Source organism: Anastrepha obliqua, chromosome 4 (assembly GCF_027943255.1).
Source record: "Anastrepha obliqua isolate idAnaObli1 chromosome 4, idAnaObli1_1.0, whole genome shotgun sequence".
In the NCBI taxonomy this organism is placed as follows: Eukaryota; Metazoa; Arthropoda; class Insecta; order Diptera; family Tephritidae; genus Anastrepha; species Anastrepha obliqua.
Genome location: NC_072895.1, coordinates 90,127,167 through 90,271,345, shown reverse-complemented (window position 1 = coordinate 90,271,345; position 144,179 = coordinate 90,127,167). Strand labels below are relative to the sequence as shown.

The following is a 144,179-nucleotide window of genomic DNA, read 5'->3' as shown; positions in this document are numbered from 1 at the left end:
GTGTATATTTTTTCATATTGGCTTCATTGCAATAAAGCATTGTTGCTCATACTGTCGTAATTTGTCATCATTGTCGTCATCAGCCAGGATCAGCCATATTATTGTTATTGTTGTTCCTTAATTGAATGCCAAAGGCTATCAAAGTTTTCTCAGTTTGTTTATTTAGCCCTTTTCACATTTTCAAAATGTAGTTTTATAAACTTTGCTGTAAGCCACCCTTGTTCGATCTCATGCCACATTTCTGGGCTCGCAGTTTGACACAATTAACTTTCTAAAGCGCGACTCCCTTCATTTTATGCGTCCTTTCTTTCCCGTATACACTTATAAGTTTTTGTATGCCTGGCTGCCTGCGGCAAGCAATGTTTTGTGGGCAGCTTTCTCATTTCCTCTGTTCAAAGATTTCATTTCATTTCTTACCGCACTTCTGCACATGAAAATATTTTCTTCTTTTCTTAGTTCCAAAACTTCCGTCTCCTTTTCTCTCTTTTTGTGTGTGAGTTGGTGTATTGGAGGCTTTTTATGGAGTTGCGGTTGTCATTTATTGATTTAAATTTAAGCGTTGCTATTGGGTGAGTTAACTGCTAGTTAGGAGCCTCGATTATTGGTGAGAAGACGTAAGCTACATCTTCATATCAAGTGTTCCAGCGCTTTCTTCAGCTTTAAGACTTGTCAGCTTATTTAGCTTCGTATGCAGTTCTAGCTTTACCGTTTGTGTATGTTTGTGATTGAGTCTATCTCATTTATTATAAATTATGAATTACATTCTTTTCTGAGAATCTTTCAGTTGTCATTTACTGACAATATTTGAAATTAGATGTTGTTATGAGCCATGAGTTAACCGCTGGTTAAGTTTAAGTTAAGATCTCTTTTTACAGTTTTCAGCATCGGTTAGCGCACGCAGGTATGTGAGGCTGACTGCTGGGGGCTTATGACGAAAAACTTCTATTTTTTTTAATCCTTCAGCTGCCCTTTACTGATTTAAATAAAAGTTAACTGCTGGTTACCATCTATATTTCTACTTTACCGCAGCAGTTACCGTGTTTAGCTCAGTAAGTATCTCTGTTGGGATCTTATAATGAAGTACCTCCTGTTTGGAAAATCTTCCAGTTGTCTATATTGATTTAAATTCATGTCAGCTGCCGAGCTAACTGCGGGTTAGGATCTATTTTTCTACTTTATAGCGCAATATAGCGTTTTTAGTTAAGTGAATGTGCCGGTTGGGGGCTTTCAAAATGAAATACCTTTGAAAATCTTCGAGTTGTCTTTGCTGATTTAAATTTATGTCAGATGTCGAGTTAACTGCTGGTTAAAATAAATGTTTCTACTTTACAGTAGCACTTAGCGTTGTTAGTTAAATGAACCTATCTGTTGAGGACTTGTAATGGATAATTTTCTATTACCAAAATTTTTCAGTTATGCTTTACTGATTTTAATTTAAGTTAACTGCTGGTTAAAATAGGCTTTTTCGGTTTTCAGGTGCACTTAGCGAGTGTATGTCTGTTTATTTATTATGAAACACCTCCTTTTCTGACCATTTTCCAGTTACATTTCAAAAGGAAATGTGCCTAAATTTTGAATAGGTGACAACACCTTTATTAACTATTTTTCAAATAATTTTTAGTAAATACGTAAGATCCTGCGATTTCACTTAATTTGATAATTAATTTGTATTTCATCTTTCAAACAGGTGGCAACTTCCTCCTATATATTTTGGGAAATAATTTTTCCTAATTTTTCCTAATTTTTCTTTTCTATTTTGTTTGATACCTTTACTGTAATTCATTTGCTTTAACTTATTAGTTTACGCGAATTTAACTTTTTAAGTAGGTGGCAACTCCTTTATTAACTATTCTCAAAACAATTTTAGTAAACACGTAAGGTACTCCGGTTTCACTTAATTTGATAATTAATTTGTATTTCACTTTCCAAACAGGTGGCAACTGCCCCCAAAATATTTTTGGAAATAATTTTTCCTAATTTTGCTTTTCTTTCCTATTTTATTTGATACCTTTACTTTAATTTATTTGATTTAACTTATAAATTTACGTGAACTTAACTTTTTAAGTAGGTGGCAACTCCTTTATTAACTATTTTCAAATGTGTATTTTCTTTTGTTTTAGTATTTTTCTATTTTTTTAATTTGCATTTTCTTTATTTTTCAAACAGGTGGCAACTCCCTCCAAATATTTTTGGAAATAATTTTTCCCAATTTTGCTTTTCTTTCCTATTTTATATAATACCTTTACTGTAATTTATTAGTCTTAACTTATTAATTTACGTGAATTTAACTTTTCAAATAGATGGCATCTCGCAGTTATTTTGTAAATTTTTTCCGGCGAGTCGTAGCGACTCACTCACAACTTGGCTCCTCCTGTAGATCGCACATATACCAGAAAGAATCTTATCATTATTGATGCCAAGTGTTTGTATGGAGAGTTTAAAAAATTTATATTTTCTTATTAGATAATTTAAGTAAGCTACTAATTAACTGTAACAGGATTAAGTAAAAAAAAATACACTGGAGGTAGGAATTCCACATAAATACAGAGTATAAAAACTTTAAAATTCAAATCTCTTTAGACCGTCAATATCCACAGGGTGACACTGGTCTTTTATTACTTTCTCTTCCATAACAATTCCTCATCCATCCGCTTAATTCGATTTATTATTCACGCTCGAATTATTCCTTACTAACTATTTCCCCCTTAAGGGGTGCCACAAAAGAGATGCAGGAAAAGTAAGTAAGACTTTAGTTACTGCAGTGCAAAATTTATTGGGCCACAAGGCAAAAGAAACTGCTGTAGTTGTTACAATAAATCTATTCTCGACTGAAATTAAATGTCAGCTAAGTAACAGACTGAATAATGCGCTGAGAAGGCACTGATTATGTTAATTAAGCAGTTATAGGGGAGTATCGCTGGGCAGCATATCGTCAAATATTTTTTCGATTCTCTAGGGAGGTACTTTACTACTTCCCAAGCGTAAAGGAAGGGAGAATAGATGACTAGGTAGAATTGTTCACTGTCTAGTGATAGTTAAACTACTCTGATGATGTTACAAATCATATTTTATAATTTGGCATTGCCATTGTCTTCATAACTTGTCAACAAAAAAGTTATCTTTACTTAGGTACCTGGACGCAAGGGCGTGTCAGGGAATGAGTTACCTGAAATTTTTTTCAGGCAAAGTTCTGGATAGCGGTTTATATAAGTAGAGTCCGAATAGTCTCTTAGCTTGTTGTTGTTCTAGAAACATAAACATTCCTCATATGTGTACGGGGAATGCTGCTGGAGTGACAGTGCTTGGCCGGATATAAATGCGGGTCGTTCCGGTAACGTAGAACCGACTGTCGTACGAGTACGATCTCTTGGCTTGTCTAAAAAATCAGTAGTTGAGATCGAGCAAATCCTTTTCAAAGGCATCCTGACAAATGCGATTACCGACACAGGTAGCAATTTTGGGAATTCGTAGTGATGCTTTCCATTTCAATTCAACCGGGCTATTCGGGTCATGTTCTTCGATTTCGACGTAACTTAAATATGTTGCTCTCTGGTCAAAATAATGAGACACGTATTTTTTTGTTCGCCCGAAAAAATTTTTTTCAAGAGTTATCGGCAATTTTGTTTTTCGGCTCAAACTCGATTTTTTTTTAATTATATAAGAAATTTTTTTTTTAAATGTCCATAACTTAGTCAAAAATGAACCGATTTTAATAATTTTGGGTTCAGAATGATCGCCATTACTTACAGGAGCGATTTCATGTAGAAACAGTTACACAAATATTGCTCTTGAAATTCTACAACATTGGTTCAAACCAGGTATTTCACGCAGATGAGAAATTTAATATTTTTTTCACTTTCTCCGAATGCGCATAATTTAAAAGTAGACAAGCTTTAGACAAGCTGGGTCTAAATGTCGGAGTGTTTGTTTCTACAAACCCAAAAAATAATTTACAAAAATGCGATATGAATTATTCAAGCGCATAACATTGCAATTTGTGGATTGTTCCAGTATTTCATTACTCCATCGCTTTGCATACTGCAACTTCATTTACAAAATTTCAATCAGAGTAATATTCATTACGCAGCAGTTTTTATGCCCGTAGTGGTTATTTCAAATTTTATAACTATGAAAAGTTTCTTGAATTGCATTTGCACAGTTGCATCTGTGCGGACTTGTGGCAATCGCAGGTCTGAATGCAGAGGTGCGACTGGGTGATGGCGCAAAGTGATGCATTGTAAAATATTTCAGACTTTGCATTTGTAAATGGAATAAATAATTTACTGTCTGAGTGGTAATAAGTTGTATGCATAGAGCAGTTTGTTCAAAAGCACTTGCTTTCGAACACAAGTGCCATTACTACAGAGACAAAACAATTCTACCACTACTACTACTAACCACGACCACTACTACTACTCCAATCAGAGGAAGAAGTTTCACAAGCAATGGCAAAAAATATTTACAGCTTATTTGCAAAAAGTTTTGGAGTAGATTTGCAAATTGTTTTTAGTTCATATATGGAAAACTGTACTCAAATATTTATGAATATTTATGCCATTCGAATATGCAATACAACACATTTTCTCAGTTTATTGTTAAGAACTTTGCAGAGCCACGTGACAGCCGCTGGCAAAAGTTGTATAGAAAATCTGTGCGATAATATCGAAAATCTATATGAAGGATGTTCTAGTTTGTAGTGAAGAAGATCTTCATTAATTAGCTTTCATAATATAGGGTATCTCATTAAAATTCCCAATCTTGGGATTTAAAAACAGTCGCGGTGTTTATTTGTTCAGTGTTGAAGGTCATATCACATATAATAGTCTATTTCTACGGAACGCTCAACTTTAGTTTAAACTCTTTTAAGTTTGAGAAAGTTGAGTTAACTCAAAGAGGGTTTGTTTACATTCGAGGTCGATTGACTATGACTATCAAGTCAGGGGAATATTTCACGAAACTATATGACTGATTAGCTGGCTGATAAACTGGCTATATATGAGGTGATTTGCCCATGCAAAGAAATGATTGGTGTCCCTTGACTACCTGTTGCTCCTACTTCTGCAAGGCAGGCTTCGCTATTTGTATTGCTACAACATCAACCGAAGCATAGTAAAGTTGCGGGCTTCGATTATTGTTTTGTATTTAAGTATGCGCTGCCCATTAGACATTCATGCGGCGAGAAATGACCTTACTACGACTTTCGTTTGTGGCAGCTGCTTGGAGGATGAAATGGAATCTTCTGAATACCTTCTTTTCAGTTTATCTAATTTCGCGAGATTAAAGTTTAGGCTTTGTGGCTCTCACTGATTCGCTGCATCTGCTGAAATGGCATCCAAACCTGCTATTCATCTAACGAGAGGTTCCACGTAAGTGTAGATTTTTCTGCTTTGCTGTACGTATTTGAATATAACTGGAAAAGTTATGGGAAACATACTATGATATTTAGCATAGCCACAGCTATTAACAAAAAAAAAATAAGGAAAAGGTCTGATGGATTGGTGGGGGTTTTTCAAGCAATACAAAAAATTTGTTCCCAAAAATTTTCAATAAAAAATATACTTTTTTTAAATATTTTTTAAGTATACTTTATCAAAACAAAAAACAAAAACTAGGGAAAAAAATTTAACTTAAAAAAACGCATAAGTACACATAAAAATGTTCAGCATTGAATATATATATCTTATAACTTTGACCAAAAATAACAAAAAAAAAAAATTATTCTAAAAATTTTTAACAAAAAAAAATTTTTAACAAAAAAATAAAAAAAAAGATTCTAATGTTTATTTAAAACATATATAAAAAATTTTAGAAAGAAAAGCAATGGTTCCTTAAAATTTTTAACAAACTAAATTAAAAAAAAAATCTTTCAAAGTACGTTTATAAAAATTAAAAAAAAATAAATTTCAAAATGATTACCACTTTTTATTTATTTTTTTCAATTCACTGCTTATACTCATACCTCATGCTTTGAAAATATCTCATAAATGAATATATTTCAAAAATTACAAAAAAAGTATTTTTAATAAACAAAACTAAAAAAAAGTTTTACAACGTATATTTATAAAAATTAAAAAAAAAAATACAAATTTTAAGAAGAAAATCAATTGTTTCTAAAAATTTTTAACATACAAAATAAGTATATTTATAAAAATTAAAGAAAAATAAGTCTCGAAATAACTGAATTGTTTTCTACTTTTTTTTCTTTCAATTTATACACATATATTTATTTATTATTATATATTTATAAAAATAAAAAATATATATTAACTTTTTTCCTGAAAATTTTTAACAAACAAACTTTGGAAAAAATTTTCCAAGGTATATTAATAAAAATTAAAAAAAAAATCTCAAAAGAATTACATTTTTTTGCAATTTACTTCTTATACTCACAGTGCCGGCCAGTATAATAGCACCAGCTCTAATATTCTGATTCGAAAGATGTAAAAATTTCAGCTATTTACTATATTATTTTTTGGAGTGTAAAAACCAGTTACATTTTTGTACTCTCTCGGAGTGTGTGCATTTGTTGTCAAATTTCGTAACTGTTAATCAGTTATAAAAGATCTTTTGTCAACACTTATCATTTTGTGCATTTAATAAAATAGCAAAATTTTATTTTAATATACTTTCATTATGAGAGCTTTCGACTGGAATCTTTGAGTAAAGTGAGAGCTTACTTTCGAGGGAAACGTGAGAATTTCGATGTAGTAACCAACATAGACTTCTGAGCTTTATTTCTATAGTCTTCCGTTTGGCGGAAATATGGGGTTTCCATGTAACTTTGCTATCAACATGCATACCGAGATATTTTGTGACGTTGGTTTGGGGCATTATTATATTATTGAGCTTAACTGGTGAGCAAATTTATCGAATTAGTGTGAAAGTGACTTGGGAAGATTTTGTCTCGTTTGGCCAATCTTTCAACCAATGAGCTATTTTATCAAGTCTTTGCTGTAGTTTTTAGGAGGCCTCAGGGGGATGGGAGTCAATTGTGAGTACGGCAGTGCCATCCGCGAACGTTCCGATTATTGCTTCTTCAGAAGCTGGTTGATCTTATGCGTATAGCAAGTATAGGACGTTCACGTAGATCAGCCTGTTCGTCGCCTTGTTTGACAAAGAAATATCGATTTTCCAGGTAGGACTTAATAAATATGTAATAATTTATAAGAAGAGTGCCTTTTATTTTATAGAGTAAGCCATCATGCCAAACGCGGTCAAACGCTTGAGATATATTAAGAAAAGCCGCTATGCAATATTATTTTCTTTAAATGCTTCGTGAATGCTGTTTATGAGTCTATAGACTTGTGCGATGGTACTATGCTTTTTCCTGAAACTGAATTGGAGATTTCGGATTATATATCGGCCTTCAATTACAGGCATCATTCTTTTGAGGAAAAGGGATTCCATTACTTTACAGGGAAAAGGCAATAGGTGGATGGGCCGATGGGATTCGACTTGTTCAGCCCTTTTTCCTGATTTGAGGATCAGTTTTACTTGAGCTGCTTTCCATTGAGGTGGAACAAAACCAGATAATATAATAGAATTTTATATGCACGTAAGGAAAGTGAAACGTTCTTCTGGAGAGTTGTTTCAGTACTTCTCCTGTTATGAGGTAATATCCAGGGGGCTTCTTTTTTTAATTTTTTTTATCACTTCTTTAACTTAATTTTTCGAGAATTTTTTTATGGGTGGGTCCATCTGATGTGTGTGTTTTAGGGTATCTTTTACAAAAATAAAAATGACTTAGTTGTTTGGGGTAAACCTTTTTTATTTTTCAACACAGTCAATACGTCATCTCCCTGTATATTTACTTAGTTACTTTATATTTACCCATATACGCGTATAGTATTTGCATAATAACACAGAAATGAGGTTTTACTGTACTAATTTACCATTCATGAGATATCCTTCTACTGGTAAATGCAATTAATTAAATGTATGTATGTGTGTGTATACGCTGTATCAATACCCAAATTTGTAGTCAGTGAAATGCTGGCAGGCAAGCGTGAAATTCGTGCTTAGTTAATATTTACCCATACATATACATTACATATACATATATTATAAATTTGTGTATGATATTCACATATGAAATACATTCAATTTGCCCTGAGAAAAAAAAAAACAATCGAAATTACCATAAAATTTACGCAATGCTTATTCCTTGGTACAATGGATTCTATTAGGGTCTCTACTCTATGAGGGAGAGAGCATTCATTTGTTTAATTAGCAGTAGGGCGTAATTTATTTTCTTTTGTCCTTGCCATTTGAGTACATCAATTCAGCTTAAATAATGATTTCATTTCCATTTGAAGTATGCACATTTGAATGCTGTGAGTAAATGTGTGAGTGCAATTATGGAATCGTGAATTTACACTGAGCTCTGTACCAAATACTTGTTTTAGTAAATCGTATATCATGTCCAAAAATCGATATTTTATTCGATTATAGAATTTAATTTTTTTAACACTTTTATTATCGATTAATTATGCTCTCGATTATTTTTATTATCGATATATGTTGTTTTTATCGAAATATTATTTACTTTTGAATTTTTGATAACACTTTTATTACCGATTACTTGTGCTATCGCTTATGTTTATTATCGATACCTAATGTTTTTATAGAAATACTATTTACTATCGATTTTTTGTAATACTTTTATTATCGATTTCTTTTGCTATCGATTACTTTTTTTTATCGACATGTAATATTTTTATCAAAATATTATTTACTGTCGATTTTTTTGATAATACTTTTATTATCGATTACTTTTGCTATCGACTATTTGTATTATCGATACGTAATGTTTTTATCGAAATATTATTTACTGTCGACTTTTCTGATTATGCTTTTATTATCGATTAATTTTACTATCGATTATTTTTTTATCGATATGTAATATTTTTATCAAAATAATAACATTTTTTACTGCCGATTTTTTTGATAGATCATTTAAATTCTTATTGTTTTGAAGGCCATTTATATACAATTCCATGGGAAACAGTAAAATAAATGCACACAACTCATGGATTTTACTGGAAAGTTTTTTTATTTTGTTTTTGTACTAATTGAGTCTGGGCTGGGTCACTCAGGCGACACTTTAACATATTACCTATTAAATATTCTATACAAATCTAAGATCATAAAACCTATTTCAAATAATCGACAAAAAATCTATAAAAGATGATAAATCGACAAAAAAAGTCGATCATAAAAAATAAATCGATAACAATAAAAAATAATAATTTCATAATAAATAAAATTTAAAATTAATCGATAACAAAAATTTGTACAAATTTATAATCGACAAAAATATTGTTTCGACGGCCTAGTTTAATACATTTAGCATAAGTTTATTTATTGTATATATTTATAATTGGTATATTTTCCCCCAGCGGGTAAGGAAAAAAGAATATACCCGCGGTAAGGCATGCCTGTCGTAAGAGGCGACTAAAATCCGACAGAAGAGGAAGGGCCTTTGCTGAAAAGGCATCTTATATGCTTGGTACCTTCAGCGGTAGGGATGTAAAGCTCATCAGGTTCGAGACCAGTAAGATCAGCGAAGTCCCTTCCTCTCCTGCCGGATTTTCTGGTCTCGATCCTGATTATGGTATACAATAGGTTCTGTTTTTATGCGGTAGATACGTTCTACAAGAAACAGCATAAAAAAACAGCATAAAAAAGCTACTAGTTCTATAGTAAAACTATAGATACGTTTCAAATGCTAAAACCGCATAAATCTGAAATAATGTAAAAAACGCATAAAAAAGGGCACTAGTCCCATATTATAACTATAGATACGTTCCATAGATCGCATGAATCTGTGATGAGTTTTTGCTTAGCTGGTTTAGAATCTTGTTTATATGTACAATTCCCGATAGGTCGACATGCATTTTGTAATTTAAAAAAAAAACCGCACTATTTCAAAACCGCATAAAAAAAGCCGCATAAAAACAGAACCTACTGTACTGGAAAAATTATTCGGATTAAATAGTCTCTGGGCTAGTGAATGTAGTATTCTATCACCCCAGTACAGGAGTGGAACACCTCACCGAAATGGCTGATAGGTTAATGCTACAATCGCCTCCGTCTCGTTAAAATCCTGGAAGGCTTTCAAGTACGTTCGATGCTTCGTCACCATTAAGTTGGAGGTACATGTTCAGTTGAGACAACTCTTGACTATTGCCTGATTCTATCTCTGAACACAAGTTCCCATAAGGAATCGTGTCAACTCCCGCGTGGCCTCCTTGCACTTGCATAGATAACCATGGGAATTACTTTTAAGATAACTGTGCAATGTACGGCGATGGTAGCTCGAAGCGAAGATCCAAAAATACAAAAATTGAAAATAAACAACAATAAAAACAACAGCAGCAGCAACAAAAAACGGATACAGAAAACGCCGATAAGAGAAGCGTGGCTAAAAGGAGCAGCAGAGTACTGCGATCTCCGGTATTGAGCATGCCTTAACCATCAAAAGAGGCCAAGTAGGCTTCCGAAGCGAGGCTTAGAAAAACGGTAGTAGAAACCCAAATTGAAACACCGAAGCAGTCAACACAGTGTGCCACCACTACACAAACCGGACTACTGTCGTACTATGACAGTTCTCCAAAACGAAGAAGAATCACTTACGAAATGTGTTACTACTAAAGCAGACATCAGCATGGACATAATAGATGGTGTATCGGAATTGGAAGAAATGCTCGACGTAATTGACAGCTACCGACGGAACTGGATGACGGCAGAGAAAGAAACAAAAAATAGTGCCACAAAAAGTGTAACCGAAGTTATATGAGCTAACATTGCGGCCACACCTAGCTCATACCAGGCGAAACGTGTGACCACAAGTTCTCCAGCTCTCAACACTGACCCACAACACCCAAACATAAATGGCGAAGATGGTCAATGGTAAATTGTTGGCGAAAAAAGAAGGCGAATTAGAAGTGTTGCTGAAGCGAGTCCGAAGACTGGCCATAAAGCAGCAAATACGGGAAAAGAGAAAAAACCGTTAATGCAAGACTCTATTAACAGCACCTCTAATTAGGCCCGCAGAGGAACACAGCTACGCGGATGTTCCTAGAAACTTCCATAGCAAAATAAAGCCTAGCGATGCTGAAGCCAAAATAAAAGCCATTCGTAAAATAAGAGCGGGAGCAATACTGGTTCAGCTAGACAGCCTAAACGCCAACCAGTATTACCATTTTGATGCGCCACTTGTAGAAGCACTGGTTTTTATTAGTCGAACCATGGTGATTTGACTATGCATCTGTCTATGTCGTCTATTATCCTTCTGCAATTTCTTTTAAGTCTTTTTTGTTTTTTTTTCGTTTTTCACTCCTCTAGGGAGTATAGGGGCTCGACAAGACTTAGTCTTGTGTTGGTTTCGTTAATCTGTTTTTATTTTTGACAGCGTAGGTGATTAGCCTGCCCCTACTTTCAAGTTAACCATCGAGAATTCCCCACTGATTTTATGTTGTACAGTACCCACATTTGGGCACTCACACAGATAGTGAAATACTGTTTCGTTGGATTCTTCTTTATTGGAGTTTCTACATCTATTGTTGTACGGTCACCTAAACTTCCTGGTATGGTCTCTCAAAGACCAGTGGCCGCTTATTGTTAAGGTGATTCTGAATATGACTGCTCGTGGCTTTCTGAACAACACATCAGTTCTGGATTTGTTGTAATTGGGCCACGTTTGTTTAGTTATTTTGTAGGTATTCGTGTTGGTTCTTTTAGTTAGCACTTTTTAATATAAAAGTCCATTTTTATCGATCCATTATTTTTGAGATGGAATAATTTTTTATCGTCGCAGACTTAAAAGCGATGAACCATTCGTAGTTGGAGAAATGGGTCAAGAGTGAGACTGAATGGAGGAGGATTGTTGATGAAGCTATGGCCCACCACAGATTGTGAAGCTAAGAGAGAGAGAGAGGGAGGGAGAGAGAGAGAGGTAAAGAGAAAGGGAGAGAGAGAAGCAGAGAGAGAGGGAGAGAGAGAGAGAGGGAGGGAGGGAGAGAGAGAGAGGAAGAGAGAGAGGGAGAGAGTGAGAGGGAAAGGTAGAGAGAGATTCCTCCAGCCCATAGGGCGCCCCAAACGGTTGTTCTCAATGGATGTAATGGCTGTTCTTGAATGGCTGCGGGTTGATCTTCAACCCAAGTGTGGCAATTTTGGTTATGAACGTAGCCGTTAAGCCAAAAGTGGGTGTCATCGCTGAGCACCATAAGTTGGTCTGAGCGCGCGATGAACACTTTTCACAGAGCGTCGATTTTCTTACTACAATTTACGATTTTTAAACGTTGTTGGAAAAAGTGTCTCCAATCTGATCACCCTTTATTTGGGAATATACATATACTAGGTATATTCAAAAAATACTTTCGAGAGCACAACATATTTGCTTAATTTAATCGTACTACCATTTTTTTCTGTCTATAATCGTTTCTAATTCTTCATTTCGCATTGTTTAGCTGCTACTTCATCCATTGTTACGCTTCCCCGTACTAAATGTTCTTGCAATTACTCTCTGAACTCCCACTTTGCATCACGCTCCATGACCCGACCCTCAGCGCAGTCATTATCCCACGTTTAACAGACGACCACGGGACCGCGCCGTAATGCATTTATTTGCCATTAAATGAGGCTATTGTGCTTTTGCATGGAAGTGTGTGCTCAGCATACTTATGTGTAGACATGCCAGCTTATTTCCTCTCCGGCAGTCACTCAATTTGTCGTTGCCCTTAGTTTGCCTTATGGCATTGCAGCGCAACAATGATTTCCCCGTCAACTGTACATAGGTATGTACGTTTGTGTGCCTGCCCTAAGGGTCTAATTCACTTGCATTAAGCTCTCATATGTAAACGCAAATGTCTTTGTATGCCTTCCCCTTACAATGTCTGCATGTATGAGTATTTGGTATGCGCATTTATAAATACATACTTGCGTCGACGATGGCATAATGCTAATGAAAATAAATGTTAACGGAATGGAATGGCAGCGCGCATTTTGTGGCGTTGATAGCAAACACGCTGCCACAGCATACAGATGCAAATCTACTACGCACACGCAAATCTACTTATGCTTCCATACTTAAATGTATCATTTAAGCAAATATTTGTGCATGCAGGCTGTGCAAGAATTGTATTTGAGCGCTTTTGTGAACATGTGCTTCCCATTACGAGATTGATGTTTGGCGAGGGCATCGTTTGCTGAATGAATGGCTGAGATTGGACGTGCATAAATTCAAATACAAATTTGCCAAGTTAGTTTTTCTGCATATTATACTTACTTAATATATATCTATGTATGTATGCGACTGTATTTATCAATGTTTGTAAATATCTCCTGAGGTAGTCCCGCTTAGGCGCTGCAATTCCATGAAAATTATTTATGAGGGAGCCCTTTTTCCAACCAGTCACATCTCTTGCTTGCTAAATATTGCTCGATATTTCTTTCGCTGCTGGGGGTTAAACAAATTATTTTTAATAATGTAATTAAAACTCTTAAGGAGCCCTTGTCTTTTGACTATACATTGCCACCGACCGTTACCTTTTATTTGTTTGATGTGTAGCTGGAGTCAGATGTTTGGTGTAGAGTAGGAGTAGGAGTAGGAGTGCCTCAAGTGCCTTTAGTGTTGGGAAAAGAGAGTTATCGCGCGATAGGACTCCCGTTGGCTACCGTGTTTCTAGGTTTATCTCTGCTTTGATAGATTGAGAACCTTTGTGAGATATCCTACACACAATGGACCCAGGTTTTTCAAAATCAATATACTAATTCCGTCGGCGGAAATGGCTTTGAATTTTTCGTTTTGTTGATGACCACCCCGTCGCTGGAGAAAGTAAGTGGCGCACTGTTGTTTGGCAGTTTGGGCAGCTGTCTGGTGGCACAACGTTTGGGCTTATAAACCTGATGATGCAAAATGAATTGCCCGCTAAAGAAGCTTGCGCATTTCCACGAAGTACAAATATCAAAGGTGATTATCATCTTGTCGACAGGGACCTTACTATGGACTAGAGAGGTGGAGCAGCAGCTCTTTAAGTGCTCCACCTATTTGGTTCGCTTATGTCGGGTAACCAGTTGCCGAGTCTCCAAAATGAGATCCCTTATTCGGGGAACCCCGGGATCGGCCTTTCGTAGGTAGTCACGCTCGTCTGCTAGACATATGGTTCGGCTAGGGAATAGGGACAAATTTCCGCAATCGTTTCATTCCAGATGAAGCGGTGATCGCCCTGCGGAATGCGCGTTCGCTTATGCGCACATCCGTGAGGATTGGAAGAGCGGCGAATTAGGTTTCATAAAGTAGGGTGGGTGATTCAAGGAAACAAAGTCAGCAGGTCTCTAATCGAAAAGATAATGGGTAAATGGTCTGGTGCCAGAGATATCATCAGGTCAGACCAGCGATAGGAATTGTTAGCTGAGGCGAGCTGCTGTAGTTACCCACTATTTTGGTGGGGGCGTCGTTGTTTTGTAGCAGCAAAAGCATTTCCCATACATGCACGGGGAATGCAGCTGGAGTGACAGTCCTTGGCCGGATATATAATATAGTAAGTCCCGGTCTTTGCGGTTACGTAAAAGCGACTGAACTGGGGGCATCGCAGTTCATTGAGCTGAATGTCGAATCGTCTATCTGCTCTGTCAAAAGCTGTTTTCTACGGTCATTTGGCAGGCCTGAATGCCAGAGATCGAGGTGAGCATTGATGTCACCTACAATCAAATGGTTTTCATTTCTGATAAGACGGAAAGCAGCGGTATGTTAATATTAAACGAACTTGGGATCGTCTGACCGGACAGCCATTCCTGGACATCCCAAGTAGCTGTCCCTGCGGTCGATGCCTTCATCAATGAGTCGATGCTGCATAATGTGGTGGATTATGAACGCAAGGTCACTACCATTATCTCGCTTCCAATCTTTACGGTGCACATTGTAGCACTCTCTGGTAATTTGTCTCTTGGACCGCAGCTATTAAGATTTCATGTCGACTCATGAAGTCGATTATCTCTTCAATCTTATTCGAGAGTCTGTTGCAATTCAGTTGTAGGAGCTTAAAACTCCTCCGAATGAGAGTCGCGGTTCAGGGAGTGAAGATCGCGTGGGCTTGTTAATGGTGGCTCTACTGTGCATGCTGCTGTTGTTGTTGTGGCCTGATGGTAGTAGTCGGCCGCGTCACATTGGCCAATTGCGGATGCAGCGCTATATAGCAGGGGACAACGTAGTGACGTATCCAATCTCGTAAGGTGTGCAGGCCAGAGCATCTCCTTAGCGGCACCAGACTTTGCAAGAGTTGCACTTGCCATATGCTAGGTTCCGAGATACACTGCTCTGACACACGGAACAGACTGTGTGAGGGACCAAGAGCTGCTGGTTGAATGTCGCGCGGGGAGGTGAAATTGCCATCAGTGCAATAAGTGTCCAAACTCGCAAAAGTGTACTGAAAAATTGGGTTGAAAGAAGATTCAATGGGCTACAGTAAAGCCAGCCGTGGAAGTTATTTGAACTCCATGTACAGTGACAAGATTAACTCTGTCCAATAAAGCAAAGATTCATTGAAAAAATGTTTACGAGCCTTTTATTTATAACCGCATTAAATTAAATTTCAAACGCAAGATGGATATTTGTAAGTGGTTTCCTTTGTTAAAAATACAAAATTTGACTCGTAAATTATTTGCCAGCATTAAAATTGTATTTTTCATTTGTACCGTTAGGCTTAGAAGCGCGCAACTATACCGGCTAACAGTACGACGGCATGTTCGGTGAAGTGAAGAGGAAGAAGCGGAAAAACTAGGTGGCACATTGCGGCATAATAATTTACTGAGAAACATCAAGAAACCACAACACAACCGCAAATGGTACTAAAGATCCGCAAATAATGCAGAAGAGACTAGAAAGAAATAAGCCACAAATGTAGAGCAGAGAGTAGCGGGCAATGAATAAATTATTAAGAAAGGCAATTTGTGGGAATTGCAGAAAAAGTAGCTAAAGTAGTAGAAGACTTTGTATGTATGTATGTATGAGTGGTAAGTAGAGGCAACATTCGAAATTAGTTTGCATTTGCGTTTTCTGCAAAATGTGGAAGAAGCTGTGTTGACTGGCAAATTTTTTCGCTCTAGTGCTGTTTCTTCTTTGACGGATGTACGACGTGTGGAAAATGAAATTAAATTTGAAAATTCACCCATTGTTGGGCGACTAGTCATGTTATTCGAAAGGAGCGCGAGCTTTTTCAGTGCTGTCGTAAATTTTTGCCATATTCTATGCACATAGACGAGTATTGGCCCTGAACTCGACTTTCGCCGGCAACAAAAATTCAAAAAGAGTGAGCACCCAGACGAGATATCAACATCAAACAAAACAACAATAAAGGCAAACGAATGAAAAACATACATAACAGCAACATACCAACAGCTTTCTGTGTACCCTGCATTGCATTTTTGCCTTTTTTTTTTGTGCGAGAGCAATTTGCATTTCTAAAGACGGCTAAAGTGAGTGTGCGCTTCCTTGACTCTATGCGAGTGTGCTTTTGTGTTTGTATGGGTGCTTGCAAAATGAAAAGGTCTACAAAAAGACCAAGCGCTGAAGAGCAACACGACCGCACAAAAAGGTAGCGCCCGATGGAGCGAGTTAAAAGCAAACTAAACAACAGCCCAACAATAGTTGAAAACAAAAACAAAAGAGAGTTGAGGAGGAGAAAAAAAGAAGTGTGGAGTGGAGAAAGCAAACAATAACATTAGTTGTGGGCAAAAAGCAAAATGTGAGGCGCCGTGCCCTCATGCAAAAGGGCAAAATACCAAGCCATATTGCTTGCAAATGCAAATGCCAACAAAGAGCAATCATCCGCGTGTTTATGTTGGCGCACGTGTGTGGTGAAGTTGTTCCGCTACCCCGACGGGAAATCAACTAGCACCGAACTACAAATTTGTCACTTTGACTAATTCGCCTTCCTTCTCATTTTCACACAAGCAACAGTTGACATTTACTTATGTATATAGGGTGGGCCATGTAAAATTTGCTTTTTGAATCGGCCATAAAAAAAACTAATCAATATTTTGTCAAACTTGTTTTTTTTATTTTGAAGATTCAACATTGTCATTTATGAATGAAAAATAATATCGTTCAAATGACTGCCACGACTGGCTTTACAGTAGGCCATTCGATCAACCCAATTTTTAAGCACATTTTCGATTGTTTGGGCTGCAATCTCATGAGTGGCAACTTCGATTTCGTGTTTTAAAGCATCAATCGTCTCTGGATGGTTCGCATAGCATTTGTCCTTAACGGCTCCCCACAAAACATAGTCCAACGGGCTTAAATCACAGCTCCGAGGCGGCTAATTGATATCGGAATTTCGGCTGATTATTGGGTTTTCAGAAACGGTAGCCAAAAGTTCGAGTGTAATTTTGGCAATGTGACAAGTTGTACCGTCCTGTTGGAACCAAATGTCGTCCATGTCATCCTCTTCAATTTTTGGAAACAAAAACTCGTTTAGTATGTCACAGTAGCGCTAACGTGTGGATTTTCTGAGCGCCAAATCCAACAATTTTGCTTATTGACGTAGCCACCGATGTGAAAATCAGAAAAGAAGAAGAAGACTCACCACTTCGGAAATAGGCTTTCAATATTTCCCAATTTTGTTCAAGCGTATAGCGTCCCATTTCGTAAATGTCAAACCTTTAAGTAAATTACGAACACATTTGACATGTCATTTGTGTTACCATTCTCAAAAAAATAGGTGGTTCAAAAAGCAAACGCAATATGGCCCACCCTGTATATAGCAGAGTCCTGGGAAGTTTCAATTGCCCGCCGCTGCATTACTTTTGTGATAGTTCGGAAGTAGTACTAAATTAGTCAAATGTGAACTAGTATGCTCTGCACTAATTTTTCGTTAGGTGCAAACCAGTGCTAAACGTGAATTATACAAATGAGAATTAAGAGAGCGCTGCTGCTGCTGACGCAATGGTCGACAGATTTGCCATGTTCGATACTTGGAAGAGGCCAGCAAATTTACAATTTTTTTCTTTGTTTTATTACTTATTTTTAATATTAATAATTTTTTATGATTTATGATTTATAAGTTATGATTTATGATTTAGGATTTAGGATTAAAGATTTAAGATTTATGATTTAGGATTAAAGATTTAAGATTTAAGATTTAAGATTAAAGATTTAAAATTTAAAATTTAAAATTTAAAATTTAAGATTTATGATTTATGATGTATGATGTATGATTTATGATATATGATTTATGATTTATGATTTATGATTTATGATTTATGATTTATGATTTATGATTTATGATTTATGATTTATGATTTATGATTTATGATTTATGATTTATGATTTATGATTTATGATTTATGATTTATGATTTATGATTTATGATTTATGATTTATGATTTATGATTTATGATTTATGATTTATGATTTATGATTTATGATTTATGATTTATGATTTATGATTTATGATTTATGATTTATGATTTATGATTTATGATTTATGATTTATGATTTATGATTTATGATTTAAGATTTAGGATTTAAGATTTAAGATTTAAGACTTAAGATTAAAGATTAAAGAATAAAGATTAAATATTAAAGATTGAAGATTAAAGATAAAAGATAGAAGATTTAAGTTTAAAAATTTAAGATTAAAAACATAACACCAAATATAACTGGGTCGACGATTTAAAAGTCTTTTATGTTTATTTATTTTAGCTCTCTAGCTGCTTAATAGATAAATCTTTCTTGTTTTGCAAAAAATAATCATAACAGTGAGCAAATAACGGTTTAATATTTGTCAAAGAATTCTACTATGAATTTCTTAATAAACCGAAGACCAAAATAGCAAAGTGGTCCTTTAAGATATGCCATTTCGGGTGGCTATTTACTCGAAATTGTATTCCGCTAATGATGTCTCATACTTAAACTTTTTGCTTCATTTCATTTAAAGCTAGAAAAATCTTAATGTAAAACCTTATAATTTTCTGCTTTAAAACTTTTTCTGCGTTAAACTCTGCGCACAGTTGTCGCGTTTCGCAAGAGGATCAGCAAAATTGCTCCTAATTGGTCCTATTCCTGAAGCAGCATTTGTCGTCACTACTTTGAGTTTTCCTTGCAGGGTAGGGGCTTGCTTAACGTCGTTGTTCTTACATACCTATGTACGTAAGTAAGCTAGCTACGCGTTGCACGTGTAGCGGTACTGAAAATACCATTGGCTCATTCAAAATGCAATCAGAAGCGAAACAGAGAGGACGCAGAGATTAATCCTTTACGGCCTACGGGACATATTTGTACCATATACCAAAACTGGGTGTATTACTTTCTACCTTATCAAAACGGCGGAAAGAAAAAATTTTACAAAATAATTTATCTTTGCGCTTAAGATAAAAATAAAGTAGTCATAGATGCTCCGAAGCGGTAGGCTAATCACCTACTCTGTCATAAATCAAATAATTAACGAAACCAACGCAAGACAAGTCTTGTTGAGGCCCTATGCTCCCGAGAGTAGTGAGCAAGGAAAAAAATATGCTCCGAAGAAATTGTTGAAGTCACCTAACACAATTGCTTAAGTGGTCAGTAAAATCCTTGAAGAATAAACAGAGTTAAACAGTAATAAATATTGTCACTAAAAATACCTAATTTTATTATAATAGATTAAGATTATCAATAAAACCATTTTTTTCTAGCTGCCATGAGAACTACTCAGGAAGATATGTCCTTTTTTAATTTTAATTAATTAATATTAATTAATAATTAAATGGACCCGAAATCATCATCATTTCCTTTATACCCCATTGGGGCATAGGCCCTCAATAAAGTATTTCCACCTGATCCTGTTTTAGGCTAGCATTTTTAGTGCGTTCCACTTTCATTTTGTTGCGATATTCTCCATGTAGGGTTAGGTTGGCCCCTCTTGCGGCTTCCTTGGAGGTTCCAATCAAGAGCTTGCCGACAGTCGAGGACAATTGCATTTCGTTTGGTCTACGGAAATGGAAAAATGCCTATCTTCCATACTTCGCTTATTTTCATTTAATTTTTATTAGGAGAAAATGCGCAACACCGTCAAGGAAAAATATTACATAAAATTAACGGTATTTTAAGCAACTTCGAACTTGCATTTTATTATTTTTTATTAACAACTAACAATAACAATTCCACTTTCCAGTTTGAGAAATTTTTCGAATTTTTCAATAAAACCGGATAAAATTTGGATCTCTAAAAGGTTTTCCAATAAGAGGTGTTATTTTGATATTCCAAGAAAAATGCTACTTGTTAATATTAATGATCGGATGTTTATTTTATTATAAAGAAGAAGGTATGCCGTTAATAGAGGCAAATGACCACCACGGCCACGCACGCAGGACAATATCCTTCTCATGAAATTTTCCATAATTGAATTGCAAAGTGGCTGCCCTGTGTCCTCGATAGCCTTACGAATACCATCTTTGAGGCCTTGAATCGACCCTGGACTGTTGGTGTAGACCTTCTCTTTCACGTGGCCCCAAAGAAAAAAGTCACACGGTTTTAACCCATTTTCGGCAGCTGGTCGATTTTTCGACCACCAACTTCGGACTCCAATATCTCAGAAACTAAATGTAAATTTATTGATCAGTTTTCACAAGTTTTAAATTTGGAATTTAGTTAATTTCTAGAGCATAATTTTTTAAGAAAAAAAGGTTCAGGGCAGATTCTTGTAAAATAATGAAATTATCACTATTTTTACGTGTTTTTTGTGCAGATGAAAAAATAATGAAAAACAAAAAAACAAATAATTGTTACTAATTTCTTGTAAAGAGAAAAGATGAAATTAAGAGAATCAAAAAAGTAACATATCGATATTGCAATAATTTTTACTGTTTCATGGACGTAAACTTTAGTGGTCGAGAAATCGACCGCTGGCCAGGAACTGCCATGTAGGATAGAACAAAATCTAGCAATATTTTTTTCTTATAGAAAGAGATGGAAGTGAGTATCTTTGTGGTATAGGAAAGGTACTACCCCTGCAGGGAAAATCACTACTAGTGAATCAAAATTCTAGTTCAGCACTAGTACCTTACCTCCAAAATCGAACCTGTCCTATATTGGATGGTACGGGACTATTAGAAAATACCTACAAATCGAACTAGTTCTCATTCGTCTAATATCGAACTAGGGCGGAACTATCCTAAAAGGGATGCAGCGGTGGAATGTTGGCATTCCGCTAAGATTTTTACAATAGTAAACTGGTACTATACGCGAAAATAGAATGGGCGATTCTCCTTTGAGAAATTTAAAAAAAGAAATACGAGGAACATTTAACCAACTACTTGATCATCAGCAAGAAATATTGACTGTTCGGTGGAATGATAATGCTGTAGTCAATGTTATAACTAATAACTCCACAGTCAATCCAATTATTAGCACTAAAAGATATTGTCGGAAGAAAAAACAAACTATCACTATCCCGCAGCCAAAAGTTATTCAAGAGTATAATCATAGCATGGGTGGCGTGGATCTCCATGATAATGCGGTGGCAAATTATAGAATATTTATGAGAGGTAAAAAATGGTGGTGGCCAATATGGACAAATGCTCTTGGTAACGCAATGGTCAATGCATGGAAACTTCATTGTATTGTATGATGGCAAAAATTGAAAATATAAAACCACTGTCTCAAATTGATTTTTGTTCCAAAGTCACAACAGAATTATTGAATTACGACAAGGACGAGGACGAGTATGAAAACGAACATGGAGATGAAGGTCCATCGAACCTTCCTCGGATCAATGAAAGGGTACACGACGTCATGAGAAGCATTGAAAACAAATTTCGGCTGTGTAAATTTTGCAAGAGACATACTATTTTTACTTGCAAAAAATTCATTTACATACTAAATATTTTGATTATTAGCATAAAAATTTGTAAGCTGACTTTTCTATCAATAAAGCAACAAAACAATATTTGTATTTGAAATAAAATGAAATAAATTGACTTCGTGTGCTAAATTTTTTTCATAAATGTTATATTTTTTTTAATATATTTGACGGTTTTTGGCCAGCGGTCGATTTTTCGACCAGTCCATATCTAAAACACCGATGGTCAGAATTTTTTTTTTTTTAATTTTTCTTGATTATGGTCTTATAAGCACTGACTAAAAAGGAAATGGAAAAATTATGTCGAATTCTTGTAGCGGCCGAAGATGGGTTAAGTCACAAGATCTCGGTGGCCAATTGTGATTACCTCTTCAAGAGATAACACGGTCCGGAAACTTTTCTCGTAAAAGACCAATGGTTTTGTTGCTTGTATGGCACGCAGCGCCCTCTTGTTGAAAACAAACGTTTTCCAGATCAATACCATCCAATTCCGGCCATAAAAAATCGTTCATCAACTCTCGATAGCGCAATCTATTCCAAAATAACACCCGTTATTGGAAAACCCTTTATTTTTTCTTTTAGATTGTATAAAAAATTTATGAAAATTCGAGAGATAAAAGAAAGATAACACTGTGGTACAAAAAAAAAAGTTGCAAAAAAACTTTGGATCGGACATGGTGAGGGTTGTAGCTTATGAAAAACTGAAAATAATGGTATAGTTGAAATTTCCAATACACCCCCAAAATCTCATTTTATGGCCATAAAACCGTTTTTCAGTAGGTTGATATGAACAATCACTCCTAACTTCGCCAATTTCCATCCGATTTCGAATTTGCTTTTTTAGTTCGAAAGAACAAAAACAAGCCTTTTTGACAGTGTGTTAACATTTTTTCTGAAATGACAACTGACGAGACTGTAGACGGAAGTATTTGGAATTTTTTTATTTTTTCTCTATTTTTTCAACTTTGACATAATTTTTACGATATTATCCGATATTGAGGATTTTTTTTAGTACACTACTGTTATAGTAAATTTAATTTTGCGTCGAATGAGCTATATTTGACTGTAATTGAATTAAAATTAATAGAGTTGTGTGGGTTTTAAGATTTTTTCTTTTTTTACTACGAGATTTGGTATGCGTTTCGAAGCATGAAAATAATAACAAGTGTCAATTTAAACGCATAATATTTATTGGAGTATTGTGCAGTGCAGCACTGTACGGTATGGTACGGTGCAGTACACAACGGCACTGGTTCCAAACTTAAAAATGCATTGGAAACGGCCCTTTGGAGTTTAGTATGGTACGGTACATTTGTCATTTCTTCATCAGTTTTGAATACTTCTCTGTAAGAAATTCGATCATCATCATTCATCTGAAGTCGTCGTCAACTAAATTCCATTGTTTAAATCGAGAACCGAGCGTTTCAGATTGTCTTCCCGATAGAAGTATGTAAATCACGAGAAAGATCCTGAAAATCTGAATTCGATACAATGTCTCGTTCTGAAAACTTAGAACCAGACGGAAAGTACTCTTCATCATCAGGTTTATTGTTATCAGTTTGATCATCATCAGCAATGAGTTGAACTTCCTTCAGTTCATGACCTGCAGTTGAGTCAATCATATCGTCCAAGACTACGGGGTTCTTAACAGTTGCAACATCAGCATACTTTATGTGCTTTCGAGTTTTATAATGATGACCGTTTACGTCCGTTTTACAAAAATAACAATCATCTGGTTTATGATAAGGCTGATGATGCCGTATCATCGGAGAATATTGAGAAATTTGACTTTTCTGGCAACGTTTTGATTTATATCTTTTGAATTTCAATGAAACAAACAATAAAACTTTAACGTTTTAATAAGGTTAAATTATAATAACAAACTTCTTTTGTTAACCAATGTACAGTGTGAACTTTGGCACACTTGGGAGCTTTTCCATATTTCTATTGAAAAAAATGTGCTATAATATGTCAGATATTTTCGTAAGTTCTAACCAGTTCTGTTGTATGCAGTACAGTGTACTCTTATGTATTCATATATACTCCAATAAATATTACGTATCTATAATAACGCATCAAAACACGTCCTTATTCCCATCTAGCGTAAGCTATACCAACATTCCAAATTAGTAAAAAAAAAAAAAAAAAAATCTTAAAACTCGCACAACTCGCACAACTCTACTAATTTTAATTCAATTACAGTCAAATATAGCTCATTTGACGCAAAATTAAATTTACTATAACAGTAGTGTACTAAAAAAAATCCTCAATATCGGATAATATCGTAAAAATTATGTCAAAGTCGAAAAAATAGAGAAAAAATAAAAAAATTCCAAATACTTCCGTCTACAGTCTCGTCAGTTGTCATTTCAGAAAAAATGTTAACACACTGTCAAAAAGGCTTGTTTTTGTTCTTTCGAACTAAAAAAGCAAATTCGAAATCGGATGGAAATTGGCGAAGTTAGGAGTGATTGTTCATATCAACCTACTGAAAAACGGTTTTATGGCCATAAAATGAGATTTTGGGGGTGTATTGGAAATTTCAACTATACCATTATTTTCAGTTTTTCATAAGCTACAACCCTCATCATGTCCGATCCAAAGTTTTTTTGCAACTTTTTTTTTTGTACCACAGTGTAATTAAAACTGGTAAAAATGTGGACCTATCATTGCTTTGTTGAGGGTGTACGTAAGACGAGTTTGTAATGCTGAGACGAAGACGACTCCACCACTGACTTAAGGGTATTTTGAAGGGTATGATTTATATTTATAGTAAAAGGTCAGATTTATACATATCCATTTACTTTTTTATGTACGATTGGAAGGATATGCCACTACCCGAAAGTTGTATGGTTCGGCTTCAAATTCTTATGAATACCAGCAAAAGAATTTCAATCGTATTTTGCAAGTATAAAAGCCATATTCCATGGTGGCCAAATCTGCTAAGGAACTGAAACTTTCAAATAAGTAAAATAAATAAGTATTGAAATAAATAAAAATCAAATTATCAGCTTTTTGAATTTAATATTTATTTAAAAAAAATACCTGTCTAACGGTTAGACGCGATAGAAGTGAAACCTTCCGTAAAACAAACTGGAGAGAATAAGACGAAAGCAACATTAGGAGCGGGATAATTATAGGTTCCTTATAATATTGCTATAAAGTTCATATTTTATTTTCTTCATTTTATTATTATTCATCCTCAATGTTTTCAATTTCAACAAATGATACGAGTGGCTTATGATAGATAAAATATGATACAAATGCTTTGGTTTCGATGTTGTCAACATATCTTTGAAATACCGCGTCAATGGTTGTTTTTGATCGTGTTGTCGATTCAGTGCGATTGTTACACATTTTTAAATTGAATGTTGTATTGAGAACGTCAATTAAAGGAACCGCTGTGTCCAATGCAAAATTTACGTTAAAATCACCACTTAAAATCATTGGAACTTTATTGTAATCTTTTCTAAGTATCCGCGATACTTCTGGTGTATACTTTATTAAATTTTCGTGAATGAATTCCGTGATGCTATTTATTGATTTTTTTTCTGTCGATACTCACGACACTTTTCTGTATTATTTTTCGGCATAATTGTGGTAAATATTTAAAAATGAAAATATTTACGAATATAAAAATACACACGCGGTTGCTATTATGAGCGTCCCCAGCAAAACCTGGGTGACCGAAACTCTAACACAATTACATTTTTTTGAATGTTACAAACACATATGCCGCAGGTTTTGCTGGGGCGTGACCGAAACTCTAACACAATTACACATATGCACTCGTATTTGTTTGAAAATCGACTTTTTTTTTTGGTTCTCCGTCACCTTTGGAAAATGTGTAAACAGTAAGCAAACTTTATTCATATATTTTTCCTCATTTTTGCATCAGTAAAATTAAACAAACGCCGTAGCCGAATGGGTTGGTGCGTGACTACTATTCAGAATTCACAGAGAGAACGTCAGTTCGAATCTCGGTGAAAACACCAAAATTAAGGAAAACTATTTTTCGAATAGCGCTCACCCCTCAGCAGGCAATGGCAAAACACCGAGTGTATTTCTGCCATGAAAAAAAGCTCCTCATAAACATATCATAAAATAAAATAAAATAACTGTATAAAAAAATTTTTTTTCTTGTGATTCGAACCAAGAATTTTGGATCGGAAGCTCACATTGCTAGCCGCTCGGCTATCGCGCCATGCTGTCGGCGCTGGCCTAAAAGTTATTTAGTTCGTCGCTACGTTTATATGTAATATTCGTAGCCAAGAGTTTCGCTTTTTTCATTTCACTTTTTCTCAAATCACTCCCAACGATTCTAAAGAAGTTTTCACTTCAAAAATATCTTATTTCTTTCAACATTCTTTTGAAAATTGTTTTCCTGCAGCTGTCTTCTACGAAATACTGCCCTGAGTAGAAACACTTTCCCGTCACACATTATGCGTTAAGCATATCCAAAGTGAATGTATTGGTGTTGGTATGTATGTGAGAGTATGTATTTGAGAATAGTACGGAAATTTCCAGTGTTTCGCAAATTTCCCAATGTTAATGTCAGTGCTGTCACAATAAGTAATCAATGTTTTCACCTATGCACTCTTTGTCATTGGTCTCGACACAATCACTGACACAGCCACTGTCATGGCCATTGTGTTTGTTGTCATGTCAGAGGAGCTGTTGTCTGTTCTTCTTTGCACGCGTGTCTGCTCTTCTTCAACACCTACGCACTTATTTACCCACTAAATATTTAATATTTTGCAGACAAAGGCGAGAGGCGAATTCTGCGTTTGAGGTAGAAACGTAAAAACAAAATGAAAATACATTTTACTGTATCTGTATATCAATTTTTGACCCCAAGGGTCACGCTGATAATCAAAACCACTGAGCTGTAGGAGGAAAGGTGTAAAAAGTAATCGAGTTTTCTTGTTGCTTTTAAGTTGACATGGAATTTAATTATGAATGTAGATGTAGATACGAGGTTGGTTCAATAAGTCCTCACAAATTGAAATAAGCAAAGATATAGTTTGCTAAAAAGTGATATATTTTCAATATAATATCTAAATTTCTAAACTTTTTCTAATAGCGGCCACCCTTCGCGAAATCTTGAAGTACATTTTTGCCCTGAAAAAACTTCTCGTAGGAATAATCTGGCGTGCGTAGTCAGCTTAAAGTTGTGGGTTTTTCCTACAACTTCAAACAGCACACGACCCAAAAGTGTTCCGAAGGCATGTGAAGCGTTCTTTTAACGGTGTTAAATGTAGCTAAATCCATTTGGTTTCAGCGACTTCACTATTCATCTAACGTTTCTTTGACTACTCGATGCGTTCCAAGCAATACGCTATCAAATCGAGGGCCTCGAAAGAGGCATTTGTTTCACTGAAATCAATTTATTCGGTCCAAGCTTCTCATCGCCAAATCCTCTTCCCATATCTCAAAACAGTAAAAAAGTCATATCTGGTAGGAAAATATGCTGGATTAGGGCGAACTTCATAACTTAATTGCTAGTGGGACTGCAAAATTATTGTGTTCCGCGGAGTAATGTTACAGGAAAAGAACTCTGACAGTCAGTTTTACGCTACCTCAACGATTCGGATACATACCCGGACAGGGACTGTCACTTCAGTAGCATTCCCAGTACATGTAAAGGGAGTATTTATACTGCCACAATAAAAGCAAACTTTTTACTCTCCAAATGCTGCCATCATCGTTGAATTGATTCAACAGCTATACTGAATATTGGTTGGGGATCGTTTTACTCTTCTCAAGATAATCAAAGTGAATTCCATAAAATAATACATAATAATAAAATTTACATATCCTTATGGAACGATAAACTCACCTTGGTACGTTCAGGTCTCGATTTATTCCTTGTTCTCTGGCAAATTGTTTTAACTAAGTTTTCATCTAAGATTAATACGCGCGGCTATGAGTTAGTGAGTTGTGCTTTGCGACACAACCGATGACTATCTTCTCTGACAGTCAAGCTGCTATAAAATCTCTACAGTGCCAAATAACTTACTTACCTACTCAGATGGCAACTTCAACCGATGGTCGGTCTTGGCCGCTACCAAAATGGTGCGCCAATCGTCTCCGCATTGCGCGCGTTGACGCCAGTTAATGTTTCTAACTGGGCGGTCAGGTCGTCGTGGACTTGATTTTCCTTCGTAGAAGAGGACATCTTTTTTTGCAAGTTTCACCAGTATATTTCGAAAAGAGCACCACCTTCTTTGCTGGAGCGCTATTGTCCATGCGTTTAAAGTGACTTAGCCAGCGCAGCCGTTGAAGCCGCTTCACTATTTCGATGTCAGCGTACAGCTCGTGATTCCATCTCATTCGGTATGCATTATTCACTCAAAGTGAACCATAGGTCTTGCGAAGAATTTTTTTCTCGAAAACTCCAAATAATCGCCCATCGGTCTTCGTCAATGTCCAGGACTCAGCGTTATAAAGTAAGACCGGGAGGAGGAGTGATTGATAGAGCGTTTTTTCGTACGTCTCGAGAGGGCTATTTTTTTCAATTGCCAACCCAGCCCAATGTAGCACCTGTTTGTAAGAATTATTTTTCGCTGGATCTCTTAGCTGACGTTGTTCTTGGTGTTAATGCTGAATCCTAGGTAGGAAAAGCCGTTGAATATGCCGAACTCGCAATTGCTAATCGCATCCTACTGTCCAATAAGCGATGACTTTTTGGTTGTTGATACAAGGGGACTCGTTTACCGCAAGACGCACTCGACGAGATTCCTTTTTAAGGCCGGAGAAAGTTGCATTGACTACCCGCTAACTGATGTCAACAATGTCGATGTCATCAGCATAAGGGAGCAGCATGACACTTTTGTAGAAAATTGTGCCGGAGATGTCGATGTTGACGGCGCGAATAATTTTCTCCATTATCAAATTGAAAAAGTCTCATAATAAGAAATCGCCTTGTCTGACCCGCTTCGTTTCAAATGGCTCAAAAAGATCTTTGCTAATTCTCAGTGCCGGTGTTTGTTAGGGCCAATCTGCAAAGCCGGATGAGCCTTGCGGGAATGCCGAATTCAGATATGGCGACATACAGGTGATCCTTTATCCTACTGTCGAATGCTTTGAATTCGGCGAAAAGGTCTTGGGTGTCGATTTGCTTCTCTTGGGTCTTCTCCAGGACTTGTTGTAATGTGAATATCTCTTCGATAGTGCCAAAATAGATCAACCGTAGCAGTCAAATGCAGAGCTCTTTTAAATAAGAGGTGCACCACGAAAGTGGTGTCATTCCTGCTGGTTTGTTAGGGAAACTGATCTTGAGTTAATCAATTCTGCCAAGTATGTGGGCATGCCTTTATAATCACGCAAGCTCTAGATCAGATCGGTTTAACATTAGATGGACCACAGCATCTATTCGTGAGGTAACTAGACAGGTTTGGCTTAGAATGAGTGACAGCAGTACTTATTTATTTAGGCCGTCTTTCAATCAGTGCAGGATTAGTATCATCACCGGGAACTGTCTAATGGGAACACTTAAGGAAATGTATGTGCTTCACTCTAATGACTTCTTCTGCAGCTGCAGAAACTAGGAGGAGGTGCAGAGCGTTGAACTCTTCCTCTGCTTTTGTCCTACTCTTACCAGAATGCAGCTCTTACTTTTTGGGATGTCGGGTAGATGTAGAATTCGCAGTCCTTCTCAATATTTCAAGGTTTACTAGAGAGGCGAAGTGGTTTCACTATAGATAAGGTGCTTGAGTCCAAACCAGTGGTATCAGCAGGGGCCTCCAGACCTAAGTGGGCCCCTCTACGCGCTAATGAAGAGTGGCAATCACGCTAACCTAACCTGACCTTTCAAATCGTAGAAAAGTTCGCTGGGATTGCGATTGATCTCCACACCCTTCCTCGAAGCTGCCAAACGATTATGTTTGTTACTATCCAGTTTGTAGGTAGCTGTGTTTTTCGCAGATCAGACCGAAATAATTGCTATAATAAGCCTGAATCATCTTAGGCTCAAATTCATAATGTAGATGCTCTAGTACGCATCCGATGTGCATATCTCAACTGGGCGACCAGAACGTTCAGTGTCACTTTGATAGTAAGAGTGAGTAAACTACTGGAGCCTGGTTTCAATGGATAATGTGGAGCCTTCGCAAAATTTCAATATTACTTTTAAAGTTTATGTTTGGTTTTTGTGGTCACGTCAAAAATAATGCTTAATGACCACTCGAAATGCACTTTTTTCATCTATTTGAAATGGCTGTCACCACAGAAATGTTTGAAAAAAAAATGTTGGTCAAAAAATTAAGCTGCGTTCTTTCGAGAGATTTTTCTTGATTAGAAAGATGCTGAGTTTTAGGTGGTAATCATCATCATAAATTCCTAGAGTTCCAGTGTGGAACATAGGGCCACAGGGTGGTAATGCATGGGAAGTATGCATTTTGTGCCAGTAGATCCGGCTTAGTTGCCCTTCCTATTACTGCAAAATGCACTTCTATTTCGCTTGAATTTTTCCCAAATTTCTAATGCATTTCCCATGTACATACTTTACTACAGTTCTGAGATTTCAAAGAATTACTTTCTTATTTTCTCATTTCCTTTGCAGCCTTATCTGGTGTTGGCTGACACTAACTTGTTGGCGACAATTTATTTTTATCAGACCTTTTTGTGCTTCAATAAACCGCTAGATATTGAAAATGAAATTTTTAATGAAGGTCACGTAAAGCAGGGTGTCAAGGGCAGACACGTGCACGGTAAATGAAAATAAAATTGCGACAAGTTGGTGAATTTATGTAAACAGTAATGCTTTAACTGTTTTTATGGGCGCATCCAAGTACAGTGGTCGCTTAAGTTGATTGTGTTTGTGTGTTATTATACATATAAGCGGACAGTGGATTCCGCAATGAAGTGGCGTAAAACTTGAATGCTTTCACGGGTACAACACTCTTGGGCGTTTATGGCGAAACGCTTTTCAAGTATTTACGATATTGCTTTCACAAACCTAGGTTTTTCAAGTTACGTAAATTTTTAAAAGTACCAATTCCGAAAATTCGGGTTGCATAAAAAATTCCGTTAAATCCTTGGACTGAAAATTACCGCTTATACTGATACTATACATTGAACTTAAGCACATTTTATAAAAGAACCAATCCCGACAATTCGGAATAGGGTTAAAACTACAACTGAGTTCGGGGTCCAATATATGATATTGATTTCACATATGATGTTTTTTTAATTTAGAAGAATTTTATGAAACAACCAGTCCCGAAAATTCGGGACTACATTAAAAACACTATTTAATTATCGCTAATATTGACGTCACTCGTTTTGGTTATTGAATTTAACAACATTTTTTGAACCCCGATCAATCCCGAAAATTCGGGACTACATGAAAAATATCACTGAGTCCCCACTCTAATATTATATATTGATTTCGCACATGCGATTCTTTTTAATTAAGAAAAATTTTATGGAAGAACTAATCCCGAAAGACGGGACTACACTACAAGCACTCTATACTTATAGATAATAATCACTAGAGATCGGATTTTTATGCAAATTGAATATTTTATTATGATGAGTTTCTGCCTAGGTGCGAACTTCATGTGATGTTAAACAAAATAGGCACTTGCATAAGAATTCGATCTCTAATAATCACTAATATTGATATTCACAGTTTGGTTATTAAATTTAAGAAAATTTCATGGAAATGTGGTACTAGATCCGAAACGTCACTGAATCCTAGAACTAATAGTTATTTGATATATTCGCATTTCGTTCTTAGAGTTTAGAGAAATCTTATGCTAGTGGCAATCCCGAAAATGCGGTATAACATTGAAATACATTGGATTTTTTCAACGCAGGGGAAACTTTATCTTGTTTCTAATGCTACCACAGATAACGCATTAAATTAATAAATTGGAGAACCTATCTTAACCCCTTGCCGTGCCATTTAGTTCGACGAAACTCGGGTCCAAGTGTTAGCGTCAACGCGTGGTAAACAGATCAGACTGATGCGCGAGATGATGTTACAGCAATTTTGAGACTCGTGACTAATTCTGGTGGCGTACAGATAGAAACTAACATTCAATCACGACTAAGGTTCGTTATGTTTATGTTTGATCCGACTATCTGTATAAGACCTCGGCTCGCGACATTTACGTTTGGCCCGATGATCTATTCACGAGTCAGCAATTTTCATCACGAGTCAGACTCGTTAAAGCACGGTAAGGGGCTACAAAAACATTGCTTAGGTGATTGTTGACAAGTTGGTGATCTTCTAGAGGTTCAGGTTTCTATTGTTGTTAATGCTGATTTACATTTAAACCTCTATGAGAATGAAGTGGACACCACATGCGAATACACTGCCTGTTTAGTTATATTTTATGACGTCAGATGCTTCGTATTGCTCTCAGTCATTTATAGACGAACGCGCTTGTTTTCCTTCTCCTCAAAGTTAGTTTCATGAAAACATAAATGATCGACTCATAAAATGGAATATTTTGTGGAACTTGTGCTTGCAAACATTTTGAAATGAAAAACATACGACATGGAACTCAGCTCATGCATTAATCGATTACAATCGATTGACTGGTCTTTCACATGCACCAGTTAGGTCTACGCACTGAAATAAATCGGCGACATTGTCTTGACGATGCTGAGACATGCCGGCATATTTTCTTTAAATAGCTTTTACGTTCGGCTAACCCAAATACTTTGTAGCAGGCAAATCTCGCGAGTCGCCAGAATTTAATGAGAAAACAGAAAAGTTTAAAAAGTATAATATTAAGTGGTTCTAGTTTTTCGTAATGGCCCGTTTTTCGTATGGCGCAGAAGCTTGGACGATGGCAACATCCGATGAAGCGACACTTAGAGTGTTCGAGAGAAAGATTCTGCGTAAGATTTTTGGACCTTTGCACGTTGGATCAGGTGGAGAATGACTTGGCTTCACTTGGTGTGTCCAACTGGCGCCGGTTAGCACGAGAAAGAAACGACTGGCGCGCTTTGTTAAACTCGGCCAAAATCGCGTAAGCGGTTATAGCGCCAATTAAGAAGAAGAAGTTTTTCGTAATATTTTTTATATATAAGATTTCATTAGTTTGCTTATAAAAAAGAATATCCCGAAATTCGGTGTTCTATAATAAACTAAGCAACTCATAGTTTGCAACAGCAAATACATACATAGTTTCTGCATTCAAGTTCAATTTGGTGCTTTTGATGCTTCGCAAATAATCTCTTTCATCTTCCGGCATTCATATTTTATTCAAATTGCGCTGAAATTACGAACCAAGCCTACATTAGGCATGCCCCACTAATTGCATAACGCACCAATTAGATTTGTTTATTATCCCCGTTTGCTTAGCGTACCAAATTACCATTTAACCGCTTTCATAATACCTAATCCAGTAACTTAACTTTCACGGTAATTAATTTACTAGGCTAAACTGCCAAAATGCATATTAATTCTATTTAGCGCTTCGCCGCTAGTCAAAAAGGTATATTCAATTGAAATTCAGTGAACACAAAAATAGTATAAATCTGTTCATGTGGCTCAGACGCGACAAAATACGAGCCAACGTGAGACGCTGTGACTGCGGTGTTAAATTTGTGGAATTTATGTATTATTTACAAATTAAATTTCCGGCAAAGCTATCTCCGTTACTCATACGCACTGCGGCACCTAGGAGGTGGACGCGCGAAGCCCAAGTGAATGGCGCGTTTTGTGTAATTTTAATAGCAATTTGTCAAACATAAATACCATGTACAATATTGTGTGTATCTATGTACATATATGTGCACATGTATGTGTGCTTTTGCTTGAAGTCCATTAAGCAAAAAATAAATTATGCAAAGCTATGCGCTGTCAGGCTATATAAATATATTGGCATAAGAGAGATGTCAATATGTACATATGTATATGTATGCACGTGTCAAACAGGTAACTGATAGCTTATATATCTACACATGAAAGTAGTATACACACTCATACTCATGTATGTATGTATGCGTTTTGCTATTGCCGGTGCGTCCTTCTTTCGCCAGACTGCGTTCAAATAACTGTCACAGTGGTCGCATTTCATTAAGATCAACTGTAATTTTATGCTGTAAACTTACCGAAGTGGGTGCACAGACTTAAAAGTTCAAAGCAAGTGGTAAGTTGAGGCAGACGGACGGACGGACGAGGTTGGGGAAATTGTTAAATAAACATGCCAAAGAAGAACAGGCAAAAAGTGATGACAGCGATATGTGCGCTTGTAAATTTCCATTAGACAGCCTTGACAGTGAAAGGATATTGTATTCTGCCGTCTGCGCGTGCTACAGCAACTTTGAGTGAGTAACTTGAAAGAAGAAAATATTTTTATGTATGTTGTTGAGAGCCATCTTTTTGGGGTAGTGATGCAAATTAAAGAATCATAGCTCGTGAGGATTTGTTAATTTTTTTCGCTATTAAATTGCAGGATAATACTAAGGTTAGCAAAAAATAAAAAAACGCGAAATTTCTATAAAAAATATTCACTTTTTTGGCACTCAAGTGATGAGTTTTAATCAAATGATACAATTTTTTCAAACAAAATTTCTTTTTAATTCAACATTTAATATCTATATTTTATAATTTTTTTTTTCAAAAATAACAAAAGGTTTTTGCGCAAGTTTTTAACAAGAGCAAATAAAGTTCCAACAAATTTTTAACAAACAAAATTAAAAAAACAGGTTTTCCTAAAAAATTTCAACAAAAAAATTAATATAAAAATATCTTTTTTTTCTAAAATAACAAAAGTTTTTTACGCAAGTTTTTAACAAGAGTGGAAAAGAATTCCTATAAATTTTTAGCATACAAAATTAAAAAAAAGTTTTCCCACACATTTTTAACAAAAAAAAAAAAAAATTTCCTAAAAATTTTTCAAAAACAATAAACAAATTTTCTTGAAAGTTTTTAACAAATGTAAAACAAGAAAAATTCCCACAAATTTTTAAGAAATAATTAATTAGAATACAAATTTTTTAAAATAGAAAAGTTTTTCCAAAAATTTTTAACGAATAAAATTGGAAAAAAATTCCATAAAATTTTTAATAAAAAAAAATAATATAATAGTAATAAATAAAAGAAAAGTGTTTCCCACAAATTTTTTATCAACAAAATTTGCTCTCCATTCAACATTAAATACTTTCCAGATCATAAGTTCGAGCACTTTTTAAAGGTGGTTTTAAAATTAATAAAAAAGATGTTTAAAGTATTAATCAATAATATATTTTCCTTCATTATTTAAAATGTCTCCTCAACGTTTAGGCAAATTTTTAATTCCCTGCTCAAAATTTTTTTTGCCATTGTAGCCAAAATGCGCTTCGATATCCCTTTTTATATTCTTTTGAGGAGTAGTTCTTGTTACTCATATGGGACTGAAGTCCACGGAAAAGGTGATAGTCACAAGGTGTAATATCCGGAGTATGGTGGAAGCGGCATTAGCTCCCATCCGAGCTCGTTCAGCTTGCCCAATGTTTGCTTTGCGGTATGAGGTCTTGCGGTCTATTCACTAAAGACGGTCGATTTTTGTTAAGTGCCTCATTCAGGTTTGATAGCTCATGGGAATAATAATCAGCAGTTATCGTCTGGTTTGGTTCCAGAAGTTCATAATAAACAATATCGGCCATATCCCACCAAATAGACAGGAGAATCTTCTTGGGGTGAAGGCCATCTCTAGGGGTCGGTTCTGGTGTTTCATCTTTATCTAAACATTGGCGCTTGCGAACAGGATTATTGTAAAGGACCTATTTTTTATCACCAGTAAGGATACGATTCAAAAACTTTAATTTAATTTCAAGCCGTTGCAGCAGCTGAGAACACACATTCACTCTCTGCTGAAGGTTGGCGACGGAAAGTCTATGCGGAACCCATTTTCCCAGCTTTGAGCTATCATATCGACTATTAAATTTGGCTTAGCTTCCACGAGTTCGAGCAAGGCGTCGGAGCTAAAGACTTCATGACGACCAGCGCGCGGGGCATCCTCCACGTCATAGTTACCACTTCGGAATATTGAAACCCACTTTTGCGCAGTCCTTACACTCACGGTATCCTCTCCGTGAGCAGTGTTTATTTCTGCAGCAGCAGCTGTAGCATTTTTACCACTTTTATAAAAAAAAATACAAAATATGCCTCTTATGCGCGTTCGAAGATTCCAATTTATTTTTTAAGAACACGTGCTTCTATCCGCGATTAAAATCACTTGTTGAATACACAATATATCAAAGAAAATATCAATAGTTCCGTTATATTCCGCGAATAATTTTTTGTATGCAAACATCGTACAAATGTGAAATTATGGGTAAAATACGCCCGACTTATGGACTGACCTGATATTTGTATCACAGATTTTGGTCGCTGAATTTAATAAAACTTTATGTTATAGTTAAATCCCGAAGATTCGAAACATCAGCAAAAATACCACTAAATTCCCACACTAATTTATAGCTTATTTTTAATAATTAATATATTTATAACGATTATTGATAACCCTAATATTGGCTTGAATTCACGAATAAGTGTCTGAGTGTCCTTCCACAACACGACATCAAGGCAATTGCGACTGCGACAGCGGCTGCGGCTGTGGCTGCAACTGCTACCTCTAACTTTGCAGTTTCAATAAGTTCAAAATTATTTTAGACATGAATATATACATATTTTAGATATAAAAATATACACATACTTATATATTTTTTTTTCTGTGTTTATTTTTTTATGTGCAGCTGTCAGTCAGCACTTGCCGTCACGTCCTTGACATTGACTTGTGAAATTATTCCCACAACCACACTGCAACGTGTTCATTACGTTTTTCTTTTCGAAACACTCTTTATTTCTCTGCTTAGTGACACTTTTTTAATGTACCTTAGACTTTCTTATTTTCATTCATTCATACATATATACATACAATATGCATCTCAAGCGTAAAAAATTACTCTTTGTTCGCTTACGTACAAAGACCTTTACTTGTTGACAGTCGCAACCTCACTGAGTCTTGGTTTTTTCGCTTTTTATCTTTTTTGTTGTTGTTTTTCCTCTTTTTGGTTGTTTTTGTTTTATCTGTCAACTTTTGTTGCCAACTAATCATCACCTCGGAGTGTAGAGTTTGTGTAATCTGTTTGGCGATACACTGTTTCGCTTGCATGAAGGAATTTCTGAGTGCTTAGCAAATAATAGCGATGAGTGAGCATTGAAAATTGGTTATAACTAGAATTGATTCACAATGTAGGAGAGGAGTTCAAAAAGTACGTGGAGGAAAAGGATTGTATAGTGCCAATCAGCTAACAAGTAAGTCATTTAACTCGAAAAGTTATGGGTATCCCACTTTCAGAGATTATTGAGAATAGTGTGAGCTATTAAGGAAAAAATAAGAAAAAAATCTGAAAGGAGTAACGAAAGAAATTCTTTTCGCCAAAATTAAAAAAAAAAATATATAATATTACATTAGAAAACATTTCGTTTGTGGTGTATTTTATTTCAAGAAAAGTCTTACAAAATTGAAGAAAGAATTGAAGATATTTCATTTTAACAAACTCTGCATTGAACTCAACATTGATTACATGTAGGCATTTTTTTAATTACAAAAACAAAAATAAAAAAATTTTCAAATGTTTTGAACAAACAATATTTAAAAGAAAGTTTCCCCATAAATTTTTAATAAACAAAATTAAAAACAAGGTTCCTCAAAAAGTTTCAACAAACAAATTTCAAAAACAGGAAATTATGAAACAAAATGCTCCACTAAAATTTTTAACAAAAAACATTGAAACAAGTTTTCTTAAAAATTTTTAACAATAAAAATTTCCTTTTTAATTTAACATTAAATATTTATATTTTATAATTTTTTTCAAAAGCAACAAAAAAAATTTTCCCGCAAGTTTTTCACAAAAAAAAAAAAAGAATATGTCCCATAAATTTTTAACACACCAAATTAAAAGGAAAATGTTTTCCACATTTTTTTAAGGAATTCAAAAATTGTTAACAAACAAAAGTAAATAAAGGGTGGGTCATGTAAAATTTGCTTTTTGAATCGGCTATAAAAAAAACTAATCAATATTTTTTCAAACTTTTTTTTTAATTTGAAGATTGAACATTGTCATTTATGAATGAAAAATAATATCGTTCAAATGACTGCCACGACTGGCTTTACAGTAGGCCATTCGATCAACCCAATTTTTAAGCACATTTTCGATTGTTTGGTCTCCAATTTCATGAATGGTAACTTCGATTTCGTGTTTTAAAGCATCAATCGTCTCTGGATGGTTCGCATAGCATTTGTCCTTAACGGCTCCTCACAAAAAATAGTCCAACGGGCTTAAATCATAGCTCCGAGGCGGCCAATTCATATCGGAATTTTGGCTGATTATTCGGTTTTCAAAAACGGTAGCCAAAAAATCGAGTGTAACTTTGGCAGTGTGACAAGTTGCACCGTCCAGTTGAAACCAAATGTCGTCCATGTCATCCTCTTCAATTTTTGGAAACAACTCGTTGAGCATGTCACGGTGACGCTCGCCATTTCCTGTAACCGCGACTCCTCGCTCATTTGTGAAAAAAAATGGCCCGATGATGCCGCCAGACCAAAAACCGTACCAAACAGTGGCTCGTTGTGGATGCATTTGCTTCTCTACAGTAACGTGTAGATTTTCTGAGCCCCAAATCCAACAATTTTGCTTATTGACGTAGCCACCGATATGAAAATCAGTAAAGAAGAAGAAGATTCACCACTTTGAAATAGGTTTTCAATATTTCCCAATTTTGTTCAAGCGTATAGCGTCCCATTTCGTATATGTCAAACCTTTAAGTAAATTATAAACACATTTGACATGTCATTTGTGTTACCATTCTCAAAAAAATAAGTGGTTCAAAAAGCAAACGCTATATGGCCCACCCGTTATGTTCCCAAAACAAATCCCGTCAGTTTTTAACAATAGTAAAAAAAAATATTTCCCATTAATATTCAACAAACAAAAGTAAAAAAAAAGTTTTCCTAAAATTTTTGACAAACAAAATTAAAAAAATTAAAAAAACAATTAAAAAAAAATTAAAAACAAAAAAATATTCCTAAAATTTTTTTACAAACGCAATTACTTTTTATATCAATGTTAAATATTTACAGCTGTCCACAAAAAAATAGGAGTGCCGATATGAAAAATATAACTGAGTGCACAATTTTTTTTATCGCTAACGCAAGTGACTTGTATTGAAATGTGAATCGAAATTTATTATTGCTTTCCCTATTTTAAAACTGTAATACATTTTGTTGTAGAAGGTTGTTATTGCGCTACACAAAATAATAGGAGCGCGAACTTTGTTTCTTAAAATATCGATAAACTAGTAAACCTATTTACAAAAATCGAAAAGTAAGAAGGTTACTAGTAATTTCGAAGAATTATTGTTAATATAATATTTGGGTTGATTTATTTTGTCTTAGTGGGTAGAGGAAAGCATTGTACGGAAGAGAAGCGAGCTTTAATCAAAAGTCTCAAGAACAGCGGAAAAACTTATCAGGAAATTCAAAATATACTTCGATGTTCTGTACAAATGATAGCAAACGCCTTGTATTATAAAACAAAAGCTGAAAACGCGGGCGAAAACAAAAACTTTCCTCTACGGACGATCGCAACATCATACGCACCTGGAAAGGTAACCCATTTATTTCCGCAAGGAAAATACGCGACGATTTTGATTTACCAGTTAGTGCTGAAACTGTACGCAGACATTTGGTCAATCATAATTTATACGCCAGAAGTCCCCGGAAAGTGCCCCTTCTAAGAAAGAAGCATGTGCAAGCCCGTATAGAGTTTGCACAGGAGCATAAATCTTGGCCGGCTAGTAAATGGCGAAATATTTTGTGGTCAGATTAAAGTAAAATCGAGTTGTTTGGCAGTTCAGGCTCCAGAAAGTATGTTCGACGCCCACCCAATATGGAATATAATCCTCGATTCACAACAAAAACAGTGAAGCATGGTGGCGCTAAGGTCATGGTATGGGGTAGTTTTTCGTATGGCGCCGTAGGTCCAATATATTTAATCGAAGGCATTATGGATCAAAAGGTTTATGTGAGGATATTAGAAGAATTTATGATACCCCATGCCACATGGAATATGCCACTAAAATGGATATTTCAACAGGATAATGATCCTAAGCACACGAGTAAGTCAGCGAAAGAATGGTTCAGAATCAATGGGATTGAGCTTATGCGCTGGCCTGCTCAGTCTCCCGACCTCAACCTAATAGAAAATCTATGGACCGATATTAAAAAATGTGTTGATCAACAAAAACCCACCAATTCGAAAGATTTACGGAAGGTGGTAAAAGAGGCATGGGAAGGAATCCCAATTAAGCGTTTTCAGGATCTCATCGACTCAATGCCACGAACGTGCGAAGCAGTGTTAATAAATCGAGGATATACTACGAAGTATTAATGTCTTTAAATAGTTTTGAAGAGCTTTAAGACCATTTAGTGTTAAAAGTTTAGAGAAACTAAGTATTATACAAATAACTCCTATTTTTATGTGGAAGCAATTTTTTATATATCTTTACCTGAATTAAATTTTAAGTTTATGTATACGTTTAATTGAAATGTTTTAACTACGAATAGATGTATATAGCTCACGTGATTAATGTTACGCTAAAAGTTTTGAAATAAAACCATTTTATTCTAAAAAAATGAACTTTGAACATTTTTCATGTCGGCACTCCTATTATTTTGTGGACAGCTGTATATTTTATATATGTTTTTAAAAAATTACAAAAAAAATACCCAAGAATTTATAAATAACAAATCTTAGAATCTTAAAAATATATAGTTTCTAACAAACAAAATTCAATAGAAAATATATCCCAAAAATTTTAACAAAAAAGATCAATTCTTTAAAATGTTTAAACAAACAAAAGTAAAGAAATGTTCCCCAAAAATTTTTAACAAACAAAATTAAAAAAAAATTTTTAACGAAAATGATTAAAAAAAACTCCTTTAAAATTTTTTACAAACAAAAGTACTTTTTTAATCAACATTAAATATTTATATTTTATATATGTTTTTCAAACATTCCACAACAAAAAAAAATTGCCGAAAGTTTATAACACATCTGAAAATCTTAAAAAAAATCTAACAAAAAAAATTAAACAGAAAATATTTCTCAAAAATTTCTAACGAATATTTCTCAAAATTATTAGTTTTTTTAAACTTGTTCGCTTTACTTCAAAGCATTTGACATGGAATCGCGCAGGTATCCCATTGGAACTGAAATCTTGTCCTCCATTCATTTAGCTCTGTTCATAATTGCGGCCATTTTTGAAATTGCGCAACGTAGTCTGATCCAATGGTATTGTTGTTGTTGTTGTTGTTGTTGTTGTTGTAGCAGCATAAGCATTCCTCTTACATAGAGTGACAGTCCATGGCCGGCTATGCATTCTGGTCGTTCCGTTAAAGAAGAACCGGCGGCCGTGGGAACGAGTCCAGAACTGCCTTTCAATCTCTTTATGTTATTGTGACTCAACGACCAGTCATAGTTAAGACACAATATTGAGGTTAAGAATAAATTTAACAACAACTTGAATATACAAAACCGAAAATAAAAGAAAAAATAGCTATACCAATTATATAATATTAACTCACTCAACTTAAGTGCCATCTCATCTGCAACCTGCGTGGAAAGTGAACTGTTTGATCACCCCTCGTATTCGCATATAACTGAGAGTTTTCACTTACAGCAGAACTATCGACGGTATGTCTGGCCGAACATTTTTCAGTTTCAATAGCTACTTGAAGTTCTTTCTTTTTTGTCTGCATTTTCTACTTTATTTTATTTTCAATCCCGTGCGTTCCTCCATTTTATCTCGATTTTTACAATCAAATAAGTGCCAAGTATGTCCTCCCATTTGTGTCTGCCACCCGCATTTCTTTTAGCTAAATACTCTCTCTCATTTCTTTCTTTAGGCCAATTACTTCTTGCCACTTGCTTCTCTCTCTCCGCCTCCTCTTGCTTCTCTCTCTCTGCCAGCCTGCACGAGCTCAATGTAGTTTCGTCGCTTTGTGTTGGAATGATTAGAAGTTTTTGCTATGCATAGCGGGCACTCCAGTCGTTTTGTCGTTTTGCTGTACTTGCTGCGGGTTTTACAATCTTTGGGTAAATGTCAGCAAACTTTTGGCTTGAATACCGATATGTCTCAAGTCATGCACAATTGATTGGTCCTTTAATGCGAAATCATGGTGTGATTTTGCGCAAAAAAACACAGAAAAACAAAACGTAAAGGACACATTTCCTTTGAGATAGTGAATGGTATGCGAACTCTTTTGTGACTTTTTCATTGCACAGCAGTTGGCTGCTCAAAATTCTTTAGCAGCTCATAATATTTTTAATATTTTCTTTATTAAATTCCAAGAAGAAGAAAGAAGCAGTAATAAGTGGCTGACAGAACAAATAATGGAGGATTATTTGTGTTTGTTTTTATTAAAAACTATTCTTACATTCAGTAAGCTGCTGTACAAGAATATGGAAGAACAGTGAATTCTAAGAATAGGTTTCTTTGAAAATATATTTACAACCTGCTCATTTCAAAAGCGTTTAAAATGGCTTTGCTTGGCCATGGAAATGATAAAGAAAATTCAACAGAAAGTAACAAAATCTCGGTAATGACTCGATTTTGTGCAAATATCTTGGGACATGCTTCAGAAATAAATAAGTGGAAATCGCTGTGTGTGGCGTCACTAAAGGGAGATATGGCTCTCGAAGGCTATTAATGCCCTCATAATTTTGGTGAAATTTTAAGAAATAATAATACGCGCATGAAATGTTTTAAAACCAGGACAAATCTATTAAGTATTAAACAAAAAACATTTTTGAAGTGAAACTTCTTAGGCGTCGATGGACGAGCAAGAATGGAGATTAAAATTTCAAGGCCATGCAACGTTTTGGGCATTTTCGTTCGGCGAGAGAGATAAACGATATGACGTAGAGGAAAAGGAGAGAGAGAGCTATACCCTATATATATCTTAGATACACTTTAGTCTATTTTTCCTGGGGTTTTCCTTATGGTTGCTAGTTTCTAGTGAGAAATAACACTGCTTACCTTTTGGCGCTTGTTTGTTGGTGCAAACTTGTACGAAATATATTTTTGGTGCCTACTGTTTGCGGCGTTTTTTGGCCCCAATTTTTTTGGCGTTTTTTTGGTGCCTACTTTTTGGCGCTTATTTCCGTTTCATGGCTGCTGCTTGTGTGTACTATAAAGTTCTATCCATTTCGGCGTCGTATTTATTGGTATTGCCTTGCGGTAATTTGTCCCGTTGCTGCGGTCCTGGAATCGCTGCGTTTGTGCGGGTGATAAACGCTCAGAGTAATGCTCGTTGTTGCCACGTTTTGTGTCCGGCGCTTACCTACACCGGTCGACCCTTCTCCGTTTTTTGTAAATTTTGTCTATTTGTATTCTCTGCAAATGTTGTGAATTTATTTAGATATATATTCTTTCTCTCTCTCTCTCTCATTCTCTCTCGAGTCTCTCCCTCTTTCTTTGTCTGCGTTGAGAGTTTCACTTCTGTTTTGTGTAATACGCTACACGCACTTTTTTTTATTTTTAGACAAAAATAAAATATTTTCTTATCTAATTTTAAAAACGCTTAATAGTCGCAGAGCTAAAAATATTTGAAAAAATATTTAATATTTAATATGAAAACACTTAAAATAATTAAAAAAAGCAAATTTTAAACCTATTTGCCTTTTGCTTATTTTTTGATAAAATATTACCCATGGGTATGGATACAAAATTTATTAGTATTTTTCTTTCACACGAATCATTGCAGAAAAGCAAACTAAATAAGTCGAATTAATTTCGAGTTCAATACCGAAATAATGGGCAAACCAAATTTTGAATTCTGCATTCCCATGGCAGCCGAATCCACGTACCGGAATGACTCGGACGTTTTTCTCGACCAAAGGTTGCCGCCTTAGTAAAGTAGCCCTATCTAGCGCACTGAATCTCACCCCCCGCTTACACATGTTTGTCTTGACTTGCAGTAAATTGCCAAAGTCGGGGCAAAGTCGTAGTTCCTAATCCTTTGTGTACTGCCTACAGACAGACTACAGAACTTTTATTACAGTGTACCAAAGCTAGTTGACTGCCTCACATGGGTACTCAACTGTTCTTGTCCACTCTCATAATTACTTACAAGTGGAAAGCTGGGCGAGTGGTCCCACTATTCAAATCTCGGAAACCCGCCAACCAAGGTGGGTCTTAACGTCAGTTAACTCTCCTTTCCTCAATAGTGAACACCCATAAGGCTCTGTTACTCGTACTCAAAAATCAGTCCCCCAGCTACACAATAACAGGGCACAGTACCAGCACAGCACTCAGAATAACCGTGCGCTTAACCAAAACCGCACCTGCAAGAAGACTGTCTTGGTAGCGTTAAACTCTTCGAAGGCTTTCGATGCAGTCAGCCATTCCACGCTACTAAATGACATTCAACCGTCGGGACTGAAGTTGTGGTCAGCGAACTCTTTGCACTGCTCGCAATCGACCGTCATCTCTCGAGACCACAGCTCAAAGCAGAAGAGGACAAAGGAAAGTGTGCCGCAGAGTTGTGTCCTTTCACCCTTGCTTTTAAACTTCTCAGTGAACGTTTATTTCGCCAGTCTTTCTTGCTTTTTACTGCGAGGAATATTCAGCTGTCCCCCACTAAATCCACGGCGTTTCTCATTGCCACCTGGACGAAGGAGGTCAAACTGCATTTAAAGGTGAAGGTCGATGACACACTAATGCAGACCGTTAACAATCCCAAAGTTCTGGATGTCACCTTCGATAGTTTGCTCTACTGCTTAGCGCATACAAGCGCAATTGCCACTACGATCCACAACAAGGCCCTCGAATCACCAGCCGACAACACTTGGGCCAAAGACAAAGAAATGTTGCTGGTCACATTTAAATCAGTGGGCCGTTCGCTTCCGAATTATGGTATGCTACGCCCGTCTCATCGCCTGGCACCAGTGATACGTAGTAAACAAAGTTCGAGACATGTCGAAATACTGTAACCAGGACAGCTACGGAATGGCTCCTGATGACCCCCCTACAACACCTTGACAACGAGTCTTCCATGCTCCCGTTTAAGGAGCACAGTAAAGTGTTCAGCAATCAATTCTTGCTTGCGTGTTACCGCAGGAATCACCCCTACAGACATTTGCTAGAACCTGAGCCATTTTCCAGGCGAGAACTACATTGATGAGATCCACGACAAAACACAACTGCAATTATTGTACCGGACGTATATAGCCAGATGTTAAAGGACATGCATCAGGAGACTCTTACGAGATTCCTAAGATCAACCACCATCTCTTGAAGACGGAGAGCTTCAGCTTCCGCGTAACTTTGGCTCCATTATGGTCTGAATATTGTAGTCGGTTAAACTTCTACTTATCCAATCAGTGGCCCAATACGAGCACTAACCACCTATTCATATGCCCTCTGAAATCCACTCACCTAGCACCCCTCTTCCTCTGGCCACAACCCGTCGGAATAGCCCGTTTCCTGGGCCTACCGTTATATGAGTTAGACGATGACAATCGGTGACTAAACCACTACAACATCAACAGCAGATGTGTAAAGTTAAGTGTATTCCTCTCGTCATTGTAGACATTTTCATATGCATATTTATTAGGGCGGGTCGATTTAAAAATCGCTCATTGCTATGTGAGAATCGTATTCTAGGGATCAAAATAAGAAACTTTGCCGAAGGAACGAATTCTGATGTCCCCCAATTTCAAAATATCACCATTTTTGGCCTTTACATGAAAAAATCAGCTAAATGGCTATGTTTTTTCTTTATTTTTATTTATTTATAATAATATCTTTTTTTCTCTTAAGAAATTTATTTAGTCAGAACATATGTAAATGAAAAAATTAATTTAAGTGAGTTATAGAAAAGAAACTAAAAAGTTCAACCCAAATTGGGGGACATCAGAATTCGTTTTAGAGGTATGGTTCCTTCGGTAAAGTTTCTTATTTTGATCCCTAGAATATGATTTTCACAGAGCAATGGGCGATTTTTTTGCCTCCCCACAAATCGACCCGGCCTAATATTTATATATCTAAGTTCATTATTTATCTCAATTCCTCCAAGTTGCTACAAATAACCGTTATGTTAGTGAACTAAGTTGTAATACCCTCGCCCACTTGAGTGCTCGGTTATGAAAATAAGGCTAATTCAACATGAGTTAATACTTCTTTGGCATGTAATTAGAACGCTGAGAAGGTTTAATATAATACAAAATTCAGTTAAAAGTTTAAATTACGGTATTCCTTATTAGGAGCTCCTTGATGAATATAGCAACAACATACATATACGTATATGCATAGCATTTCATCATCCTCAACAGCACACGAGCTTGTATACATTTCCAAAAGCTCAACATTTACTTAATCCAGCTTTAATATTTTAATTCATGGAACTTTGTTTTTTTTGTTTTTAAATGCAAGAACTTTTTCCGCTTTAAGCCTTAATCCCCCCATGGTTTTTGCCAAAAATTATCTGCACTTTTCCGGCATATTTCGGCACGGCTAACTCAGTGCACCAATGCAGCTATTAACATAGCAAAATACGAGTATGCGACTGAGAGTAAACAGCAAAGGATGGAATGTCAGCGCAAGCCGCCAGCTATGTTGGAAATACCAAAGTTTAAGCGATGCCAAGCATGTATTTGTTACTGTTGTTCTTGTTGGCTCGTCGCATGCAAGAACATAAATATTTTGTTTCCTAGAATGGACATACTTACTCATGTATGTATGCACATACACACATACATATGCATACTTGTATTTCGTTGGCAGCGCACATTTTTTATCATCCGGAATTACAGTGGCATGCAAGACAAGTGAATTTAAAATTAAATTTTATTGAAGGGGAAAACGGTACACGTGCGGTGAGCGGTAGAGATGGCCACAAAAGTAGATGGAATTGTGAGAAAGGAGCAGAGCGAGATAAAAAGTTTTATAGTTGACAGTGGCAATAAATTTGTTTGCAGATAAGTTCGTAGTGAAGAATTGTGTTTATCGCCAAGGGTTCAGATAGCCGGTCGTATAATAACTGGGGGTTAGGAGTGCTCGTACGCCGTTCATGAAAAATTGATTAATATTATATAATTAATTTTAAATTTATGGGGAGTTGAAATTACTACTACAACTTCGCTTTTTAGTGTTTTTATTTGCAGGTTTGCAGGTTAACAGCTAAGTTGCTGAGAAAATATTTGTTTCTTCGAGCAACAAAAATCGACGGACATTTAACACTTTAATTATTATCAACAAAAATCGACTTCAAACTAGCCGTTATTTAACGCCTTAGCTATTTGAGGTTCAGCGCTCTATACAGGGCTAGTTCTCCCACACTCCCACTCCCACTCCCACTCTCACCTAACATCCCTCTCCCTTGGGACCCAACCGGTCGAAACAGCATGTTTTCTGGGTCTACCGTTGGATGAGATAGGCGATTATGAGTGGTGACTACAGCTTACTGGCAGGTTTTGATGGACTGCTACAGCAACAACAACAACAACGACAAAAACAAATACTTAAACCCTCCGTTTCTGGCCAGATTTTTTTCACCTTGGACGTGAATTTAACATATTTCTATTATAGCTAACGACTTGAGCTTCCCGGTAGCTTCCTAAAATTTAATTCTCTATCGATTTATGGATATAACCTTTTAAAAAGGATCCTCGAACAGGACGAAAAACGGATAGACTCGGGTGCCCAACTGAAGATTTTAAATAAGGTGTCCAACGGAGGGTTAACATTTTTCTCATTAAAATCCTCGAGTTTCGCTGGACTCTCGTTTTGTTTATCTGGTGGTTCCTTGGTGGGTGAACAGCGGCTTGTTGTCTAGGTTCCGTATGACCAGCTTTAAGACCTAGTTAATTGAGCTGCTAAATTCCTTCGTAAACAGTTTGGCAAGGAACGTTGAGCAAATGAATAACTTCACATTGCAGTTTTTCTTGACGATGCCATATAAAAGGTGGTGCCATTTTAAGTCATCCAGTTACTTTGGACTATGTCGCATATTTTCAAGGTGTATTGTGGGGTTGATAACAGGTGGCGCAATATTAAACATCCAGTTTTGTTTTTGAATTACTTTTTTATTAAATAAACGAAAAAAGAGAATTTAAATGATGGAAGTCTTTATTTTGCTTTTTACGCGCCCCATTGCTTGTCCCTTTCATTACTATGTACATCGGTCTGCATCAAATAAATAGAAGTAAACTGAAAAAAGTTGGAAATAAATTTAGTAATGTTGAGTTTCTCAAAGTGAAAAATATATGCTTCTTTTTAACATTTTCATGAATTTTGTGTTTTAATTTTGCTTGAGAAAAAAAAAACAATTCATATTGTATGGAAAAGTTACAAAGTTATTTTGTTAAAAATTAAAAAAAAAAATTGTGCTTTGTTAAAAATTTAAAAAAAAAATAAAAAATTAAAAAGAAGAAATAACAAATGAAAAATGTTGTAAATTTTGAGCAAAAACAACATTTTTTTTAATTTTGAAAAAAAAAAATTTTTTGTTAAAAATTTTAAATAAAAATAAAAAATTAAAAAAAAGAAATAACAAAAGAAAAATGTTGTAAATTTTGAGCAAAAACAACTTTTTTTTCAATTTTGAATAAAAAACAAAAATTTTTTTAAATTTTGCATTAAATTTTGCATTAATCTTTAAAAAAACAACTTTGTGACTTTTCCTTACAAAATTTATGTTGTGTTTTTTTGCAAAAAAATTAAAAAAAAAATTTTTGTTCAAAAAAAATTTTTTGGTTGTTTGAAATTTCAAAAAAAATTTTTTGTTCAAAATAAAAAAAAAAATCTTTGTTCAAAGTTAAAAAAAAAATTTGTTCAAAAAATTGTTTCGAAACAGAAACAGAATTTGTTAAGTAATTTTTAGTTTTATAAAGTGAAATATCTTCGGCTCTTTTTAACATTTTCATGAATTTTGTTTGAGAAAAAACGCAATTCATATTGTATGGAAAAGTTACAAAGTTTGTTTTATTAAAAATTAAAACAAAAGTTTTCTTAAAAATTTGAAACAAACCAAAAAAAATAAAAAAAAGAAATAACGAAAGAATTTTTTTTTTAAATTTGAAAATTTTTTTTTTTTTAATTTGTATTTAATCTTTAACAAAAAACTTTGTAACTTTTCCTTTCAAAATAAATGTTGTTTGTCTCAAGAAACTAAACAAAATTTGTTTTTCAGAACTTAAAAAAAATTTTTTTTTGTTCAAAATTAAAACAAAAACAAAAACAGTTTTTCTTCTTCAAAATTTATTTTTGTCTTTATTATTATATTAGTATTATCTTTGTTATTATAAGAAAAAAATTTTTTTGTCTAAAGTTTAAAACAAAAAAAAAAGTTAAAAAAAAAATTTTTTTTCTTTCAAAACTAAAAAAAAAGTTTTTCTTGTTCAAAATTTTAAATTTTTTCTTTTATTCAGAATTAAAAAAAAAATTGCTCAAATTAAAAAAAAAATATTTTCCTTTTTTTTATTTTTTCAAGATTAGAAAAAAAAAAAATTTTTCCTCGTTTTGATTTTTTTTTTTAATTTTTTCAGTAATATTCGCTAACGCTCAAATTTTATTTCAAAGCAGAACAAATTTTACTTTTTCAAGATTTAAAAAAAAAACCTTTCTTATTTTCCTTATTTTGATTGTTTTCTTATTTTTTTATTAATATTCGAGACTATGCTCACTAACGTCTGGAATTTTCATAACTCTTTAAGTTATATTCAATTACTTACAGCGTATCAGGGCAAAAAACTGTTCTAGCGAGTCGTGCTCGTATTTTACGCTTCTTTTGTAAATCAATTGAAGCGTCGCCACATACTTGTACATATATTACATTGATAAAATAACACACTGCACTTTAAAGATACTACTTTTCACATTGCTTATACATTTCTTTTCCTTATGTCTTCATATGTTCAGATTTTTTTTTATTTTTATTTGCTGAGTTGTTTCCTTAACTTCCACTCACGAAAGCTCCCTAAATGCGCATAAATGTTTCAAATTTTCGAAATACCGAGTGCTGAGACTATGGCACGGCAATCATTGCAGTGTGCACATCCATTTTCAGCAACCACTCACGCATAAATTCACTCACAGTTGTTTACAATGCCAATAGAGGAAGATTTGTTTTTTCTTCAAGATATGATATATATTTTGGCAATGCGTTGAAAGTCAAATGTCAGCGAAAATATTCGGTGGATTACAGAAAATATGAAAAATGGAGAAATGGAGAAAGTATACGAAAGAATATGAATGTGTGCGGGTGGGTAGCTAAAACCGCCCACGTGCAAAGAGTTTTGCTTACATTTGCTTTGGAATAGTTTTTTTTTTCAAACATGCACGAATAAGATAGGAAAACAGTCAAATTATGTGCGTGCAAGGAAGAAGTAAGTCGTAAAAATGGCGAAAAACGTGACGCTTAAAGAAGTTCCAAAAGAAATTGTTGCAGTGATATTTTTTCTATAAAAAAAGAGAATAAAATTAAGTGTTGATGCACATCTGAAATTTAAGCGTTATTAAAAAAAAATATTACACATTTACGTTTCGAAATGCTGTTTGTTGTTCCCAACCATCTTCCAGTTAGCTCACGAATTTCACAACGAAAGACCTCCTCACCTTTTGAAGTGATTCATGCATTAATACATTTTTGTCTTCCCTCTATGATGATGAATATTGAGTCAGCGCATGTGTTATTTATTGGAGCGAATGATATTCATAAGGTGCGACGTCTTGAGAGTATGGCGTACAAGGGAAGAACGCCCATTTTAGTGCTTCTAAGCATGTCTTCGCCCCTTTTTTTAAATGAGGTCGAGCGTTATCATTTTGGGACATAACTTTGTCCCTTCCTTTTTAACACTGCACCCATTTTTACTTCAGTGCTCTACTCAAACCCATGAATGTCATTCAAAAACCGGCTCATTTTGATAGCTTCACATGATTTTAATAGCTCATCAGTTACATTACACCGAGTGGATTCCATCAAAAGCAGAGCAGAAACTTGGTGCTGTAGACATTCTGGTGGGTCGCTGTTGTCGTTACATTAGCATAAACATTTCTCATACATGCATGGAGAATGTTGCTGGAGTGACCGTCCTTGGACGGATATAAATCCGGGTCGTTCTGGTAACGTAAAATCGACGGTTGCGTTTGGTCGTCATCCGGGTGTTTTCTGTAATGTTCAGCGCTTCGTATTGCTTTAGTGTTTGAATATTTTATCATCTGTTAGATATGTCTTTGAATTTACATATGACTTTGAAGTAGTTCTTAGTAGAGAACTGATTTTTGAAATCTACTACCTTTAACCCGGACGATATCCATTGTCCTTGGTTTTGCATAGTTTTCATGGCTTTAAGACGTTTTAAAATATATTTTTGAGCAACAGCCAATGTTTCTGTGAATTACTTTTTTGCACGAGTCTTCATCGAGTAGTCCCTAGAATTGTGTATGCTTGATAATTTTCTGTGTGCCACCGCTTTGCATTTCTAGAAACATTTTAACCGGATGCTTGAAAAGATTGCGGGAGTCGCAGAACTTAATCGCTCGGGCACAATCTATTACAGGAACGTACAATTGTGGGTATATGCCGATGATATTGGCAGCATCGGCCTTAGCAAGTGCGCTGTTTTTTTTTTTGTTTTTTTTTTGTTTTGCGGGTAAGGGGTAAGGGGGTGGAAATTGCCTAATGCATCATCATAGCTGCCTTCGCAGCAATGGTATGTCCGGAGACTAAAAACTCCCCCTCCTTTGTAGCCTGGAACCGCTTTTGTATTCCTTCAGAGTGGCGTTCCACCTTACTCATCTCAAAGGTCTATACCTAGGTGCCTGCGTCCAAGTCCCGCTTTTTTATCCGGAGAATTCTTTCCGCGAAACCACTGACGATCTCCCACGAATCCTCGCTACTTAGCAACTTGTTGATTATATTTTCAGTGGTTACGTGACCGACTGCATTCTCCAGCGTTCGACGTTTTTGTTCCCAATGTTCGCATTTCCCTATTTTGAACATGTATTTCTGCAAATACCCGTTCCCCGAAAGCATTTTGGTTGTTTAAAAATTGACTCCACCGTACTTCCTGCTGTTTCATGTGGGGACGTCTTTAATAAGCCTAGCCCTCCATCTACCGCGTGTTTCGTTAATCCAGCGGTCTTGGCATAGCCTTAGCGTTTTATCTCATATTTTGCAAGCTCGCTGTTAGTTCTGTCTTTTCTAAGCCGTATAAAGAAGCAAGGCGAGTGAGTCTGATGGTGAAAGAGGACAAGTTGAAATTCCTCTTGTCAGCATAACAAACAGTCGGCACACTCGCGTTTCGGCACCCACGTCACTGTTGACAATTATGATTTGAAAGTAGTAAGAGACTTTTATTTAGATGTTTATCTAGGAACCAGCTTTAACACCGATAACTATGACAGCCTTGCAATGCAACGGAGAATTTCTCTTGCCATGGACTAAGTAGGCAGTTGAGTAGTAAAGTCTCTCTCGACGAACAAAAATAACACTTTATGATGCTCTCATCAGACCCGACCTATTGTATGGCGCTTCAACGAAGACAACATCCGATGCGGCGTCACTTGGTGTGTTTGAGAGAAAGATTCTGCGGAAGATTTTAGGACCTTTGCACGCTGACGACCGTAAGATTCGCAGGCGATAGAGCAATGAGCTGTATGGGATTTAAGGCGACATGGACATAGTGGAGCGAATAAAGATGCAGCAGCTCAGCTCGAGAGTTTATGTCGTCCGATTGGATACAAATGCTCCGGCTCTAAGAGTATTCAATTCGACAATAGCTGATGGTAGGAGAGGAAAAGGGAGGTCTTCTTTGTGTTAGAAAGATCGGATGGACCAGGACTTGGCTCCATTTGGTGTGCCAATTTGGCACAGGTTAGCACGAAAAAAAACAAGTGGCGCATTTTGTTAAATTCGGTTAAATTCGCGCCAATAAAAAAGACGACAGGCTAACCTTAAGCATTTAAAAGCATCCCATTAGTCTCAGCAGAAGTTTTTTTCGAATGGAAGTAAACTTCCCGCAAATTACGAGAAGAAACAAAAAATATATTAATGTGCTGGGTACAGTCTTTAGTCGGTTGAATTTTGAATGAAGAGGCTTAAAAAATAAGGTAATTTTTAAAGATTTGTTTTTGATTTGCTGGCAGTCATTGCCTTTTTATCCATATACCGAATGATCGAAATTTTTTTATCTGAAGAAAATGCACCGAGCGGGAGCAAAAAGAAAAGAAGAAAATTTAAAAAAATCGACATGATTTTTGAGCTACTTGAAATTAGTTATCAAAATTTAATAGACTTAATGGGCATTTTCGTTCCGCGAGAGAGAAAAACGATATAACGTAGAGGAAAAGGAGAGAGAGAGAGCTGTAGCTTATATATATCTTAGATACACTTTAGGCTATTTTTCCTGAGTTTTTCTAGTGGTTGCTAATTTCTAGTGAGAAATAACACTGCCTACTTTTTGGCGCTTGTATGTTGGTGCAAACTTGTAGGAAATATATTTTTGGTGCCTACTTTTTGGCGTTATATTTCCTTGGTGCCGTGATTTGGTCCCAATGTTTTTGGGGTTTTTTTGGTGCCTACTTTTTGGCGCTTATTTTCGTTTCCTGGCTAGCGCTTGTGCGCACTATAAATTGCTAACCATTCCGGCGTCGGATTTATTAATATTGCCTTGCGGTAATTTGTGCCGTTGGTGCGGTCCTGGAATCGCTGCGTTTGTGCGGGAGTAGTGCGCGTTGTTGTCACGGTTTGTGTCCGGAGTTTACCTTCACCGGTCGACCCTTCTCCGTGTTTTGCAAATTCTACTTTAAACTTTAAAATGTTTGATTGACACTTTACGAGATATCGATAGCTACAGCCGTCTACCGAGAAAATAATGGATTTCTTTTTTCCCAAATGAATATATCTAATTTCGGTGAGAATTTCCTTAAAATAGTCCAAAGGAGTTTCCTCTGGAGAGCGAAGAAACTGAAGTTGAGACGACGCTAAGAAAAAAAATATAGTGTTAAGCTCAAAGTCCAATAGGCAAAAAGTAAAAATAGTAATTACACTGTGCTACAAAATCAATCGTTTTCCAAAATTACAGGGCTCTGGTAATATTTTCAAGTAAAGGAATAAGAAATAACGGCGAGTTGCGAGTCGAAATTCCACTACTTGCGGATGCATATGGCAGAAACTAAGTGATTCTTATATTTAACATGACATGTCCGAAACATTGTTGTGGGACATTTTAACCCTCCAGCTCGACAAATAATACCCATTTTTTGTGTCTTTCGAAGAAAAGCGCAAAAAAATTAACGTAACATTGGGATATATGGCTTAGGTAGGTAGGTAGATGACATAGTTGAAGAGCCAGTCTGCAACTCCTCAAGTATCACTGAAGCGCCGCTTTGATTCCATTATGAGACCTCCAACAAAAAAAACTATTTGGTACCTAACTTAGAATTTGACCCTTTTAGGTACATTTTCCAGTGAAACAGGCAGATATCTACAGCCAGCCAGAGCTGTTGATATAATGAAGAAGATTGATTGGGTTTGGGCTGGCGCAATGCCCCAGGCTGTCGAAGAAAGGAACTCCCAGTGATCTTAGTCGTCTAGCTGCCAAACCTGGACAGTTGTAGAGAAAGTGCTCAACAGACTCCTTGTCTCCTTCTCTGAAAGGTCCACACAGCTTCTCCAATGGGGGTTAAATGGAAAATTCTGACTACCCTTAACCCCTTAAGGTGGTGTGCATGTTGGCTGAGCGTGCCTACCTTGAACAAAAGGCACGAATTCGGTTTCACCTCTGACTTTGATTTCTAATACTTGTTTTCTCAGAACGCCTTTTAAATCACACACACACACACACATACGCACACACTGAATACTCTCTGCCAGATAATTGTTTACTCAATTCCACATCACTCATACCACCCGTACGCCGGCGTAGGCGCTTTGGGCTAATTTGTTATTCTACTTGCTGCTAGAATTCTATTATGCACACCTATATGTACTTATACACATTTACAACACGAAGAAAATTGAGTTTGATGTTCATGTCTGTATGCCATAATATTATTACACAAACCAAATAATTATCTTTATTTGCAAAGCAGCCGCTCGACTTATATGTTTGCAATGATGCAAGTAAATAAATTAATGATGAGATTATTTATAATGAACATTCTTTCCTAAGAATTGCGCAAAGGCACAAGTAAGAGTTCATATTTGTTTGAAGGCAGAAAAACAACATGTTTTTTCGTATGCGGCTTGTGTGAGAAGTATAAATAACTTCCAGGCGGGTGTACATCTTTTGTCTATGCTTGCCACGTGGCGATTATTTTTGCACATGCGGAGGTTGTAGAGGATATTATTTCACTATTTGCAATATGCCTGCTGCCAATAATATACGGGGTGTTTAAATTTGTGGTTTCTTTTTGGCTTTTAAGTAAAAAATCTACAATTTACCGAAGTAAGTTCGATTTCACACGCGAATAATGTAAAAAAAAATTAAACTAGTCGATACTAAGCAAATGGTGTAACAGTGAAAATTTTAAATTTCGCTAAATTTTGAATATTTTTGGCTTTTGCAATCGTCTTACAGATCCGTGACTTAAACAGTCAATCGACAATTTGAGTCGGCTGGCTCGGTACAAGACATCTGTGCACTAGACTGGGTAGCGAAAAGAAGTTTGTTCTATCGTATGGGGACCCACCCCGTCTACTGGATCCTGGGTGTTGTTATTGTTGTTGTTGTAACAGCATAAACATTGCTTTCACATTTACTGGCAATGCTGCTAAAGGGACAGTTCTTGGTCCGACATATTTAAATCCGAGTAGTTCTGGTTACGCAGAACTGAAAGTCGTGGAAACGATTGGAGTCTGATAGTATAGTTGTTGTTGTTGTAGCAGCATAAACATTATTCATACATTGACGGGGAATGGTGGTAAAGGGACAGTGCTTGGCTGTATATACTTATAAATCCGGATCGTTCCGGTTACATATAACTGAACGAAGTCGTGGAAACGGGTACTGCGGTCTGGTGTTTTGCATTGCAATGAGCGATTTTGCTTCGAAAATACTGTTGATGTGTGGTTTCAACAAAATGGTGGTACTGGTGGTCTGTGGTTTCAACAAAAAGGTGGAACAAAGGAAATTTCCGGGAAGTACAATTTTAAAATATTCTGCAGCAATTTCCTCGCTCAGATTGCTCAATTTAATGCCGTTAGACTATTTTAAGGGTGATCATCTCAAAGAAAAAGTTTATGTGAATAAATCAACGACAACTGAGGATTTGAAAGTTACAATTCAGCGACAAAGTGCCCAAACTATTCCTATTAAATAAAAAAAATAAAAAGGAATAAATCTCGTCGAAAATTTTACTAAACGAATTGACATCTACACGCGAGAAGACGAGTGACCTTCGGAACATATCATTCAATCTCAAACAATTATGTACCCTCTACTGCATATACACTTGTGCTCACATGAATAAGTCCCTTCATCATTTTAGAATATTTGCAATATTTTTTGTGCTAAATTTTTTTCATGCTCGGAAGCCTTTTACATGAACGCAAATGCTGAACATCGTATCATCATCATCATGATGTTGTTATTGTTGTGGTAGCACAAATATTCATACATAAACGGAGAATGCTGATGGAGTAGCAGTCTCTTGCCGAATATAAATCCGAGTCGTTTCAGTAATGTATGTAAAACCGGAGCATAGAGCCAAAGTATAATTTTTCCATTCTGTACGCCTCCAGGTTTTAGTTTTCACTTGCTGCCAAGTTAGGGTTTCGTCCCGTGCAAAGACGGTGCATAGACGTCGTCAAGTACCTCTAAGTCCGCGTCTCCTACGCTGCTCCATTTCAGTGCTTTTTTGCTGCTTTCAGTGCCGCCTTTTCGGCAATGCTAATCCAGCTCCATTTCCGTTTACTGATTTTGTAGAATGCGCATTAGGCAGCGCGTAAATGCTTAAAGCTTTTGTTCAATTTCCACTCAGAGACACAATATTTCACAGGCATGAAGAAGAACCGCCTTTACATTGGAGTTAAAAATCCATATTTTTGTTGTCATGCGAATTTGCTTGGACTGCCACACCGGGCGGGGATTAGCGAATGCACGCACTTCGTGCTTTCTTTTCTTTCTTTTGTAAATTTTGTACGAGGTGCCCCATCTTTTATGTCGGTATGAAAACTTTGAATAACTTTGAAAAAAAAAAATAACTGATTTGTATAAGTGAGGTATTTTTGTTTGATTTGGTTATTTGCAATTTGTTAAAACTATTTTTTGAATACAATATCAATCAAATGGCCACCTTTATTAGCAATCACAAACAGCGATCTTTTTTCTGCGTTTGTCATCACCTTGTCAAGCATTTCGGGTTTTGTAGCGTCGATTTCGGCACGAATGTTTGCCTTAAGCTGGTCAATAGTCTGCGGCTTATTGGCGTAAGCCTTACTTTTCAGATAACCCCACTAAAAAAAGTCCGGGGGGGTTAAATCAGGTCGTCACCTTAGTATAACAATAGCCTATGTGCTCATAGGCTATTATTTTTTTATTGAATTTTTGGATTCTCCATCGTCGATTTTATATGTGGTCAAAATTTGGTCAAATTCTAGTTCCACAAAGTGCGTCAAAACGTCAGTCAAAAATAAGAAATATTTACAGACACAACGAAATTTGAGTGAGAGCTACTTTCGACAAAAAGTTTGAAATTCATTTTCTCAAAACATCAAAAAATGTATAGGCTATTTTAATACTAAGGGGACGAGGTGATCTTTTTGACACTAGACGTCCCGGGAATTTTCGTTGCAGAAATTCAATTGTTGCATTCGCAGTGTGGCATGGCGCACCGTCTTGTTGAAACCAGTAACCGTCTAAACCTTTCCCACGCGTTTGCGGACAGACATAATGAGCCAACATCCATCGGTATCGGTTTCCATCGACCGCTTCGTTTTCTCGGTAAAAATGTGGCCCAAGGATGGTTTTGGCGCAAATGCCGGCCTAAAAAGTTACTTTCCCGTCATGCAATGGCGCTTCAGGGATATCGTGTGGATTCTCAGTTCCCCAAATGCGGCAATTTTGTTTATTCACGCTGTCAGAGAGGTTAAAATGTGCCTCGTCAGTCATTAAAATTTGCTTCCAAAAATTGGGTTCAGTTTCAACCATTTGAGCGACTGTTTGGCTGTATTCCAAGCGACGTAAATGGTCTGTCGGCAATATTCTTTGAGTCAATTGCACTTTATACGGAAACAAATTTAAATCACCCTTTAAAATGCGCCGCGTTGTGGTTACACCGACGCCAAAATGCTGAGCGCGACGACGATACGACACTGTTGGCTCCTGGGCAACGCCCACCCTCACTGCTTCAACAAGTTCACTGGAACGTCTTGGTCGTTGATGAACGGCATGTTGACGATCTTCTAATGTCCCGGACTCAAAAAAATTCGACACCAAACGACGAATAGTATTATCAGACGGTGCCTAAAATACTTTTTGCGATATGCGCGTTGAGTTAGAACAATAGAATGACTATTTCCGAAGTAAAGCGTCACTATTTCGGTGTAAAGCGATGCATGGCTGAATTGTACTGAATTTACGTATCGAAAACATGTACATATGTTGAAGTCGATGGGTTGCTAAATGACAAAGTTATTCAGCGTTTACATACCGACATAAAAGATGGTGTTAATTTGGTGTGAATTTACAGGCTGTTAAAAGTCTTGGAATTTCGATTTATATGGTTTTAAATATGTTTTTAAAAAATAGTAAAGAAAAAAATTTAGCATAAAAAATATAACCAATAGTAAAAAAAATTAAGTGATTTAATTAAAAGAGATGATTACTACTAAAAATATAACTAAAAACTTGCACTTGAAATACCTTGTTTTTATTTGCTCTTTTGACTTTGTTGTTGAGAAAAATCAATAAAAAAAAAACATTAAAAGCAGAGAAGTCTAACATTTCCCCATAATCGAAATGTTCATTACTTTTTAATGGCTGCCTCATCGCTTCGGCATACGAATGCGATGCTTACACAGCTGTTCTGCCGCTGTTGCTAAGCCGTTTAAGCTTAACTTGTGTGTTCGGAAATTTTATGGTCATCATTGCCTGTTTAAGGCTTAACTTTTATTCTGATGCCTGTTGTACAGATGGAATATTTCATGCCGAAATAGCTTGCAGGTGCTAAACATTTTTATTAATTTTTATTCACGGTAATATGCGAAAATTGTGCTCCCAACATGGAATTATGCATTCAAGGTTTGTTTTGCTTGGTGGAATGAACTCTATGCCCTTGGGATCGTAAAAGTTAGTGAATATTGTATTCGTTTTTCTCTACTCCGAACCAGGATTTTTCAATTTTGCCTAGTCTGGCGCCAAACATAAATTGTAATATAGTTTATTTCTTCAAACTTTTTGTCCGTAGATGCAGTTGCGTGCGGAAAAATGTGAACACCAAAGGTATTAAAATTTCTTCTGCGCTTCATTTTTATGTGAGCATTTTTAGGTAATTTGTATGGTCACAATTGTCAGTGCTGCCAAGTACCTATTACAAAAAATACTTATTTATAAAAAATTGTTTTTTTTTCGCTTAGTTTGGAGGTGAAATAAATTCTTACAAAAACTTGCAAATACTGCAAATTAATTGCAACATTAGATATTCCACAGAAGTTGTATCGAAATTTTTAAGCTTTGATTGACCTAATCAAATTTGGAAATTTTCTTTCTGCAATTCCGTTTTAATTTACTTCCTTCAGGACTTGATCCAGCTCCAACTCGTTGGGTTGAGGCTTTGTTGAAGTAGCTGTTTGTATGTTTGTATGCATATAATTCTTTTTAATCCTTTGCATTTTATCACTTGGCAGCGGAGAAATCTAAAACTTGTTCTTGTTGTTATTGTAGCAGTATAAACATTCCCCATACATATACGGGGAAAGCTGCTGAAGTGACCGTCCTTGCCCGGATATAAATTCTTGTCGTTCCGGTTATGCAGAACCGACTGCCGTGGAATTTGTCTTCAAACTCGACGGCTCCGCTATGGGGACAATTCAAATAATTTTCAGAGAACAAAAACTAATAGTAATAACTTCTTTTTTTTTGTTTACGAATTACGAATGTAATTTTTTTTACAGGTGTATAAGCTTAAATCCGCTGATTGCTCGTAGATGGCGTTAGTGAGCATATCAAGTTACCATAGAAATGCCATATTTTTTTTTGCATGGGTTCGACACCTGTTTACATCAATCACTGCACATCATCAGTGATTTCATACAGCAACACAATTTTTTCCTTGCGTAATCATGTCTAATTTTGTGCCAAAAAAAGAGCATATGCGGGAAGCTCTACTTTTTTGCTTTAATTTGAAGAAATCGGCTGCCGAATCGCATCGAATGCTTGTGGAGGCCTATGGTGACAGTGCATTATCGGAAACAACTTGCAGAGACTGGTTTCGTCGGTTCAAAGTCGGCCATTTTGACTTGAGTGACAAGAAGCGTGAAAATCGGCCCAGAAAAGTTGAGGACCATGAATTGCAGGCTCTTTTGGATGAGGGCGATACCCAATCGCAAAAAATGCTTGCCGAGCAGTTAGGTGTCACTCAACCAGCCATTTCCATGCGTTTACGTGCATGGGAAAGGTCCAAAAAGTCGGAAAATGGGTACCCCATGAATTGAACGATAGACAGATGGAGCGACGCCAAAACACATGCGAAATCTTGCTGGCTAGGCATAAAAGAAAGTCGTTCCTGCATCTTGTGGTGACTAGCGATGAAAAGTGGATATACTTTGAGAATCCTAAACGGAAAAAATCATGGGCCGATCCCGGCCAACCATCAACTTCTTCATCAAGACCTAATCGCTTTGGACGCAAGACGATGCTGTGCGTTTGGTGGGATCAGCAGGGTGTCGTTTACTATGAGCTGTTGAAACCTGGTGAAACTGTTAATTCTCATCGCTACCACCAACAACTCATCAAATTGCGCCGTGCTTTGCGTGAAAAAGGCCTCGTTATGAACAAAGACATGAAAAGCTGATTTTCCTCCACGACAACGCCCCATCGCACACGTCAAGAATGGTCCAAAACTACTTGGAGACAATCAATTGGGAGGTGCTACCTCATCCCGCTTATTCACCAGACCTGGCCCCTTCGGACTATCATCTGTTTTCATCGATGGGTCACGCGCTCGCCGAACAGCACTTCGATTCGTACGAAACGTCCGGAAATGGCTTGACGAGTGGTTCGCCTCGAAAGATGAAGAATTCTTTTGGCGTGGTATACACAAATTGCCCGAGAGATGGGAAAAATGTATAGCTAGCGAAGGCAAATACTTTGAATAAATTATTTTTTTGCTTTCTATAAAAAAAATGTTTTTTTTTTTACTAAAAAACAGCGGATTTAAGCTTATACACCGGTATGTATGTGTTTGTGTTACGGTACCAACGGACACATTTCGTGGTCTCAGTGGCATCGCTGTCTCTATGTGCCAAACCTTATGTTACGGTAAAAGAAATAATGAAAAACCATTATCATATTTGAAGTCTGTAAGATTGTTGGTAATTGGTCAACCAACAATTTTGGATTCGTCAAATCAGCATATTTCGAGATTCCCCTGCAAGGAGGGCAGATCCTAAATAAAGAGGGCAGGCTCAATAACCACCGACACTTCACACATTCTGGAACCAGGAATGATTGTTTAGTATGTTGTAATAGACTAACTCCAGGCGGGAAGCGGCAAATATTTTATTTTTATACGAGTATTGGGTTGGGGAAAAAGTAATGTCGTATTTTGTCAATTGAGCGCGACATTTAAACATATCTTGCGTTGTACTTATTGCATCGGGTCACACTAAACGGCGATTTGAAGATGACAATCTGTACTAGAAGTGTCTCTTTGACAGTGTTGTGATCGTACGTTTCAGTCTTAAGTTATTGCGCGTCAAAGTTGGAACAAGAAGAAGCAAGAAATTCGTCATATTTTACGTTTTTACTACATTAGAGGCAAAAATGCAACGAAGGCGGCGGCAAAAATTTGTGGAGTTAATGGGCCTGATACTGTAACGATTCGCACAGCACAGCGTTGGTTCGATCGATTTCGTTCTGGTGTAGTAGATGTCGAAGATGCACCCCGTACTGGTAGGCCAATCGTCGTAGAGACTGATAAAATCGTTGAAATTATACAAAGATACCGGCATGTGAGCATTCGCTTGATTAGTCAGGAACTAGGTGTAGACCACAAAACCGTTTGGAACCCTTTGCAGAAGATTGGATTCCAAAAAAAAGCGGGATGTTTGGGTGTCACACGTGTTGACGCAAAAAAATCTCTTGGACCGAATCAACGCTTGCGATTCTCTGCTAAAACAGAACGAACTTGACCCATTTTTGAAGCGGATGCTGACTGGCGATAAAAAGTGGATCACGTACGACAACACCAAGCGAAAAAGATCGTGGTCGAGAAGCGGCGAGCCGGCCCAAACCATCGCCAAGCCCGGATTGACCGCCAGGAAGGTTTTGCTGTGTGTTTGGTGGGATTGGAAGGGAATTATCCACTATGAGCTGCTCAACTATGGCCAGATCCTTAATTCGGTCCTCTACTGTGAGCAACTTGACCGTTTGAAGCAGGCGATTGAATTGGTCAATAGGAATGGTCTTGAGTTCCACCACGACAACGCTCGTCCTCACACATCTTTGATGATCCACCAGAAGCTACGGGAGCTCGGATGGGATGTCCTATCGCACCCACCATATAGTCTGGACCTGCCACCAAGTGACTATCATCTCTTCCGGTCCATGCAAAACGCCCTTGGTGATACCAAGTTGGCCTCAAAAGAGGCTTGCGAAAACTGGTTGTCTGAGTTTTTTGCAAATAAGGACGGGGGTTTTATAAAGGGGGATAATGAAGTTGCCTTCTAAATGGCAACAAGTTTGCGAACAAAACGGGGCATATTTGACTTGAATCGGATAATTCTAAGTACTTTAAATAAAGCGTCAAATTTCGATCACAAATACGACATTTCTTTTTTCCCAACCCAATATATTGGCGATTATTTCGAGAGGGTGTTACACACGTTATTTGGAATTTTTTTTATATACTATAAAATGTATATAGATTTTCAATTACAAAAACAGTAACATACAACAATGACTTTTCTTATAATGTATGCGCATCATTTACTTGTAAATGCTTAAATATATTTTTATTAAAATTATTTCCAGTTTCTGGTGGTGTGAATAAAAAAAAACTTCGAGTACAAGGGTAGGGTCAGCTACACAACGCCGTAATATAAAACATATGTCTAGTAGTCTAATGTTGTAGGGTAATTTTTGATTCCATAATTTTGAAATATTTTTGATGTAAGTTCGGGATCCCAAAATTTCGTGATAATTTTAAATTTAATCTCACGTTGCCAAATTTGGGAAGAATTATATATTTTAATTTTGGGATCCCGGAATATTTTTGATGCAATTTCGGGATCCCGAAATTTCGGGATAATATTAAACTTAATCTCCAGTTGCCAGAATTTGGGCATTAATTCTACATTTTAATGTCAGGATCCCGGAATATTTTTAATGTAAATTCGGGATCCCAAAATTTCGGGATAATATTAAATTTAATTTCGGGTTACCAGAATCTTAAAATGATTTCATATTTAAATGTCAGGATAACAGGATATTTTTGAAGTAATTTCGGGATCCCGGAATTTCGTGATAATATTAAATTTAATCTCCGGTTGCCAGGTTCTGGGAATATGTAATTTTATACAGGTAAGTATTCTGGAGGTTGCTTTGAAGTCATATGCAGACAAACATTTCGGTGGCAGAGCATAGATGTTTCAACAGGACTCGGCACTGTCTCACAAAACTTGAGTGAACCAAGAATGGCTGAAAAACAACAACAACGTCCCAAACTTCATAACGTCCACACAATGGCTCTCAAATTCACCAGATGCTAACCCGATGAATTATTCTCTTTGGACCATTTTGGAGAGCAAGGTCCGAACTAAAAGATTCACTAGTCCCGAGGCGCTGAAAGAAGCCATTGCCTTCGAGTGGGTAAAAATACCTGCAACTCACATTTGGGCAGTTTGCTATTCGTTTCTGGACCATTTCAGGGCCATAGTCATGGCAAAAGGTGGTCATATCGAGCAAAAGTAAATCGATTCTTAATTTTGTATTATCTTTACACACTTTTTACATTGAACTGAATAAAAGTAATTTTCCGAACTAAATTTATGGCCTTTTTAATTGGTTACTCTTGTAGTGCCCGAGCCTGTAATTCTTCATGAAATATCGCACAGCGGATTTGGAAAATCATGGTCTCGGATTTATGTTTTTCCCGGATCGTGTATACTTGCCCTCGTAGGATATAAATTTGACACTCGGCAATTTTTCAACATCCAGTGCGTTTTTACCTTCACACCAATTGCTCAACTACGCACTCTTTGTTGAGTATGAGTTCTTAACGATTTAAAGATGCACACGTTTTGTGTTATTGGCAAAAAAAGTAGGTTAAACACTAAATTTTATGCCTGCTAGAGCTCATCATCCTTCAAAAGCGAGTTTATTGTCCGAATTTTTATGTTCGCAGCTGTCAGCTACCTTCGTTGGAATCGTAACTCTTTTCATGGTATGTTTGACTAAAAATTAAAGTAAGTACCATGCGTTCTGGCACTCCTTGCAATAGCTTACATACCTGTACGCACACATACAAGTACATACATATATGAGCATCCATTATGCACTTAAATTACTTTGCTCGAAATAAACTCTGTGGATTACGTGTATTCGATATTATTTGCTTTTATTTTCAAATTTTGCAAATATTTTACCTTCATCGTAAAATTGTACATAAATATTTTTATAGGCCAACGTTTAGGCGAATGCTCTTTTTATGACATTTCAATTACTCATACGCCTGGTTGGCCATACAACCCTGTGTGCTTACAATTTCTTTGTGGCTTTTCACCACATGAATTTACTTTGTAAACATTTGTGAGTTTTGATGTTAGTACAAGAGGCTCACACATTTGAAAACCGAAAGTTTTTATATTACGTCTTCAATGTAAGTATTTGGCTTTATGGTGAATTAAATTGGAATTTTTCTTAATTTAAAAATGTGCCTGGTGCTACTAAGTGACAAGCTGCAAATACAAACCTACTTTTAGTACTGAAATATTTTGCTATTTTAAGAAGTGGTCAACTGAGGAAGAAAGTGGAATCATGGAGTATGAGTATGCCACTATACTGTTAATTTTTTGTATGAAGAAATCGCACTCATCTTAGACCTCAACCTGTGGCGAAATGTAGCTCGGGTGAGCTCCGAGGAACTGTAGAGGTTCTATTTGTGGTGATAGATGGCTGCACCAGCGCATTACGCAAGGTACAAGCTGTGAGTGCTAATGACGCTACATGACGGGAGCAACATGCGGCTACATGTGTGGCGCTCCGTTGATGCTTTCTGACATGGTGAAGTACTTAGGTATTATCCTTGACAGTAAGCTCACATGGAAGCCCAATATTGAGGAAAGAGTGAAGAAGGCAACAATCGCCTTGTATGAGTGCAAGGACGCAATCGGCAAAAGATGGATCCTTTCGCCTAGAGTGGTTTCCTGGCTATATAATACTATTGTAAAGCCTATCTTGTTATATGGAGCTTTAGTGTGGTGGAACTCACTAGAGAAGAAGAAGAGAGTTCAGAGATCGGCACTCATTGGAATCAGTACGGCGCTTCGAACGACTCCTACTCTGGCGCTGAACGCAATGTTAAATGTGGTACCCGTAAACATCGCAGGCAGAATTGCCGGCGTATGGTCTATAGGCTCAACCTCATTTATGGGCACTCAATTATCTTTAGAAACTTTGAGTTCATTCCCATTGTCAACGGTTCAATGTATACCCTAGCCTAGTCCACCCGGAACTTTCTCCACTCTCTACTGGGGGGCTACACTTGGGAACAGGGCCTGGTACACTTGCTCACGGATGGATCGAAGTTCGAAGGAAAGGTTTGCGGAGGAGTTGTTTGCGAGGAGCTCCCCATCACACTCAAATTCGGGTTACTGGATCACTAGAGTGTGTTCCAGGCAGAGGTAGTCGCACATGCGTACTAATAGTCAAGAGAGTAAACATTTACTCCGACAGCCACGCGGCAATAAGGACCTTCCCGTCAGTGATGGTGCATTCGAAACTGGTCAGGGAATGCTTGGCCTCATGGCCTCACTTTCGACTGCGTCCCAATTTTTTGACATAAACCTCATCTGGGTTTCTGGTCACAGCGACATTGCGGGAAACTGGGAGGCAGATGAGCTGGCCAGACAAGGGACATGTGAGGTAATTTTCCCACGAAGGGAGAGAATTGGGATCCCCCTGACTACCTGCGTTCTGCTCCTGGAAAGATGAGCTTCGCGCCAACTCGCGAAATCCTTTTGACCACGTTTGGATCGGAGGCACTCGGGCGAGCTTCTGAGGATGACAAAATCTCAGCTCTCGAATTCCGTGAGTTTTCTCACAGGACGCTATGCGTAAGGAATGCATGCTGTGAGACTTACCTCGGAATTACCTCGAGTCGTTTTTCGTCGGATGTATGGAGAATGAGGTGGAATCATCTCTTCACCTTTTCATTGGCTGCCCTGCTCTGGCAGGGCTAAGATCTAGGCATCTTGGCTCTTACTTCTTTGATACGCCTACTCATATAGCTGGCGTTGATATTACAAATCTTATGAATTTCATAAGCAGCACAAAGCGGTTGACGCAAACGCAGCACAGTCATCGTTCATAATTCACACACTCTAAACTCATCCTCCGAACTATCCCGCCGTCACCTCTCCCCGCCCTTTTCTTTCAACCCATAGGTTTTATCTGTCCCCTTACCTCCTTCACAATGGATCACAAAGGACGAATCCGTTTATTTTCGTTCAAGTGTGCCCATTCTTAGGCAACCATTCCAACCTAACCGAACCTAACTCCTCTCCGAAGGAAAAGTGTTGGGAGCAGTCTTGCTGCATGAAGATACTCCAGTGTCGATAAACGAGGGGTGCGGTTAAGCGCACTAGACAGACTTAGTGTGCTGAGCCGGCAGCCTTGGTTGGGGAGAACCCGAGTCATTCCGGTACGAAAAGCAGCAAACAAGCTGAGAGATCACCAAAAAACCAATAGCTTTTTCAGTATCATCGCTCAAAATTTGAATTGATAAAGGCAAATTATTTTGCTGCACCATTCACAGCATTTAACTGATTGGATATTCTGCGATTATGATGGATTCTAGAAACTGCATTTCGAGATGAAAAGAAAGTGCCATGGATTGGTTCAAGCTATTCAAGCAACTGTACGCACCTTTTTTAATTAAATTTCTGACAACACTGCAAGAACTGAAAAAAGATAAGATAAGAAATACGGTATAACAATCAAGAAGAAAGGAAAAAGAGCTGTAGAACATTGGACCAGCTGCCGTTTAGCCTCTAAACGACAACATTTTTTTACATAGTGCTTAGAAGTTTCTCTAATTTTACTTCTGGTTGATCTAAAATATAAAAAAAACTCATGTAAAACTGCATTTGTGGTTAGTATGGCTTTCAAGTGTCTTTATTAAAATTTAGTGACGTATTCTTTTGTGAAACATTTTAAACCATTATTTCTTAGCCATATTTGTAATTTTTACCCTTCTTTAAAAAAAAATTAGAAAAATATTAAGTTTTTAAGGTCGATGGAGGTTTAAAATGTTTTACAGAAATAATCCTCGGAAAAAGATTTCCTTACCTAACCTCACCACCACCCCTAATCTAACTAGATACAAAATCCCCAGTTCAATTTCACATTTTCTGTTTTACCATTTCAATGCTATAAAAAATCACAATCCATCAAATGATTACGTGCCTCTGCTCCACTTGCGTGCCTAACATTATCTATCTTAATTTAAGCGCTTAATGAGTTATTATTATGTGTATGTGTGGGCTTTGCTATGCGTAGTTGACCTTTGCAGCAACGCACAGACACAACCGCAATGTAATTACAGACAATAGATGTACTAGCATAGCAGTGGAAGTGGTATGCCAAAGCATTTCTACTCGTTTACTCACACTAATCAGCCTCTCCGAATTTTCATGCTGTGCCCTTGATGAGAGGAGCTTAGCAGGCAAACTATTGACATTTGCGGCAACATCAATGACAGCTAAAGCGTCAGCAATACCAGTAAAAGCAATTATGGTTTTATCTAATGTGTGAGTGTGTCTGTATGGGTAGCGAGTATGTTTTTATTCGACTTGTTTGTTTTGACTGTTTCAGTGTCGAAATTACTATTTCGAATGTTTACCGCGTCGTTGGATAAATATATCTGCTGGCGCCTCTCGGTCTGCTACATGCAACATGTGTGGGTTGTTTAAGCCACACAGATGTTGTTGCTATTGCTTTAGCTTTATTGTTGTTAACGCTGCTGAGTTAGTACTCACTGAAGCAATGAAATCATTTATATGCGCGAATGTTTGCAAAAAAAAAAAGAACAAATAAGACCGCCAGAAAAAGTTATAGGGAACGTTGACTTTAAATTTGTTTTGTGTTTTTGGACAGTTTTAAATTTCAGAAAGTTTAGAATTGTTTTGTTTTTAAGTGCTCGTGTTAACTTTGCTTTTTTTCTCAATGCTTATTTCGTAGCACTGCTTGCATGCGCTGGAGGCAGTTGCATATGCATTTTTGCCAAGAATCCTATCATGGATTAGTTCTCCAGATAAACGTTTTGAGACTAGTTTCAAACTACACATTTTGACACTAGTTCCGAACGAGCTATTTCTGAACTAGTTTCGAACTACTCGTTTTGGGGCTAGTTTCAAACTATTTACTTTGTTCATAGTTTATAACTGTCGTAATGCAGAATGTAGCAAAGTATACTGTAAACGAAATGAAAAGGCACGAAAATGGCACTCCTCGTAAACGCAATGATATTGGAATAAGATAAATACATAATTTAAAATCGTCCAAAATATTCCGCCGGTTGTATAGAAATTAGCGAAACTATGAAAAATAAATCCATGCGAACCTTTTAAGAGAAATAGATAAATGAACGCGAATACAGCAAATATATTCAAGCGTAAAAAGTACTGTTTCGCCTCCATACTCGGTAAAACATGCGCCTGTAGGGTTGCCAATGCATTGTTTTTAAGTATTTTCCATCGGCTGTATGTATGTATGTATATGGATACAGATTCAGAGAAAAAGTCGCCAGTAGCAACATCATACAAACATATAAACATATTTGTTGAATTTAGTACACTTTTAGTACTCCTAAAATTGCATGCGTCTGAATGATATCTTGAAAAGCTTCAATATTTTCCTTTCCAAGCCCCATAAACACCTCTCAGCTTGCAAGTTATGTAGCTACGCTGGTTATCCTTGCTGTGCAGTGCTCTTCATCTATAAATTTAACCAACCTCTCCGTTGTATTACCATTCGATTCAGTTCTTTTCTCACCTCTTTTCTTCTCACCCTTTCTTACAGTTAATTCTCCCCCTAATTTCTAACTTCACAATGCTCCTTTGTTCTGACTACTTTCTGTTTTGATTTCCTGTCCACTTTCAAACACTTCTTCTACCCATTTTACCAACCACTCTGTTGTTTTCATTATCCATTTGGTTCTTTTCACTATGCTTTCCTCCGTTAAAGTTCATTCATGCCCTCCCTCTTCACCTCACAATCCTCTTCTGATCCAATTTCTCTTTTTTGATTTCCCTTGCCTAATTTTTTTCTTCCCTTTCTCAATTACCTTTCGTATTTCTCCTTGCACTTTTGGATAAATCATGCTTTATTTACTTTATGCTGCATACTTGTAGGCGCTTGCTCGTGATATTGATGCATTTGTTTGTAAGTTTGCGTCAGAGCTCTTGTTTACCGGTAGTAAATCGGGTTTAGTATGCCTGCAACGTACCTACCTATACATATGCACGCATCTGTGGACTTTTGTTAAAAAAAAACCTAAGTCGATTTTGAGTTTTCTAACTGCCACTCACTTAATTGCTGATTTTAAGTGCAATAACTATACTAATCAAATCCTAATCAATCTCGCCGCAGCTAAAATAGTCCATTTTAAATAAAAGTTTGTTAAAAATATTAGGTTTGTATATGAAGGGTTAGTATTTATTGACCTAAACTCAAAAATGGCTAAGATCAAATAAGTAATTTCTGCCAAAAGTGCACAGACACATACATACGTACACATGTATATTACATTCCATCATTAGTATAGGTTTGTATCTGCAGCTCCATGCCCTTTTGATCCAACCTCAGGCGATAAATTTCCTACCACCACTTCATATTAAGGCTCTTATAGGCAGTTTGATTAATTGTTATGCCACAAGGTGTTAGCGCGGACAAGGGCGGCAACGTGGATACTCAATAAATGGCGCACTATGAATAAGGCTGCATACTTTAGGCTCTGAGCGCAGCATTGGCATGTCGACTGCTGACGTTCAATTAGCAAATTTTGCTTCAGTGTTGTGCTTCAAGTGTGGATTCAAAGGGGAATAAAATTTTTATTTTTCGGTTTTGTTTATGTTTATTCTTTATTTCAGTTTTATTTTATTTATTTTTTATTTATATTGTTTTTTGCTGTTATTTAATTTTTGTTTATTCCTATTTCTATTTTTCCGTTTATTTTCACTTTTATTTTTATTTTTATTTTTATTTTTAGTTTTATATTTTTTTTAATTAACTTTTTAATGTTTTTAAAATCTTTTAGTTTTTATTAAAGAATGTGGAGATTATTTAAAATATTTTAGATAAATACTAAAATTATTTCATTAATTTAAATTAAAAATTTAGCTAAATTTCACGCCTTATCGAAATTTATATTTGGGCGCAATACTATGTTTAAGTTCGTGCGGTTTTACAACAGATGGCGTAACTTGATTATTATTCCATCGATCCACATTTCCAAACATTCATTGGAGAGCTACTGTCGTAAGGCACAAACGTCAGTATAAGTTTTTTATTTGAAGCGTAAACAACAATATTTTTACCACACTTGAAAATGTCGAATTTCGTGCCAAATAATGTGTTTTTGCGGGGAATTCTTCTTCATTATTTTAATATGAAGAAAAAAGCAGCCGAAAGTCATCGTATCTTGGTGGAAGTTTATGGTGAGCATGCTCTAGCTGAGCGAACGTGCCAGAAGTGGTTTGCACGCTTTAAAAGTGGTGATTTTGGCTTGGAAGACGAAGAACGCGAGGGTGCGCCGCCAAAGTTCATGGATACCGAATTGGAGGAATTGCTCGATCAAGATCCGGCTCAAACGCAAGAAGAGGTTGCAAAAACTTTGGGAGTTGATCAATCAACCATTTCCAAACGTTTAAAAGCCATGGGAATGATCCGAAAGGTAGGCCATTGGGTGCCGTATGAATTGAAGCCAAGAGACGTTGAACGCCGTTTTATGGCATGCGAACAACTGCTTCAACGGCACAAAAGAAAGGGTTTTTTGCATCGAATTGTGACTGGCGATGAAAAGTGGGTCCATTACGACAATCCAAAACGTCGGGCAACGTATGGATACCCTGGCCATGCTTCAACATCGACGTCGGCGCAGAATATTCATGGCCTGAAGGTTATGCTGTGTATCTGGTGGGACCAGCTGGGTGTTGTGTATTATGAGCTACTGAAACCGAATGAAACGATTACGGGGGATGTCTACCGACGACAATTGATGCGTTTGAGCCGAGCACTGCGAGAAAAACGGCCGCAATACGCCGATAGACACGACAAAGTTATTTTGCAACATGACAATGCTCGGCCACATGTTGCACAAGTGGTCAAAACATACTTAGAAACGCTCAAATGGGATGTCCTACCCCACCCGCTGTATAGTCCAGACCTTGCGCCATCCGATTACTATCTCTTCCGATCGATGCAACATGGCCTGGCTGACCAGCACTTCCGTAATTACGATGAAGTCAAAAAATGGATCGATTCGTGGATTGCGGCAAAACCGACCGAATTTTTCACAAAGGGAATCCGTGAATTGCCAGAAAGATGGGAAAAAGTAGTAGTAAGCGATGGACAATACTTTGAATATTAAATTTGTAACCATTTTACGTCAATAAAGTTTCAAATTTCGAAAAAAAAACCGCACGAACTTAAACATAGTCCTATTAATAGAATCGGAAGAGATAGTAATCGGATGGCGCAAGGTCTGGACTATACGGCGGGTGGGGTAGGACATCCCATTTGAGCGTTTCTAAGTATGTTTTGACCACTTGTGCAACATGTGGCCGAGCATTGTCATGTTGCAAAATAACTTTGTCGTGTCTATCGGCGTATTGCGGCCGTTTTTCTCGCAGTGCTCGGCTCAAACGCATCAATTGTCGTCGGTAGACATCCCCCGTAATCGTTTCATTCGGTTTCAGTAGCTCATAATACACAACACCCAGCTGGTCCCACCAGATACACAGCATAACCTTCAGGCCATGAATATTCTGCGCCGACGTCGATGTTGAAGCATGGCCAGGGTATCCAAACGTTGCCCGACGTTTTGGATTGTCGTAATGGACCCACTTTTCATCGCCAGTCACAATTCGATGCAAAAAACCCTTTCTTTTGTGCCGTTGAAGCAGTTGTTCGCATGCCATAAAACGGCGTTCAACGTCTCTTGGCTGCAATTCATACGGCACCCAATGGCCTACCTTTCGGATCATTCCCATGGCTTTTAAACGTTTGGAAATGGTTGATTGATCAACTCCCAAAGTTTTTGCAACCTCTTCTTGCGTTTGAGCCGGATCTTGATCGAGCAATTCCTCCAATTCGGTATCCATGAACTTTGGCGGCGCACCCTCGCGTTCTTCGTCTTCCAAGCCAAAATCACCACTTTTAAAGCGTGCAAACCACTTCTGGCACGTTCGCTCAGCTAGAGCATGCTCACCATAAACTTCCACCAAGATACGATGGCTTTCGGCTGCTTTTTTCTTCATATTAAAATAATGAAGAAGAATTCCCCGCAAAAACACATTATTTGGCACGAAATTCGACATTTTCAAGTGTGGTAAAAATATTGTTGTTTACGCTTCAAATAAAAAACTTATACTGACGTTTGTGCCTTACGACAGTAGCTCTCCAATGAATGTTTGGAAATGTGGATCGATGGAATAATAATCAAGTTACGCCATCTGTTGTAAAACCGCACGAACTTATTCATAGTCCTATTATATGAATGTATGTACGAATATAAAGGGTGGTTAAGTTTCAAAGGCCGGTGTTGATTTTGAATAGAATACAATTTTTTCAGAAAATTATTGTCATTTCTCTTTATTATGATAATATTGGTATGGCTCAATTATGCATGGAACAAAATATCGGCCAAATGGCTGCTGCGGCCTCGGCGGCACATTACCATCCGATGGTCCAACTTTTCGATGACGCTAAGGCATAATTGAGGTTCTATGCCGTTAATGTGCCGAATTATCTCATCCTTCAGCTCTTGAATTGTTGCTGGCTTATCGACATACATCTTTTCTTTCAAATAACCCCAAAGAAAGAAGTCCAACGGTGTCAAATCACTTGATCTTGGCGACCAATTGACATCGCCGCGACGTGAGGTTATTCGGCCATCAAATATTTCGCGCAAAAGAGCCATTGTGTGACAAGCGTGTAAATGCAAGTCTTTATGCTTATGTTCATCAACGACGAGCGTGAGAGGTGCAATTGTTGGGCACGACGACGAGTTGAGGTGGACGGCTCTTCAACCACACTATCGCGAACAGCAGCAATATTTTCTGCAGTTCGAGCTCTACGAGCATGCACTGGTGTTTTCACATCTCCTACAGACCCGGTTTGCTAAAATTTTTGCACAAGTTTCCGGATTGTACGCACATTTGGACGATTAAATTGACCGAAAAAATCACGAAGTGCGCGATATGCATTTTGATTTGAACGCCCGTTTTCATAATAAGCCTGAATAACTTTAACGCGTTGCTCGATTGCGTATCTTTCTGAAATTGAAAAATGTCGAATAAAATACAGAAAACAACTTGACGCTTAAGTGTGGTTCACGCTCAACATTGGCCCTTGAAGTTTAACCACGCTTTATATGCATATTTAGGTGCCTCAATGAAAATGTCGCGATATTCCCACCAAATATTTTTTTTAAATTTATATTTTTTATATCTTTTATTATTTAATTTTTAGTTTATTCGTTTTTTCATTTTCCTTTTATAGTTTTCTATTATATTTATTTAATTTTTATATTTATTTTGTTTTAATTTTTATTTTTTTATATTTATACCTATGTTTTTTTTATATATTTGTAATTTTTATTAATTATTAATATAAATTAATATTATAAATTAGATTAATATTAAAATTATTTCATTAATTTAAATTAAAGATTAAGCTAAATTTCACGCATTTTCCGAATTTATATTTTTCAATAAATGCATATGTATGTGTACTTGTATATAAATATATTTGGATGCCTCAACAAAAATGTTGCTGTTTTCTTACCAGAACTACAAAATTGTTTATCTCCTAAGCCTTACACCAAAATATTCCAAAAAATATAAAGATTTGCGTTAGTTGAACCTTTTTGAAAATTCCTTCATGTTCTCAAGGGAAACCCAATTTTTTAAATGCACGGTGAAACTGTCTCCAAGATCGCCTGTCTGGTCCGCACATCACCCCAGCAGTTTGTCTCTATGTCACTATGATGGCGAACCCAAATGAGCCTAAATTCGAAGTATTCGGATGCAGTCGAGATATACCCCGACAAATTTCTCACGCACGAACAATGTGTCTAGGGCCCTAATTGCTGTATGGCTATTGGAGTAAATATTTATGTCCTTTACAGAAATAAGCAATCAATCCACTGCTTTCTTAATTGCGGCCGCCTCCGCTTGGAAAACACTACAGTGGTACAGAAACCTAAATTTGAGCTTGATGTGGGGCTCCTTGTAGAATGCTCCCCCATCAAACTTTGAGCCAACCGTAAACATTTTTGCCATACCTTGTCTCCATATGTTGCCCCGCTCACTCCTTCCTTGAGGCAATATGAATGAAACTGCAAAAGGTTGACTCCATGAAAAACAAAAATTCAGACGCAAACCACTAAAATATCCACCTCTTTGAAATATATATGTTACAAAGCTCTTCAACAATTTAATAAAATAATATGTCTTTTCATTTCCTTTTCTTGTTCTTGTAAGCTTTAAGCGATCGCACAATACCTAGCTTTGCACATTTTTTCTACACACTTCTTGGCTCCAAGTCAACCGCACTCAAAAAGTAATTAAACAATCGCCATTCCTTTCAGATTGCTTGCATTAAAGAAAAAAAAACCCAACCACCACCTGAAGCAATAATTAACGCCGCAAACTCGCCACTTTAGTAAGACTAGAAAGAAGGGATAATTAATTTTTTAGGGTGCAAACAACTAAATACTACCGTTACTTTCCTCTATGGACCTTCGGAAGATGAAAGCGAAATTTAAGTAAAATATAATGAGGTTAAGAAATTTCAAGCTCACTTTGGCTTACATTTTTTGCTCTCTTAGGGGATGAGGAATGCGATTTTTCTGCACTTTTTGCATGCCAGTAGACGGTTCAGCAAATTTAGTGTCCCTTTTGTGTTTAGATAAGTGGAAATCAAACAAGAGAAATCTGTATTTGAATTTGCTTATTTGGCAAGGAATGCAAGTGAGACCGAGCTGAGTAGGAGATGGCATCGCAAAAGAGGAATGAACAAAAAAAATATATAAGGCGAGTGCATGAAATGAAGATGCTAAAGTGTAAGTGAAATATCTTTCGGAATTTTTGGTATTTTTTTTGCAGTTTTAGCTTTTAGTAATGCAGGGGCGTTGTTGGAGTTGGAAAATTTCGAAATGTAGCAAAAAAAATATAGTTCGAAGGAAAGAATGATGATTATCTATCTAATTCTCTTACTTTCTATTTACACAAGAGACTATTTGCACTTACGGCAATTGATTTTTTTCAATAGTTTTCAATAGATATCACTTGCGCTAAGTAATCTGGTGATTTGTAATAAGGGGAGTTGTTGAGTGAAATAATTCCACTTTCTAGCGCTGAAGCAGCTACTGCTGATGCCATGACATAATGGGTTTTTAATCAAGCCTGGTATGATTTTTCCATGACGTTTTGGCTATGAGTGAATGAGTGAATGAGTGACCGAATCAAAATGAGGTATGCCGTTCGAGTCCATGGTTTTCTGTGCCCACTACTCAACACAGAACCCCATTTAAGTCCTGCTGCCTCAACAAGAGCAGATGAAGCTCGGTTGGGCTGAGCGTGAATGCGCCAGTGTAGGGTACACCAGAACGGTGTAGTTACCGAACGTCATCGTATATCTCATCTATCGTATATCTCATCTATCGGTAAACATCGTGTGGTGTTTGCACGGGTTGGGTCCAAAGGGAGAGGGGTGTTAGGTGAGTGAGTTTAAGAGGCCTTGTGAATAGGTGGTTAATATCCTGCGGGATACCTAGAGAGTTTAGGAAGGTGTTGAGAGTCTCTCGACGAATATCGCTTAATCTCTATCTATTGGGTTGGCAACTAAGTACTTGCGGATTTTTTTTAGAAAAATGAAAAGAAAATCAAAGACAATTTTTTCATTGAACCAAATAACTTTATTCTGTAATGTATTGCCCATTTTGATCAATGACCCTTTGCAGGATGAAGGATGTTCAGGCAGCATCGTAATCGTACGTTCATAAAACTTCTGGTTTTTATTAGCAAAAAACTGAATCAGGTACGATTTGACATCATCATCATTATTGAAATTGTTACCATTCAAGGGGTTTTGTAAAAATCGAAACAAAAAGTAATCAGATGGTGCAAGGTCAGGACTATATGGTGGATATGGCAACCAAGCTCCAATAAGTTTTGCCGAGTAGCCAAAGATGTGTGTGGCCTTGCATTGTCATGATGGAATACAATACCTTTTCGATTTGTCAATCCGGGCCGCTTTTCTTCAACTGCATTATTTAATTTCGTTAGTTATTTAATGTAGGCATCAGAATTGGTCCTTTAGTTGGGTGGTAAGAGTTCAAACTAGACAATTCCTTTGTAATCCCACAAACTGATAACAAAACCTTCTTTTGATGAGTATCAGCTTTTAATGTTATTCGAGTTGGTTCACCTGGTCTGCTCCACGATTATTTCCGCTTGATCTTTTCGTAAACAACCCATTTTTCATTGCTAGTTATCGGTCGTTTTAAAAATGGATCATTTTTATTACGTTTCTTTAGCAAATCACAGCTCTTAATGCGTTGCGTTAAATGCGTCGCGGCCGCCGTAGCCGAATGGGTTGGTGCGTGATTACCATTCGGAATTCACAGAGAGAATGTCGGTTCGAATCTCGGTGAAAGCAAAATTAATAAAAACATGTTTCTAATAGCGGTCGCCCCTCGGCAGGCAATGGCAAACCTCCGAGTGTATTTCTGCCATGAAAAAGCTCCTCATAAAAATATCTGCCGTTCGGAGTCGGCTTGAAACTGTAGGTCCTCCATTTGTGGAACAACATCAAGACGCACACCACAAATAGGAGGAGGAGCTCGGCCAAACACCTAACAGAAGTGTACGCGCCAATTATTTATTTTTAATTTTTTTTTAATGCGTTTCTTTCAGTTCGTGAGGAGCCCATGTATCGAGCTTTTGAACATAGCGAAGTTGCTTTAAGTGATTTTCAATGCGTGTAGTGATACATGAAGCTTCTCTGCAATCTCCCGTGTTGTACTGTGACGATCCGAATCGATTATTGCTTTGACTTTAACTTAAACTGGGCGACCAAAGCGTTCTTCACCTTTGAGTGAAAAATCTTCTTCCACGCAAGTGGGGAAAGTTACTGATCACCATTCACTTGGAAGTGGCCAGGACGATTCTTCTGCGTATGGTTCAAATAGCTCACAACGTCCGGGATTAGCCCACGTATCCTCTGGGTAGCTTCCGTACACCCGTGAGCTAAAGTAAGAAGGTGAAACATCCCAGGATAGCTGGTTGTGCGCTGGGTTTGGGACCACTTAAAATCCCCCCCCAATGAAAAGAATTACAAAGCCTCGGATGAGAACTACCTTTGTGTAAAAAAAATCACCAGAACGAAATTTGGCAAACCAATTTTGACACTACCGTTTTTTAAGGCATCGTCACCATAAACAGCACATAACTTTTAATGAGCTTGCGATGCAGTTTTCCCTTTGCGGAAATAAAAAAGCAAAATATATGTCGAAAATGTTCCTTTTGATTTTCCATTTTTCAACGACCACCAAACGAAAACTGCGCAATTGATCAAAAAACGTTTTTTACTGATTGACAGCTGAATTGCCAACTACCAAATAACAAAATGTGTTTTACATTTGTACTATGTCTAAAAACCTAAAAATTCAACTGAGGCCAGCGATGAGTGAAATCCGCAATTACTTAATTGCCCATCCAATACATACTCTAAGATACAGAAGTTGCAGTCGTGTTTGGTCCTAGATCCTGTCAGTTTAGTCCAAAAAATGCTCCCTGACTCACCTGGGAGGTGGCTCCGGCTGTAACAAATGTCAACAGGGCTAATTCCTACGATAACTCCTAAGCAAAAATTGCTTGCTGATCATTTTACTGTGCTCCTTCACCGGGAGCATGGAAGCCTCATTATGAAGGCGTTGTAGGGGAGACATCAGGAGGCATCGCCGGACTGGCCTGATGGCAGAATGCTGACAATCCCATGACAGCCAGTTCTATGTACCCGAATGACTAGGGTTTATCTCGTCCAAGAGCATCATTCCTTGTAGAGTATAATCTTGGAGGTGAATTCCCGTATACTTTGTCGTCCAGTTCGATCTTGAACTTCTTCTCTAATTTAATAAGTTTAGTTAGTGATATCATCCTTGAGTAGCTGGGCAAGTACGAGTTGCAGGCAACGGTTTCATGCCCTTGGATGAGATCACTTTTCCCTTATCAAAACTGCTCCCTACTCATATTAAACCGGGTGCGCTTACCTGTTTGCTGAATAACTATGTGAAGTGGTGTCAGCTCGAGTATCCCCTCCCATCATATAGTCATCACCTGGCGAATAACCGTTTCTTTAAGGTATTCTTCTTCCTATTACCAATATATACTATATTTTGAATATAAGTTAAGTGGGGAGCCTGCTTTAGAGGCTTCAAAAAATCGATTTTTTCGTGGATTTTTTTGGGAAAGAAAGAAATATTCGATTGAAACGAAACTTTCAGGTTTTATTGTTATATATTTCAACAGTCTTCTCAAATTTTCTCATTAAAATATATTTCATGTTATGCCTGGTACAAGCATTTTGCCGAGGCGCCTCGAGTGTGCATGTGTCGTGCGGCGGGAAAGATGCAGGTCGCAATTTGCATCTGAAACCAAAAACCCAAAAAAATTTTTATTTTTGTATAGTATAGCTTCTAGTTAAACCAAGAACATTAAACAAAAAGTGAGAAATTCAGAAATTTTTCTCTAATTAAAAAAAAAAATCATTTTCTTGGAAAAACAAATTCACTTTAGATTGTTTAAAAAGTGGGTTAATCACAACTTTCTTAAGGTTTTTAGGTTCAACTAGAAGAGAATTTAATTCCGAATACAATCAATGTAATCTCATTTCGATAGGACGTTTAATTTTTTCCCCTATCTTTCCTGCCAATTAGGAAAAATCTAAAAATAAAAAAACCGAGAAATCGCACTTCGAGCGATCCGGCCGCTCGTATACCTGCTCGACGCTTGCTCACAATTTCTTCTGTAACTCCGAAAATATTTTGAATTTGCTTCTGAAATTTTGAGGACACATTCTTGGATAGTTTGGGAAGACATTTATGTAAACTAAAAAAATCGATTTTTTTGAAGCCTCCAAAGCAGGCTCCCCTGTTAAATCGGACTATAATAAGATTCTCTATCTAACCTCGCCATAGTCGAATGGTTTACGGGTGACTACTGGTCGATAGTAGCCGGGTTGGAGATCCACTGTGGGCATGAAACATCAAATGAAGGAAAAGTGTTTTCCAATAGCTGTCACCTCTCGCCAGGCAGTGACAAATCTTCGAATTTATTTCTGCCATTTTCTCCTCATTAAAAATTGAAAGAGGAAACACAACAAAGGATGTACGCTTGAATTATAAATAATAATACGAAATCTACTAATAACTTGAATTTAGCATCGCCTATCAGTTAAACTTTTTCTTACAAATCTTGACCTGATGATCGCAAATTCAGTGTTTCCTTTTCACTTTGCCTTGCTTCCCGTTTCTTGACTATCTATGGATATCAAATCGATATTTTTACGGCACACAAGACCAAACCCGATGTTCAGTCCCAAGTAGCACTTGTTGGCAAAAGCGGCTCCTTGTCGGGTTTCAAGGCTGCCATTATTTGTTTTCTGGCGTGAAAATCCGGTTAAACAACTAACGGTTTTTAACACTTTTATTGCATTTAAATGTTCCGAGTATTTATTTTTAATTGGTATTTATTTTCAAACTTTCAGATCAAGGATGTCACGCGCAATATCAAAAAGGCCGTAGTCGCTGGCACGCTTGAGGAGTTGCGCTCGAAAGTGGCTGAAAAATTTGAGCATGTCGATGACCAGCTGCCAACCATACATTTGGATTCCGATGGCACTGAAATCGATGATGAGGAATATTTTCGTACGCTCGATGAAAATACGGAATTGATTGCGGTATTCCCAGGCGAACATTGGATTGATGTAAGTGAGAGAAAAAATACTGCCAATGCAGGAAAATATATTGAGAAATAAAAAAAAAAAATCTTAAGTCAAGTGCAGGGATATATTTTTAAAGCACTATATGAATAAAAAAGGAGCATTCAAATTAAAAAAAAAAATATTAATTATTCTTATATTAATATACTTACTCTTGCCATAAGTTCTGTTACAAGTTCAGTCCGTTATAGATTTGAAATTATAATACTTTTTTAATGAAGTTAGTTTGATTTAATCATAAAGGGCCCGCCATCTATTGTTACGGATTTGAACTAGGTATTATTTGAAGAATGGTAACACTTAGCTGTCATCTGATTTGACAGAAAGTTAGTTTTATTCTTCCGCTGAACGAAAATGGTTGTGTTTACGCTCAAAGAACGCTGGGAAATATTGCGACATTACTTTGAAAATCATGGTAATGTTGCAGAATGTGTACGAAAATTACGTACGGCAATGGGAAGAAGAAAAGCACCGAATGAAGCGTATGTGCGTTACTTTGCGAAAAAAGTAAGAGAAACTGGGTTGCTTATTGACAAACCAACGCGTGACCGACCAAAAACCGTGCGTACACCCGAAAATATTGCTGCTGTGGCCGAGAGTGTTCGTGAATCACCAGGAACATCAGTTCACCGTCGTTCTCAACATACGCGATGTCATAGCTGAAATACAGCCGCATACAATCGAAAATGTGTTGAAAAATTGGACCGATCGTATCTGATGGTGTATGGCTAGCTGAGGCAGCCATATTAATGAAATTGTGTTCCATCATTAACCGGAAGGATTGTACTTCAAAATAAAAAAAAAACAGTTTGGAAAAATATTGAGTAGTTTCTTTTTTATAGCATTTTTAATTCCGTAAAGTTATATGGCGGACCCTGTATAATATTAAAACAAAATTTAATTTTTCATTCGAAATGGTCACCACACAAGCCTTCAAACGATAAGGCCATTCAGCTGTTGCGGCACGCAAGGTTTCCGTGGAAATTTACGTCGCTGCTCGAACCAAAGATTGTTTGAGACTTTCCAAATTTCTGTGTGGTCTTCAACATGCCATGCTTTCCAATTATGGCCACAAACTGTGTAAGCAATGGATTCAGATCTGGACTTTCAGATGGCCAATCTTCTGTGGATATGAACCCAAAAATATGGTTTTTTAGCCACTGCTGGGTGGCTTCTTGCCTTATGGGCTGGAGGACAGACAGGAAGACAGTACTGCACCACGCCTTCTAAGACATCCTCCTAGTACACTTTTGCCCGGGTCTTAACCACTTTTTTGCAGAAATGAAGAGTCTATTCACCTCTATTCTGGTGGCGGAACTTGTCCTCCTTATAGACTAATTTTACGAGAAACCCTCCTCTGGGCCTTGGAACGCCACCGAAGACCTTGGTGTAGCCCTTAGTACCTATCCTAACCTCTACTTTAAATATGTTAAAGAAGTTCGTTTTCTCGCTCTGAGCCAATGCTAGCCTCGCTGTGGGGTTCAGCAGATTGGTCACAGAGGTCTTGATGCACATCTTCCTTCAGATACAACTTAGACGCACTGTTGCCCTGCTCTCGCGTTTGTAAGCGCTGCTAGGAGGCAGAGAGTAGGAGTTATGCCCCAAAGTACAAATTAAAGTACCGTGTCAAGAATGATGAATAGAAATGCAAACTAATTTAATTTTTAATTTGATGGAGTTGAAGACCTTTGCAGAAGAATAAGAGTTGTTGGAGAAGAAGATGTTGAATAAAAAATTCAACCCAATTTTTTAATTCATTTATATTTTGTAATAAAAGAGGCTAAACATTAAAAAAGAATTAATTAAACAGCCAGTCAGCACCCAACAAAATATAGAATCATCATCAACATTTTGACCAGTTTTGATGATTTTTTTTGTTCTTGAATGTTCCTTTATTTTTTTATTGGGTATGGGAATAAGTTTTCGTCCTTTCTTAGCCAAAGTTACGAACTCTGAAATAACACATGAAATTATGTGAAGTATATGCCATTGGAAGCTGCAACTTTACTTCATCTTTCAGTCAGCATGCGGATTCCTCTGACGAAAAAATCGAGTTCTTTTGACTTGAGCCTTTCATTGAGCCAGTTTGCGAACCGCTCTCCAATAAGGGCTGACTGCATTGACCAGAACAGATGGTACTCCAAAGGTGCAATGTCTGGGGAATGCGGCAGGTAGGGCAAAATTTCCCGGTATAGTCCCTCTAAATATTTCTGGACCGATTTAGCCACGTCTGGCCGGGCGTTGTCATGCAACAAAATCGGCTTGTCATGTCGACCGCCCCATTCCGGTCGCTTTTCTTTGAGAGCTCGATTCAAACACATTAGCTGCAGTCGGTACCGATCACCAGTGATGGTTTCAGATGGTTTAAGGAGTTCATAATAGATACCACCTTTCTGATCCCACCAGATGCACAACATAACCTTGGAAGCAGGAATATTTTTTTGCGGATCTGCTTCACTTGGCAGGCTCAAACATTTTCGACGCTTAGGGTTATCATATTAGATCCATTTTCATCGCCAGAGATGATACGATACACCTTTTCTCTTCTGCCATTCAAGAAGCATCTCACGCATCACCAGACGTCTTCGACATTCCTCTCCTTTTCCAATTGATGTGGCACCCAGTTACCAGCTTTCTGTACCGTTCCCATTGCGTGCAAACGTTTACCGACGCTTGATCTGTCAACATCCAAATATTTAGACACATCATCAAGGGTTCGACATGCGTCTTCATCCAATAATTGTAGTAGTTGAGTATTTTCGAATTTTTTCGTTGCTCCTTCGCGATCTTTATTACTCACGTTAAAATTGCCAGTTTGGAAAGCGGCGAAACTACTCTTTACAGGTTGTCTTTAATGGGGCCTAATTACTGCAAATATTGGTCAATATACGCCACGTTTCAGCTACACTTTCCTTTAAAAGGTAATAATGCAGCAGGACTTCCCGCAAGGGCTGTTTTTTCGGGACGAACGTAGATATTTTTGACGTCAGATAAAAAAAGACCTTTACGCTTCAAACGAATGTAAACTACTGCGATCAAGACCACCAGTATGCACTATCAAATCACCAGTATATTACTAGAGCGAACACAAAAATAGTATCAGCAGCGACACCTTCAGTTCTTAGTCAACATCATCTGGTTCTTAAGGATGTTTTGCCTGACGTGCGTCAAGTTCCACAACCTACGAATGTAAAGGGGAAATAATGGTGTCCTCCGCGGCAGCGCTCTATACCGTGGTAAGGCTACAGTTATTCTCGAAGGGGGCCAGGTATTTGATTCCCTGCACCATTCAGTCCTCGGCAGGATTCCAAGCACACCTTGACTTGGAAATTGGTTGCATATTAGTTTTCGGAGTCTCTCCAAAGACCTATCCAACATAGTTGAACCTGAGATGGCATAACTCCTTGGTTCATTGACCTTACTTAACCCCTTTCATCGCGGAAGGGTGACCAACCGTCGAAAGGGAAATATTATTCCCATACCCAATATAAAAGTATAGCTCTCTGTGTAAAAAAAACACCATATAAATCGAAGTTACAGACTTAATAGAAAAATTGGAAAAATTCGACCAACTCTTCAGCACAACTTCATACAACAATTTTGAACATACAAGTTTGAAGTTGATAAAAAATCCCGTTAAATTTTTATAACTTTTTCGAGCTGACTGGTCCCTGGCTGACTGGCGGAACTCATGCGGAGAAGCTTGGACTTCCGTACAACCCCTATTGCAGAAGCTGTGGGGATCCTGCAGAGTAAGAGACTGTTGAGAGAGACTGTTGAGAGAGACTGTCTGTGCAAGTGTCCGTATCCGGCGGCTAGGCGCTTGAGATTCCTTAGCGTGCCCTTTGGAGATGGCCTAAGAAATTTCTCCAGCCTGGATCTCTTTTCTCTCCTCCACTACATGAACAGCATTAGATGACTGTAGATGATTTGTCTTCCCTAAATTTTTCGCATATAGTGGTCCACATTATGGTATCAAAACGGCACGTAAGTGCTACTTGTAGTGGACCTGGGGTACTCTTGTCATCTAACCTACCTACCTTCTAGCTGACGGAGCTGTGCATTTGCTCAGCATAAAAAAAAAAAATCGCGCATTTGTTTCAGCGTTAGTGAAAAACATTTTTTTGCTGATTTCATAAATATTCAAATATTTTTTTTTTCGCAATTTGTATTTGCAAATTTCCAATTTTGTCATTTTTGCTTTTCCTAAATATTCTTCTCAGTTTTTATTGCCACTTCACTTTGTAGTGCATATCTATGCGTATTCATACGCTTCAGAATTTTTGTCTCTTTCACTTAAATTTTTCCTCCCTCCTTTTTATTCATTTATTGCAACAGCTTTAGACTGTCAGTTTTGCACTTTTTTATACACCAGCACTCATTCCTTTGCATTGCGCTTTATACCCCCGTTATCACTTCACATTATAGTAATTTGTATTTCTAGCCCATTTTGTTGGTATCCATTCCATAACTTACCTAAGTACCGATTCACTATTTTCTTGCCACTTGCACACAATTTTTAAGTACTTTTATGCTAAAAGTTCATAACTATAAAAAGTAGGGAGCATGAAAATGAAACCAAGCACTTTGCTGTTGCATACTTTTAAGCGCTTGAATGCTTGTCTATTTTGGATCGCATTCAATGGCATAAACTTGACTCACTTCCTTTCATGACCTTCTGGCACTTCCATTCATCCTTAAAGCTTTTGTGCGCGCATCGGCTTCCCTTGTGAGTAGAACTGCTTTCCCCCTTAATAGTTTCTCAGAACTTTTAGTTTTCACATTTTTTGTTATCTAACTTGGCCTGCCACTTATCGTTCCGATCTCAAATTTCATTTTAATTTGCCAAAATGTTTAATGGCATCATTTGCAGTTGTCTTATCCTTAACTTTTACCTTTCATTTTGTGTAGTACTTCCCGCTCTCGTCGCTTTACTTAAGGTATACGAGCAAGCATTTATATGGACGCTGCCACTGAGAGTTGGGTTCCAACTTTGTTTGTTTGCTTCGAAATTTGTTGATTTATTTGCGATTTCCAGGCTTGTATTCGTAGTGAGTAGTGACCCAGTGGTGAGCTGAGCTCACTGAAGTGGATTAAAAGCATTTCAAGTGCATTGCATTCTCAAATTTGGTGCTCGAAGTAATGCTTATGAAAATGTCGCTTATTATTAGGCGATGAGTTTAATTACATTTGCTTTGCAAATTTTTACTACATTTTTATCTTAACGTAGGGTGAATGTCGGCAAAGGTCGAAATGGACATGCAATTAAAAAATCAGGTGTGTTGTGGAGCTTATAGATGGAAAGCAAGAAATCTGAGTTGAAGAAATGAGTGTGAAGGATATAAAACTTTGAAGCTAGTGAGCCAAATGACGGACTCAAATAGCAGGCCAAGGTATTCAAGTTATTTTAGTGGCAATCACTGAATTCTGAAAGCTATAAAAAAGTGTAACCTTTGAATTAACCTTCTAGCCGCCTTTCAGAATGAAATAATATGATTTTTATACTTTACGGAATTTAATTTGCATTTCTAGAAATATACTTTCTTAGGTTTGATAGCATAGAGATTGACAGAGGTTTAGATTAGACGGCCTTCTTCTTCAAAGAACGATCTACTGCAATGCCCATTTACACAGGCTTGAGATATGGTCGAATAACTTAACTTAGTCTTAAATATCAATCTTAGATACACCAACGCATCAGCTGTTCGAATACTACGCCAGCTCGAAGAGACAAGGAAATCAGTTCCCTGCAGTGTGGCCAAGGAAAGTACACTTATGTTCCTCTACAACTCATTGCTTTCATGGAATTCATTAGAGAATTGAAACCAGATTAAGTATAGTGAAGAGTAGTTCTGCAGATCGAAGTGCCACCATTTATCTAATGCACAGGAAAGTTAGATTCCCCCTACTGCTTCCCTTTTCTTCCTACTTATCATATTTCATCTGGAGTTCGGGTCAACGATTGACCCGAGATTGTACTTAGACATTTTAAGTGAAAGAAGTGACGCCGAATTTTCTTTTATTTTGCTTATTTTCATTTATTTTGTTTATAATTAAAAAACAGATTCAGTAATTTTCGATTTTATTTATAGCCTTGATTATGGCCCGTACTCACAAAGTTGTTTCCTAAAAAAATATACTTAAAATGTACTTATAAAACTAACTTTAAACAATTTGTGTCTTATTTCATATTTATTTTCTTCATAGTTAAGTCCACTTAGTAGAAATCAACACGCTAACCAGAGTGGAAAATCATGTGAATCGATACGATTTTGTTAGCAAGATTGAAAGCATGGCTGGAAAGCATGGAAGCTGACGAATACACAATGGGCGTGTTCGTGGACATTGAGGGAGCTTTTAATAATGCCACTTTCGGCTCGATATGTGCTTCTGCCGAACGACACGGAGTTAATCAAACCATTGTAAAATGGATATAATCCATGCTCTCTGAGTGGCTGTTAACCGCTGGTGAGAGCAGTGACGAACTAATCACAGTCAGGGCCAAGCAAGGATGTCCCCAAGGGGGTGTTCTTTCTCCGCTGCTGTGGTGCTTCGTCGTAGACTCTCTACTAGCGGAGATGCAGGAACTCGGTGTTCATGTCCAAGCATATGCGGACGATATCTTTGTGCTGACATCGGATAAATCCTTAAGGAGACTTTGCACGAAAGTGCAGAGGATTCTTGATAAATCGATGACTGGTGCATGAGACAAGGTCTTTAAGTTAATCCGAAAAAAAGAACCATGCTCTTGTTTACGAGAAAACGGAAATTGGATGGACTCACTCTTCCAACACTGAAAGGTGTGCCACTTGGTCTTTCCGATGAAGTTAAATATCTAGGCGTAATCTTGGATAATAAGCTGACTTGGGAGACACACGTTTCACTGAAGGTGAATCGCGCATTCAGAATTTTTTAGCAATGCCGTAGAGCCTTTGGTAAAACCTAGGGTCTGAAACCTGCTGTGGTCCTATGGATATACACAGCAATCATCACTTACGCTTCTGTGGTCTGGTGGCGACGGAGCATGGTTAAGTCCACAATCCGGGAACTATACAGGCTGCAAAGAAGTGTATGTTTATGCATCACGGGTGCCATGAGTACAACCTCTGGTGATGCCCTAAATGCAATGCTTGATTTGCTCCCCCTGGATCTTAAGATACAACAGGAAGCAATAAAAGCAATGTGTAGACTCCATAAATATGGTTTCTGGCAAGAAGACGGAACTTCGGGATACAGACAAATCTTTAAGTTGCTATCTGAGCAGTAACCACTGTTTTTGGCACTTAAAGACGACTTGATACCCACAGTTTCATTTGGAACGAAATTTTATGTCAGATTTCCATTGCGTGAACAATGAAGCAATCCAGAATGCATGCAGGGAGGTTTGACGGATATTTTCTTTACCGTTGAGTCCAAGAATGAAATGGGGTCTGAAGCCGGATGGTACTTAAACGATAGTAGTAACTATCACTATGCTATGGGGGAAATGGCAACTGACACAACAAGTAGCTGAATGGATAATCGAGAGGAGATGGAGGGGGAAACAGATTGGAGTTTTCAGTGACAGTCAGGCTGCACTGAAGGCCCTAGAGAATGCGAAGTAAACCTTAAAGATTGTTCGAGAATGTAAAAAGAAGCTCAATTCTGTCGCAAGACAAAACAGGCTTGCACTTATATGGGCTCCAGGACATTCCGGTGTTCAAGGGAACGAAATCGCCGACGAATTGGCCAACCGTGGATCAGCGGTGCCCCCACAGGGGCCAGAGCCAATAATCGGAATCAGTTCCACAGGAATCATGAACACTGCAGAACTGCAAAGATATTTGTGACAAGGTCGAACAGAAAACTGTCAAACTTTCTACTAAAAATTAGAAGGAAACATGGTTGGTATCATTACAGGACACAACCCATGGGGTCAGCATATGACCACCATTGGTATCAGTTGAGTGTCCTGCCTTTGCAAGAGCACGGCTACGAGTTTTGGGTTCGGATGTTATGAGAATAAGAAATATTCATTCTCTAAACAGATTTGCCAAAGAATCTGGAAAATCCTCACAGGACTAACTATCACTATCTCTGCCTCTATTCTTTCCTATCTCTTTCTCTAATACTTTTTTTCTTCCCTCCTTGACTATCCACCCCCTTTCCATAGCTTTAAATACAATGGGCTTTTTGGCCTGAGTGTTTGGAGCCACTAAATCTCCTGGTGCTCCTTGGAACTTTTTTTTACTTATAGTTTGGATTACAGCCAGTTTTATAGTGGGATACCCACAAATTTTCGAGTTATGTTCATGCATACAGCGAACCAATAAAAAATCAGTGCAAAATTCTACTCTTGCATCTACTACAGCACTCGAATGCCTGCTCGTTTACTACGTCCTTTTGGAAATCTTCTCAGCTATTAAGGGGAAAAAATTTAGTTTTGAACAAAATAATTTTTTACCAATCCATTTTTTTTACATAACATCGGTTCCTCGGTCTGCCTTCGGCCTTCACTTCATTAGCTTTCCTGTCATGGCTCTCTTCATGGTCCATCCAGCAGGCCCACGAGTAGCATTACCTAGTCAGTTTATGCGCACTGAAGTCCCGCTCTGAGTAAGATCGTTTAGTTTCGAGTTATACCGAATTTGTTATTTTTTAATAATAAGGTACCTTCGTTGACTTCGTATAGGGCGACGTGCTGTAAGCAATATACGGTGAATTCTATCTTTGTCCTATCTTATCCAGCTTGTTGGAAATCAACGAAGAGGCCGTGAATATCTATATTCGTGATGGTTTGGCTAAGAACAAAACATTGGTCGATTGTTGATTTTCCTCTACGAAATCCGCATTGTAATAGTAATCTATAAGGATTTCTGCATATTCGTTAATTCGTTCACAGAGAGCTATACAACTGCAAACCTGGAATGATTCTAATTAAAGAGTCTAAAATTTTAATGAATGAACTCGGAGAAAACGAAGCCTATGGTCCAATCTAGCTCCGGTTTGAGGTATGATTGGAAACTATGCATTCGAGGGTGTACAAGAATTTACCTATCTGGGTATCAAAATATCAGCCAATAAGGATACATCATTGACAACAAATGATAGAATTTTAGCAGCAAATAAGTTTTACTTTTCTAATTTGAAGATACTTAAGTCTAATTTATTATCTCGTGACCAAAAGTTAGGGATATACAAAACTACTGACATTAATCAGCTAACGCTATTTGAAAGAAAAATATATATGCACCTGTAAGACTGCTAGAGGGTGCTTATCGAATTAGAGAACCATGAGCTGGAATTATTAGCAAAAAACGGAACTGTGATATGATTTATAAAGTCTCAGAGGATAAGATGGCTCGGACACGTGTTTAGAATGTCCAAGGAGAGAACAAACAACTCGAAAGGTAGAGGACGCCCCAGAAAGACATGGCTCGAAGACGTCGAAGTGGACCTTTAAGGTGCGGCGGTGGAAGGAGGTAGCTTAGATAGAGACAAATGGCGCAAGGTTGTGAATGCAGCAATGGTGCACCAAGGACTGTAATGCTAAGAAGAAAGAGAAGAAGAAGAAGAAGAAGAAGAAAAAGAAGAAGAAAAAGAAAAATAAAAAAAAATTTTAATGAAATTTTGCTAATTTTTTTTGTTAGCTTGCACAAAGGTTAAAACTTTGATTTATTTGGTTTTTGTAGGGGAATAAACTACATTTTCTTAAAAAATTTATTAAAATTAAATAAAAAACAAATAAATAGTGAAAATTCGTCAGTAAGTCTCTGTGGTATGGGTATTTGACGCAGTTTATGGGACTTTATTATATTCGATGTAGAGATACTGCAGATAATTCTCCTTCACATCTCAACTATAAACGCCTGTGTAATCTGTATTTTCTGCTTTTGAATCTGGCACACACTTCCAAGGCAAAAGTACAAAAAAAAAAAAAAAAATTGCGCAAAACTAATCTCCCAATCAGAAGATTAATAACTTTTGCAAATGGTTTCGCTCGTCAATCACATTTGACACATGTGAAATGAACAGCTGCAGCACACAAACAAACAAGCAATGGAGTGCTAAAGGGGTTACATGGGTTTCGTCAGGTAAAAAAGGGCCTTTTTTCAATATTTTTTTTTTCTATGTAAAAAATTATTTATTTAATTCAAACTTTTTTCTGTCTTATAGATACATATTTAAAGAATAATTTCTGAAATTTCCCAAAAAAAAAAAATTGAAACTCCTCCATTCTGACGTCATTTCCCGTGACTCCTCGAAAAAAAGGTGCGCCCGCGTTGCCAGCATAACTCCTGACAGGATCATCGAAAATGAAAAAACAAAAATAAGTATTTTAGTTAAGACCATAAACTCGTGCTTGAACGAAGGAAAGAAAAAAAAGTAAAAATTGGAATTTTGGCAGACATTTTTCCAAAAAAATGAAAATTTGGGTAAAATTTGCTTGAGATTTTGTTTTTTTTTAAATAGTTGTAATTGAAAAAAAAAAACAAATCCTTCGTCCCAGCACGAGTAAATTGTATCTCGAACACATGTGTAAAATTTTATCAAGATTGGTTGAGTAGTTTTCGAGAACATTTGACAACCGACTTTGAAAACACGGTTCCGAGAAAAACGCGTTTAAAGTTTTAAGTAACAATAAAAGTGGCTTGGAGCGTACATCTTCCAAAGGCGGTATCTCCGAAACTATTATTCGGATCGACTTGAAAATTTAGGATAATACTCTTGAGATGTTGTAGAAATTAATAAGCCAAAAAAAAAATAGATTTTTTAAACCCACGAAACCTCTTAACCCCTTAAAAGTCAAACAAAGACTTTCATCACTCAAAATAATTTCTTTTAGGGAGTAAAAAAGTTATTCCAAAACAAAATTGATGATAAATATTGCACCGCCTTGTATTAAAATGAAGTAAAGCTGGTTTGAAATTTTCTAAAAATCATGTAACTGTAGAATTTTATTTTCCAAAAAAAAGAAAATTTAATGGATTTTGTTGCTTTGACGAAAATAGCGCAGCAAGGTTTGTTTTTGCACACCTAAAATCCCCTTTGATGAAGCAGCTCTTCTTTTTGCCCAAAATCTAGTAGCCATATTTAGCAAATTTGCTCAGCTACATCCGCCCATTCCCATATCTGTCCTTAGTCTAATGCATAAAGTGTCATGTAACTAAAAACAAGTTGAGTCGTCCATTTAATTTTTTTTCGTATGCTACGTATTGCATATTTTTAGGAAACAGCTGCTATTATAGCAATCGGTGTTCGTTGGCTAGTATACATTCGTTGCAAAAGTTTGTTTACATTGTTTTTGATAACGTTTTTGCCTGGTGCAATTAACATGCTTGCTTTCATGTTTTTCGGAAATATTTTTTCTACACAAACAACAATGAGTAAAAGTGTTGCACTGCATTAAATCCAACTTTATTGCCTGCTTTGACATTCATTTGTATGCAGGCATTTCGAAAGTTCAGCAAGCGGTGAGCGGCCAGAAGTTGTGGGAGGTTGGGAGAAATAGTTTTTGTTTTTTGTTTTCTCAGGAAAAAATACTGACAGTGTATGAATATTTAGCAACTTTAGTAACACGATGTTTTGGATATTAGTATTTTGTATTGGAAAATGTAGGGATATGTAAATGTGTGTGTAAATTTAGTGAAATATTCATTGAGTTTAGTACTGCAGTGCTTTTTTGGCATTTATGGTTTTGTTTAAAGAAAAATTAATTAAAAAAGATTTTGTTAGTTAAAATTCTGGTTCCATTCAATACTCAGCAGCAGGAGCCCAAAAAAAGGGGAGAGCTAACAAGACACAATGCAGTGAGTTTCTCTTACTAATTCTCTGGCAAGCTGATGGTTGAATAGCTCCTTAGAATCTTTCAGAATTTATTATTACTTTTATTATTAGAGAAAAGGGAGTAGCGATCATTTTTTACCGAAGAAAAGAGTACTGATATGAACATCTTCGGCTCTTCTAGAATTTAGTTTTACTGGACGTAACTAAATTAATATCAAATCTTGGTTGGTTGATTGGTTAAAGTGGTGATTCATCCGGAATCCAACTAGGCCATCCGCATCATTTTGTTGCCACATCCTCGTTACCAACTTGCTTAACAGTTACCTACAGCATGACTATATCCTGTCTGTGCGATTCAGGAACCCTATTATGTTGTTGACGTCTAAGGCAGACAGTTGGTCGAGACTCTCGAACAGGGGCCCATTTTGGATGCTTCGTCCCCAACATACCGAAAGTCAGTTATCAACACCGTGATCCTGCTGACATCCCCTCGTTTCATATTTGGCAGTATCGACTTTTATTTTTGTTTGAAGGTGGGCCATGCTAACTTTGCAAGTTGTCTGGTCCCTTCATCTGCATTCTGCGATTTATAGATATTTTTAGGAAACTGCATTCTTAATTGCACTCAGTTGTGTGAATACGGATTCTGAAAGAATTTTATTCATGGCAGATCCCCCTCTTGTCTCTCGTTCGCTTTTTCGTTTTCTTCAATGTTCCGTTGTCCCGGGACACAGATTACGTTAACTTTATGTAAGGTTTACACGCAAAGTGGTAAGACTATTCCTGCTTTGTTCCACCAGTTTAGTGCTTATTGTAACTGAGTCCAGTGCTGGGATTGCAGCTAAGTTATCTGAAAGAATTGCGTATTGTATCGGAAATATAAGTCTGTAATAAGTAACTTACAAGCTTCCTCTATTGCCAGAATGGATTCCTCATCAGATGATGACCTGCTGATTAAGCAGAGCTTATAATATATTTTAAATTAAAACGTTTAAAAGTAAATAAAAAAGTACACCCTATAAATTTGGGAAGAGAAGCATTTGTTGAATTTCATCATTTGTATGATGAGCTGCGCCACGATGAAAAGAAATTTGTGGAATATACCAGAATGACAATTAGCACGTTTGATTATATTCTAATTAAAATTGAGCCACTTATTATTAAAATTTGGACTAATTTTAATAAAACCCCAATTATATGTGCTGAAAGGCTAATTGTGACGTTAAGGTAAAAAATAATTAAAAATATATTTAGTTTTATGCCTTTTATTGATTATTACTTCTCATTTAATTACTTGTTTATCGACTGTCTTAACTTAATTAACTTGCCAAAGCATTGACAGAACCAACAAACAAAAACCACGGTAACTAGCAAGCGATTCGTCTTCAAATTCAGTACAGCAGCGTTTGAAGCTGATTGCTTGCGTTTCGTCTTCATCTTCGTCTTCGTCACAGCGCGCACTGTGTTTGCAACCTAAGGCGAACAGATTTTTCAATACTGAATCGAAGAGAATATACAGGGTGAACGATATGAAGTGTTACCAACCTCACTCTGCTTGTATCTGTAAAACAACTGATGACATCAACGTCAAATTTGTTCTAATGACAGTTCAATATATTGTTTATAAGCCATCGAAAGCATTTGCGTCTCAGTTTTGTTGAATTTTTTTTTCTGTGATGGAATTCAAACGTAATAGTGTGATTGCGTTATATTTGGCTGGAAAATCACAACCAGCCATTGTTCGTGAGCTCAGTCACCTCAAAGTGAATAAAATGTTTGTGTATCGAACTATAAAACGTTACAATAATACTGGTATCATTGCCAAACACTATGGAGGTGGACCAAAAAAACCGCAACAATGCCCGAAATGGTTCGGAAAGTGAAGGCTCGACTTGAACGAAATCCACGTCGAAGTGGAAGAAAAATGGCCAAAGAATTGAAAATATCGCAAGACAGCATTCGACGCATATTGAAAAATGAGCTCCAGGTCAAGGCTTACAAGTTCCAAAAAGCACATTATCTTTAACCCCAGCAAAAAAAAGTTCGGTGCGAAAGAGCAAAGGAGTTGTTGCGAACGTGGCGAATTTCCTAACATTGTGTTTTCTGATGAAAAAAATTTCCCAATTGAGCAGTTCATAAATACTCAAAACGATTGAGTTTACTTGACCGAACGCTCATACGAGAATTTGAGCTTACGTATGGCCACTCGAAGCAATTTCCCAACGCAAGTAATGGTTTGAGCCGCAGTGACCGCTAATGGACGCTCTCCAATCGTTTTTATCGATCCTGGTATCAAAGTGAATGCGACTTTTTGTCAGGAAAATATTTTAGAAGCTGCTTTAGAGCCGTGGGCACGCAAACATTTCGGTCGTAGACCATGGACGTTCCAGCAGAACTCGGCACCGTCTCATAAAGCTTGTGTGAACCAAAAATGGTTAAAAAATCATGTTTCACACTTCATTTCGTCCACACAATGGCTGTCGAATTCGCCAGACGCAAATCCGATGGACTATTCCATCTGGTCCATTTTGGAGAGCAAGGCGGAATTGTAATCATTTTTGAACAATTTTGTCTTTGAAATCAATAAAAACTAATTTCACACAAAAAAGTTATGGTGTTTTGAATAGGTAACACTTCATATCGTTCACCCTGTATACCAGCTCTAACACCACAATCAAGTTCTAAACCATTTGTGCAGACTGTGTAGTGTCGAAGTTGCTTAGTAAAAGTCCCTTCTTCCATTCCTCCCGATATGGAAAGTAGCTGGCAAAATTTCCGTTGAATGTCACCGCTGGCATGATAAAATCAGTTCTCCCCGAGGTGAACTGAGTTTGTCGCATAAGTTGTTTCCCTCTAGTAGCCAAAGCTTAGGACGGTCATAAAAGTAGCACTGACAGAAATTCCTCTAGCGGCAAGGAAGTTCTGTCTTGAAGCAAGCACAAACTTTTGGATCTCTTTGAATTAAAGTAACAAAGTAGAGAAACTAAATAGTTTTCCACCATCTGAAGTTAAACTGGTATAAAAGATTGATGAGATGCTGAAAAAAGGACTAGAAACAGAAAAGTGGTTTGGTGGAAATGGAAAATAGGGCACCGCAAGCGGACCGAGTTTTCCCTATTCCCTCAAGTCTGTTAGAGAGCATAAGAACATTGGAACAGTGCAATCAGTTTAGAAGTGGGAAGCAAAGATATGCCATATGTCTCCACGATGTACAGAATACAGAGATGTGGCCAACATTAGACCGTTAACGGGCCCTCAGCGATTTTGAAGGGATCAACTGATTTGCTGATGTAATCGGAGAGATGACAGCTGTTTGTGTGCAAGAGAGGTCCGCAAAAACTGGGAGTGTGTTTGTCATGCATGAAAAATCAACGCAGCCACTGCCTACATTACTTCGGTGCCGTCTGAAAAATGACTGATGGGACGAGTGCGTGAATACGTGTGAAATGACCGGATAGAATTCTGCTGTCAAGTGCCCGATGACGTGGTAGCCGAAGTGACTCTAACGATTTTGCGTTGGATGTCAAAACCTTGTAATCCATCCTCTTTCGCATGCCTCAATATACTGCGTGCTGAGGTAAACGGAGTCCTAGTTGAGTAAGTTGGCTAAAGAAGTAATTAGATCAAAGTTGAAGGGATCAAATCTGAATTGGACGCATGAATGGACTGCATAATGTTGGCCTGATGATTCGCAAGTAAAAAGTATCAGAAATATTTTTTCGTTATTGCAAGACCCAAACTGAGATTACGCGGCTACTAACAGGCAGTGACCCCTCAGAAGCTTGGAGTCTTCTCATTTAAAAGAGAAAGTGTGAAAGTGAGCTTTATGTCGAATAATTTGCTCATTGTAAGCGTGGAATCAAATTCGTCCATTGCGATACCATTTTAGAGAGAAAACTAGGGGAAAGAACAGTGCAGAGCAAATATAGAGGAAATGAGGACAGAATGATAGATTAGGTTAGGTTACGATTGTAGTCAGTCTGTATGACCAATTCTCTTAAATCTTACAGGTCCATTGTGATACGACTGTGCGACACGGGAACCTCATTTATTTTTCTTCATGGAACCATTTTGTGGTTCATATGAAGTGCAGGATTGGTCCCATCTCCACGCCAGACTGTTCTGTAAGAGAATTGAAAAATATATTTACCTAGGCAACTTGCTCTGATTTTAGCTAAGACTGGAGAATTGCAAAGGAAGTGCTCAACTTTTTCTTCTTCTTCCTCTTCCACAAGGATAATTTATAACGGTTGAGTTAACCTATTCATTTCTACCCATGAAATTTATCAGGTGGCTAATATCTCGACTTTCCATATCTGTTGGCGTAGTAAAAGAAGGGAGAGCCAAAATGCCACGAGAGAGCAGGACAGCTAAGTAAAGTATGCTGAGATGATTCTATCTCATCCTGCCGCAAAAAGAACTCGGAACTGATGCCGAGTTTCGTAACATGCATATGCATATATGTTCGGAACAGTGTCCAGTAAGCGCACCGATCAAATTTTAGAACTGAGGCTTTGTTAAACTTAGAAGAACTTAGCTCCCTCCAGCGCTTCCATTCCATCCGTGACGAAAAGGTTTTTCGCGGCCTTGCAAGCTTATGTATTTGCTCAGCACTTGCTGAGCTCATGCGAAACCCACCTTTCCAGGAGCAAACCACAGATCCTTGACTATCTGTGTGAACCGATTTCTAGCATTTAGCGGGGAAAGCATCTCTTGGGTCCCCTGCCCAGCTAGTTTATGCGCGCTGCACATTCTTGTAATGGCTCTGAGAATAGGTCTATGCGTCTAATATCAAAGAATTAAGATGCCATCTGAAGGAAACCCATGCATTCGCCGTTAAATCTTGAGCGCACTATCGTCGAGCAAAAAGGGCCCTACTTGCCGTTTGGCTGTCGGAGTAAATGTTTGCTTCACTAATACTTGTTAAAAAAGGGAGCAGCAAATCTGTTGCTCATTTGTTTACGGCTACCTCCGCTCAGAATACATTGCAGTGGTCCGGTTGTCTGAACTTAAGATTGGCGGAAGTTCCTTCCAGAATATTACTTCACCAGCTGTTCTATCGAATTTCGAGCCACCTGGGAACAGGTTCACTTGCCTCCAAATGCTGTAAGGAAATGTGTCTGTGTGAGCGAGCGCGTACATTGGTCAGTCATCAGGAGTGTGTGCTTAAGGGGCACGGGTGTGTGCTGAGGATTCTTGAATGCCTGTAAGTGAGGACCAGCTTGTAGCCCGAACCTCTCAGTTAGATTGCGGCACGTGGACGGGCAGTTTTGCCTACTCTGTCTACAGGTATCATATTTAGCATTACGCTAAGCGCTAGAGCACTAGTAGATTCCAATGAGGGCAACATCTGTACTCTATCCAGCTTTTTAGCTGACGTTGTCCTCTTTAGCTGACGTCTGCCCCCATATCATAGAGTTGACTTTATACTACTCTACCACAACACAAAACTTGAAGCAAGAGTCCACATATATTGCCAAAGGTGCCTCTGCATGCATACTAGGCGACGGCTATCTTTCTAATCTATCCTTCAAAGTTGGGCTTCCACGTTAGTTTTCTGCTTCTCTTGTTTTGTCAGAAAGCATCAACAGGGTGTCCTCTAGGTATGTATCATAGTTGATCTCTGAGTATTTTACCATATATTAGAACTAGAACTATAATAAAAATACCGGTCCAAATTGCAGCCTCCTCCTCCTCCTCCTGCGCTTTTTAAAATAAGCTCTTTTTCAACGCAGAAATACACGCGAATGCCTGCCATTACCTGTTGAGAAACGATTGCTTTAGAAAACAGACCTTTTTTATCATTCGTTGCTCACAGTAGTATGCAAGTATTGAATTTCCACTTTGTTTTCTTAATTTGAGATATAACCACAACAAAAAATACTCAAGTTTTCTTTTATTTTCCCATTTCTAGTATCGATTTCGCATCCATTTTTATTTGCATTAATCGACTTTTTTTCTATCTACAAATTGCTTTTTTAATCTATTTTAACACTCTTCCTTAAGCCCCATTCAGTGCCCGGTTGCTTCTATATTCATCTTCGTTTTACATTCCGTTCATTGCTTACTTCCGCCTTCAGCTCGATGCCAGCTCATGCTTTCCCTCTCAAGGTTTCCACTCAACATTTCAATATCATTCGCCATTGCAGCCGCTTAGTTTAATTTTGCTTAGCTAATATTTTATTCCTCAAATTTTTTTCATATCCCTTTTTGTTCGTTTGGTTTCTTGAATGTAATTAAAAACTCGATTTCTCATTTTGCTTACATGGCGGCAATTGCCCTCCGACACGTTTCATATGCTAGGGATACCAATATTAAAGTTAGTTTTTGGTCGCAGAATTTCGGGATATTTTCGGTACTCATAAAGGATCATAACTTTTCTGAATACTGGGAAAATGTCTAATGTTTTTATGCACGGCAACAAGAGAAAATATTATTGGTGCGCAACTAAGATCCCGCTGTTTGTCAATAGAAGCCGCCAGCAGTGTGTGCTAGTCGATTTTAACATAACCTAAGCATCATAAACCAAGCTTAGACATGTGGTAAGCAAATTGCTTCAATACATTAGTGATTTTGTTTTGGTATCATATACTTTTGGTTTTGTGAAAATGTCTGATTTTGTGCCGAATAATCGAAATCATTCGAAAAAAAACGGCGGCTGAAGCGCATCGAGAGCTACAAAAAGTTTATGGAGATGCTGCTTTAGGTGAAACAACGTGACGAGCTTGGTTCCGTCGCTTCAAAGATCTTGATTTTAATGTTGACGACCGTCCGCGTGAAGGAAGGCCAAAAACCTTCAAAGGCGCTGAATTGGACGCATTGCTGAATGAGGATCCATGTCAAACGCAAGAAGAGCTTGCTTCAGTATTAGGAGTTACTTGCCAATCCACTCCCAAGCGATTGCATGCTTTGGAAATTATTCAGAAACAGGAGACATAAGGAACCCAATGAGTTAAAGCCAAGGGATGTTGAACGTCGTTTTTTCGCCTGTGAACAACTGCTCCAGCGGCAAAAAAAGAAAGGGTTTTCTTCATCGCATCGCGACGGGTGATGAAAAATGGAAAAATGGCTTCATTACAGCAATCCAAAGCAAATAAAGTCACGGAGACCACCCGGTCGTGCTTCTACGTCGTCGCCTCGGTCGAATATTCACGCTGCGTAGGTATGCTATGTAGTTGGTGGGACCAAGTTGGTGTTATTTATTATAAACTGTTAAAACCGAGCGAAACAAACCATCACTGGGGATCGGTATTGACTTCAATTGATGCGATCGAGCTGAGTACTGCGCGAGAAGCGGCCGCAATACGCGGAGAGGCATGAAAAAGTGATTCTACAGCATGACAACGCTGGTCTCACGTTGCCAAACCCGTTAAAACCTACCTGGAGGCACTGAAATGGGAAATCGTACTCCACCCGCCATATTCCTCAGATATAGCGCCATCCGATTATCACCTGTTCCGATCGATGGCACATGGTCTAGCTGACCAGCAGTTCCATTCATATTCAAAAAATGGCTTGATCCGTGGCTAGCTTCAAAAGATGAATAGTTTTACCGCGACAGTAAACGAAGTCTACCAGGAAGATGGAAAAGGTAGAAACCAGCGATCGGCAATACTTTAGTGATTCACTTGTACTTTCACTGATTCACTTGTAACCATTTTTTCAGAATAAAGTTGTATTTGCAGCAAAAAAAAAAAGCGATAAGATTCTTGTAGAAAGATTTTATTATAAATCTGCCCCACATTTTACTTGAGAAGATTAAAAGGGGGCTCGGGTTTCATATAAACTAATCGTGGGATTTTTGGTGCCTAAAAGCAACGATCTTTCTAGGTCCCGGAATTTCGGGATTCTGAAATTTCGCTATTTAAATTTTGTATTCACACTTTCTGCAATTTCCCACTCCCATTGCAGTGCTTGACTTTATGCACTCGCTTTAAAATTCATTACTTCGTTTTGTATAAACTCGTAATAAGTCTGTTGCATCTAAGTGAAATACTACGTAGTAAATTCTGTAATGTTTAAAAAAAAAACGGACGTCTGCTTCCGTTATAATTTCTAGACGAAATAACTAATCTACCCTTAAGGGGGTATTCTAGTGTGGAGGTATGAATTTCGCCCGGTTTTTAAGCGCTGTACAAAGGAAACAAAAAACATTTTTTTATCCATTTTTTTAACATTTGTTCATTGATTAATAATTATTACATTAAAGACTAACCCAAAAACAAAAAAATTAAAATTGACAAAATTATGCGCAGTCAAAGTAGTTGGTCAAAAAAAACGAGCGTGTCCTGGCGTGCATGATTCCAACCCTCTTGCTGCTCTCAAAAATAAAATCCAAACGGATTCTTAATTGTTATAGATGCGGCCACCGAATAAGCATTGGACAAGTTATGTTAGGTTAGGTTAGGTTAGATTGGCCTGGCTGGCTGAAAGCCATCAAATAGATCTATTGATCCTTAGTGTTACCAGACGGAGCTAGACCTTTACGTTTCTGTTTAGTAGACATCTTGTAATATGTCTGCGTCTTTTGCGAATCTAAGTAAACGCTGGAGCTCTAACCCCGGGAGGCATTCTAACTTCGCATATTGTAGAGCTCCTAAACATTCCATTCGGGTTCTAGCTAATGCAGGGCAGTAACATAGAAGGTGTTCTAGCGTTTCCCTCTCTTCTAGTTCATTGCAAAATTCGCAGCTATCGTTATTTGTAATTCCTACGATTGATATCCGACCGAGGACTGTCATACCAGCAGTATTCTCTGTACATGTAAGGTGAATGCTTATACTCCCATATTAATAACAACGACAAGGTATCCAATCGCGAGAGAGGCATGGTCAGGTCTAATGAGAGGCGAAGTTTGGGGGGGTCTACTTTGACATATACAATTTAAAGACCTTCCGAAGTTCGCGGCATCTGTCTCGGAGCGAGCGGTTACAAAACGCGTCTGTTCTTCAGGTTAGAAGTGGGCTCACGCTATTGAATATCTGGTCATCCTATACGCGGAGCTCAACAGATCTTCCTTAGACTTGCAATTTATGGATGCACTCCACATTTTTCGAGCTACAGGTGTAAAAACATGAATTTAAACCAGGGAGGAGTACAGTCTCCAAGTAGTACCCACCTGCTATCGCAGTGTACACGTCGGATTTGGAGATGCAAAATTTGTGTTTGTATGAAAATGGTTATACAACTGAAACTTGAGGCTCTATATTCCACTAGGGACAAAAGAAATTGATGATGATGATGATGCCACGGATTTACAATTCTGATAATAAATTCATTATCAGCTATGAATCTGTGATGTGCACCTTTCAGGGAGAGAGTTCGCCTGCCAAACTTCACGAAACGAGTGACGTGAGCTGAACTGAAACTTTTTCTTATTTTTTCTCGAACCTTCGAATTGAAAATCACGAATTGTACAATCGACAGTTTTCACAATAAGTTTCAATTACTTTAGCGCGTTTTTCTATCGCATAAGATTGTGCATCTGTCTACTTGACAAATTTCAAAGATGGCATACAAAAATTGCACCGTCTAGGAATGGTTCACTACCGACATCTAGGCGTCATTGTTGAAAGACCTTTAATTTCAATATCTGAAATATGAGATATCTGGCCACCACTAGAGTTATAGCGAATTTGGGTTAGTTTTGTGGCATTTTGAATAACCTTCGCCAAGTATTCCGGCGTTAGTTCTAAATTTTTCAACCAATGTAGTTTTTGGGCGCTGAATGGCTTGCAGTTTATTTCCTCAAGTAGCCAAATCTTTAAGTGACTCAACAAAAAGTAGTGTGGGGGCGTAAGACTAGGCAATCTCGCTGGCTCATCAAAATATCCTATGCGAGAAACAAAATGGCCTGGAAAAAAGTTATTCAAAATGCTCTTTGCACTTCGACCTCATAGTCTTTTGTACCCCATGGGGTCCTGTACTTGGGATCCCAACATTGAGGAGAGAATTAGGATGGCAACAGTTGCCTTTGCACTATCGGAAAAAGATGGAGGCTCTCGCCTAAAGTTTCGCTTTGCCTTTATAACCCAATTATAAAGCCAATTTTATTGTACGGAGTACTTGACTGGTGCAACTCGCTGGAAAGGATGACATCAGTGAAGAAACTGGAGAGGATGCAAAGGTCTGCTCTCATTCGAATCATTGGGGCGCTTCCGACCACTCCTACTCTAGCGTTCAACGCTATGTTGAATGCGGCATCTGTAGAAAAACTGCACCTGTACGCGCTGCAATCAGATTGAGAATACGGATACTCTAGTACTCTTAAAAATTTGGAGTTCATCCCCATGGTGCAGGATTGTTGTATACCCTCGGTAGGTCCGAGTGAAACTTTCTCTATTAATATTTCCTGAAGGGAGGAGTGTGCGGGTGCTATATTTGGAGGTAGGGCATGGGAAGATCCGGGGCGCTGAAGGGAACTTTTAAGGCTAACAAAGGCGCAGCTCTTGAATTTGGTAGGTAACCGTATCGGACATTGTCCGTTAGGTGTCTTTGAGAGTTATCCTGAGGTGAGGTGAGGGTTGGTATAGCTTCAAGTCCATTCTGCTGAAGCTGTCTAGAAGGCGAGGTGGAATCATCTCAGCATCTTCATCTCAACTCCCATGCTCTCGTCGGGCAAAGTTTTAAATATCTGGGCTTTCACTTTTTCGCCACACCTACGGATGTGACAGGTTTAAATGCCACACATCTGTTGAAATTCATTAATAGCTTCCAGCGGTTGATGGGAACGTATATCACCACTGTTAGTCGTCATCCTCTAATCCAAAGCCCCTTCTTCGTGTCTGGTTCCTTCCGTTCTGTTTTCTTCTCCCTGTATCTCGACGGACAATTTTTGAATATTTGTTCAAGTGGCGCCCCTCGCAAGGGCAGCTATTTATCCTAACCTAACCCGTGCTCCCTGTATTAATATGAGACGGTATATGGATAGTTTTACATTTTAAAGCTAATAACTCATGCCTTCGTTGAAGGAGTACCACAATATTTGGAATATGAACTGAGTTACACTACTGGGTTGTTCGGAAGGTAATTTCGTTTTTTTCCGACAGAGAATTTAATTGTATTTTTGCACAGCTAACTTCACACTTAAGTCGCATTGTCATTATATGTATGTTTTGACAGCCGATATAGCTAGGCTTGTGTGTGAATAAGTTCAATTGATTTTACGCAGTAGTTTTTGGTCGGTGCCCTTTTAAATATGGAGGGCAATAAGCAGTCTTTTCGTCATATTTTACTTTTTTACTATAAAAAAGGTAAAAATGCTGTTTAAGCCAGAAAGAAATTAACCACACGGAGAGAAATTTGTGTCGTTGCGTTGACGTCTGTGCTTCGCACCACGAAAATTATCCGTTTTTGATGCGCACCATTACTGGAGACGAAAAATGGGCTGTATAGGTATAACAATGTCAAACGCAACATGGAGCAGAAAAGATGAACTGGCTCAAAGCATTTCAAATGCCGATATCCATCAAAAAAAGATGATGCTGTCTGTTTGGTGGGATTTTAAAGGAGTCGCTCTGTTTTGAATTTTCACCAGATAACACAACAATTAATTCGGAAGACTAATGTCATCAGCTGGACAAACTGAATGCAAGACCTCGTACAAGTTTGTTCACTCCCCAAAAGCTTTTACAGCTTGGATGGGATGTACTGCCAATGGTGGGTCCATATTCTTCAGACCTGGCCATTTCGGGTTTTTATTTGTTTCGGTCAGCGCAAAATTTTTTGGACGGTAAAACCTTTACCTCAAATGAACATGTCAAAAATCACCTGGAGCAGTTTTTTTGCAGCAAAGACCAAAAATTATATGAACGTTTAATCAATGTTACTACCAGAAAGATGGCAAAAGGTATTGGATCAGAATGGCCAATATATTATTTAATTAAATATTTATTCATTATTCGAAGATCGTCTTTTATTTTCACCAAAAAAAAACGAAATTACTTTCCGAACAACCCAATATATTCAGATATATCTCGACTCTAGCGCTACCTTACTGGCGCTTAGTGGCTTGGACCGTATTTACCCTAAGAAGCATACACATGGCTTTTCGGGGAATATCGTAGCCAAAGCAACGTTGCTGTAAATATTTTAGGGGTAATAAAAAATATGCTTTGAAAAACTCTGTCACTAAATTTACCTTAAAGCCGGTAGAGCCAATTGGAGTGCGAATAATCGCAGAACTTAAAACAATTCCTTATTTTTAAATTTTGAACGTTTCAATATAATTAATTTTTTGTGTGTAGACTTAAACTTCCTCAGCATTACTTTTACTTAAATTTTTTAGTACGAATCTTTTCTTATGCAGCTACTCTACAATATCTTTTTCCAAGAATTGCTTTCCGCTGTAATTTTTGAATTTACTTTTATTTATTCTTAATGAAGTATGACAAGTTCAGGTGAGCTTCTTCAAAAACAAACAACAAAAGCATCTATGCATTAATTTAATTATTATATCTTCAATGATGTTATGGTTTACACAAACATCGCTAACATTTTGCGTAAAAAGTGAAAAGCAGTGTGAGACAATACTGAGAAAAATATACTTCAGCGCAAACATAGATACTTCCTGTGTAAGCCTCAAAAGTACAAGCGGATATGTAGTGCCTGAGGTTTCGAACGAAAAACAAGTAAACAAACAAATGTAGCAAATACATACATTCAGACTTGTGTGCAGTTGGACGAATGGACTGTAAGGTATTGAAATCCACTAGAAACGAACTGGTCTTATTCGGGTGAACTGCGAAACATAACTGGAGTAAAGCCAATATTACTTAGGAAAGCGTTGAATGTGCACTCGTGACCACATAATTAAGTCACTTAATTTTTTTACAACTTGTATTTTAATTTTTATGCTTAATGTTTTTTGTTAATTTTTGATGCGAAACATTTTCTGCTTTATATGGCAGAAAATTCTTAACAATAAAAAAACAAAAAATTGTCAAAAATCAACGCGACTTCTAACTTTCACTTTATTATACTAAAATTTAATGGACTATAAAACTACATATTCAGAAATTTTCTAAAAATTCTGCTTAAAAATTTTACCATAGTGATCATAATTTCTTGAAATTTGTTAATTTTTTTTGAATTGTGTACAAAACGGAAAATTTTGATTTATAAGGTTTTTGTTAGACAATGAAGTACGAGGTGCGTTTAAAAAGTATCGAGAATTTTGTGTTTTTCAAAAAGTATTTATTTATTCATTAATATCTATTTTGTCCTCTTCAAAGTAATCCCCATTGGATATTATGCACTTGTGCCAACGTTTCTTCCAATCTTCGAAGCACTTTAAAAAATCATTTTTTTATCTTGTTCAGCCGTCTGTATCTCGTCAATCGTAGCGTAGCGTCGTCCTTTCATGGGCCTCTTCAGTTTCGGAAACAAGAAAAAGTCACAGGGGGCCAGATATGGGGAATACGGTGGTTGTGGCATCATTAGTGTGTTGTTTTTGGCCAAAAAGTCGCGCACAAGCAACGATGTGTGAGCAGGGGCGTTATCGTGATGCAGAAGACAATTTTTGTTCTTCCACAAATCCGGGCGTTTCTGGCGGAGTGCTTAGCGCAAATTGCGCATAATTTGCAGGTAATATTTTTTATTGACTGTTTTAACCTGCGGTAAGAACTCATGATGCACAACGCCCCTGCAATTGAAGATAATGGTAAGCAAAACTTTTACATTCGACCGAACTTGGCGCGCTTTTTTCGGTCTTGATTCGTGCGACAGCTTCCATTGAGATGATTGAGCCTTGGTTTCCACGTCATAACCATAAATCCGCGATTCGTCACCTCTGTGGAGCAAATTTGGGTCGTCGCGGACAGAGTCCAACATCTCATTAGCAATGTTCATGCGATGCTGCTTTTGGTCGAAATTGAGCAGTTTTCGTACGAATTTTGCGGCGACCCTTCCCATGCCCAAATCATTGAAAAAAAATCGAATGGCACGAGCCTATTGATATGTCTAGCTCCTCAGCAACTTCTCTAACGGTGATTCGACGATTGGCCAATGCCATTTTCTTCACTTCATCAAGTTTTTCGTCTGTTTTTGAAGTGCTCGGGCGTCCGGCACGCTTTTCGTCGTTCACATCTTCTCGGCCTTCTGAGAACATTTTGTACCACCGATAAACGTTGCGTTGGTCCAAAGTAGCTTCTCCGTATGACAGTCAACATTCGGAATGCATCCGCGCACTTAATTTCGTTTTTCACACAAAATTTGGTACAGGTTTTTTGATCCATCTTTTTGAATAGGTAAAACTCGAAGACGATTCGAAACATGAGAGACATGAGTACGAACATATCGCCACAAAAAAATCGAAATTCGAATATACGTAACCTGCGAAAATTCAAAATTCGCGATACTTTTTGAACACACCTCTTATGTTTTTATACAAAATTAACGAAAAAATGTAGCATAGAAAATGTAGCGAATGTTGTAAAAAGTACAAGTGACTTATTTATGTGGCCACAAGTGTACCTCAAAGTGCAAGAAATATATTTATTAGAAGTTAAAAAACGTGTGAATATTTAACAAAACCATTTATGTGACTTTGAGTGGCTTTGTGCAGGCCAAAATATTTTGAGTTGCCATAGAAAATTTTTATATTTTATTAAACTTTTAATTTGATGGTTACTTCAGCTAAGGCTATAAATGATGGATTGTTCAAATATTTCGAGAAAAGTAGGCAATTTAATGGCTGACAGAGAAAAATGATAAGTCGACTTAAGTTGCTTTATCAAAAGGGCACAGAATGTATTTCAGAATAGTTAAATGTGTTTTAAAATCCATGCGCCAGAAGTGTAAAATGTATTTCAGAGGATATTATTTTATAAAAATTGAGTTCATACGTAGGTAGACATGTAGATGGAATGGTTTGAAGTACAACTCTGGCACTCCTCAAGTAGCACTAAAGCACCGTTTTGATACCATTAAGAGACCTCCAACAGGCAGATATCCACAGCAAGCCAGCGCTATTGATATAATGCTGAAGATTGATGGGATTAAGGTTGGCGCACTGTTCCAGGTGGTCGAAGAAAGGAGTGACCTTAATCGTCTCGCTGCCAAGCCCGAACATTTAAGAGAAAGGCACAGCAGTCTTCTTTTCTGCAAGGTCCCCACAACCTCTGCAATGGGGATTAAATTGTAAAATTTGCTTTTCCGCGTGTGAGCCGATCGTCCGGTAAGCACATCTGCGACTTAGGAAATTGAATGGCGTGGAGTACCCAGGACTTTCTGAACCCTGCGTCTATTGTACTGGGCCCACAGAGTTTTCGAAATGGCACATGAAGAAATGGAGCTCCAGCTTATCTGGGCTTTCCTGAGAAATAAGTTTTGTAGTTCTCCTCTAACAACAATTATTGGATACTCAATTCAACCGACCCCTTCCTGGCAAGCTCATCATCAATTTCATTTCACTCCATGTTTCTATTTCCTGGAACCCATATCAGAGAAATTTTATTGCACATTCAAGTGATTTGATCTCCTCTTTACAGAAGTTCACCAGTTTGGTTTGGTTGGTTTGGCGGGAAAAGGATTTGACTCGAAGGAGGAGGTGATTTCATGGAGGAGGCGAATGTCTATTTTTCAGACTTGGACAAATACTATTACGCGGAAGGGATCAACAAACTAGAACAGCGTTGAATAAAGTATATAAGCCAAAAAGGAGACTTTGTCGAAAAATAAAAAAGGTTTGACCCAAACAATTAAGTAGCTTTTATTTTTGAGCGGACTTTTCAAATGACCCTTTTATATGAGAAAACATCGTTGAAGAAATTATCTGGCCCTGAGTCCTTATGAACTTTATAAACACTAGAAAAACTATATTTATATTATAAAATTAAATAGCGTCGAAAGCGATACAGTTATTCTTTTTACCAGTAGGAACGAAGCTTCCTTCGAACGCCGAATTATACGACTGCCTTCCAAATTTACAAAGGATATCGAACAACGCCTATTTGATCTAAATCGAATAATCCTAACTATTTTAGTTTCGCAGTCCCACTTTTTACTCGACCTAATTTATTCACTGCTGGGAGATGTTAAATTGTGTTTGCTTGTAAATGTCAAATATTGCATTAAATGAGTTTAAAAAATTCAATTATAAAGTCGTACGTGCAAGCAACCAAAAATCATTAGGGAGTGCAAAGCCGGGGGACGGAAGAATGTGAGCAAATATGCTCATGCCGAATATACTCGCATGCATGTGAATATACAAATAAGTGTGTACGTGTGTGTGTACCAACTTGTGCTTGCCTTCGTCTTTTCTTATTGCGCAATTTTCTTATAACTCGCAACTTTTACAACCTCTTATTTGCGTGCACATATGGCATCTGCAGAAGCTGTAGAGTGTTGCAAGTAGCAAATCACCCTCAAGCTGCTTTTCATTTCAGCTTGGGCGTGTGCGTTGGTATGCTGTTGTTTAACCTGTTTGCTTTGGCAATAAAGTTTGTAATAAAAGTTACGAGCATACTTACTTACTTATATGCTCGTATAGTTGTGCATATGTGGACCTACATATACAGCTAGGGGCATTAGAATAGGTACCCTCCACATTCATAAGGAAAATGCAAGATTTTTAAGTTAATAACAGATATTCAATTGTATGTGGCTTTTGCTTCATAGACTAATATAAAAAATGTAAAGGATAATTCAAGTATCTGTTAAAACTTAAAGTAGTGCCAATATGAACAGAAAGGAAATATTCATGTGGTCATTAAAATAGGTTCGAAATAGAAAATAGGTACGATCAGAAGTTACGATACAAAAAAACGAATGGCTTTATTAAAAATGCTGTTTAAATTATCGAAGTTTAATCAATAATCCATGGGTCCGCCATTATTGTCAATGACTTTTTGTATTCGATTTAGCATAGAATTAACAATCCTACGGCAGGTTTCCGAATGGAATGCCATAGTTCTTTGATATTTTGCCATAAATCCTTTTCCCAAATCGCTTCTTTAAATCTCCCCCAAGGTTCTCAATGGGGTTTAGGCCGGGTAACTGGCGTGACCAATCCACAAATTTAACATTATTTTGGAAAAAAGATTCAGTACTAACATTGAGGAGCTGCTGACCTGCCCTACAGCTGCGGTGGAGGTGATGCTTGGCTGACACCGCTCTATATAGTTATTCAACAATCAACCAAGCGCATGCTGCTGAATATTACCAGGGAAGGCTTTGGGGTAGGAAAAGTGATGCCATTTAAAGACATGGAAGTGCTAAGGCTGCAGAGCCCACTTACCCAGCTACCCAGAGATAATATCACTAAGCTGATGAAATTCGAAAAAAAGTTCAGAATTTAGCTGCACAATAAGTTAACTGGAGTTGACTGCAAGAGAGCTGAAAAGAAACTGTAGGAGTGTGCAATGAACTGATACACAGATGGCTCGAAGACCCCCGAATGCAAAGGTGTTGGAATTTATGGTTCCAGAACTAAGCACTCTGTGCCGAAGAACAGTTTACCAAGCATCTTCCAAGCGAAGATGTATGCCATTTGTCTATGTGCAGAGATCAACTTAGACAGGAATGTCGGGAATGAGCAAAGTGCCATTCTGAGTGGCAGTTAGAAGATCAATTCCTCACTGGTCCTTGAGTGTATCGAGAAACTTAATCGACTAGGAATGCACAATTGTAACCGACTAATTTGGGTACCTAAACACGGGGGTATAACTGGGAACGAATTAGCGGACGCATTGGTGGAGAGGCTGCGGTCTCGCCGTTCATACGACCCAAGCCGGACAACACACCATTAAGGAGAAGTTTAGGAGTGTAGATCTAGGAGCAAGGGAGGTTTGCTGGTACCAAACTATGAAGCTATGCCAAGCGAAATCCCTACTGGGAGGGTACAACCAAAAGAGGCTTGAAAAACTCATAACCCTCCCCAAGGATAAATTGAGAATGCTCACGGTCATTCTCACAGGCACTGCAGACTGCGAAGTCATCTGCACATGACCAGGATTTCGTCTTTGGACTCTTGTCTCTTGTTTCTACGACCAGTCTCAGAAGACTCCAATGTACCTACTTCTGGAATGCAGCGCTATAACCCGGAGAAGGTTGAGCGATCTCGGCCAATTGCAGCCGGGGAAGGCCACATGCGCTCAATCCAACCCAACTCTATTCTAAAATTAATAAGGGAGCTTAGTCTGGATGAGGTACTGTAATGAGTAAGGGGCACAAAAGGCCATGCGGTCAAAGAGTAGACCTCATACAGAATCTAATTTAATCTAATCTAATTTAATCTAATATTGGAGAGTGTTTTGGGTCATTATCTTGCATATAAAGCCACCGAAGTGGCATATTTTTCTGAGCAAAGCGTAACATCACTTCTCGAAGTATGTCCCTCTAAATGAATTTGTCCATTTCAATGATTATGAGGTGAATAGGTTCTGCTTCATACAAGGGAAGCATTTCCAAATCATTATGTTGCCGCCACAGTGCTTGGCTGTTTGTTTTTGTGAACCGCGTGGAGAGCTCTTGCCTTTTAGGACATCTGACATTTCGCCCAGCAACATTTCCACATACAGTTTTTTTTTTCATCGCTTCAAAGTATGTTATAGCATTTTTTAATACCTCAGCACAAGAAAATCGAGGCAGCGTACCTGTTTTAATGACCATAGCTGTATGCACGACTATACTCGTGTGTGTATGTGTGCTGCCATAAGACATTACCTTCCGCTTTCTTCATTTTCATCTTAATGTCCTTACCGCTTTTTGTCGGCTTCAATTTCCTGACTGTCAGCCAAGGCTGCGCCGGTAGATGGCGCGCTCTGTCACTTTTTTCACTTTGCTTATTTTCCGCCATATTTCTTCTGTATATAAACATTGCCAAACCGGCATTTCCTGACACATTTCCTCTTTGAGTTGAAGTTCAGGTTTTCATGTCGGTATTTATGTAGGTGTAAGTTATATGTTGTTGTTGTTGTTAATTTTTATTATTTTTTAATTTACGTAAGCTTGTGTGTGCAACTGTGTTATGCTTCTTCTTGAGTGCAAGCAAAAGATGTTTTTTGTTTTTTCGATTGGAAACTTTCCAATTACTGAGGTGCCGTCATCTCTCTTACTTACTACTACTTCTGCGTTGTGTTGAGAACTGCTTTATAAGCGGCTTAGGTTTGTTAACTGTAAATGTAAATACACTTACACGCTCACCATGCTTCTTCTTGCATTTTCTACTAATGTCTCACAGCTTGATTTTAAATTTGCTTAATACATACTTATAGGCGCTCTGGCATCTTATGTTTGTTTGCTTGCTTGAGCTACTTTATGTCCTTTGCTATTCCCTGCTATTCAAGCGTATTTGATGCTGTGAGTTTTGCTTGCCTAATTCGCTCTACTATTCTTATTTATAGCATAATTGTAGGCGCATTACCAGATTTGCGCCAGCTTACGATGTCTGAGTATGCGTATGTGTTTTATTGGACTTTCCATTATTATTTCGTGTATTGCATCCCTCCGCAAGTTATGTAGTGCTTTGATTCACAGCATAATTTTAGGCGCTTTAAGTTTTTGCGTTTTTGGGTTTGATGTTTGACTAGCTGCAAAGTTTTTTACACAAATTTTGTTCTCTAAAGTTACATAATGCTTTAATTTGTAACATACCTTTAGGCACTTAAACTTTGTTTTTAAAAATTTGGCTTTTATTAATGACTGGCCTGAAATTTTTACATTCAAATTTTGTTTTTCGTTTGCTATTCACCTTTGAATAATATATTATTTATTTAATGACTTGAGTGTAGTTTTGCTTAGGTATTGGACTTGCAAAGTCGATGACTTTGCTTTTCCATATTTTTCCAATTAGTTGGCTTCATAAAATATTTCCGCAGAGTGTGGTGTAGTATACTTCAGCTTTTTTCAGAATTTCGAAAGATTTCGTTCACTTATTTTTTGGTTAACGTTTCTTATGTGAATGTATTTACTTAATTTCGTGCATATTTTTAGGCGTTATCTGTCTTATTACTTGATCGCATCAGTTTTCATGGCTTATTTGTTGAACGTTTGAATGAAAAATCGAAGCCAAGCCTGCTCTTAATGCCTACCGAGTTTAATTGTACGAATGCCACCCTGTGAGAATTCGAGTGAGTTGGTAGTGCGGGGGCAGCCTGGTTTAGAGGCATACTTTGAAATTTCAGCTAATCGTAAGGGGTTACTTGCAGTCACTTTTAGCTGCGTTGTCCTCTCGACTGAAAGTAATCGGTGCCGGTGAGCTCCTCCGTTTTGAACTTTTCAACCAATCTGTCGATTTTCGTAGGTGCTTGGGCTGACGTACAAAACGCCCGGAGTTGCAAGAATCACTCTGCTGACATATTAAAAAAAAATAAAAAATAAAAAGTGTCCACAAACACTTCTGTTTGGTGTTTGGCCGAGCTTTTCTTCCTTCTCCTTGGTGTGCGTCTTGATGCTGTTCCACAAATGGGAAGACTTACAGTTTTAAGCCATTTTCTTGACTAGATTTTTCATGGCAGAAATACACTCGGAGACTTGTCCTTGCCTGTCGTGGGGCGACCGCTATTGGTATTTCATGCACGGTGATTCAAGCCTACGCACTCCCGAATGGTAGTCACGCACCAACCCATTCAGATACGGCGGCCGCTGTCATAATTGGAGTTTTAAATATATTTAGATTCTAACCCTACAACTGCAGAATCCGTCTGCTAGAAGGGTGCCGGTAGTCATTGAACGTAGTCTGTGCTAGGATTTTCGGTAGAATCGTTTTCCTTAATATTCAATGGCTCAAAAGGAGCTGTGAAAGGTGTGAGATTGTCCCCAGTGGCACATAAACGCTTAGCAAGCAAATACTTTAATTATTACCTGATTTATTTCAAACTTGTTTTTTAATTTTTTAATTATAAACTTTTAATTTTTAATTCAAATCCAATAGGTAAAAAGTAAAAGTCGAGGATGCTGATACCTGTCCCAAGTTCTATCTGAAGTCTGAATATCAAATCCGAATCAAATTAATGAGTGCTCATAAAGCAAACTGCCCCATCGCCCACACTTCATTATAATTAGCCCACCATGAATTAATAAGAATACCAGCAAGTCAGTGTCCAAAGCTTCGTCTCAAATGGTCGCTATTTGCTCATATTTCATACAAAATGTAATCCTCATGCGCCTCTCTACATTTGTTAACTCTTTCGTATATTTTTTTATCTTGCCTTTGCAACGTAGCATACTTTGAGGCGTTATCAAGCTCTGTTGAAAACATTTCAGATTGAAACAAATTTTAGTTCCGTTTTTTGTAAGATTTCTGTGGAGGCTTAGAAGTTTTTTTCTCTCGGCAATGATATTTGCCAAGTAGTTACTTTTTGATCAGTTTAAGCCTTTTGAATTGCCATTCCCTTGCTAGTTTTTTTACTTCCTTGCTTACTTTTATTTTCAGCATACCTTTAGGCACTACTTAGTTCAGCTCTTGAGCGCAATTATTTTTCTCCAACTGCTTTTTGCCAATTTCCGTTTCGTATTTTTGTTGCCTTTGCTACAGGTTTTTAGGCGTTTTGCAGCAATGCGAATGCGTATCAATCTTTGCTTATCTTTCTCTTTGTCAATCGGTGCTTTTTATTACCATTAGCAACGGCAATTTTACAGCTTAGGAATTTCCCCATATTTTTTTGCATACCTTTAGGTGTTTTTCAGTGTTTTTCTGCATAGTTGCAGGCAAAAATTTGACACTGCTCCTGCGGGTATAATTCTGTGCCTATTTTTAAGGATGAAGGCTTATTTTTTTTATTGTTAAACACTTTTCTTTAATTTCCTTTTAGTTTAGTATTTTTTTAATTTCTATTTTTTACGCATATCCTCGCATATCCTCGAACCGAATATTTAGCACTACTATGCCCATTTTTTTAGTTTACCACTTCTTCTTTGCAGTTCTTTTTCTGCATTTACTACTCCTACAAACCCAATCTTAAGTTGAGTAAACAACAACAACTTTCATTTTCTTGTAACTATGAAGAAGTTTTCCTCTTTCTATACGCTTCCCTCATCTCTAAATGTCTGTTTTTCCCCCTTCCAACATTGCTGATTTTTTATTTATGCCTTCTAATATTTCTGGCATTTCCACTGTCAGCAACGCAGCCACTATATTTTCGCTTTCACTTAGATATATTTTGACAGTTGTGAGTGGCTGTCAAAATAAGTTAGCATTCGAAGCGAAAACTAACTTCTGCTTTATATGCGAGTATAAGTAGCTGTGCGTCTATTTTAGGACTGTCGTGCAGAAGTTTTTGTCATCCTCACTTCTGTCATTTGCATAGTTGCGTGGACAAGTCTGGCTGAGAAGAAATGCCGAAATGCCGCTGGTAACACACTTGCGAAAGCTAAAATTATTCTGTGAAGTAGTTTGCTTGTGCCACTTTCACTCGTTTTTTCATTGTAGCCAAAGTCGCTTGGTAGCTTAGCACTTTGCGTTTCGCTTTAGGAATTCAGCAACAGTTTGGCTTCAACAAGTTTTTTGTTTATTAAATTTTTAAAAGCAAGATTTTTTAGCAAAAACTTATGGCACACAAAAAGGCAAGGAAATAAAGCAGTTTCGGAAAAATTTCCAATAACAATTTTCATTTAAAACTAGACAAAGAAATGGGAATATAGAGAGGATTATAAGAGAAGTGTAGGGTAGACCATCGGCTGATTTCTTTTTAGCCAGTTACTATTTTGATACTAGCAGCTATTTTGCGCACACAAATGTTGCAAAAAGGCAGTCTCATATCTCTGAAATGCAATGACCTTACGTTAAACCAAAAACCCGAAATATTTTGAATTTTAGCGTAAATTTGCAATTTTTGGCTTTATTATAAATTTATGTTTTAATGCTACTGAGAGCACGGAGACATTATTACCTATGTTTTGTGATGAAACTAACGATTTAACGAACGATCTCTAGTGAGATAAAACCAGAAACCCTCAACATTATTTCGCCAAACTGACTAACCTTTTCAGAGAGTTTCTTAAGAGAGTTTCTGGCTTAAAAGACAAAGCCAAATAACAAAAACCAAAAAATGAAAAAAACAGATATTGAAAAATTAAAAAATAATTTAATAAAATAAAAGAAATTCAAAAATTAAAAAAATAAAAATTAATTAAAAATTTAAAAAATAAACAAAAATTAAAGAACAAAATAAAGAGAACAAAAAATTTCTTTAAAAATTGACTTTTCTCTACTAAGGCCAGATTTTTTAAATATTTTGTATGATGTTATGTTATGTTGTAAAAAATTACAAAAATTTAAAAAATCAAAATTAATTAAAAATTTAAAAAACAAACAAAAATTAATGAACAAAATAAAGTAAACAAAAAATTCATTTAAAAATTGACTTTTCGCTACTAAGACCAGATTTTTTAAATATTTTGTATTATGTTAGTTTGTAAAGTTAAATAAAAATATAAAAATGAGAATGAAACAGTTTTGAGACAAAAAAAAAAAATAAACTGAAAAAAATTAAAAAAATTACAAAAATTTAAAAGAATGATAAAAATAAAAAATATTTTCAAATTAAAAAATAAATAAATAAAGCAAATAATATAAAACTGACAGTCCAGCGGCCGTTCGAGCACTCAGCTCCTCTTCTACCCACTTAGATGTGGTTCGATCCTGTCTCTTATCTCTTAACGAAATAAGTGTTCAGAATTCTGTCCAAGTTATCTGGATACCGGGTCACAGTGGATTCGAGGGTAACTGCAAAGCTGATGCGTTCGCAAGAGCTGGAGCTGCACAATCAAATGTTAGTAACTTACCTACAATCCACATTCCGCTCTCAACATGTCAAATGATCACTGATCGAGAATTTCACAGCATTGCTGATCGGAGGTGGCGCGTGGAAACTACTTGCGTTACGACCATACAAATCTGGCCATCCTACAATCTGAAACAGACAAAAACTCTTATAAGTCTTCCGAAACACTAAGGCATATAATATCTCTTATCACCGGCCACTGCCTTTGGGGCACTCACGCACGTCGGCTCGGGGTTCCTCAAAACGACCTGTGCAGATACTGCGAGGACGAAGATGAGGAAGTATCGAGCAGGCATTTGCTGTGCAGTTGTCCCGGCCTAGCCAGAAGTCGACTCGCTCTTCTAGGTTCTCCAACAATTGACAATCTTTCAGTACTCTCGGACCTGAAAATCGAATCTCTCATTAAATTCTCGAAACGAGTTAATATCTTTGACCAAAATCTACAATAAAAATCTCGGTTAGGTGGGGAAATCATATAACATAATGAGCTCTAGGGCAACACAACGGACCCACCTTGCGGTCTATGTGGCACTCCGATGCGGGGTCACCCTTAAACCAATCAAGCAAATAAAAAAACTAAAAAACGAGTGAAAAAATTAAAAAAAAAATAAAAAATATAAAACTTCTAAAATTAAAAAATAAAAAAATTGAAAAATTAAAAAAATAAAAAATAAGAAAATTGAAAAATTAAAAAAATAAAAATATTTTCTAACTAAAAATAAAAAAAAATTTAAAATTAAAAAGTAAGAAAATTAAAAAAGTTAAAAACAAAAATATTTTCAAATTAAAAAAATAAAGAAAATCAAAAAAAATTAAAAAATTTTAAAAATATATTTTTTTTAACGGTTGACTTTTCAATACCAAGCAAAGATTTTTTATTCTATTTAATTTTATTTGTATTATTTGTAGTCTGTAAGGTTAAATAAATAAATAAAGAATGAAAATGAAACAGATTTGTGATAAAAAAATAAAGTTAAAAAAAGAGTTGAATAAATAAATAAAAATAAAAAGTAACAAAAAAAATTAAAAAATAAATAAATAAAATAAAACAATTTAAAAAACTTTAAAAATAAAAAATTCTGAAATTTAAAAATTCGAAAATAACAAAATTGAAAAAATTAAAAAAATAAAAAGTATTCTCAAAAAAAAAAAATAAAAAAATTCTAAAATTAAAAAATTGAAAAATTCAAAAAATAAGAAATATTTTCTAACTAAAAAAAAAAAAATAAATAAATTCTAAAATTAAAAAGTAAGAAAATTGAAAAATTTAAAAACAAAAATATTTTCAAATTAAAAAAAATAAAAAAATAAAGGAAATCAAACAAATCAAAAAATTTTAAAAATATATTTTCTTTAACGGTTGACTTTTCTATACCAAGCAAAGATTTTTTAAATACAATATTTTGTATTATTTGTAGTCTGTAAGGTTAATTAAATAAATAAAGAATGAAAATGAAACAGTTTTGTGATAAATAATAAAGTTAAAAAAAGAGTTGAATAAATAAATAAAAATAAAAAGTAAGAAAAAAAATTAAAAAGAAATAAATGAAATAAAAAAATTTAAAAAACTTAAAAAATAAAAAAATTTAAATATTCAAAAATAAGAAAATTGTAAAAATTAAAAAAATACAAAAAAACATAACTAAATAAAATTAAGCAAATTAAATAAAAATTGTATTTAAAAAATCTTGCCTTGGTACTGAAAAATAAATCTTTAAAGAAAATATATTTTTTTTATGTTCTTTAATTATGTTTTTTTTTTGTATTATTTGCAGTCTGTAAGGTTAAATAAGTAAATAAATAAATAAAGAAATAAAGAAATAAATAAATAAATAAAAAGAAATATTGTTTCGAGATAAAAAAGTTTAAAATTGACAAAAAAAAAATGTAATTAAAAAAAAAGGTTTTACAACTAAAGCAAAGAATTAAAAACAAAAGGCTTTAAAAGTTAAAAAGAGTTTTTTTAAATGTCGTTACAGTACTTGAAAGTAAAGCCATTTTGATGCGCATTTATTTCTGGAATGTCCTCTATTTAAAATTGACAAAAAGAAAACCTGAAATTAAAAAGCAAAAATAATTTTTAAATTATGAAAAAAACAAAATTTTTAAACTTTTTAAATTAAAGCAAAACAACATTTTTAAATTTTAAAAAGTTAAAAATTAAAAAAAAAAATTTAAATAAAAAATTGGTTTTAAGGGTCGTGACAGTATCTGAAAGTAAAACTCTTTCCCTTGTAAAGCTATTTTGATGTGCAAAAAATATTTGTATTTGTTTCTGAGATGTCCTCTATTGAAATTAATTGAATTTAATGTCTTAGATTCGTAAAAAAGTTACACTCAAAAACCCAACTTATAGAAAGTAACTAAACATCGCATTTAGCAGAGTTTGACGCGCAAAATTTCTCTAGAATATTTTGACCCATTAGCTTGTGCTTTGTTTCTTTTAATCCTTCGTTATAGAACTTGAAAAACAATGTATTTGTAATGTCGTTAGAGGGTTAAATTGTTCCAAGAATTTATTGCTGGAAAAATTTCATTAGGGTCCCTCTCAGACAAAACCTGCTCAAAAAGAACGTAAAATTCTATAGAAACTAAAATAGCAAACAGCAAATAGTTCCCTGCGCTCCTTAGGATATACAACATTTTTTTACTTTTTTCAAATGCATTTGTGGTGCGCAAAAGCAAAGCGCCTTATTTAATTTTTAGTGCCTTAGAATAAGGTTTGCTTATCTTTATTATTTGTGCAGAATGATTCTCCTTAAATAAAGTTAAAACTAAGTTTTCATATTTTTATTTTGTGAGCTCATGACCGGACAAAAAAGAAAAAAAATAATTTTGCGGTTATTTCTTTGTTTTATTTACTTGCGAGTATTTCGCCCTCAGGAACTCTTGGTAGTGTGTTAATTCCGCCTTGGGCACTCAAAATAAAAGTACGTAACCTAAATGCTTACGGGCTACTAAAAAGTAGAAAATTAAAACTACAACTAAAACTTTACAACTACGATTTTACAACTACAACTTTAATCAAATACTTACGCCACTTCATTCGAAAATCGAATGCACGCACCGAGCGAGTTGAAAAGTCACCTTTATATTGGAGAAAACTCGTTGTTTTTTTAGTAGCAGCATAAACACTTCCCGTTTAAGTATGGCCGGATATCAATCCGTGTCGCTCCGGTAACGTAGAACTGACTCTCGTGAGAACGCGAACAGATCTCATATGCGGTTTCGTCCTGAGAAGAGGTAAGGAAGTTTCTACTAAAGTAGTAGATTTTGCAAATGGCATACGAGAGATCACTTTTCTTGATAGCTTGCACCTTAATCGGTTGTTATTGCTGTTTTTTGGTATTGCCAATTGAATAGTTTAAGGCCAGAGCATCCATATTAAAAATTCCATCATTTCTTTTAAAACATGTGCGAAAAAATGGTTAATAAAGAAAAATTATCGATGTGAGTCCTAAAAAGTAGCACTACTCTACTGAAAAACCCGTTATTTGCACCCACTAAGCCCCTTTTGCAATAATTTTTAAATTACTTAATTTTACTTTATTACCAAGTTTCACTTTGAACAGTCCAAAACTTTACTCAATTGCCACATAGTTATTCATGTCCAAAGTAAATAGTTTGCAGCAGCCATGCAGTTGCAAACTTTTCATAATAAAAAATTAATAAACCAGAAAAAAAATCCTCAGGTTTCGCCTGAAGTTATTAGCATTTGAAGGCTTTTCGGCAACTTCCATAAAATTACATACAAACTTCATTAATAAAATACGACAGACAAATTATAAAGCAAAAAAGCAATAAAGAGAAAGGCAAAAAGTAACCAGACAAAAGCATGAAAAATACTTTCAGTAATTAAAATAATTTTTAACGTTACTGCGCCTTTTTTCTTATTTTTTCATTTTCCCTTTTGTTATTTGGCCGGCAGATAAAAACGCGCACAGCCGCGCCGGATCAAAAGCTACTCAAGACGCGAACGAATGAGCTAAGAGGAGTCTACTTACACATACATTTACTTGCCTACAAAAGTTCGCACGCATATAAGTGCATGCACTCACAGATTTTATCTCACTTACATATCGATAATTCGTACTTCTGCCATGGAATACGATTAAGACTTGGCTTTGCTGAAGCATCTCAAGTGTGCTAATTTTCATTGACAATACCAACAGTTTTATTACACTTAATCCGGGTTGCTGCTGTCAAGCATCGTTCGCTGCCTCTTTCGCCCTCTCTTCCTTTTTCTGCTGCATTGCATTGTTAGGACATTTTCTTAGTTAATGCTTGGTTAGACTTTTAACTCAGTTAAGAAAATTGCGTTAAGTAATTTTTGCTGGTTGGAGGAGATTTTGTTCACTTAAAGAGCTGGAAAGTGTCTAGAAAAATATGAAGAATAAGCACCGATGAGTGGGTTTACATATGCTTGAGTTGATTAGCGTAGGCTAAAACAAACAGCTGTGGGTATTAAAACATGAAAAGACGCTGTTGACAGAAGTCGCTGAGTCACGCATTGTTTTTAAGTGCAGCCAAAGGCGTTGAAAGTTAAGAAAATTATTTGCAGGTGCGAAAAAGCTGTTAGGTATAGAGATCAAGATTGAAGATGATTATTATTTTAGAATAGGATAGATTAGGTAAAATGGCTGCTGCTATAGGAGAGGATGGAGCCACATGCATACAGTTAAAAATGACTGTAGAAATCATGCATTGATAAGTCAGTGGACAGAGACTCCAGATAGAAAAGGAAGAAAGAATAGGAACAGTGATGAGAAGAGAAAGTTATTAGAGCAGCGTTCAGAAGTGAAGAAAGAAGGAAAAAGGAAGAAATTTATTCAAGCAAGTGACCATTATAATACCTTGGCCGCCGTACCGAATGGGTTGATGCGTGACTGCTATTAGGAAGTGCACAGATTCGAAACTTTGGGCACGAAACACCAGTTGATAGAAACAAATTTTTGATAGAAATTTCTGATTTGTAATAGTGGCCGCTCTTCGACAGTTAATAACGAAATCTCCGAATGTATTTCTGCCATGTAAAAGAACCTTTTTTTATATTAAATTAGTTAGCGCCCTCTGCTGCCCTTGTCTATGAATAAAATATTTCATTTCACGACATGAAATATTTGGAAAGGAGAGTAAACATATTCTTTTTCTTATGGTTTTGAAATTGTTTGTTGAAATTTTTATAATTGATTTCCTTTTGGATTAATGTATGTACATTAGGACAGACCAATTTGTGTAGAGTGATTTTTTCGACATTGTTCCTGGCACATTTAGAGTCTACATAGGATTCTAAGAAAACAAGTGCAATTAGTGCATAGCTTTAAAGTGCATAGCTTTAAAGTGCATAGCTTTAAAGTAGCTCCCCAGGCCAAATTTTAAAAGAAGCTAACTTTAACCAGCACGAAAATAGAGGGAAAATGAAAAATAGATACTCGCATCGGAAATAAATTCTTCGTACCAAGTACAAATTTGTATTGTATATTAAAAAAATAAATAACATTCATAAATAATAATCTTATAAATTGTGGTGGCTTGAAGCAGATTTTTTTTCTTATAATTTTATGCAGAATCTGTCGATGTCGAAAATAAAATTTACTTGCCCTAAAGTACATAGTTTATATTATATTATTATTTGAATTAAAAAGTAAGTGGCACCGCTGTTCAAAAAATGTCTTTAATTAAAATATTTTCAATCACAATTTGCGTAATACCCACATCTCATTACTTATCCATCAGTTCTTATTTAGCATTTGCGTTTTAAGAGCTAGGTGGCAACACCATGCGCATATAATTTTAATTAAAATTTTCTTATTTTTTTCGAACATATTTCTTTTAATACCCATTTCCCAGTCTCTAAACATTTTTGAATTAAAAAAAAAGTTTATGGAATACAATTTTTCTATAAAAAATAGGTGTCAACACCATTTCAAAATATTTTTCTTATTAAAGCTTGTTTAAACAAATTTCATTTAATACTTCTATTTTGTTTTGATTAAATTTTTTGTTCAAAACTAGATGGCAACGCTTTTTGAAAATATTATTGGATTAGAACTATCTTTTCATTTTCATTGATATGTGAATATATATTTTTTAACAATTTAACAAATTAACTTTTGTAATAAATCTTAATCTCCAACAAACAGGTGGCAACTCCTGTTCAATTTTTTTTAGTAAAGCTTGTTTATACGTGTTTGATTTCAGACTTCTAATTCAATTTTGTTATTAACTAAATTTTTTCTTCGAAATTAGATGGCAACGCTCTTTAAAAATACTATTAAATTTTTGAATCTTTTCATTTTCATTGATCTATGAAAATATATTTGTTAACAATTAATAAACTTGTTTATTAAATAACAAAATTTCCAAAAAAATAGGCAGCAACTCCAGCTCTAAATATTTCTTTTATCAAGGTTTATTTAAGCAAGCTTATAACATTTTAACAATTAATATACTTTTGTATTGAATATCTCAATTTCCAAAAAATAGGTGGCAACTCCAGTTCTAAATATAATTTTTATTAAAGCTTGTTTCAACACATTTCATTAAATACCTCTGATTAAATTTTGTTATTAACTAAATTTACTCTTTGAAATTAGATGGCCCTTTAAAAATATTATTGGATTACGAGTAAAATATCTTTTAATTTTCATTGATATAAGAATTGGTATTTTTTAACAATTAATAATATTTTGTATTGAATATCTCAATTTCCAAAATAAAAAGGTGGCAAATCCAGCTCAAAATATTTTTTTTATTAAGGCTTATTTAAGCAAGTTGCATCTGTTCACCGTGATGAATTTTTGCCGTTAATTAATTTTGTGTTTTAATTATATGGCAACGCCTTTTAAAAATATTATTGGCTTAAAATTATTTGCCTTTATGTTGTTATATATGTATATTCAAATTTTTTTTCTATTAACACATTTTTGTAATAAATAAGTTCATTTTCAAAAAATAATTGGCAACACCAGCTAAAATATTTTTTATTAAAGCTTGTTTAAACAAGTATAATATAATATTTAAGTGAAATATGGCATAAATTGCTAATTTTGCAATAAAATTCAGATGGAAACGCTAACTTTTTTTTAAATTCTATATTACTTTAATTCTTTAATTCTGTTTTAAATATATGCCTAGAGACCTCTGCTGTTATGTTTGTGCATATATTCTCTGATAAATTAGTTTTCTTTAATTTAAACAGGTGGGAACACCAAGTTAAAATGAGCGTTACACACAAGCTATTTGCTTTCTACAATTCATAGCCTTTCCAACGGTGTAAAAATGTTATAGTCGCGGAATTTGTTTTTGCGTGATGCCCTTTGAAGAAATTTTCCACATTTTTATTACCCACATAGAAGTATTTAGAGATTATAAGTCTTACTTAGCTAAAAAATTGCGAAAGTTTTGGAAAAATTGCTTTCATAATTGAGAAAATTATTTGAAGATATACTAAAAATCTGAAAAACTTGCGCTTTCATTACTGTCACAACTCCAAGTGCTCGACCAACGGGTAAGAAATGTTTTTGTGCTATGAAATTTTTTATTTTCAAACTGTGCACATAAATCCGCAGACCTTCGCAAACTCTACTCGTACAATGACAAACTAATTTTACAATTGTTCCGCATACAAACATACATTCGCACGTCCTTCCTTCCATAGGTCAGCAAAAATTTTCTCTTCGCATTCTCACACTCGCATACAAGAATTACTGTAATATACGCTCTTCTCAATAATTCAAACTCCAAAGCTCATAAATATAAATGACAAGTCATGACAAACTGCTGCCTTGGCAAAACGAGCAAATACATGGCAGGAAGTTGGTGCAATTTTGTTGTGCTTGTTGTGCTTTTCCAAAAGAAGGAATAACAAAGTAAAACTAAAACAAAAAATGTTTTAATAAAGTTGGCCAAAAATAAAATTTTCAGTGGGCGTAAAAAAATTGTCTATGAGTACATAGATAAAATAATAAGGCTAGAGGAATGAAATACGAACAAATAGGGAAGTGCCTGCAGTGCCATATCAAATACAACCAAAACCGGGTGCTTAAAATAAGTCAAAATACAAATTCAAAACGCTGAAAATTTTTCGGCATTAAAACATTTATATTTATTTATTATTTAATTAAGAGATAGTCTATATATATGAGTTTAAGTATGAGTTTGAGTATGAGTTTGAATATGAATATGATTATAATTACGTGGATGGGTATGAATATGCACATTAGGATGAGTGTGAATATGAATATGTATATGAGTATGAATATGAATATGAGTATGATTATGATTATGAGGATGGGTATGAGTATGAATATGAGTATTAATATGAATATGAATATGAATATGAATATGAATATGAGTATGAATATGAATATGAATATGGATATGAATATGAACATGAATATGAATATGAATATGAATATGAATATGAATATGAATATGAATATTAATATGAATATGAATATGAATATGAATATGAATATGAATATGAATATGAATATGAATATGAATATGAATATGAATATGAATATGAATATGAATATGAATATGAATATGAATATGAATATGAATAAGAATATGAATATGAATATGAATATGAATATGAATATGAATATGAATTTGAATATGAGTATAAGTACGAGTATAAGCATATGTATGAGTATGAGTATGAGTATGAGTATGAGTATGAGTATGAGTATGAGTATGAATATTAATGTTCATTTATATTCGAAGACAATAACAGACAGATAGTAAGTTTTAAAAAATTACTTATTACACTGTCAGACAAAATTCCGCTCTTTCGTGCGGATATGAGCAAGCCCTTATAAGAACATTCTGAAAGTAGTGCTAAAAAACACTACGTGTCTGGCAGATTTTCTCGATCACTTCGCTCATGTTTTGAGATGCAAAACTGTTCTTAATGAATTTTACTCTTACGTAGTCAAAAATCTAAATATACCCATGAAATGTTGCTTTGCGAATTCAAGTATGATAAAATAAAATTAATAGAAAGGTAGAACTGTCCATATTTTTGCCTTTTCAAATAAACTTAGCACACTTTTTTGCCAAAAAGCGCAAGTGTCTAAATTTTACTTCTTTGGTATTCGTTTCGTTTATAGACAAAAAATGGCAAAAATGGCACTGTGCCAGGGTGCGTTATTATGGTGCAAAATTCACAAGTTGTTTTCCCACAAATGCTTTCTTTTTTGGCTAATTGCTTGACGTAAATGTCTCATAATGCCCAAATAATAGTCCCTATTAACTGCTTGACATTCTGGCGAAAATTCGTGGTGTAAAATGTAGTTTTACTATAATACATGAAAATAGTGAACATCGTTTTTTTTACTCAAAACGACGCGGTTTCTTTGGTCTTGGTTAATTCGGAGCTCTCCACTCACTCGCTTGTTGCCTGGATTGTGTGTCGTACTCATAAACCCAGGCTTCGTTGGGTTGGAAGAATGTTGTGTTGGAAATCATAGTCTCTTTTTTTGCATGAAATTCAGGATTTTTGGGAATAACTTTACAGCAATACCACGCAAACCCTAATTATTAACTAATTGAGGACAATGTAGCAATGTTCAAGTCCTCTGCCCGCTCTCTGAGCTTAATTTGCTGGATCAAGATTCGTTCACTTTATTCATACAAGCTGCGTGACCTCAATTGTTGATATAAGCCATGCAGGAGAAGTTGAAACCAAGCGGCCTCAAAGTCAACGTCGGAAAAACGAAAACGCCAATGACACCATATCGGAACCACTGATAGTGGGTGCACAACAGTTCGAAACCGTTGACAAATTCGGTTACCTTGGCTGCATGATCACCGCGGATGGTGGCTCTGAGGTGGATATCGCCCATAGAATTAGCAAAGCTAAATCATCTTTCGGCATCCTCGCTCCATGGCAGCAAAACAACAGTATCGGCCTTTCCGCCAAGCTGCGCATCTTCAACTCGAACGTCAAATTCGTTCTTTTATATGATTGCACCACCTGGAACATAGCTGCGAATGTCACGAAGCGCCTGCAAACGTTCATAAATCACTGCCTTCGTCGGATTTTGTAAATTTTCTGGCCCCGGACAATAACTAACGCCGAGTTGTTGGCGCAAATTAACCAGGTGGATGTTGCATTGGAAATCAAAAAAGGAAATCACAATATATTGGCCACACTTGGCTAAGGAAAAATGACGGCAATGTCGTTAAACAAGCGCCACGCTGGAATCCATTTCATCAAACTGGTAGAGGAATCGGCAGACCACGTCCCACTTGGCCACACAGTCGTTTGAATATTTTTTTTATTTTTCCAGTTTCAAAAATAGTTTTATGCTTTTCTAGCATTTTTTGTCTGTAGACCTTGCTATTTTGTAACTTTATGTAAAAAAAAAACATTTCGAGAGTGATTTGCCTTAAAATATAAACAAATTGATGTAATTTAAAGTATACTGCGCAAACTTATTAGCCTACATACATACATATTTTGGTACTTTATTTTATAAAATCTAAATATATACTTTATCCACCATACTTTAGCTCTTTGAAAACACAAATTTAATCCAAATTTCCATATTTTTCAATGTCATCTAACTTTTTTCCCATTTCCTTTTCTTTGCAGCCCACTCACTATGTTACTATTACCAGTCATCGTGGCAGCAATAGCGGCATTGTTGGTGGTGGTGGCAATGGTGTAGGCGTTGGTGGTGGTGGTGGTGTTGAGCAGCCTGGCGATACCACCGATGCTGCGGCTGAGACGGCGCGTATCAAACAATTGGTCGGACAACTACAGAACAACCTGTGCAATGTGTCGGTTTTGAGTGATCCGGACTTGGATTCTTTGTCGAATATGGATCCCAATTCTTTGGTGGATATAACGGGCAAGGACTTCATGGAGCAATTGAAGGATTCAGGCAGGTTAGGGGGAGAGGCCCAGATGTGGTGGTTATCCCCCCCAACATCTTTGTCTCGATGTGCTTTCTTTCTTTCTATCTAACTTATGTTATATGAGCTTCCACATACTATATGCACCTACTGTACTTATATATAATATATACATTTTTTTTTGTAGTACTTTTACATAGAGCTTTCAAGACACTTACTTTTGTTGTACATTTGCATGCATTTTTTTTATTTTTGTTTAAACAAATGCGAGTATGCCGCATAACAGTGACTCTCTTATTCCACTGCTTGGCTTACATAAATTTGTTGTAAGTTTACTAAAATTAAAAAGAAATAAAAAAAAACGCCATTAGTAAAGTTACATGAGGAATTCCAAAATTTTTCAATTGTGGTCAGGTTTGGTTAGCTTAAGATGGTAGGCAAGAGACTCAACGTCTACGTAACACCTGAGTGCCGCCACATATAACGCCCTAGCCTGCAGAAGCCCATTAAAAAACCAACCAACGTACTTGATAAAATAAATAATGCTGCGTTTGTTGTGGTTGGGCAATTTTGCAGAAAAATATATGCAGGCAACTCCAGATAAGCTCTTAGTGTCCTCAATAAAGCTGCACATCTATACGAAGGGGCCTAACTGCCTTCTGTTCCTTTTAACCACTAGATCTTCTGCAGTAATCATGAGTCTTCTGAGACTGGAGGTAATATGCTGATGTCTAGTCAGGCCAATGGTGAACCGCCCACTGTCATTCCTGGGCCTTTCTAAAACATTTACATTCAGGCCATAGAAGTTTGGTGATTCTGGAGCTGTTCGCCTTGTGCCATCTATGTTATGACCTAATTGCCGAAGGTGAAGGAGATAAATGATACCAGCTCAATTTAATACATTTGATACTGGTATTCTATACTGAATTGAGATCATCAGTGTCGGATTCGTGGTGGAAAAGAGACTTCGCTGACAAGTACAATACTTTCGTTTACTTTGGTGCATGAGTTCATTTGCGTACACCCTCTGCGGAAAGAAAAAAACAATGCGACCAAAAGTGGATGCTTACAACATACTTTTGAGCACTACCCCACCATAACATAAAAATCCGACCGGCTACTTCAATGACAGGGTGGGTAGAGAAGGCATTTTTAGTCCCACAGTCAGATAACTTTCAGGAGTTTAACTTGCTACAATATCCAAACCATAATTGAGACTGCTCCACCATAGCATAAAAATCATGTCGGGCTACTTCAATGACTGGGTGGGTAGGGAAAGCAGTAGAAGTTTAACTTACTACAATATCCAGACTATAATTGAGCCAAAGTCACGCGGATGTCAAGAGACAGTTGAAGCTCTTCGGTTGTAATGGGTGGTGGTTGCATTCCGATAACAGCGTTCAAGGGCCGGGTGTTCAGGAAGTTGGTTAGAGTCTCCTAATGAATATCGTTTAATGCCTGTCTATATACTGTCCGATCTAGTCATTGTGGACGTGTTTGGTTCTGGATCTCATCGATGTAGTCGAAGAGATGGCTCTCGACTCGCCTGGGAGGTGGTTTAAATGCCACCAGTGGCGATTCCTGCCATAGCTGCCAAGCAGAACTCGCTTATTGAGGATTTTATTTTGTTCCGCGCCCGCGGTTCTGCCTTCTGTGGGCCGCGAGGATGACATCAGGAGAAATCCCATGACTGTCCTGATTTGTCTTTTGACAGCTAGTATTTGACAGGTCTGCGGTTTTGTCCACTGTGAATCATTAGTATCACGCCAAAAGACGGGAGCAGATTAATTTATTACCGACGGTCCAATTGCTTTAAATATCGCCAGCAACATTTTTTTGTCGTAGGATTATATGAGTCGAGAAGAAGAGCAAACTATCGAAGGAGACATTCAAAATTTTGGGAATTAGGTTCCGTCTTATTCGTCCCTGTGGAGTTCCTGGCCCTCCATCGGGCGCTTCATGGATGGTGGATAATGGTAGCGCCTCATAGATTTATATGATGTACCAGGAGTTTTCCTGGGCGTCCCGAAAGAACAAACTAGAACAAACTACCGCAGCACTTTGGCGGTAGTTTGTTCTAGTTGGACGTGGTCAGTCTAAGAGGCCAAAAGGGATGGTTGCAAAATAGGCCCTGCCTCGGTTGACGGCATCGAATCAATAAGTCGAGAAATGGGTGACTAAGCTTATACAAGACTTTGAAAAGAGCGTCGGTAGGTATATGGAACTGAGGACCTAAGAGCGACTGACTTCGATGCAGTGGTGATCCGCAGCCTCATTTCGTACCATATTGTTGTCTCACATATCTACTTCCAAGCTGTTATAAAAACGTGAAATGGACTTTTGTAGCCACTGGGGTAACTATTTTTTATAAGCAGACCTTCTAACTCAACCAAACTATTTCGCAACACGCTTGCAAAGCGGTTTAATTAATTAACGGGCAGTTCATTAACACATTTTTAAGTTTGTTTTTTTTGCAAAACTTTTAGCTACTAAAAAATTCCATTTGTTTGCGCACTTAACTAGTGAAGCATTTTTTCACTGCTGCACTCTGGGAAAACTTAAATCAATACAAAACCTTAAGTTCGCATTTAAAATTCAAAAAGGAAATTGTTCAACTAGGCTTTTTTACATTAAACTATTTTCCCAGAATATGGTATGCTGTACTCTTAATTCGATTTTGCCAATAGCGGCTGGTAATATTTAATAGGCGCCGTACCAGCGAACCATTAACGAATTTCCTTTTGTGCCCTGTTCGCATAGTACATGTTTTTACTGCAGCGAGCAATAATTTATCAAATTTTTGACAAACGAGCGAACGGGCAGGACATGAACAGGCATTTTAAATTTCCTTTGCTGTGTCAAACTATACCGGGGCGATATACATAGTTTATTCATACCGCAAAATGGATGGTGATTTCATTAAAAAAAAAAGAGACAGAAAATATTGCTAACGAAAAATAGTTGCCAGAGATGGAAGAAGGTAGTCAAAGTGAGCAGCCGGAAAAGTGGCAGCCTGAAAAAGTAGTTGATGAGATTTCTACAGAGCTGAAAGGGTGCACAAGGTGTGCGAGATAGTTGGAGGCCATAAAAAACCAAGCGAGCCTATTTGGTTGACTTGCACGCTGGGTGCTGAGTAAAAACCTGGTGGTTAGCGTGTGTTCGTTCGCAGTTGGTGAGCAGGCGATTGAAATTCAGCAGACGTGGCAATGAAAAATACGACTCGAAACAGGCAATTGAATTATGGAGCATGTTACCCTGGCTGCTGCCACTGGAAAGCAGAGAAACTAGGCGTTCAGAAAGGATATGTGTTGCATGCAACAAAAGCTAGCAGCTTCAAATGATTTAATAAAGTGTGATAAATGGAAACGTTTTTCGCATAGAAATGCACTCGTACGTGGCATTGTGTGTGCATAGCAGAAACACCGAATGCTTGTGTGACTTACTAAGCCGCATACACCCATGCATGTGTGTGTATGTTTGCTGGTAAATACCCGGCAGTCAAACCTACTAGCTCTGAACTTGCTTACTACCAGTTGGCTTTGCAACAGAAGAAAGTAGTTCGCCTTGAATATTTTCAATGGGAGTGCCCTGAAAAATGTCATTTGCCAGCCAATGAATCCTTCATCATAGCAGTTATCGAACTACCTCGCCTCTGCACCACTAAAATAACTACAAGAACAGTGACAGGAGAAGAGAGTGGCAAACTCAAGACCATGGAGAAGAGGCGAAATAAATTTTTACACGGATGTATCCAAGCTAGAAAATAAAGTAAGCTATGAAGTTTTTTCAAGGGAATTAGAACAAAATTATCTACACGTTTTTCGAACTACTGTAGCGTCTACCAGGCAGAAGTCTTAGGCATAAAGAGGTTGACTGTGTACCTTAAGACAAACGCCGTAGCAAAAACTACGCTACCTTCTCGGATAGTCGGCGGGCATCAGATCAATGGAGGCAGTTATACTAAGATCAAAGGTTGCTTAGGAATGCCTAGCAGCTCTAAATGATATTAGCATCGTCTTTAAGGCCAGTCTTATATGGGTTCCGGGACATAGAGATATTGAAGAAAAATGGAGATATTGCGAGGCTGATGAGCCAGCCAGAAGATTTGTACTCAATATTTCACTGCTAGAAAACAGCGCCAATATTGGAATTCCTATGTTTCAAGTTGTAAATTAAGGCTAAAAAATAATATTCTCCAGGAGGCCAATAGGTAATGTAGAAAAAAAAACACGTGTCTTACAACCTGGCTAATTTGCCCGCAAATAGGTAAGAAAAGGTCAGAAGAATTGCTCAACCGCTCAAGAGAGAACATCTCGAAGATCGTGGCTTGTGTCACTGGTCAATGGCTGTTAGGTAGGTACTCTGCTAGACTTCTGCTAGATTTCTCATGAATACTACAGAAGACGAGGGAGTATAGAGAGCGGAAGAGGAAGAAACAGCAGAACACTTCCTTCGTAATTGTTCAACCTTAATTAGGAGTAGACCAAGGTTGTTTGGAATATCCGATTTGGAATAAAAACTATCCTACGTTTCATAAGAGCGTCTAAATGGTTCCATGATGAATAAACACAGAGGTTCCCGTGGTACACAGTGGTACCTCAACAGATCTGTATGATCTAAGTGAGTTGGCTATTCTAAACCGACTGCCATAAAAACCTAACCTAACCTACTCTGGTCAGTTTCTGACATATCAGTGACTTAAAAAATTTAGGCTGCACAAACCAATTATGTGTTTTGAGTCTGTCATTATTGGTTTCACTCCTTCATATATATAAAATTTGTGAGTGTGAGACGAAGAGCCGAGCCGTGTGTTCTATTTTGCTTCTATAAAAAAAATGTTGAAAGCCTTAGTAAAAAGTTTTTGTATGTATTAGTTTCCATCGCCCAAATCTTTTAGGGCTACTAGTTAGCAAACTACGCAGTATATACATCAAAATTATATTAGTTAGCTCATAATAGACCCAAAAAAATACCAGTCCAATTTGTATTAAAAATCAGTAGTTTTGGACGTTTTCTCTAAATGTGTTCTTCGACTTGATTGACTTTGATTTTACGGCTCATGAAATATAAATTGAAAAGTTTAATATTAAAAAAAATATTTAATATTTAAAATTAAAGCTACGCTATTAGTTAGGGATACTACACGGAATATACCGCCAAATTATACCACTTACCGAGCTAGTTCTTAATTTACCCAAAAAATACTGCTCAATTTTGTGACGAAAATCACCAGTTTTGGACAAGCTGAAAAAGCAAATGAAAATTGATTTACTTATGCATCAAAATATTAGTACATTATTGTTTTCGCTAAATGTTTTCTTAGAATTGCTATAATTTTAATTTTAAAAATTTTTCGTCTGAAAATTTATATTAAGAACTTAAATAAAAAACAAAATTATTAAACATCAATGTAAAATTAAAGTTCCGCTATTCGTTAGGGATACTACACGGAATATACCGCCAAATTATACCACTTACCGAACTAGTTCATAGTTGACCCAAAAAAGACTAGTTCATATTGTGCCGAAAATCTCCAGTTTTGGACGAGCTGAAAAAGTAAATCGAAATTGATTTATTTACTTATCGAAATGATTTTATTTTTCTAAAGTTTACCTCTCATGAAATATAAATTTAAAATTTATATTGAAAATGTAAAACTAAAAAAGTTGATTTTATATATTATATAAAGTTAAAGATCCGCTTTTCAATTTCATTTGGTTTTTTATTTAAATGTTCTGTTATCTTATATTTGTTACCTCATTAAAGTAATGATAAATTGAATTTTTAATATGTGGATGATTGGACAAGTAAATAAAGTAAAAGTAAAAATAAATAAAAAGTGATTAATTAAAAATTCAAAAATATTTATTTATGAATTAAAATATTACATACAATTTTTTCGTTTGCTATAATTTTTATTTCTCAATTTTTTTTTTTAATTTTACTTTACCTGAAATAAGACTTTAAATTCAAATTCTATTAATTAATTTTATTTACTCTTTTAATAGGACTATGGATAAGTTCGTGCGGTTTTTTTTCGAAATTTGAAACTTTATTGACGTAAAATGGTTACAAATTTAATATTCAAAGTATTGTCCATCGCTTGCTACTATATTACTTTTTCCCATCTTTCTGGCAATTCACGGATTCCCTTTGTGAAAAATTCGGTCGGTTTTGCCGCAATCCACGAATCGATCCATTTTTTGACTTCATCGTAATTAAGGAAGTGCTGGTCAGCCAGGCCATGTTGCATCGATCGGAAGAGATAGTAATCGGATGGCGCAAGGTCTGGACTATACGGCGGGTGGGTTAGGACATCCCATTTGAGCGTTTCTAAGTATGTTTTGACCACTTGTGCAACATGTGACCGAGCATTGTCATGTTGCAAAATAACTTTGTCGTGTCTATCGGCGTATTGCGGCCGTTTTTCTCGCAGTGCTCGGCTCAAACGCATCAATTGTCGTCGGTAGACATCCCCCGAAATCGTTTCATTCGGTTTCAGTAGCTCATAATACACAACACCCAGCTGGTCCCACCAGATACACAGCATAACCTTCAGGCCATGAATATTCTGCGCCGACGTCGATGTTGAAGCATGGCCAGGGTATCCATACGTTGCCCGACGTTTTGGATTGTCGTAATGGACCCACTTTTCATCGCCAGTCACAATTCGATGCAAAAAACTCTTTCTTTTGTGCCGTTGAAGCAGTTGTTCGCCATACGCCATAAAACGGCGTTCAACGTCTCTTGGCTTCAATTCATACGGCACCCAATGGCCTACCTTTCGGATCATTCCCATGGCTTTTAAACGTTTGAAAATGGTTGATTGATCAACTCCCAAAGTTTTTGCAACCTCTTCTTGCGTTTGAGCCGGATCTTGATCGAGCAATTCCTCCAATTCGGTATCCATGAACTTTGGCGGCGCACCCTCGCGTTCTTCGTCTTCCAAGCCAAAATCACCACTTTTAAAGCGTGCAAACCACTTCTGGCACGTTCGCTCAGCTAGAGCATGCTCACCATAAACTTCCACCAAGATACGATGACTTTCGGCTGCTTTTTTCTTCATATTAAAATAATGAAGAAGAATTCCCCGCAAAAACACATTATTTGGCACGAAATTCGACATTTTCAAGTGTGGTAAAAATATTGTTGTTTACGCTTCAAATAAAAAACTTATACTGACGTTTGTGCCTTACGACAGTAGCTCTCCAATGAATGTTTGGAAATGTGGATCGATGGAATAATAATCAAGTTACGCCATCTGTTGTAAAACCGCAAGGAACTTATTCATAGTCCTATTAAAATTTGCTAAATATTTGAAAGTTTCACTTCCAATTGACTGCAAGGACGATCAGTAGAGCAATGATAAGTTGGAGCTCTAACATTCATCACTCAAAACATGGATCCCAACAAAATGTATTTCCTCATTGTGTACCCTCATCTTCAGAACATCAGACAGACTTTTATTTGGAGTAAATTTTTTTTTACAATAATATTTGCTTTGTAAACGCATCTAATTAGTAATTTTGCAACTAGTACCATACTAGTCGCTCTCGAACTAGTATATTCAAGTCCTAGTTCTTGAACTGAAATGCTTACTCAGAAGCTTAGATTCTTCCTTCAAGGGTTTTCTCATGTATGTGTGTCTATGTTTGTATGCAAATATGCAATTAAACGCATTTCAACGCCAGCGCATGCTACCATCCCCTCGCCAGTGTGCCTTTAGGCTAAAGTTTTCTATTGTATATATGCACATGTAATATATACATATATGTATGTATAGGTATCATAGCTGTTTTTTACTGTAAAACCGTACAGTCATTCAAGTCCGAGCATACAGCCTCCTTGCAGCCCATCATTTGTGATGGCGCCTGAGCTGATGGTCAGCTGTCACTTTCAAGGTAGTTCCAATGCCTCGAGCTTCAGTCCCACAGGCTCGTTGGTCATGTCTCTAACGAAGCAATATTTTTGTTTTACATGCATATATGCATTTGTACAATATTTTATGCGCGCACATATATATACGTATACACGTATGTACAAGTACACGCTTGTGTGCGGTTTGAATAATGAAAACGTCATCTGCATGCAAACCACGCAGCCATCTACACACAAACACACACAAGTGAACCAGCGCATAAAGCGTAACGTGGCAGGAGTGCGTCTGGCTAGACAAATACAGACTACTTCTCATATACATACATACATTTATGAAAGTGCATATGTATTGTATAACTCAAGACCATTTGCGCGTTTTTGTACGCTGTTAAATTCAAAAACACCGTTGAATTAATGGTTTTTTGCGGCGGTTGCTTTCACGCGCATTCCTATTTGCATATGTGTGTTGGCTCATATACCTACGCACACAGGAATAATGCAGACATCTCTTTAAATATTTATTTACCTTCATTTACTTATCTGCTTGCTGTTGTGCTACTTTTTGATTAAACTGTGTGGTTTCAAGTTGATGTAATTTTCCTTTATGCAAAGTAAACGCTTTTAACTGATCAAAAGCGTGTTTTGTTGTCCTTAATTACTTGTTGTGGTTGGGAGGATAAAGCAGGTAGAAAGAAGGTCTGTCGGTTGGTGTTTTTTAAAGCTGATAATAACTGAGTTGTGGAATTTTTATTGACATTAAAGGGATTCTGTGTTTCGGAAAGGCGGTGTTTATTATAAAAAAAAACCAAACAAATTAAAAAGTCGGGTACCTCACATGAACTGGCAATATAATTTATTCACAAAAAACTTCTATGAATTGAGGCGCAAAATTAATTATCCAATTTCGTTTTTGAATAAACTTTTTTATATAAAGGGTGGTTAAGTTTCAGGGGCCGGTATTGATTTTGAATAGAATATAATTTTTTTAGAAAATAATTGTCATTTCACTTTATTATGATATTACTGGTATGGTTCAATTACGTATGAAACAAAATATTGGTGAAATGGCCGCCGCGGCCTCGGCAGCACATCTCCATCCGATGCTCCAAATTTTCGATGACGCTGAGGCATAATTCAGGTTCTATGCCGTTAATGTGTCGAATTATCTCATCCGTTAGCTCTTGAATTGTTGCTGGCTTATCGACGCACATTTTTTCTTTTAAATAACTCCAAAGAAAGAAGTCCAACGGTGCCGAATCACATGATCTTCGCCGCCAATTGACATCGCCGCGACGTGAGATTATTCGGCCATCAAATTTTTCGCGCAAAAGAGCCATAGTTTCGTTAGCTGTGTGACAAGTGGCATCGTCCTGTTGAAACCACATATCGTCCACATCCATATCTTCCAATTCGGGCCATAAAAAGTTCGTTATCATCTCACGAAAGCGTACACTATTCACAGTAACTGCCTGACCGGCCTCATTTTTGAAAAAAATATGGCCTAATAATGCCGTCGGCCCAGTTACTCATTGGTTTTTCGGCAATCACTCTTGGATTATCATTCGTCCAAATGCGGCAATTCTGCTTATTGACGAATCCACTGAGGTGAAAATGTCCCTCATCACTGAAGATGATTTTTTTCGAAAATTGGTCATTCACTGTTGCCATTTCCTGCCACCATTCTGACCATTGACGACGCTTGAAATGGTCAAGAGGCTTTAGTTCTTGAGTCAATTGCATCTTGTAAGCGTGTAAATGCAAGTCTTTATGCATTATGTTCATCAACGACGAGCGTGAGAGGTGCAATTGTTGGGTACGACGACGAGTTGAGGTGGACGGCTCTTCAACCACACTATCGCCAACAGCAGCAATATTTTCTGCAGTACGAGCTCTACGAGTATGCACTGGTATTTTCACATCTCTTACATACCCGGTTTGCTCAAACTTTTGCACAATATTCCCGATTATACGCACATTTGGTTGATTAAATTGACCGAAAAAATCACGAAGTGTGCGATATGCATTTTGATTTGAACGCCCGTTTTCATAATAAGCTTGAACAACTTTAACGCATTGCTCGATTGTATGCCTTTCCATAATTCAAATTGAGTTAGTCTGAAATTGAAAATTGTCAAATTAAATTCAGAAAGACCTTGACGTTTACGGATGGTTTACATTTAACATCGGCCCTTGAAATTTAACCATCCTTTATATACTTTAATACCATTTTAAAAGAAAAACTGAAAATTTCATTTGATCTTAATTTAAAAAAAAATTAAAAATAACGAGCTTTGAAAAACAAATGTTTTACCAAAAATGTTAAATGGCTTTTTACAAAAATCACAAATGCCGAGTTTTCGAATAAAATTGTAAACCAAATTCCAAAAGATTTTCTACCAAAAAACTTGTTCGAATTACTTTTTTACAAATATCAAAATTTTTGAAAAAAGTAAAAAGAAAATGTTTTCAGAAAATTTATTACAAAAAAAAAAATTTTTAAACTTTTAAATAAAAAAAAAAATTTTAATTTTTTAATTTCAAAAGTAAAAAAAAGAAATCAAAATTTTAAAAACAAAATTTCAAATTTTTTTTAATTTTTAAATTAAGAAAAAAGAAATTTCTAAATTTTCAGCTTTTGTTTTTCAATTTTCAAAATTTTTAAATTAAAAAAAAAAAATTGTTAAATTTTAATTTTTTAAAAATAAATTTTTTTTTAAATTTTGAAAAATTTTTTTAATTAAAAATGTGGATCGTTCAAAAAGAAAAAATGATAAAATTTTTTATTAAAAATGTTCTTGAAAGTTTTTGTAACGGCAGTCTGTCGGCGCCCGCGGCTTTGTTGTTCTTTTGCCGCGTTATCGCTATTCTCACCTCGTCATGGTCGGGTAGCGGAATGACAATACCGTCGTCAATGATTGGGATATCGCGATCTTCAAATTCTCTGTCACACGCGTAGAAATCACTATTTAACAGGTTCGAGAAGTGTTCCCTCCATAATTTATGTATGCCCTGGATGTCAGTCACCAGATGGACGCCTCTGTTCCTTCAGGAAAACGCTACGGCCTTGAAATCTTCTGTAAGCCGCCGAACTTTCTGGTAGAACTCTCGGGCATTTTTCCTATTGGCCTGCAATTTCACGAAATTCAGCCTCTCGTTTTTTCATTTGGATAATACGCTTATTTTTTTTTCAGCTCCCGGTAACGATCGCACATGGCTCGCGTTTCGCCCGATCGCAGTGTGGCTCTATAAGCAGCATCTTTTCTTTCGGCGGCAGCATGACCTTCCTCGTCGTACCAACTGTTTTTTGGGGCTCGCCGAAATCCGATTTCTTCTTCGGCGGCGGTACGTAAAGAACGAGAAATGGTGCTCTATCGTTCGTGCATGCCGACTTGTTGGGCAGTACGCTCTGAGAGCAGGGGTGGGGGTTGAGAGGCGAATATTTTGGCTGCCTGTTGCGAGTGCAGTTTTTCGATGTCGAGCATTCTTCATTCGATAATGTATATGATCAATGGAAGAATTAATGAATAATTATTGGCAGATGAAAAAGAATGGCGCGAATTACATCACATCACAGCTTTCCTAGTCTAAAAATAAATTCTGACACTGAAATTTTTAATACAATAAAGGGCGTGTTAGAGGTGAAAAGTGCCCTTTTTTTGAAACTAATGGTTTCAGCTAAACTTTGAATTCAGTGACCGCAGGAAATGTTGAAGGAATATTTCCCCAAATAAATTTGAATAAAGCAAAATAATGAATGCATTAGAATTTCAGCCATCTTTGGTATTGTAAGAACAAAAAGTTTCTTAAAAAAGTAAGGCTTCTGATTGCAAATGTATAAAAAAATTATCGAAGCAATTTACGAGAAATAATCACCGTTGGTGCGTGACTACCATTCAGAAGTGCGCAAGCTCTAAACCCAGCGTGAGCATGAAACGGCAATTGAAAGAAAGAGTTTTTTTTAAGGGCAATCGCTACTCGACTGACAATAGCAAACCTCCGAGTGTATTTCTTCCATGAAAAAGTTTCGCATAAAAACCAAAAAACTATCTACTATTCGAAGGCGACGTAAAACAGTAGGTCCCCACTTTTGTGGAAAACATTAAGTCGCGCACCACTAATAGGAAGACGTGTTCGGCAGAACACCCTATTATATAAATACAAATATAATGTATGTAGTAATGAAACTGACTTCCTTAACGAAACTGAATTCCATTTATGTTTATGCTATTTTATTTTCACTGAATAGGTTTTGTAATTTATGTACAATAATATTTAAATGTCTTTATTTTCAAAAAATTCTTTTCGTTTTAGATATCACTTTTTTAATTTATTGGCTTCACAAGAAAAAAAAACAATCTGGCAGCACTAGTAATGCACAATTATATTATATACGAATAAAAATACATATGTAACCCAATACCTTCTTTGTTGTTGCATTGCGTAAATTTCTGATTGTATACTCACTCATTCACTCATTCATTTCATACTCCAGCTTGCCCATTCAACTCCACAACATTGAGTAAACGAGTGTAAAATAAGTGGATTGAATATAAAAAAAGAAATTCATACTCATTTGTAGAGTTTTAAGAACCCTGTTGCTGCACTATCTGAAATACTCACTTTTTTATGTGCGACTGTGAGAGAAGCAGATATTTCGCTGCTCAAATACCTGCACACTTATTTAGGTGGGTAGGTAGGTAAAGATGGCAAGAGTGGACCACTACCTGCGAAAAATTTAGGTTAGAGAAACCATATACAGTAGGCGGGTCGATTTGTGGGGAGGCAAAAAATCGCCCATTGCTCTGTGAAAATCATATTCTAGGGATCAAAATAAGAAACTTTGCCGAAGGAACCATACCTCTAAAAGAATTCTGATGTCCCCCAATTTGGGTCGAACTTTTTAGTTTCTTTTCTATAACTCACTTAAATTAATTTTTTCATTTACATATGTTCTGACTAAATAAATTTCTTAAGAAATAAAATAGATATTATAAATAAATAATAAATATTATTATAAATAAATAAAAATAAAGAAAAAACATAGCCATTTAGCTGATTTTTTCATGTAAAGGCCAAAAATGGGACATCCCCCAAATTGGGGGACATCAGAATTCGTTTTAGAGGTATGGTTCCTTCGGCAAAGTTTCTTATTTTGATACCTAGAATATGATTTTTACAGAGCAATGAGCGATTTTTAAATCGACCCGCCCTAATATACAGCCATCCAGTGCTGTTGATGTAGTGAAGGAGATAAAAGGGTTGCAGGCTGGAGAATTTTCTCAGGCCATCTCCAAATGGTACGCTAAGGAATCTTAGGCGCCTAGCTGCTAGATCCGAATTTGCACAGACAGTCTCTCTCAACAGTCTCATTCTTTGCTGGATCCCCACTGCTTCTGCAATAGGGGTTGTACGGAAGTCCAGTGATCAGTGAACACCGCAATGCGTTTGGAAATTGAATGGCGGTGGATTCCCATAACCTTAAGTGTTCCGTTTATATTGTATTGAGGCTGAAACCGGTTCTGTCGACCCCTTCCTGGCAAGCTTATCGGCAATTACATTTCCCTCTATATTCCTGTGCCCAGCAACCCAGGTAAGGGAAATGTTTCCTAAACGTTCGAGACGTTTGAGTTCCTCCTTACAGGAGTTCACCTGAAGAGAACTGCAATACGGCGACGACAGGGCCTTGATCGCAGCTTGACTATCGGAAAAAATATTAATGTCTCCCTCCCAACAGCGATCCAGAAGCATTTTGCATGCTTGCATGATCGCGAAGACCTCTGCGTGAAAAACGCTGCTCGTTTCCGGCAGTTTAAAGAAGACCGAAATGCTGGCTGACTTAGAGAAAACTCCCGCTCCCACTCCAGATTTAATCTTGGATCCGTCAGTGAAGCCGAAGGTACCGTGCCGACTCTCCCCTCCTTCCAATCTCAAAACCCAGTTTGCGGATGGAGAGATCAGTGCGAAGATCAGAGAAGGGAGTGGAGATCTGCTTCAAGATGCTACTATGTCGTACGGGAAATTGTCTCCAAGGACAAATCTCCTTTAACCTAATAGCGCTCTGAGCAGCAGTGGATTTAGCTTGCAGCTCCACAGGAAGTAAGTGCAGAATAAAAGTTGAGCACAGCAGTGGGACATGTTCTACAAGCACCAGTGATGCGCACACATGCAGTTCTTTGCACTCTCTCTAGTTTAGTGGTGTTGTAGCCCTTCTGAAGAGCTACTCACCAAACTAGGCAGCCATATGTCAAAATTGGCAGAATCACTAAGTTGTACATCCAAAGTACGACACGTGGCTTAAGACCCCATTGCCGAAAATAGATGTAAAGGCGTATAAGGCTATACTGGCCTTCTTAACTCGATTTTCTATGCGCAGCTTCCAGTAGAGCTTGGGGTCTAGTATTACACCAAGATTCTTGACTTCCAATGCGAGTGTAAGACACTGGTTGTTTAGGCTTGGAAGCTTAAAAGGTGGAGGTTTATATTTCCTGGTGAATAGCATCAACCCCGATTTGGCAGAGTTTACTCTGAGACCGCAACTGGCAGCCCAACTACTGAGTGTAGCCAGTGCACCTTCCAAAATTTCAGCCATTACTGATGGTAAGGGTCCTGAGACACTTATTCACTCGTACTTGTATTTCTTATGCAATTACTCATCGCAGCACGCTTTCGCTCGCTTGTCGTACTTTTCTAATCTTATCTAATTTTTCGCTTCTCTCATCCCTCTCAAATGCAGACCATTGTGTGCAAAGCGAAACGCTGAGGACCGAATTAACCTGTTAAAGCTGTTACGCGAGGGCGCCATTTTCTGCTCCGAACGTTATCCGGAAGATGCGGAGGCCATTGATATGGAGATCAGTCGACAATTGAATATGGATGTAGCGCAAACAACAACAACAATTACAACAAACACAAATACAACAACAACTATAACAGCAAACACAACTACAGTAAATATTGGAGGTGTACTGACATCTCAGCAACAACAACAACAGACTATTACAACAAACAAGACAATCGAACAAGTGCAAAGTGTAGCGGCGGCGGCAGTAGCGGCAGCAGCAGCAGCACAACGCATAGCGGCAATGGAGGCACAAATGACCTCCGTCGATGTGGTGACCATCGTCGAGACACACGCGGCGGCAACAGCAAACACACACAATAATAATCAGCAAAAGACGATGACAGCTGGTGGCAACAATAATAACAAAACGAACGATATTTGACTACCGATTTTCAGTAGTATAACTTGAAATTTGGAGAGCATCTGCAAGGAGAAGGGTTAAGTGTACGAACGGCATGGTAGAGGAAGGCGAACGGTTGCAGCTTTTATTGTGGCTGATGAATTGATAACGGTAAATCAATATGTATTGTATGTAATTGACAGTTAACGTACGGCTTATGTGTATGCGAAGGTACTACAATAAAAAATTGAAATTAGTTTTAGTTTGGTGTTTGTATGGAATCGGGCCAATTGCCGCTGGAAGAATATCAGCCGAACGAAGAAAAAAACACATATAGATATACAATTTTGCAAAACTATACACACATACATAGAAACGAGAAAAGATTTTATTGCTAAAGAAGAGTGCGCATAGAAAACATAGAAACACTCGAAAAACACTCGCGCTGGCAGTCAAAATGAAAATGAAATTTAAAAAGGAAATACAAAGCTTGCTAACGAGTTAATTTTAAAAGGCAAGTGAAAGAGAGTTTACATGCAGATGCTAAATGCAGCAGATAAAAAGTAAATAGCACTGACATTTTAGCTTTTTTCCACAATATAACTCAAAAACTCACTCTAATATACAAATAAGCACTACTCAAGCATTGTAAATATTACTCATGCCTCAATATCATTTTCCACTCATATATCTACTCACTACAAGGCACTCACTCATAAAACTATGCATGTTCTCACGCACAAAGGACTTTAACTCACTCCAACCAATTTTTGAAATTATGCGTATTTAGTTACTAAAATTACTCAATCTTATGTATTGTTATTACGTATTGTTATTATTGTCAGAATATGCATTTGATGAAGAAATCTGAGTGGGTTGCCATTGTATGACCCACTCTAAAATCACTCAAAGTGTTTAATATTCACGAAAATATATCTTTTGTATTATTTGGTTAAAAAAGCTTCTCTTTTAAAATCACTCGTTCCCTCTCAGTTGAAAAGATTACATATTTCCATTGATATTTTTAAAAAACGTAATTTATAAATTTGAAAATTATTAGCATTTGAATTTTTCACTTCACTAAATTGCTGAAGTATTTGTAATTTCTGGTACTGGATGATTAATAAATTCAATTCTTATTAAAAAATTGCTTATATTGAAACCAAATCGTTTGTAAGATGTGAAAATACTCATTAATTTAGTTTTCACTCAATGCAGTTATTAAAGTATTTGTTAATAATTTTCACTCCAAAAATTGCTTATACCAAAGAAATCATTAATTAGTTACGAAACTTACTTAGCGGTTGAGTTTTTCACTCAATTCAATTAAAGAAGCATTTGCAAATTCAATTCAAAATAATAATATTTTATCATTCACTCATATGTATAATTAAACAATATAATAAGCTTTGAAATCACTCAGTATCTGAGTTTTTCACTCAATTTAATAACTAAAGTATAAAATGTATGTCCTTTGGAAATAAATTTCCTTTCATTAAATAGCATCCAACCTTGTTTATGTAATCATATTTTATTTTTACCCTGATTTTCAAGAAATCATTAGTATATCAAGAAGTCACTCAGTATTTGAGTTGTTCACTCCATTAAATTACTGCAGTATTTTGATCATTTGAGAGAAAACTCATTCTAATTCAAAGTCATTTGTTCTCTATTACTCGAGAATATTTGACTTCTCATTTACTGTGTTAGAAATTCCTTTAGCTGCGAAATCACTCAGTATTTGAGTGGTTCAGTCAATTCAATAACTAAACACTTTCTTTTATTTCATATCATATTCTTTCTAATTCTCACTCATATAAAAAACTCTCCTTAAAAAGAGGTCATCGGTAAGTTATGTAGGCAATCCATGATTGAGTAGTTGACTCAATTTAATTTCTCTATCATTTGGTGTTAGATCTTTTCATATGTAAAGTCACTCAGGCTTCATCACCCCAAATATTTTATTTTTCACTCATACTATAAAAGAACACTCAGTTATGAAGTTATTCAGTATTTGAGTTTTAACTCAAATATGTTTTTCTGTTTTTTGATACTAGATTCTTTCTAAGTTTCACTCATACAAAAACCAACTCATACAAAAACCACTCTTAAAACACGATCATTGGCCCGTTAAAAAGTCACTCAGAATTTGAGTTGTTCACTCATGCTATACAAGATAATTCAGTTATGCAATCACTCAGTATTTGAGTTTTCACTCAAATAAAAACTTGCTTAGAAATACT

General features: G+C 36.7%; 1 protein-coding gene across 1 annotated transcript; it reads left to right on the top strand.

The window, feature by feature from the left end:
• Positions 1–39,740: 39,740 nt before the first annotated feature.
• On the top strand, positions 39,741–142,198 carry LOC129244272 (uncharacterized). Its single transcript, XM_054881888.1, has 5 exons — positions 39,741–40,195; positions 44,432–44,744; positions 80,289–80,507; positions 126,615–126,910; positions 141,489–142,198. Exons 1-5 carry the CDS (start codon positions 39,741–39,743, stop codon positions 141,976–141,978), a joined length of 1,773 nt encoding a protein of 590 aa, XP_054737863.1. The 3' UTR covers positions 141,979–142,198.
• Positions 142,199–144,179: the final 1,981 nt, after the last annotated feature.

Excerpts from the sequence above, each read along its gene's own strand:
- LOC129244272 (XM_054881888.1), top strand. The coding sequence starts at position 39,741 with ATGGAATATAATCCTCGATTCACAACAAAAACAGTGAAGCATGGTGGC. Across the intron at positions 40,196-44,431 it reads ATCGACTCAATGCCACGAAC|TGAACGTTTATTTCGCCAGT; the intron begins GTGCGAAGCAGT and ends TAAACTTCTCAG. Across the intron at positions 44,745-80,288 it reads TGCTGGTCACATTTAAATCA|ATCAAGGATGTCACGCGCAA; the intron begins GTGGGCCGTTCG and ends TCAAACTTTCAG.